Here is a 144,179-nt window from a genome sequence, read left to right on the forward strand (position 1 = left end):
ATAATAAGGGTATTGTAGTCATTTTTTATAAAAAAATATTATTTTAGATCGGTTTAAAATTTGATGCACCGATTTTTTTGCCAAATTAATTTATCTGATCTAATATTGGTAAAAATAACACAGTTTAATCAGTTATATGTATTGAATTTTAATTACTATGAAACATCTTTAAAAAAAAGACGTTTTAGACGTCTTTATTTGAGTGACTCTCTTTTATGATATGTTTAAAATTTAAATCAAGACTTCTTAGTTAAAATATAAGTCATTTATTATCTTAATTAATTTCACTTTACTATATATATATATATAATATTTAAAATATTTTTTGTTTTAATAAATAATATATATTATTTTTAAACTCATTTTAAGAATATATGTTAAAAATAATATTGAACATATTAACACGTAATAATTTTTAAGTGTACCTAAATGTGTCTAGAGAAAAATTTTTTATTCTTTATTTTTTATTAAGATTAAGCAACAATTCATATGTGCCTAAATCGTTGCCATACATAAATGTAAAGGAGGGAAAAGCATTTTGAGGGAAGCAAATGGCTTTTCAATATACAAATTTTTTGAAAGCTAACAACTTTTAGTATTTTTTTATGGTCATTTAGCTAACATAAACACTAAATTATCTTTAACAAATAAATTTTACTAATTTATATATGAAAATTCTGAAAAAACGTAGATACAAATTATATTGCTTTATGTATGCAGTATTTTAATAAATATAAGTATAAATGATATACTTCTTGTATATAAAATATCTCTAAATATAGGTATAAATTATTGTTGATCAATAATAATAATATTTATTAGTTATGTAGCATTACTCTTTCAATATTCGATTCACAAAAGCAAAGATCCCCACCGGATTTTTTTGTCAAGGTACATTTGAACCATGTGTTACAGTAGAATAATGGATTCAAATCATCAGTAGTCCTTAATCTCTTTTTAATAAAAATGAAAAATAGCACCATGTTGCTTCCCATTCTCCACACAAATCACAAAAGCAATTGAGAGACAAAAATTTAAAATCAAAACTGAGTTAACCTTAGAAACAAATAGACAACAAAAAAGATCAAGTACAAAAGGAATCAAGACAACATATAAAAAGTAGCTTTAAAACAAAATATAAATAAAAAAAAAAGCCTCAGTAAAATTAACAAAGGCATGAACAACAAAAATCTTGATTTTGATAATTTTGTAAATAAAGCTCGACTCAAAAAAGAAAAAAAAAAGAGAATCATATGTAAAATATGAGTGCACCTTAAGAGTGTGTGGTTAGGAAATTATAAATAACTTTTAAAAATTTTAAGATGAAATTATCATATTTTGATGTTTGGTTCAAAATTTAAAAAGTTATTCTCAAAAAATTTAATTTCAGGAAATCAAAATATCACCATTTCTTCCTAAGTATCTTCCCAAGTATATTTGATTTCCATGGAAATAAAATCTGAGTAACAAAGTAATACTAACCACACATATCTTAAGATTCAATTTTTATAAGTCCCACATTTATCAAGAATAAAGTCTCTAAAAAGTTTATGTATGTGAGACATCCTTGTATAATCTAAATTTTATACAATTTAATTCGAATTACTGCCTCACTCTACTGGCTCTACAGACATGAGAATAACATAATTAGAAAACTAGTGTTGAAACATAAATTTGAAGACAAAGGATGAATCTAACTACAAAATAGAACGTTGGAAACTGTTCTTAAACTTCCATGTATTTATTGTAGAAGCTTTAATTAAATCAAGTGCAATCTTGTCTTCTTTTATTATTATTTTTATACAGCAACTCAGAATCTAACTATAACATAAGCACCTATAACTTGAAATGCAGTATTTGAACAAAGGAGAAATCGTGATCAGCATTCAATAGCCTCTATGTAATGCTTCAAAATCTCATGAAACTTTCGCAACTTGACGATGGTCATTAATTATTCTGACACACAGACCATTCTGTAAAGTCTAAACAGCCTTGTCATCAATTTTGTATACATTACTTATATGAATTTAAGAAGAATAGGGGGTGGGGTAATATCTAAATTATACCGAATTACCGAGGAAGAAATGGGAAAGCTAAAAAATGCTAATTGAATACAATCAATGATAAACAATTTAACATAATGTGGTATTTTTATTCTATAGCCTAAGAATCCTGAATGCATGAGCATAACATTACCAACTATGAATCAATGATTTTTACCAACTTGACCCAAGAGTTAGGAGAACCAGCCAAAGACAAGTTCCAGAAGATATCATCACCTGAATATTGAACTGAATGTCTTTAGGCAAATTGAAGAAGACAGGACACATGATAATTCGGTTTTGATTCTTTAATTGCATTCCATAAGCTTCTTTATAAATTGATTGAAACAATATTGCAGAAACACTATGTTGGTACAATAGTTTATTGCAGAAACAAATATTTCGGACATTAATTAAATAAGTTTGGGTTTGGGTTTGATGAAGCGCAGCAGCATCTTGGATGAGTTGCTTTGAAGACCATTTGGTGAAACTAAGCTGTCATGGTAGATACAAGCCATCCTATACCCGACACATTGAGAAAAAGCAGGATGGTTCCCCATGCCGGACCTGTCAATCTGAGGAAAATCTAACCTCCTCCTACCATTTAAGTTAAACAAAACTATGCCTAAAAATGGACAAAATGCTAAAAGAACATCACTTTCCGAGATGTAAAGAGGTTGTAAACAATGACATCGATTTGGACAAGTAAATTTAAAGTGGACCCGAATCGCTGCCAATTTAGTCCAAGATTGAGCATCTCCGTATTCCTTCATCTGCCACACAATCCACTCGAATGTTCTCCTATCCTCGTAACAAACAGAAAGGCAGTTTCTCAAGACACATAAGTGAGTGCGCAGCCTTGGAAAATAATGACGATCTAAGTTTATTTCACTACCAGGCAGAGGAAAATGACCATAAGTCTCTTTACCCAAGTCAAAATAAAGAACGACGTGATTAACACACCAATTAAGAGTGCATAATCTACTACCAAAAAATTCCCCTTCCCTATTAACAGCCCAACTAGGGTTATCAATTGGGACACCAAATAGGGCTACTGGGATATCATCGATTTTTCTCCATGACGAAGTTGGCCCAAATGTATAAATTCTGGTACTAAACTCAAAATTAGATGGCGCTTCCGTCCTTATAGTAGCAAAATTTTGTAACTGTCACTGAGATGATCGTAACCAAAGCCACAAAAGCGGACTTCGCCGCTGATTTCCGGAGATTCGAAGACCTACGGACGGAGCGCAATCCACCTGATAGGTATACTCCGTCGCGGTTCGGTCAGAGCATTATGGCTAAGGGACTGAACTGGATGTCTGGGAAGAAGTGACCTTGGATTTAGGGTATTTAGATGTAACTCTAAGAATTAAGCTAATAATTCGTATGTCTGTATGTTGACCTTGGATTTAGGGTTTTTAGATTTAACTCTAGAATTAAGATAGTGTAATTCGTATGTTCTGTATGTTGACCTTAAATTTAGGGTATTTAGATGTAACTAAGAATTAAGCTAATGTAATTCGTATGTTCTGTATGTTGACCTTAGATTAGGGTATTTAGAGTTAAGCTCTTGTAAGAATTAAGCTCTTGTAAATGATAATATTAAAAATGCAAACACCACTACTGCGAAATTTAAAATTACAACACGACTATTGTGAAATTTAAAATTACAAACACGACTACTGTGAAATTTAAAATACAAACACCACACATGAAAAACATCAGCTTACAAACACGATAGCAATAAACATCAATACCCCACCCTCGGTCCAACGCTGAGGACATCGACTTAGACTATGACCCTGAGCACCACAGAGACGACATACCGAGGACCCCGCATGTCACGTGAATCCATCTCATTCAAGTACCGGGTCAATTTGGGGCGACCCTTCGATGTTCGTCTCAATGCGGGATTAGCGACCAATGTCGGTCCCTCATATGCGGGCCATGTCTCGGATCACCTACGGTGTGAACTCAAATCTATATACCTTACGAATCTCTGTCATCTTGTACACGTCGTGCACATACTGCTGCCAATCGAGACGCTGGTTAGCACAGCAAGCAATAACATGGCGACAAGGTAGTCGTTCCACCTGAAAGTGCCCGCAGTCACACGTCCGTCGAGCAAGGTCAACAACTGACACCTTCCCGCTAGCCATGTCTCGCACCTCAAACACCTCATTTCGTCTGTCAAACCGGTGCACTACTATATTCCCAGCCTGTTGCATATTTGCCTCTATCCGTTTTTGTGCAAATACAGAGTATGTGAACCCAGCACGCTTGCGGTCGTGAGCCTCGGCACTCTTCCGTGTAAAAAGTTCATTTAACCGATAATATGTTGCTCGGACCAGCGCCAGCACTGGTAGATTACGGGCACCCTTCAACAATGAGTTAATGCACTCGACAAGGTTGGTCGTCATATGGCCCCATCGATGCCCCTCGTCGAATGCCAACACCCAATGTCTGAGTCCAATGGCATCGCACCACCTGGCATATGCCTCCCCTCGCTCTTCAAGCCTCTTATAGTTGATGTTGTACTCCTCCACCGTTCTGAATACCCAATGTTGAAAACAAGCTTCTGCAAGTGAGGGACTTTGAATGCTCTTAGAAAGTTGCTGTCGATGTGCCTTATACAAAACATCCACCATGCTCTTGGAGGTTGCCAGTCACCTCCGGAACGATTTACTGCTGCCCGAATTGACTCATGCCGATCTGAAATCATACCCACACCGTCTTTTCTGACAACATGCAGTCGCAGATTTCTGAGGAAGAAGTGCCACGCATCAGCTGTCCCCTTCCACCAGCGCAAAAGCTATAGGCACAATGTTCTGGTTCTCATCTTGTGCAACAGCGACCAGGAGTGTTCCTTTGTATTTTCCGTATAAGTGTGTGCCGTCCACCTGAACTAGAGGCTTGCAATGCCTAAATGCCCTAACGCATGGATTGAAGCTCCAAAATACGCGATGAAGTATTTTTACACCTTGCGCCTCCTCATTCCCGTTGTACAGTGGGCGTGTTTCTATTTGCACAACTGACCCAGGTATCTTATGAACCATGACCGATAGCCACCATGGCAAGGCTTGGTAAGAATCCTCCAACTACCGAAAATTTTTTCTATGGACTTTTGCTTTGCCAACCAAGCCTTTCGGTAATGATCGTATAGTTGAACCTTGACTGGACTTCCGCTATTATAGATTTCACCTTGATTGACGGTCAGTCTGACTAACGGCAATATACTATCAGCAACGGTATCCGAGTCCAACTTGGAATGATCCTGTGAAATCGTTCCCATTGTGCACGTGTGCCTTCCATTGTATCTGCGTATCTCCCAACAATCTTTTTTCCGTATCAAGCTGGCTCGGATAAGCCAGTCGCACCCACGCCCATACATCTTGCATTTTGCATAGAAGATCTGTGGCTCAGACTCATAACATCGTAGTCAACTCCTCTAACGATAGTGTATCTTCTAATACAGCCACCACTGACTTTCTGGAACTGTATTCCATTCCATCCGGAACTCTCCATCCTCAGGATCAGCAATGCCTACGTAAAGCGGAAAATCATGATTCATTAATCATTCCAAAAGTATCAATTAACAAAAACGTATTAGTCATGCATTAACGTACCTATGTTTGCATATTCCGGAAATTCCGGTGCATGCATGGCGTCGAGATCCAACTCACGCATGAATGGTGGTACGTTCATCGGTTGACTGCTCGAGGGATGAACCACTATATTCTCCGTTGCTGTCTCAACTCCCACGTCACCATCCTTGTCTTCATCGCCGGCTTCATAAGTGGCTTCAAAATCCTCTTCGCTGTCACTATCTATTCCCTCGTACACTGCAGCTCTATCATCCTCTATATCTAAAACATTTGAATCCCTTCTGTCTACGCTTTCAAACTCAACATATAGTTCAATCTGTGGCTGTCGCATCTGAGTCTGCCGATAAATTTGAAACTATTCTGCATACTCACTTCGTCAGTGATCGGCATGGTATCAAATTGTATTAGACCACCAAAAACTATAACTGGATTCCGGTACAAAATTCTGCTCACTTCATTAACGTACCGTTCTCTATACTTTGACAGAGACCGTTCTGAAGCTCCATTAACGTCATGGTGAATGGAACCACAAACGAAAACGGATTCTGGCAGACAAACCTCACTCCCTCATGAGTATTGCGAATTATTTCACCGTTGCGATACACACCAACTTTGCGGTACCCTCCATTGCACTACCTACACTCACAAAACACTCAAAGAACACTCACACACTCTTACTCAGAATGAAAATAATGTCCAACTCTGCCTATATATAGATGGAGCATTCACCACGCCCCCCACGTGCTGCCTGCCGCAGCCAATCAAGTGTTGCCACATGTCATCACGCCCCCGTGCTGAATCATCACGCCCACCGCGTGCTAGCTCCACGTCACCACGCCCCCCGTGCTGAGTCAACACGCCCCCGGCGTGATCCTCTCCAGCCAATGACATTGCGCCACGAAGCACGCCTTTCCCGTGCTGTGGCAACACGCCCCCGGCGTGATTCGGGCTACAACCAACGAGGTTCCGCCACGTCTCTTCACGCCCCTGCGTGTAGCAGGCAACACGCCCCCCACGTGTTGACCTTGCATTAAACATGTCCACAATACAGTAATACACATGTTCTCCCATTCTAGCCAAATCACCACCAACTTTTCCATATCCAAATTATTGAGCCAAGATAAAATCTTTTAAAATTAAATCTATTTTTAGAAAACAGTTTTGTTTTGTTAGGTAGACAATGACTTTTGTAATATGAATAATGAATTTTAATATTGGCCCAATAAAGTAAAAAAAAGTATTCTATCTTCAAATTACCTCCTAAATATTAACATTAGGATAACCATTTGCATACCTAGTGAATTGAACATTCAACCATTATTAACTGTGTATGAGTAAATCGAATCAAAAAAAATAATCATCTAATTAAAAATAATGAACATAATTATACGTATACCTATTGAATTAAATATAAATATATCCTTATTCATATTGTTTAGTAATCTTATTGTCTACTATACTTTCCCTCTAGAAATTGCATAAAATTTTAAAACTCTAACTAAGAACGAAAACATGACTTCACTTCAAGAAACGAAGTTTAAAAATTTTGAAAAATTAATGAACCAGCCTGAATTTGAAAGAAAAATTGATATCTAGCAATGTCAAATTTAATCAACTAGAACCAAATTTAAAGCAACAATTGAGACAACAATCAACCAGAAATCAAATATAATATCTCACAATAATTTTTTAAGTTGGTCCATTACTTGTTTCTGTGATTTTGTTTGACAGGTGTGAAGTATTTGGCTATCTGTTGATCGGTCATGGTCTTCCAAGTTTGATGGACCACTTTTTAAAATAAAAACAAAGGTGTAAAGAAAATTATCAACATGTCTATATTTAACTACGATGAGTGACGTGTCTCTTCATGTTGTTGATGACTATGGTGAAGATGACATGAAGAGTTCTTTATTTTGTGTTTTTCTAGGAGTTGTTTATCTCTTTAGATGTCTTTTCTATTTGCTCTCTTTTGTTTTCATAAAAAAAATTTTCTAATAGTAGAAGCAAAAGAAAATATGCCAAAGTAGAATTGTAGAACAGAATGCTAGAACTGCAGAATCCTATGCAAGAACGATGAACCATGAGCTACAGAATGCATTAACGCAAATTTAACGAGAACAGAAAGCAAGGAACCAGCAGAACAAAGACAGTGAGGCGGCGTGATTGCGATGGACAAGGCGGCTAGGTGACGATGACAGAGGCGATGCGCGGCGATTAACCACGACGGAGGAGGCTGTCGAGGAATGCCAAGGAAGAGAAGAGAAAATGATAAGGAAGAGAAGAAACAGCGAGAGAGAGAAGAGGTTGACCACCATGTAAGTATTATTTTAAAATGATTTAATTTAATTATTTTGCATCATGATTTAAAACACAAGTTTTGTTTGGACGCAGTTTTGTAAGTATTATTTTAGCCTTAGCTTTAAGCTATTTTGCACATGAAACAAGAACGTTGATTTTGAGATGTACTCTGCTTCTAAAATAGCTTATTTACTCAGATTTTGCTTCTAAAGTTATTTGACTTTAAATATAGATTTTAAATTTATATTTTCGTAATTTACTTATTATTACTTAAAAATTTTAATGCATTAACACTTAAACAAATATTAAATAAGAATTAAAAATTAAACCATATTTCTACTTATTGATAGTCAAATTAATATTGAGAAGCAATGAATTAATAAATGTCAGGCCTAACCTCTGGAGGGAGTGGCATTGGTGATTCGTCACGTAAATCAGCACCACATCCTCTCAAAGCCAAATGTAACTTCATAGAAATCAAAATCGTTGCCATACATAAATGTAAACGAGGAAAAAATATTTGACGGAAGCAAACGGCTTTTCATATGAGAAAGTTTTTTGAGGTCAATAATTGTTAGTATTTTTTGTTATTATTTGGTCAATATAAATATAAATTATTTTTAATAATAAATTTTATTAATTATATATGTAAATTATGAAAAACGTAGATGCAAATTGTTTTATTTATGGATACAAAATTTTAATAAATATAAATACAAATTTTATGTTTTTTGTGCACAAAATATCTGTAAATATAGAAATAAATTATTACTAACTAAAAATAATAATATTTATTCACCATACGACACATGTAGCATTGCTTTTTCAATATTCAATTCACAAAAGCAAAGATCCCTACCGGATTCTTTTTGTCAAGGTACATTTGAACCATGTGTTACAAACTTACAATAGAATAATGGGTTCAAATCATCAGTAGTCCTTAATCTCTTTTAATAAAATGAAAATTGCAGCCGAGGCTTGGTACTAGCGGCAGGATCTGCTGCCTCGCAAGTAGCTGCACCTGGGTTCAACTCCCATGAGAGGAAAAACGAACCCTTAATGAACTCATGTAGTGTGTGTGAGTGTATTGTGTGGGTGTGTAATACATGAGTAATGCCTAGGATTAGGGGCTGTCTAATCCATCTGACCAAAAAAAAAAATAAAATGAAAAATTGAAGAACCACGTTGCTCCCATGCTCCACACAAATCACAAAAGCAATTGAGAGAGACAAAAATTTAAATCTAAACTGAGTAACCTTAGAAACAAATAGACAACAACAAAATCAAGTACAAAAGGGAATCAAGACAACATATAAAAAGCAGCTACAAAACAAAATATAAATAAAAAAAGCCTCACTAAAATTAACAAAAGCATGAACAACAAACTCTTGATTTTGATAATTTTGTAAATAAAGCTCGACTAAGAAAAGAAAAAAAGAGAATCATATGTAAAAGATCAGTACACTGAAATTACAAGAGACATCCTTGTATAATCTAAATTCTATACAATTTAATTCGAATTACTACCTCTTCTACTGTCTTTACCGTACGTGAGAATACCATAACTAGGAAACTAGTGTTGAAACATAAATTTAAAGAGAAAGGCTGAATCTAACTATCAAACAGAACGTTGGAAACTGTTCTTAAACTTCCATGTATTTATTGTAGAAGCTTTAATCAAGTCAAGTGCAATCTTATCTTCTTTTATTATTTTATACAGCAACTCAGAATCTAACTATAACATAAGCACCTATAACTTGAAATGCAGTATTTGAACAAAGGAGAAATCGTGATCAGCATTCAATAGCCTCTATATAATGCTTCAAAATCTCATGAAACTTTCGCAACTTGAACATGGTCATTAATTATTCTGACACACAGACCATTCTCTAAAGTCTAAACAGCCTTGTCATCAATTTTGTACATTACTTATATGAGTTAAGAAGAATAGGGGGTGGGGTAATATCTAAATTATACCGAAGAAGAAATTGGAAAGCTAAAAATGCTAATTGCATCAACAACAAATATGTAAACAATTTTATTTTTTAGTGTTATAAAAAATATCAAACAAGTATAGAATCTAAAAACAACTAATAAGCGGACTTAATAAGTGTTGGCGGGACATGAGTGGAAAATAATAGACAAGTTTAAAAGGATGAAGACATAATAAATTAATCTATTCCCTTCTTTTATTCCAAACAACAATCTTGAATACAATCAATGATAAACAATTTAACATAATGTGGTATTTTTATTCTATGGCCTAAGAATCTTGAATGCTTGAGCATAACAACTATATATGAATCAATGATTTTTACCAACTGACCCAAGAGTTAGGAGAACCAGCCAAAGACAAGTCCCAGAAGATCTTAATTATCACCTGAATATTGAACTGAATGTCTTTAGGCAAATTGAAGAAGACAGGACACACGATAATTCGGTTTTGATTCTTTAATTGCATTCCATAAGCTTTCTTATAAATTGATTGAAACAATATTGCAGAAACACTATGTTGGTACAATAGTATATTGCAGAAACAAATATTTCGGACATTAATTAAATTACTTAATCGATCACCACAAGCAGTACAGCTAAGATAGTTTAGATTTGTTATCGAAAATCACCAAGGTGCAACTGTATACTAATTTTTTCCTAATCAATACTCAAGCACCTATTTTTTTTCCCAGTAAATGATGCTCATTTCTACATATCCATCCTGGGCATGCCTAATCAATGATTTGCAAGAAGAAATAATGATTACCAAGAGCAAATACGATTTCTTATGATTTATTTGACAAGAATAGGAAGACGATCAAATGAATTATCATAAAGCAGTAAATTCCAATTGAAACAAGAACATAATACTAAGATAAATAAATTTGATAACATTAATAACAAAGTTGGTAGGGCTAGAAAGGCTTCACCAAGAGAAGGCGCAAACAGGCTTTAAGAGTTAATAAGTTTGGGTTTGGGTTTGATGAAGCGCAGCAGCATCTTGGATGAGTGCTTTGAAGACCATTTGGTGAAACTAAGCTGTCATGGTAGATACAAGCCATCCTATACCCGACACATTGAGAAAAAGCAGGATGGTTCCCCATGCCGGACCTGTCAATCTGAGGAAAATCTAACCTCCTCCTACCATTTAAGTTAAACAAACTATGCCTAAAAATGGACAAAATGCTAAAAGAACATCACTTTCCGAGATGTAAAGAGGTTGTAAACAATGACATCGATTTGGACAAGTAAATTTAAAGTGGACCGAATCGCTGCCAATTTAGTCCAAGATTGAGCATCTCCGTATTCCTTCATCTGCCACACAATCCACTCGAATGTTCTCCTATCCTCGTAACAAACAGAAAGGCAGTTTCTCAAGACACATAAGTGAGTGCGCAGCCTTGGAAAATAATGACGATCTAAGTTTATTTCACTACCAGGCAGAGGAAAATGACCATAAGTCTCTTTACCCAAGTCAAAATAAAGAACGACGTGATTAACACACCAATTAAGAGTGCATAATCTGCTACTACCAAAAAATTCCCCTTCCCTATTAACAGCCCAACTAGGGTTATCAATTGGGACACCAAATAGGGCTACTGGGATATCATCGATTTTTCTCCATGACGAAGTTGGCCCAAATGTATAAATTCTGGTACTAAACTCAAAATTAGATGGCGCTTCCGTCCTTATAGTAGCAAAAATTTTGTAACTGTCACTGAGATGATCGTAACCAAAGCCACAAAAGCGGACTTCGCCGCTGATTTCCGGAGATTCGAATGTGAATAATTAGTTGACCTACGGACGGAGCGCAATCCACCTGATAGGTATACTCCGTCGCGGTTCGGTCAGAGCATTATGGCTAAGGGACTGAACTGGATGTCTGGGAAGAAGTGACCTTGGATTTAGGGTATTTAGATGTAACTCTAAGAATTAAGCTAATATAATTCGTATGTTCTGTATGTTGACCTTGGATTTAGGGTTTTTAGATTTAACTCTAAGAATTAAGATAGTGTAATTCGTATGTTCTGTATGTTGACCTTAAATTTAGGGTATTTAGATGTAACTCTAAGAATTAAGCTAATGTAATTCGTATGTTCTGTATGTTGACCTTAGATTTAGGGTATTTAGAGTTAAGCTCTTGTAAGAATTAAGCTCTTGTAAATGATAATATTAAAAATGCAAACACCACTACTGCGAAATTTAAAATTACAAACACGACTATTGTGAAATTTAAAATTACAAACACGACTACTGTGAAATTTAAAATTACAAACACCACTACTATGAAAAACATCAGCTTACAAACACGATAGCAATAAACATCAATCACCCCCACCACTCGGTCCAGCACGCTGAGGACATCGACTTCGACTATGACCCTGAGCACCACAGAGACGACATACCCGAGGACCCCGCATGTCACGTGAATCCATCTCATTCAAGTACCGGGTCAATTTGGGGCGACCCTTCGATGTTCGTCTCAATGCGGGATTAGCGACCAATGTCGGTCCCTCATATGCGGGCCATGTCTCGGGATCACCTAACGGTGTGAACTCAAATCTATATACCTTACGAATCTCTGTCATCTTGTACACGTCGTGCACATACTGCTGCCAATCGAGACGCTGGTTAGCACAGCAAGCAATAACATGGCGACAAGGTAGTCGTTCCACCTGAAAGTGCCCGCAGTCACACGTCCGTCGAGCAAGGTCAACAACTGACACCTTCCCGCTAGCCATGTCTCGCACCTCAAACACCTCATTTCGTCTGTCAAACCGGTGCACTACTATATTCCCAGCCTGTTGCATATTTGCCTCTATCCGTTTTTGTGCAAATACAGAGTATGTGAACCCAGCACGCTTGCGGTCGTGAGCCTCGGCACTCTTCCGTGTAAAAAGTTCATTTAACCGATAATATGTTGCTCGGACCAGCGCCAGCACTGGTAGATTACGGGCACCCTTCAACAATGAGTTAATGCACTCGACAAGGTTGGTCGTCATATGGCCCCATCGATGCCCCTCGTCGAATGCCAACCCAATGTCTGAGTCCAATGGCATCGCACCACCTGGCATATGCCTCCCCTCGCTCTTCAAGCCTCTTATAGTTGATGTTGTACTCCTCCACCGTTCTTGAATACCCAATGTTGAAAACAAGCTTCTGCAAGTGAGGGACTTTGAATGCTCTTAGAAAGTTGCTGTCGATGTGCCTTATACAAAACATCCACCATGCTCTTGGAGGTTGCCAGTCACCTCCGGAACGATTTACTGCTGCCCGAATTGACTCATGCCGATCTGAAATCATACCCACACCGTCTTTTCTGACAACATGCAGTCGCAGATTTCTGAGGAAGAAGTGCCACGCATCAGCTGTCCCCTTCCACCAGCGCAAAAGCTATAGGCACAATGTTCTGGTTCTCATCTTGTGCAACAGCGACCAGGAGTGTTCCTTTGTATTTTCCGTATAAGTGTGTGCCGTCCACCTGAACTAGAGGCTTGCAATGCCTAAATGCCCTAACGCATGGATTGAAGCTCCAAAATACGCGATGAAGTATTTTTACACCTTGCGCCTCCTCATTCCCGTTGTACAGTGGGCGTGTTTCTATTTGCACAACTGACCCAGGTATCTTATGAACCATGACCGATAGCCACCATGGCAAGGCTTGGTAAGAATCCTCCCAACTACCGAAAATTTTTTCTATGGACTTTTGCTTTGCCAACCAAGCCTTTCGGTAACTGATCGTATAGTTGAACCTTGACTGGACTTCCGCTATTATAGATTTCACCTTGATTGACGGGTCAGTCTCGACTAACGGCAATATACTATCAGCAACGGTATCCGAGTCCAACTTGGAATGATCCTGTGAAATCGTTCCCATTGTGCACGTGTGCCTTCCATTGTATCTGCGTATCTCCCAACAATCTTTTTTCCGTATCAAGCTGGCTCGGATAAGCCAGTCGCACCCACGCCCATACATCTTGCATTTTGCATAGAAGATCTGTGGCTCAGACTCATACACATCGTAGTCAACTCCTCTAACGATAGTGTATCTTCTAATTACAGCCACCACTGACTTTCTGGAACTGTATTCCATTCCAATCCGGAACTCTCCATCCTCAGGATCAGCAATGCCTACGTAAAGCGGAAAATCATGATTCATTAATCATTCCAAAAGTATCAATTAACAAAAACGTATTATTCATGCATTAACGTACCTATGTTTGCATATTCCGGAAATTCCGGTGCATGCATGGCGTCGAGATCCAACTCACGCATGAATGGTGGTACGTTCATCGGTTGACTGCTCGAGGGATGAACCACTATATTCTCCGTTGCTGTCTCAACTCCCACGTCACCATCCTTGTCTTCATCGCCGGCTTCATAAGTGGCTTCAAAATCCTCTTCGCTGTCACTATCTATTCCCTCGTACACTGCAGCTCTATCATCCTCTATATCTAAAACATTTGAATCCCTTCTGTCTCTACGCTTTCAAACTCAACATATAGTTCAATCTGTGGCTGTCGCATCTGAGTCTGCCGATAAATTTGAAACATATTCTGCATACTCACTTCGTCAGTGATCGGCATGGTATCAAATTGTATTAGACCACCAAAAACTATAACTGGATTCCGGTACAAAATTCTGCTCACTCTCATTAACGTACCGTTCTCTATACTTTGACAGAGACCGTTCTGAAGCTCCATTAACGTCATGGTGAATGGAACCACAAACGAAAACGGATTCTGGCAGACAAACCTCACTCCCTCATGAGTATTGCGAATTATTTCACCGTTGCGATACACCACCAACTTTGCGGTACCCTCCATTGCACTACCTACACTCACAAAACACTCAAAGAACACTCACACACTCTTACTCAGAATGAAAATAATGTCCAACTCTGCCTATATATAGATGGAGCATTCACCACGCCCCCCACGTGCTGCCTGCCGCAGCCAATCAAGTGTTGCCACATGTCATCACGCCCCCCGTGCTGAATCATCACGCCCACCGCGTGCTAGCTCCACGTCACCACGCCCCCCGTGCTGAGTCAACACGCCCCCGGCGTGATTCCTTCTCCAGCCAATGACATTGCGCCACGACAGCACGCCTTTCCCGTGCTGTGGCAACACGCCCCCGGCGTGATTCGGGCTACAACCAACGAGGTTCCGCCACGTCTCTTCACGCCCCCTGCGTGTAGCAGGCAACACGCCCCCCACGTGTTGACCTTGCATTAAACATGTCCACAATACAGTAATACACATGGTTCTCCCATTTCTAGCCAAATCACCACCAACTTTTCCATATCCAAATTATTGAGCCAAGATAAAATCTTTTTAAAATTAAATCTATTTTTAGAAACAGTTTTGTTTTGTTAGGTAGACAATGACTTTTGTAAATAATATGAATAATGAATTTTAATATTGGCCCAATAAAGTAAAAAAAAAAGTATTCTATCTTCAAATTACCTCCTAAATATTAACATTAGGATAACCATTTGCATACCTAGTGAATTGAACATTCAACCATTATTAACTGTGTATGAGTAAATCGAATCAAAAAAAATAATCATCTAATTAAAAATAATGAACATAATTATACGTATACCTATTGAATTAAATATCTAATATATCCATTATTCATATTGTTTAGTAATCTTATTGTCTACCTATACTTTTCCCTCTAGAAATTGCATAAAATTTTAAAACTCTAACTAAGAACGAAAAACATGACTTCACTTCAAGAAACGAAGTTTAAAAATTTTGAAAAATTAATGAACCAGCCTGAATTTGAAAGAAAAATTGAATATCTAGCAATGTCAAATTTAATCAACTAGAACCAAAATTTAAAGCAACAATTGAGACAAACAATCAACCAGAAATCAAATATAATATCTCACAATAATTTTTTAAGTTGGTCCATTACTTGTTTCTGTGATTTTGTTTGACAGGTGTGAAGTATTTGGCTATCTGTGTTTGATCGGTCATGGTCTCTTCCAAGTTTGATGGACCACTTTTTAAAATAAAAACAAAGGTGTAAAGAAAATTATCAACATGTCTATATTTAACTACGATGAGTGACGTGTCTCTTCATGTTGTTGATGACTATGGTGAAGATGACATGAAGAGTTTCTTTATTTTGTGTTTTTCTAGGAGTTGTTTATCTGCTTTAGATGTCTTTTCTATTTGCTCTCTTTTGTTTCATAAAAAAAATTTTCTAATAGTAGAAGCAAAAGAAAATATGCCAAAGTAGAATTGTAGAAACAGAATGCTAGAACTGCAGAATCCTATGCAAGAACGATGAACCATGAGCTACAGAATGCATTAACGCAAATTTAACGAGAACAGAAAGCAAGGAACCAGCAGAACAAAGACAGTGAGGCGGCGTGATTGCGATGGACAAGGCGGCTAGGTGACGATGACAGAGGCGATGCGCGGCGATTAACCACGACGGAGGAGGCTGTCGAGGAATGCCAAGGAAGAGAAGAGAAAATGATAAGGAAGAGAAGAGAAACAGCGAGAGAGAGAAGAGGTTGACCACCAGTGAAGTAAAGAAACTACTTTTAAAATGATTTAATTTATTGATTTGCTGATCTGGATTTAAAACACAAGTTTTGTTTGGACGCAGTTCTCATGTAAGTATTTATTTTAGCCTTAGCTTTAAGCTATTTTGCACATGAAACAAGAACGTTGATTTTGAGATGTACTCTGCTTCTAAAATAGCTTATTTACTCAGATTTTGCTTCTAAAGTTATTTGACTTTAAATATAGATTTTAAATTTTATTTTCGTAATTTACTTATTATTACTTAAAAAATTTTTAATGCATTAACACTTAAACAATATTAAATAAGAATTAAAAATTATTAAACCATATTTCTACTTATTGATAGTCAAATTAATATTGAGAAGCAATGAATTAATAAATGTCAGGCCTAACCTCTGGAGGGAGTGGCATTGGTGATTCGTCACGTAAATCAGCACCACATCCTCTCAAAGCCAAATGTAACTTCATAGAAATCAAAATCGTTGCCATACATAAATGTAAACGAGGAAAAAATATTTGACGGAAGCAAACGGCTTTTCAATATGAGAAAGTTTTTTGAGGTCAATAATTGTTAGTATTTTTTGTTATTATTTGGTCAATATAAATACTAAATTATTTTTAATAAATAAATTTTATTAATTTATATATGTAAATTATGAAAAACGTAGATGCAAATTGTTTTATTTTATGGATACAAAATTTTAATAAATATAAATACAAATTTTATGTTTTTTGTGCACAAAATATCTGTAAATATAGAAATAAATTATTACTAACTAAAAATAATAATATTTATTCACCATACGACACATGTAGCATTGCTTTTTCAATATTCAATTCACAAAGCAAAGATCCCTACCGGATTCTTTTTGTCAAGGTACATTTGAACCATGTGTTACAAACTTACAATAGAATAATGGGTTCAAATCATCAGTAGTCCTTAATCTCTTTTTAATAAAATGAAAAATTGCAGCCGAGGCTTGGTACTAGCGGCAGGATCTGCTGCCTCGCAAGTAGCTGCACCTGGGTTCAACTCCCATGAGAGGAAAAACGAACCCTTAAATGAACTCATGTAGTGTGTGTGAGTGTATTGTGTGGGTGTGTAATACATGAGTAATGCCTAGGATTAGGGGCTGTCTAATCCATCTGACCAAAAAAAAAAAATAAAATGAAAAATTGAAGAACCACGTTGCTTCCCATGCTCCACACAAATCACAAAAGCAATTGAGAGAGACAAAAATTTAAAATCTAAACTGAGTAACCTTAGAAACAAATAGACAACAACAAAAATCAAGTACAAAAGGGAATCAAGACAACATATAAAAAGCAGCTACAAAACAAAATATAAATAAAAAAAGCCTCACTAAAATTAACAAAAGCATGAACAACAAACTCTTGATTTTGATAATTTTGTAAATAAAGCTCGACTAAGAAAAGAAAGAAAAAGAGAATCATATGTAAAAGATCAGTACACTGAAATTACAAGAGACATCCTTGTATAATCTAAATTCTATACAATTTAATTCGAATTACTACCTCTTTCTACTGTCTTTACCGTACGTGAGAATACCATAACTAGGAAACTAGTGTTGAAACATAAATTTAAAGAGAAAGGCTGAATCTAACTATCAAACAGAACGTTGGAAACTGTTCTTAAACTTCCATGTATTTATTGTAGAAGCTTTAATCAAGTCAAGTGCAATCTTATCTTCTTTTATTATTATTTTTATACAGCAACTCAGAATCTAACTATAACATAAGCACCTATAACTTGAAATGCAGTATTTGAACAAAGGAGAAATCGTGATCAGCATTCAATAGCCTCTATATAATGCTTCAAAATCTCATGAAACTTTCGCAACTTGAACATGGTCATTAATTATTCTGACACACAGACCATTCTCTAAAGTCTAAACAGCCTTGTCATCAATTTTGTACACATTACTTATATGAGTTTAAGAAGAATAGGGGGTGGGGTAATATCTAAATTATACCGAAGAAGAAATTGGAAAGCTAAAAAATGCTAATTGCATCAACAACAAATATGTAAACAATTTTATTTTTTAGTGTTATAAAAAAATATCAAACAAAGTATAGAATCTAAAAACAACTAATAAGCGGACTTAATAAATGTTGGCGGGACATGAGTGGAAAATAATAGACAAGTTTAAAAGGATGAAGACATAATAAATTAATCTATTCCCTTCTTTTATTCCAAACAACAATCTTGAATACAATCAATGATAAACAATTTAACATAATGTGGTATTTTTATTCTATGGCCTAAGAATCTTGAATGCTTGAGCATAACAACTATATATGAATCAATGATTTTTACCAACTTGACCCAAGAGTTAGGAGAACCAGCCAAAGACAAGTCCCAGAAGATCTTAATTATCACCTGAATATTGAACTGAATGTCTTTAGGCAAATTGAAGAAGACAGGACACACGATAATTCGGTTTTGATTCTTTAATTGCATTCCATAAGCTTTCTTATAAATTGATTGAAACAATATTGCAGAAACACTATGTTGGTACAATAGTATATTGCAGAAACAAATATTTCGGACATTAATTAAATTACTTAATCGATCACCACAAGCAGTACAGCTAAGATAGTTTAGATTTGTTATCGAAAATCACCAAGGTGCAACTGTATACTAATTTTTTCCTAATCAATACTCAAGCACCTATTTTTTTTCCCAGTAAATGATGCTCATTTCTACATATCCATCCTGGGCATGCCTAATCAATGATTTGCAAGAAGAAATAATGATTACCAAGAGCAAATACGATTTCTTATGATTTATTTGACAAGAATAGGAAGACGATCAAATGAATTATCATAAAGCAGTAAATTCCAATTGAAACAAGAACATAATACTAAGATAAATAAATTTGATAACATTAATAACAAAGTTGGTAGGGCTAGAAAGGCTTCACCAAGAGAAGGCGCAAACAGGCTTTAAGAGTTAATAAGTTTGGGTTTGGGTTTGATGAAGCGCAGCAGCATCTTGGATGAGTTGCTTTGAAGACCATTTGGTGAAACTAAGCTGTCATGGTAGATACAAGCCATCCTATACCCGACACATTGAGAAAAAGCAGGATGGTTCCCCATGCCGGACCTGTCAATCTGAGGAAAATCTAACCTCCTCCTACCATTTAAGTTAAACAAAACTATGCCTAAAAATGGACAAAATGCTAAAAGAACATCACTTTCCGAGATGTAAAGAGGTTGTAAACAATGACATCGATTTGGACAAGTAAATTTAAAGTGGACCCGAATCGCTGCCAATTTAGTCCAAGATTGAGCATCTCCGTATTCCTTCATCTGCCACACAATCCACTCGAATGTTCTCCTATCCTCGTAACAAACAGAAAGGCAGTTTCTCAAGACACATAAGTGAGTGCGCAGCCTTGGAAAATAATGACGATCTAAGTTTATTTCACTACCAGGCAGAGGAAAATGACCATAAGTCTCTTTACCCAAGTCAAAATAAAGAACGACGTGATTAACACACCAATTAAGAGTGCATAATCTGCTACTACCAAAAAATTCCCCTTCCCTATTAACAGCCCAACTAGGGTTATCAATTGGGACACCAAATAGGGCTACTGGGATATCATCGATTTTTCTCCATGACGAAGTTGGCCCAAATGTATAAATTCTGGTACTAAACTCAAAATTAGATGGCGCTTCCGTCCTTATAGTAGCAAAAATTTTGTAACTGTCACTGAGATGATCGTAACCAAAGCCACAAAAGCGGACTTCGCCGCTGATTTCCGGAGATTCGAATGTGAATAATTAGTTGACCTACGGACGGAGCGCAATCCACCTGATAGGTATACTCCGTCGCGGTTCGGTCAGAGCATTATGGCTAAGGGACTGAACTGGATGTCTGGGAAGAAGTGACCTTGGATTTAGGGTATTTAGATGTAACTCTAAGAATTAAGCTAATATAATTCGTATGTTCTGTATGTTGACCTTGGATTTAGGGTTTTTAGATTTAACTCTAAGAATTAAGATAGTGTAATTCGTATGTTCTGTATGTTGACCTTAAATTTAGGGTATTTAGATGTAACTCTAAGAATTAAGCTAATGTAATTCGTATGTTCTGTATGTTGACCTTAGATTTAGGGTATTTAGAGTTAAGCTCTTGTAAGAATTAAGCTCTTGTAAATGATAATATTAAAAATGCAAACACCACTACTGCGAAATTTAAAATTACAAACACGACTATTGTGAAATTTAAAATTACAAACACGACTACTGTGAAATTTAAAATTACAAACACCACTACTATGAAAAACATCAGCTTACAAACACGATAGCAATAAACATCAATCACCCCCACCACTCGGTCCAGCACGCTGAGGACATCGACTTCGACTATGACCCTGAGCACCACAGAGACGACATACCCGAGGACCCCGCATGTCACGTGAATCCATCTCATTCAAGTACCGGGTCAATTTGGGGCGACCCTTCGATGTTCGTCTCAATGCGGGATTAGCGACCAATGTCGGTCCCTCATATGCGGGCCATGTCTCGGGATCACCTAACGGTGTGAACTCAAATCTATATACCTTACGAATCTCTGTCATCTTGTACACGTCGTGCACATACTGCTGCCAATCGAGACGCTGGTTAGCACAGCAAGCAATAACATGGCGACAAGGTAGTCGTTCCACCTGAAAGTGCCCGCAGTCACACGTCCGTCGAGCAAGGTCAACAACTGACACCTTCCCGCTAGCCATGTCTCGCACCTCAAACACCTCATTTCGTCTGTCAAACCGGTGCACTACTATATTCCCAGCCTGTTGCATATTTGCCTCTATCCGTTTTTGTGCAAATACAGAGTATGTGAACCCAGCACGCTTGCGGTCGTGAGCCTCGGCACTCTTCCGTGTAAAAAGTTCATTTAACCGATAATATGTTGCTCGGACCAGCGCCAGCACTGGTAGATTACGGGCACCCTTCAACAATGAGTTAATGCACTCGACAAGGTTGGTCGTCATATGGCCCCATCGATGCCCCTCGTCGAATGCCAACACCCAATGTCTGAGTCCAATGGCATCGCACCACCTGGCATATGCCTCCCCTCGCTCTTCAAGCCTCTTATAGTTGATGTTGTACTCCTCCACCGTTCTTGAATACCCAATGTTGAAAACAAGCTTCTGCAAGTGAGGGACTTTGAATGCTCTTAGAAAGTTGCTGTCGATGTGCCTTATACAAAACATCCACCATGCTCTTGGAGGTTGCCAGTCACCTCCGGAACGATTTACTGCTGCCCGAATTGACTCATGCCGATCTGAAATCATACCCACACCGTCTTTTCTGACAACATGCAGTCGCAGATTTCTGAGGAAGAAGTGCCACGCATCAGCTGTCTCCCCTTCCACCAGCGCAAAAGCTATAGGCACAATGTTCTGGTTCTCATCTTGTGCAACAGCGACCAGGAGTGTTCCTTTGTATTTTCCGTATAAGTGTGTGCCGTCCACCTGAACTAGAGGCTTGCAATGCCTAAATGCCCTAACGCATGGATTGAAGCTCCAAAATACGCGATGAAGTATTTTTACACCTTGCGCCTCCTCATTCCCGTTGTACAGTGGGCGTGTTTCTATTTGCACAACTGACCCAGGTATCTTATGAACCATGACCGATAGCCACCATGGCAAGGCTTGGTAAGAATCCTCCCAACTACCGAAAATTTTTTCTATGGACTTTTGCTTTGCCAACCAAGCCTTTCGGTAACTGATCGTATAGTTGAACCTTGACTGGACTTCCGCTATTATAGATTTCACCTTGATTGACGGGTCAGTCTCGACTAACGGCAATATACTATCAGCAACGGTATCCGAGTCCAACTTGGAATGATCCTGTGAAATCGTTCCCATTGTGCACGTGTGCCTTCCATTGTATCTGCGTATCTCCCAACAATCTTTTTTCCGTATCAAGCTGGCTCGGATAAGCCAGTCGCACCCACGCCCATACATCTTGCATTTTGCATAGAAGATCTGTGGCTCAGACTCATACACATCGTAGTCAACTCCTCTAACGATAGTGTATCTTCTAATTACAGCCACCACTGACTTTCTGGAACTGTATTCCATTCCAATCCGGAACTCTCCATCCTCAGGATCAGCAATGCCTACGTAAAGCGGAAAATCATGATTCATTAATCATTCCAAAAGTATCAATTAACAAAAACGTATTATTCATGCATTAACGTACCTATGTTTGCATATTCCGGAAATTCCGGTGCATGCATGGCGTCGAGATCCAACTCACGCATGAATGGTGGTACGTTCATCGGTTGACTGCTCGAGGGATGAACCACTATATTCTCCGTTGCTGTCTCAACTCCCACGTCACCATCCTTGTCTTCATCGCCGGCTTCATAAGTGGCTTCAAAATCCTCTTCGCTGTCACTATCTATTCCCTCGTACACTGCAGCTCTATCATCCTCTATATCTAAAACATTTTGAATCCCTTCTGTCTCTACGCTTTCAAACTCAACATATAGTTCAATCTGTGGCTGTCGCATCTGAGTCTGCCGATAAATTTGAAACATATTCTGCATACTCACTTCGTCAGTGATCGGCATGGTATCAAATTGTATTAGACCACCAAAAACTATAACTGGATTCCGGTACAAAATTCTGCTCACTCTCATTAACGTACCGTTCTCTATACTTTGACAGAGACCGTTCTGAAGCTCCATTAACGTCATGGTGAATGGAACCACAAACGAAAACGGATTCTGGCAGACAAACCTCACTCCCTCATGAGTATTGCGAATTATTTCACCGTTGCGATACACCACCAACTTTGCGGTACCCTCCATTGCACTACCTACACTCACAAAACACTCAAAGAACACTCACACACTCTTACTCAGAATGAAAATAATGTCCAACTCTGCCTATATATAGATGGAGCATTCACCACGCCCCCACGTGCTGCCTGCCGCAGCCAATCAAGTGTTGCCACATGTCATCACGCCCCCCGTGCTGAATCATCACGCCCACCGCGTGCTAGCTCCACGTCACCACGCCCCCCGTGCTGAGTCAACACGCCCCCGGCGTGATTCCTTCTCCAGCCAATGACATTGCGCCACGACAGCACGCCTTTCCCGTGCTGTGGCAACACGCCCCCGGCGTGATTCGGGCTACAACCAACGAGGTTCCGCCACGTCTCTTCACGCCCCCTGCGTGTAGCAGGCAACACGCCCCCCACGTGTTGACCTTGCATTAAACATGTCCACAATACAGTAATACACATGGTTCTCCCATTTCTAGCCAAATCACCACCAACTTTTCCATATCCAAATTATTGAGCCAAGATAAAATCTTTTTAAAATTAAATCTATTTTTAGAAACAGTTTTGTTTTGTTAGGTAGACAATGACTTTTGTAAATAATATGAATAATGAATTTTAATATTGGCCCAATAAAGTAAAAAAAAAAGTATTCTATCTTCAAATTACCTCCTAAATATTAACATTAGGATAACCATTTGCATACCTAGTGAATTGAACATTCAACCATTATTAACTGTGTATGAGTAAATCGAATCAAAAAAATAATCATCTAATTAAAAATAATGAACATAATTATACGTATACCTATTGAATTAAATATCTAATATATCCATTATTCATATTGTTTAGTAATCTTATTGTCTACCTATACTTTTCCCTCTAGAAATTGCATAAAATTTTAAAACTCTAACTAAGAACGAAAAACATGACTTCACTTCAAGAAACGAAGTTTAAAAATTTTGAAAAATTAATGAACCAGCCTGAATTTGAAAGAAAAATTGAATATCTAGCAATGTCAAATTTAATCAACTAGAACCAAAATTTAAAGCAACAATTGAGACAAACAATCAACCAGAAATCAAATATAATATCTCACAATAATTTTTTAAGTTGGTCCATTACTTGTTTCTGTGATTTTGTTTGACAGGTGTGAAGTATTTGGCTATCTGTGTTTGATCGGTCATGGTCTCTTCCAAGTTTGATGGACCACTTTTTAAAATAAAAACAAAGGTGTAAAGAAAATTATCAACATGTCTATATTTAACTACGATGAGTGACGTGTCTCTTCATGTTGTTGATGACTATGGTGAAGATGACATGAAGAGTTTCTTTATTTTGTGTTTTTCTAGGAGTTGTTTATCTGCTTTAGATGTCTTTTCTATTTGCTCTCTTTTGTTTTCATAAAAAAAATTTTCTAATAGTAGAAGCAAAAGAAAATATGCCAAAGTAGAATTGTAGAAACAGAATGCTAGAACTGCAGAATCCTATGCAAGAACGATGAACCATGAGCTACAGAATGCATTAACGCAAATTTAACGAGAACAGAAAGCAAGGAACCAGCAGAACAAAGACAGTGAGGCGGCGTGATTGCGATGGACAAGGCGGCTAGGTGACGATGACAGAGGCGATGCGCGGCGATTAACCACGACGGAGGAGGCTGTCGAGGAATGCCGAGGAAGAGAAGAGAAAATGATAAGGAAGAGAAGAGAAACAGCGAGAGAGAGAAGAGGTTGACCACCAGTGAAGTAAAGAAACTACTTTTAAAATGATTTAATTTATTGATTTTGCTGATCTGGATTTAAAACACAAGTTTTGTTTGGACGCAGTTCTCATGTAAGTATTTATTTTAGCCTTAGCTTTAAGCTATTTTGCACATGAAACAAGAACGTTGATTTTGAGATGTACTCTGCTTCTAAAATAGCTTATTTACTCAGATTTTGCTTCTAAAGTTATTTGACTTTAAATATAGATTTTAAATTTATATTTTCGTAATTTACTTATTATTACTTAAAAAATTTTTAATGCATTAACACTTAAACAAATATTAAATAAGAATTAAAAATTATTAAACCATATTTCTACTTATTGATAGTCAAATTAATATTGAGAAGCAATGAATTAATAAATGTCAGGCCTAACCTCTGGAGGGAGTGGCATTGGTGATTCGTCACGTAAATCAGCACCACATCCTCTCAAAGCCAAATGTAACTTCATAGAAATCAAAATCGTTGCCATACATAAATGTAAACGAGGAAAAAATATTTGACGGAAGCAAACGGCTTTTCAATATGAGAAAGTTTTTTGAGGTCAATAATTGTTAGTATTTTTTGTTATTATTTGGTCAATATAAATACTAAATTATTTTTAATAAATAAATTTTATTAATTTATATATGTAAATTATGAAAAACGTAGATGCAAATTGTTTTATTTTATGGATACAAAATTTTAATAAATATAAATACAAATTTTATGTTTTTTGTGCACAAAATATCTGTAAATATAGAAATAAATTATTACTAACTAAAAATAATAATATTTATTCACCATACGACACATGTAGCATTGCTTTTTCAATATTCAATTCACAAAAGCAAAGATCCCTACCGGATTCTTTTTGTCAAGGTACATTTGAACCATGTGTTACAAACTTACAATAGAATAATGGGTTCAAATCATCAGTAGTCCTTAATCTCTTTTTAATAAAATGAAAAATTGCAGCCGAGGCTTGGTACTAGCGGCAGGATCTGCTGCCTCGCAAGTAGCTGCACCTGGGTTCAACTCCCATGAGAGGAAAAACGAACCCTTAAATGAACTCATGTAGTGTGTGTGAGTGTATTGTGTGGGTGTGTAATACATGAGTAATGCCTAGGATTAGGGGCTGTCTAATCCATCTGACCAAAAAAAAAAAATAAAATGAAAAATTGAAGAACCACGTTGCTTCCCATGCTCCACACAAATCACAAAAGCAATTGAGAGAGACAAAAATTTAAAATCTAAACTGAGTAACCTTAGAAACAAATAGACAACAACAAAAATCAAGTACAAAAGGGAATCAAGACAACATATAAAAAGCAGCTACAAAACAAAATATAAATAAAAAAGCCTCACTAAAATTAACAAAAGCATGAACAACAAACTCTTGATTTTGATAATTTTGTAAATAAAGCTCGACTAAGAAAAGAAAGAAAAAGAGAATCATATGTAAAAGATCAGTACACTGAAATTACAAGAGACATCCTTGTATAATCTAAATTCTATACAATTTAATTCGAATTACTACCTCTTTCTACTGTCTTTACCGTACGTGAGAATACCATAACTAGGAAACTAGTGTTGAAACATAAATTTAAAGAGAAAGGCTGAATCTAACTATCAAACAGAACGTTGGAAACTGTTCTTAAACTTCCATGTATTTATTGTAGAAGCTTTAATCAAGTCAAGTGCAATCTTATCTTCTTTTTTATTATTTTTATACAGCAACTCAGAATCTAACTATAACATAAGCACCTATAACTTGAAATGCAGTATTTGAACAAAGGAGAAATCGTGATCAGCATTCAATAGCCTCTATATAATGCTTCAAAATCTCATGAAACTTTCGCAACTTGAACATGGTCATTAATTATTCTGACACACAGACCATTCTCTAAAGTCTAAACAGCCTTGTCATCAATTTTGTACACATTACTTATATGAGTTTAAGAAGAATAGGGGGTGGGGTAATATCTAAATTATACCGAAGAAGAAATTGGAAAGCTAAAAAATGCTAATTGCATCAACAACAAATATGTAAACAATTTTATTTTTTAGTGTTATAAAAAAATATCAAACAAAGTATAGAATCTAAAAACAACTAATAAGCGGACTTAATAAATGTTGGCGGGACATGAGTGGAAAATAATAGACAAGTTTAAAAGGATGAAGACATAATAAATTAATCTATTCCCTTCTTTTATTCCAAACAACAATCTTGAATACAATCAATGATAAACAATTTAACATAATGTGGTATTTTTATTCTATGGCCTAAGAATCTTGAATGCTTGAGCATAACAACTATATATGAATCAATGATTTTTACCAACTTGACCCAAGAGTTAGGAGAACCAGCCAAAGACAAGTCCCAGAAGATCTTAATTATCACCTGAATATTGAACTGAATGTCTTTAGGCAAATTGAAGAAGACAGGACACACGATAATTCGGTTTTGATTCTTTAATTGCATTCCATAAGCTTTCTTATAAATTGATTGAAACAATATTGCAGAAACACTATGTTGGTACAATAGTATATTGCAGAAACAAATATTCGGACATTAATTAAATTACTTAATCGATCACCACAAGCAGTACAGCTAAGATAGTTTAGATTTGTTATCGAAAATCACCAAGGTGCAACTGTATACTAATTTTTTCCTAATCAATACTCAAGCACCTATTTTTTTTCCCAGTAAATGATGCTCATTTCTACATATCCATCCTGGGCATGCCTAATCAATGATTTGCAAGAAGAAATAATGATTACCAAGAGCAAATACGATTTCTTATGATTTATTTGACAAGAATAGGAAGACGATCAAATGAATTATCATAAAGCAGTAAATTCCAATTGAAACAAGAACATAATACTAAGATAAATAAATTTGATAACATTAATAACAAAGTTGGTAGGGCTAGAAAGGCTTCACCAAGAGAAGGCGCAAACAGGCTTTAAGAGTCAATAAGTTTGGGTTTGGGTTTGATGAAGCGCAGCAGCATCTTGGATGAGTTGCTTTGAAGACCATTTGGTGAAACTAAGCTGTCATGGTAGATACAAGCCATCCTATACCCGACACATTGAGAAAAAGCAGGATGGTTCCCCATGCCGGACCTGTCAATCTGAGGAAAATCTAACCTCCTCCTACCATTTAAGTTAAACAAAACTATGCCTAAAAATGGACAAAATGCTAAAAGAACATCACTTTCCGAGATGTAAAGAGGTTGTAAACAATGACATCGATTTGGACAAGTAAATTTAAAGTGGACCCGAATCGCTGCCAATTTAGTCCAAGATTGAGCATCTCCGTATTCCTTCATCTGCCACACAATCCACTCGAATGTTCTCCTATCCTCGTAACAAACAGAAAGGCAGTTTCTCAAGACACATAAGTGAGTGCGCAGCCTTGGAAAATAATGACGATCTAAGTTTATTTCACTACCAGGCAGAGGAAAATGACCATAAGTCTCTTTACCCAAGTCAAAATAAAGAACGACGTGATTAACACACCAATTAAGAGTGCATAATCTGCTACTACCAAAAAATTCCCCTTCCCTATTAACAGCCCAACTAGGGTTATCAATTGGGACACCAAATAGGGCTACTGGGATATCATCGATTTTTCTCCATGACGAAGTTGGCCCAAATGTATAAATTCTGGTACTAAACTCAAAATTAGATGGCGCTTCCGTCCTTATAGTAGCAAAAATTTTGTAACTGTCACTGAGATGATCGTAACCAAAGCCACAAAAGCGTACTTCGCCGCTGATTTCCGGAGATTCGAATGTGAATCCCGTACAGGGGTTCCACAAGATGGCATGCATGTATTTGAAGGCATGTTCATCAACCAAGCATAACAATCCATTGCAAGAACCAATGATACCGTAGTAGCGTTGTTCCCTGAAGCAATCGACTTGAGTAGGCTCGGAAGGATTGTCCAAGATTGAGTGTACGGAGAGAAGTCCGATACTGCCGCATCTGACGTCATTTCTGTAGGCCCAAGTGCAATAAGCAATCCGTAGCGTAGTCAAAGTTGGATCAAGTAAGCATGAACGAAGGTGGTTAGAGGTGAAAGGAGGGGACGAAATTAGGTTTTTCCATGAACTGCACACGCTCCTTAAGGAAGCAAGCGTCCTTGCCGGAAACCTCAGCAAGATTTCCATCATAATCTCATCCGAAACATCTGTCAGCTGCCGCGTTCTTGCCGTGGGGCAACTGACCAGTTCCGTCCCTCTGGCCGCCTTCGTCTCCGCATCATTATGATCAGTCGGCATAGCTAGCTGCTGTTTCAGTTTGATTTTGGGTATTCTCTTATATTCTATTTATATTTAGGTTACATGTTTCAATATCATCATTAGCATCTCCATGGATCTTTGGCCCAGCTTCAATAATATAAGATAAAATTCATAAACGGCCCATCCAATAATCTAATCAAATCTAAACTAAATAATATACTGATCAAAATCTAGTTTTTATACTCTTGCATTACACGAAAATAAGGCCAAATATATGTCAAAATTTATAATACCAATATACTTAATAGATAATAAATATATATAATTAGACAAACATTAAAAGTGAACAAATTTATAGTAAGAATTGATTGAAAATTTTGGCTTCATTCTTGATTTAATTTTTAGAATCTTTTAATATTATAATTTTAAATAAATCAATTAATTTTATAAAATTTTTATTAAATTAAATTATTTTATAATTTAAATCTTATATTATAATTTTATATTTTACGTATTTAATTTGTTTTTTTAATATCACCTAAAACAATCTCGATTTTTAAATTTGAAATTAGTTTCGAAATTTGAAACTAAAAGGATTTGAAATTTCAAATTGTTAACAAATGTTTAAGTTGCATGTTCTTGAATGTATTTTTTTATTTATTTTATTTGATTTATTTAAATATATTTATTAATTTAATTGAGATAAATACTAAATTATTTAATATTTTTTGGACCATATTAGTTATGACTAATTAATTATATTAATTATTTAATTTAACTAAAATAAACAAATTAATTTTATTTTAATTTGCATTGATTTTTTCATCTTGTATATGTTGATTACTGGTTTTTAAAAGCGATATAATTAATTAATTATTTGATTTGATTAGAATAAATAAATATCTTTTTAATTTGTATTAATTTTTTATTTTTTGTATTTTGATTAATAATTTTTAAAAATGTTATATTGTTTACATGGTATATATTTTTTATTTATTTAATTTATTTTATTGAACCAAACAATCATAATTAATTTATTATATTAATTATTTAATTTAATTAGTTTAAATATATATTATTTGATTCAATTTTATTATCACGTTAATACTTGAGTTATTGTTTATCAGAAGTTTTTCTACATTTCATTCGTTGATAAAAAAAATTTTAATTTTAGATTTATATTTATTGTTTATATGTTTATTTTAATATCAAATCTAATATTTTTATTAATGTGTCATTGTAATTTTATTGTCTAGTAGTTATATTTTTACCATTAATTATGTAGTTGTGAATATTTTTTCAATTTATTAAAAAAACACAAATTCATTCCTTTCTTTTTTATTTTATCTATTCTTGTATTTTATAACTTATTTACTGTAAAAAAAAGTCATAGATGCTAAAACAAAATCTCATTTATTTATTTTTTCATAATCTTCGGAGAAAAAGAGACATAAGATGCATGTGTTCAAAAATTAGCAACTAAACACTCCGAAACACAACAAACACAAAACAGAATAACAAAATACAAAATCTAAAGAGTAAAGTTAGGGAACCAAAAGCATATCAGCAAAAACCCAGCCAAATACCTTTGGATGAATTCAAAATCTCTACGAGTTAATATATATGGATGTTTCTTCTATTAAATATTAGAATGTTTTTTTTTCATATTAAATGGATGTTCTTTTATATATTTTTCGAATTTGTGATTGTTGGAGGTAAATAGGTTAATGTGAGAGAAAAGAGGAAGGTTTTTATAGATTTTAATTAGGTTTACTTAATCAATTTAAAATTTTTTAAATTTTGAATTTAAAAAATTTAAAATTAATTAATTATTAATATAAATTAATGTAGTTTTGTTTAGTTTTTGACTGATAAGGTTTTGGTTCCTTATACTTTTCCAAATTTAAATACAAAAAACACTAGTGAAAATAAGGATGAAAATAGTCTGGCAATGGTGACAGTACATTTTTGTTAAATATATTTATAGAAAGAGTTCTTACACACACCAACTAACATAAACCGAGACATGTTCTTCAATCTTCTAATTAACTCTAATAATTTAGACCAGGCCTGAAAAAGCATAGAAGTATGAAGGAAAAGCATAAAAATAAAAGCTGCTTTCCATAAAAACCGCCAAAAGAAATACTAATTGGAACCCTTGTATAGGAAGGAGAAGAACAACTAGTAGATATAACCACCATGTAAAAAAAATTCTTCAGCTATTCAACAAAGCAATAACTGAGAAGTCAAAACAAATAAATACATAAATAATCGGAGAAGTCAGAACAATTGCACTTTCTTAATCATTGAACAATGAATGAATAAATGTCAAGCCACACAAGGACCTTGCAACATACTAAATGCAAAAAATCCGAGCCATGTGTTACAAAAGAATAACGGGGTCAAATCAGTAGTCCTTAATCTCTTTAATAAAATGAAAATCGAAACAACATGTTGCTTCCCATGCTTAAACTTGCATATGTTTATAGTCCAAGCTTTAATGAAATCAAATGCCATCTTGTCTTCTTTTACTATTATTTTTATACAGCAACTCAGAATCTAACTATAACATTAGAACCTACAACTTGAAATGCAGTATCTGAACAGTATAATGCTTCGAAACCTCATGAGACTTTGGCAACTTGAAGATTCCATATTTAGATGTCATTGTTTCCCATGAATGAATGGTTATTAATTATTCTGGCACACAGACCCTTCTCTAAAGTCTAAACAGCCTTGTCACCAATTTTGTATATGTTACTTATACTGAGTTTAATAAGCCAACTTAATAAATGTTGGCCGGACATGAATGGAAAAAAATAGACAAGTTTAAAAGGATGAAGACATAATACATTAATCTATTCCTTTCTTTTATTCCAAACAACAATAATCTTGAATACAATCAGTCATAAACAATTTAACATAATGGAGTGTTTTTATTCTAAAGCCTAAGAATCTTGAAGGCATGAGCATAACATTACTTAATCGATCACCACAAGTAGTACAGTGAAGATAGTCATCTAAATCCATATCAGGGAGGGAAAATGATCATAAGTCTCTTTACCCAAATCAAAATAAACAACCACATGATTAATAGTGCATGCTCAATTCCCCTTCCCTATTAACAGCCAAGACAGAGACAGAACACAAGATAATTTGGTTTAGCTTCGTTTTAGCAAGATAAGTTCATTGAGCTAATAATAATATTTGTACCTAAAGAGAACCTCATATTAAATCATCATTATACCCGCATTATGATTTGATTTGCACTTGATCATCACTTAATTTTCGTGGATAAATAAATAACCGATTAAACCAAGTGAATAAGAACAACCGAACAACATTCAAGTATAACGGTTGTTCCAAAAAGGCATTACATATTGCTTATATATTTACACATTGCCACAAACAAGAAAAACCGAATCACTAGTGATAGGGAACATACCATATATCATTTTACTGCTTTGCTATTACATACAAATATTTTCTGATAGTTTGGATTTGTTGCAGAAATCACCAAGGTACAACTTTTAATAATTTTTACTATGATACTTAAGGAAATATTCTATTTCACCTTAAACTAACAATCTGAAGCCAGTAAATAATGGTCATTTTTGCAAATCTATCATGGGCATTCCTATTTCTCCACGAAACAGTGGTATATTAATTTAAAATTATTACGATCGATGATTTGTAAAAAGAGGAATAATGATACCAAGAGAAAGTACAATTTCTCATCAGTGCACAAAGTGTTCAAAAAATTATTTGACTAAAATAGGAAGAAGGTTAAACAAATTATCTTAAAACAGTAAATTCTGATTGAAACATAAACATAGTACTCAGATAAATAAATTTGATAACATCAATAACAAAGTTGGTAGGATTGAAAGGCTTCACCAAGTGAAGGTTTGAAATATGCTTTAAGGTTGTGGTTGTTTTCTGCTGAGATTGAGACTAAGTATTATTCTGTTTGGTGTTTTGAGACAAAAAATTCCAATCTGTTTAGTATCTTCACAAAGTGAAAACCCAGAAACTGAAATTTCTGGAGACAAAAATTGAAACTTCAATAATATTTAAAAAAAAAAATATTTTTGTTTAACCTTTTAAATTTCAAATCTACTTCTGAGTATTTATATGTATCTTAAACCAAACATGATACTGAGACATAACTCAATTCAACACATTTTATAACAAACATAATACAAAAACTTAATTTAATCTTTATCTCTTAGTCTTAATCTCTCTTTTCCAAAACTCAGCCTAAGAGTCAACAGGCTTGGGTTTGACTAAGCGCAGCAGCAATTTGGATGAGTTGCTTTGAAGACCATTTGGTGAAACTAAGCTTTCATGGTAGATAAAAGCTATCTTATAACAATCTATACTTTGAGAAAAAGATCTACCAATCACAGGAAAATTTATGCTGCCATCGTTTAAGTTACAGAGAACTATTGTGAAAAATGGAGAAATGGCCAAAAGCACATCACTTTCTGAGATGTAGAGAGGTTGTAAAGTAAGAGCTCTATTTAAATAACGCAGTTGCGGATGAAAGGGAATGGTTACCAATTTAGTCCAAGATTGTGCTTCTCCGTATTCCTTCATCTGCCACACAATCCAGCTTTGTGTTTTCATATGCTCATAACAAACGGAAAGACAGTTTCTCAAGACACATAAGTTGTCGCAGGTGGGTACCCTCCATCTTCGCTCAACTTCATCTAACTCTCTATCGGGTAGGGGAAAACGACCATAAGTCTCTCTACCCATATCAAAATAAAAAACCTCATCATAAACATCCCAATTAATAGTGCATACTTTGCTACTATTAAAAAATACCCCTATCTTACGAGGTTCGTAAGGTTGTGGGTCACTGAGTAGGGTAGATGGGATATCATCAATTCTTCTCCAAGACGAAGTTGGTCCAAATGTATAAATTCTGGCACTAGATTCAACACCAGATAGCACTCTCTTCCTTGTGATTGCAAAAAATTTAATGGTGTCACTGAGATGGTCGTAACCAAAGCCAGAAAAGCAGGCTTCACCGCGGATTTGCGGCGATTCGAATATGAATCCGGTACAGGGGTTCCACAAGATAGCATGCATGTCGTCGTTAGCATAACTACCAAAGAAGCATAACAATCCATGGTAAGAACCAACGACTCTGTAGTCGCATCCCCTACTGAAGCGAGCGACTTTAGTAGGTTCAGAAGGATTGTCCATCATTGAGTGCACGGAGAAAAATTTGATCTCTCTATTCCAACCACCATTGTGAGGGTAATAAGCAATCCGCGGCGGAGTCAAGCTTGGATCACATGAGCATGAACGATGAAGGTGGTTGCGGGTGAAGTCAGGGGCGGAAATTAGGTTTCTCCATGAAGTGCACACGCTCTTTAGGGAAAGAAGCGTCCTTGTTGGAAGCCTCAGCAGGATTTCCATGATCATCTCTTCCGAAAGGTCTGCCAGCTGCCGCGTTCTTGCCAGTTCCGTCCCTCTGGCTGCCTTCCTCTCCGCATCATTATGGGCAGTCGGCATATGTACGATCTGTTTCACTTTGATTTTGTGTATGTCTATCTATTCAACTGCTCTCTTTATATTCTATTTGAGTGAACAGGAATAACGTAACCAAAAAATATTGGACCACTCAAAGAAAGAAATTTATTTTATTTTTTATTAAAGATATTTTTGTATTATATATTAAATTTTTTAAAAGATTTTCTTTTCAAAAATAATAAAAAATATTTTGATTAGACCAAAACTAAAAAGGTAATAAATTAATTATTATATTTTTTTTAAAATTGTTTATATAAAAAATGTGTCACACTCATCAATATATATAAAAAAATTTTAAAATTTATTTTATTATATAAAAATCGAATTTCTATACTTAATGTTTAATTTCAGCTGACGTGGTATGCTTTTGAAAGTATTTTTCGATTTATTTTTTTAATTTTGTAAAGTAAATCAATTATAAATAATTAATAATATCAATTAATTAATTTGATTAGACATTTAAATTTCACAATTAATTATATCAATTAATTAATTTAGTTAATTATATTAATTATTTAATTTGATTTGATTGGAATAAATATTAAATTATTTTAGTAAATAATAAATATGATAATGAAATACATGAATTAATTTAATTAGTTTATTTTTTTTAATGTCATCTATTTATATGAGATCATAATGTATTTTTTATTCATTCGTTCTCTTTTTTCTCTTTCTTTCTCTCTCTTGTGTTTAAGGTACAATTTTTATAATTTATTTTTTTTTATCACTACTTATACATTTTATTTTTTTATATTTTTTAAAGATTTTTGCCTCTTTTTTTTTTGGTGATAGTGGGGTCAAAGACCCAAAAAAGATAAAAAAACTAAATGCCTCTAAACAGAGGGACAGAAGCTATATCAGAAGCTAGAATATGAGAAATTTCACAAGGGGCTAAATCAAAAGTATGGAGACCAAGAGGTAAATGTTGCCCTTTCTTTGCTAGTTGATCCGCAACAGAGTTAGCTTCGCGAGGCACATTATTCCAGTACACATGAGGGATGCGGTTTGCTTGGAGCTTGATTTCCTCAATAAGGGAGGAACAAGAATGAGTAGCTGGACAGCTTTGGGTGATGAACTTTAACGCTGAAGTCGAGTCCGATTCCACAATTACACAAGAAAGATTTAGAGAAGTAGCAATCCGAAGACCATGAACAATCTCCCATAGTTCCGCATGCATGATGGAGCAGCTCCCGAGATTGCAAGAGAATCCTTTAATGAACCCTCCAAGATAGTTTCTAAGGATCCCACTACAAGCAGCATTATTAGTTATTGCCATATAAGAGCCATCTACATTCAACTTAACAGGATCCTCACTAGGAGGCTTCCAGCTTATTAATCGATCATGATTGGCATAGGGAGCATTCAGGTGCACTTTAGATCTTGACGAATGGTTGAACTCATCAAATCTTACTCTAATTTGAGCTATAGCCGAGGCTACTGTAGTGGAGTTTCCTTCAAAAATTAGCTTATTTCGAAAAAACCAAAGAGAGGATGTCACCACCCCAAAAAGACATTGCCAATTTCTTGAAGTAGAGAGGTTGGAGCTTAGCCAGTCTTGAAGATTTGAGCTGAAGAAGCTTTGATTCCATACCAAAGGCAGCAAGTTATCCCAAACTGCTGATGCAAATGCACAGTCTCTAAGGACATTGAGGATCGTTTCGCTGTGAATGTTACATCTTGGACATGATGACGCGGTTGAGAGGTGACGTCGTTGTCTTTCCGCATTAGTTAGGATTGCATTATTGGCAACTAACCAAAGAAAGGATCGAACACGTTTGGGACCACACCAACGCCAAACCAGATTGAACGTTCCATTATAGGAAGTAGGAGTGTTGCAAAGTACTTGATAGGATTGTTTGAGATCGAAGGAGCCATCCGATGACAAGTTCCATGCCACATGATCCGGCATCTTCCATGGAGATGGTGGAGAGATGGCAGCAATCTTCTTCACCATATCTTCCGGCAGCCAGCTATTAAGTTTGTTCAAATCCCAATTGCCTGAAACATCAAGGAAGTCCATCAACGAACTAGAATACTCTACATAATTAGTTCTTACCTGCGGCACATGCTGATCAAGACTACCCAAATTGGGAACCCAGTTATGTTGCCAAAACTTAATCACAGAGCCATCCCCAATACGCCAGATATGGTTTTGTTTCACATCTGGCCATGACTTGCATATTCCCTTCCACAAGTTAGAGCTATTAGGCTTTCGCTCAACATTAGGAATGATATCCTTTCCAGCTTTATATTTGGATCGGAGCACAGTGGCCCATAAAGAATCACTTTTCTCAACTAGCCCCCATCCAGCTTTCATCATGAAAGTATGGTTCATTTTGCTTGCATGTCTAATGCCAAGACCTCCCGCTTTCTTGGGTTGACAAACTTTATCCCAATTCATGAGATGAATCTTCTTTGATTGGTCAGTATCGCCCCAAAGAAAACTCCTGCATTTACGATCAATAACATTACAAGTAGAGACAGGTAATAAAGCAGTTTGCATAGTATAAAGAGGAATAGAAGAAAGGACAGATTTCACCAGGGTAGTTCTGCCTGCAAACGAAAGAGATGAGGCTTCCTAAGAATTTAGTCTGGAGTTGAGCTTGTTGATGATGTCATTGAAGGTATGCTTGGATACTTTGGAATGTAGAAGAGGAACACCCAAATACTTTCCAAGGTTATCTGTTCTAGCAAATTCAAGAGCTTCACTAATCTCAATTCTAACTTGGTTTCCCACATTCTTGGAGAAGTACACCCGAGTTTTTTCATTGCTAATTTTCTGGCCAAAGCTGTCACAGAAGGCTTTGAGGCATTTCTTGATAATATCCACTTGTTGAAGATTAGCTTCCGCAAAAAGAATTAAATCATCGGCAAAGCATAGGTGGGAGAGCTTAGGACCATCCCTGTTCATTTTGATAGGCTTCTAGAACCCATGATCAACAGCAGCATTAACCAGTTGAGAGAGGCGTTCAATACATAGTACAAAAATATACGGTGAAAGGGGGTCGCCTTGGCGAATACCTCTGGATGGAAAGAATTCATCTAATTCCTCACCATTCCAAAGAACTCGCATCCTTGTTGTGGAAATGCATGACATAATGAGCTTGATAATATGAGTTGGGAAACCAACCTCCAAAAGAGTATCTCTAACAAAGCTCCATTTGATTCTGTCATAAGCTTTTTCCAAGTCAATCTTGATAGCCATCCACCCTTTTAGACCCTTCTTGCTTCTCATCGTATGAATGACTTCCTGAGCAATGATGATATTATCTGAGCTATGTCTGCCAGGAACAAAACTGCACTGTGTGGGTTTGACTAACTTCTCCATGAGGTTTCTAATACGGTTAGCAAGGACTTTAGTGACAACTTTGTAGGAGACATTGCATAAACTGATTGGTCTCATTTGCTTGAGGCTAGTGACAGGTTCCACCTTAGGAATAAGAGTAATAAGAGTTTCATTGATCTCTTGAACTTTCTCAGGCTCATGAAAAATACGATGTATAAGTGTACAAAGGTCAGACCCGACTTTATCCCATTGGCTCTGATAAAAGACAGCTTGTAAACCATCCCTTCCTGGTGCTTTAAAGCTGCCCATAGCAAAAACTGCCTCTTTAATCCCCATATTAGAAATATCTCCTCCCACTCTGTTTCGGTCCTCCTCACAAAGAGTAGGAAAACCATTAGTGAGAACAAAAGGGCACTCAGGGAGGCAATCCATATACAAGTTAGAGTAAAAAGAAAAGGCCATACTCTCCAAAGTATTCTTATCAGTAATTAAATTACCACCATCATCTAGAAGAGAATGAACTTTATTCTTCCTCCGCCTAACCATAGTTGAGCCATGAAAGAATTTTGTATTTCTATCTCCAAACTCTATCCACTTGCATCTAGATTTCTGGTACCAAAGGAGCTCTTCATGGGCTAGAACTTCCTCGTAATCCTTCCAAAGTTGCACTTGAAGTTCTTCAAGAAAAGAATTACTGCTGTAACTTAGGCTATTGGTGATGCCCTGAAGTCTTCGCAAGATCTTGCTTTTCCTTTTCCAAATGTCCCCAAAAACATTGGAGTTCCATTTTTTAAGAGAATTTTTGAAATTAAGAAGTCCTTCTGTCCAAGAGTTTTCCACATGCCAAGATTGATGAACTAACTCATTAAAATTAGGGTGGGATAACCAAGCGGCAAGAAATCTGAAAGGCCTCCTTCCTCTGTTGGGAGAAGGATCAGCAGCAATCTTCAAACATATGGGAGTGTGGTCTGATTTGAGAAGGGGAAGGTGCTTCAAATAAGCCTCAGGAAATTTAAGCTGCCTATTAAGATTGCTCAAACCTCTATCAAGTCTCTCTACAAGATTACCTCTCTTCCATATAAAAGGCCAACCAATGAATCCTAAATCAATCAAACCACAATCCGACACACAATTCTGAAACTCATTGCAAGCACCCGAAATAACTCTGGAAGAACCGCCCTGCCTTTCATGATCATGTAAAATAGCATTAAAATCACCTAGAAGACACCAAGGTAGAGTGGTATTATCAGCCAAAAAACGAATATTACTCCACAAAGATCTCCTGGTAGCTCGTTGAGGACTCCCGTAACAAGCTGAGAGAAGCCAAGAATTTGAATTATTGCAAGAGACTTGAAGATGAACTAGTTGATGACTATAATCCAGAACAACAACATCCCAAATACCTGCATCCCATAAACACCAAATACCCCCATAATGGCCAACGACTTCGACAATAAAAGACCCGTCAAAGCCCATCTTATTTATGATTTTCTTTCCTTTCATACCATTCATATTCCTTTCGCATATCTCTAATAAGAGAATGAAAAGACTTACCTCCAGCACCCCGACAATTTCAACAAATAATATTCATCATAACAAAAACATGGAGAGGGTCTTTGAGGACCGAGATTAATTTCTGGGTTGAGTCCCAAGTACCAAACCAGCGCTTCCATGGGAAGACTTCCCATCCTTCAATTGATTCTTACTTAGAATCTCCAAGGTTGGACTTGTTTGCTTATTGGAATTTAAAGCCACGCCACTCCCTGGGTCCGGCGGCCTCATCGAAGAAGAGGGATTTTGGGTTTGAATTAAAAAATTATTTCTTACCTCATGAGCTTCAAGAGGTGATTGCATCCGTTTGGAGATTTCAAAAGCTTCTCTTTGATCATCTTGGAGGCGCCGCATATGTTCCAACATCGCCAACTCCATAGCTTCCATTTCGGAATTCTTCTTGTTATGAATCACTAAGGAAGCTTCGTTGATATGCTCTTTAGCTTTGGGTAAGGATTGTTCCAATATTTTGGCTTTCAATTTGTTACCTTTTTCATTGGGCTTAAGCCCAATTAGCCCATGATTTGGTTTTTTAATTCCTTGAGGGTTTTTTCCAGCACCTTGTTTTAGGACCTTCTTGTATATGGGTTGAATTTTTTCAACCTTGTTATGGGCCTTGGCAGCTTAAAGCCCATCTTGTGTGTTATTAATTGATTTTTCACTATCAACATGCTATGCATGTACTTCCACATCCTGCGGATTTTCCTCATATAGGATATTATAGCGTGATCCTCTTCCTTCCTCTATACTTTCAACAATATCTTCAGGTGCTAATTTTTCGCCTCTATTAATTTCATGAATATTCCCTCCTTTTCCGTTAGAACTAATTGCCTTTTTCTTTTGATTTTGTCTTCTCACCATCATCCAAGGGTCAAAATTTGGGGGATTTTGATTAGCCCGAGTATCATGCTGAATCCCAAAATCCATGGAACTTCCATTTTGGTTATCATCAATTGCTTGATTGTCGCCTGAATCTGCTTTCTGGTCGGCGTTTTCCACCTTCTGTGTCTCCACCTGTTCCACCACCGTCTCACCACATTGGTCCATACGGTGTCCATATCTGCCACAATTGAAACAAATCTGGTAGAGCCCTTCATACTCAATGTTTAACTCACTATCTAACACCAAAATACGTGGTACAAGTTGTTTTGCCAGATCAATCTCAACACAGATGCGAGCAAATCGTCCTCTAGAGTGGATGGAGGTAGTACGATCAATTTTGAGCATTTGACCAATGGCCGACCCCACACGCCACAAGAATCGGGGATTATAAAGTTCGATTGAAAGATTAGGGATACGAACCCATGATGCAATTTTTTTAACTTGATTCTCAGAATTCAGAAAGAACGGCCTCCATCGTTGCACAATGAGGTAATGCCCGGCAAACATCCATGGCCCCTCTAACAGCGCGTGCGAGTAATCCGCCTCATCTGAAAAATGAACAAGAAAATAATCACGATCCATATCAATCACATTTATATTACCTTTCTTGGCCCAATCCCTTCGGAGACGTTGTTCAATGAATCCTAATCCCACACGTTTGCCTAGGACTTTGACGACGAGCGCATTGCGCCAAGGCTTGCACCATTCATCAAACTCTTCTTTCGACACTGGAATCGTAGGGCAAGGATTAAATGGTTTTTCGCCGAGATCTTCCTTTTCAGCATCAATATACCATTGATCCTCCGGGTTAGGAGCATTTTCATCAATGCCATCCATGGCCATATTGTCACCTCCCGGACTAAGGCCAGGCGATGTTAGAAGGGACTCTTTATACGAGATTTTTGACAACCTCTCAATGTCATGTTCTTGCCCAACAATGTCCGTACACTCACTAGGTTGATTTAGATCAACATCATCACGAGTCTTGACTTTCTTAGTGCTATGCTTTTTGCTTTTTCAGATCTTCTTCTTGAGTAGAAACCCTGGCAGAACTTTCTTTAGCCATCAACATTCTCAAATTATTTTAAAACGTGATAGAGAGAGAACAATCTAAAAGCTACTTGTTAGCTAATTACACACAAGAATTCTGAATTTTCATGATCCTAAAAAGCTTCACCATCCGCCAACTTCACAAAACAGTAATGACAGAGTCTATAAAGAGTTTGTTTCTGTGTGAAAGTAGACTCCGAGGCATAGCTCGTTCTGTTGATACTTGAACTTGCTTTTCTTGGGAGTGAAAGGAAGGAACATCATCTTCTTGTAAGGACGGCGGCGTTGGACACCTGCAAAGGGACTCCAACGCTCAAGTTAGTAAAAGTAGAAGATAAATATGAGAATAAAATATTTATAGAATTGTTGTGCTACAGGCGGTTACTTAGTGGATCTAATATTGTGGAGCTGTTACTAAGTGGGTGATAACTGCTCTTTAGTGCCCTTCTTTAAAGAGATTTGCGGAGAGATTCCTGTGCCCATCTGGGTTGGCACATAATTATTTGATTTTATAGGATAAATCCGTTAAGAAAGTAAAACATGTACTCTCCACGTACTCACGTGTGTATTTAGTTTTAACCGGATTTCGATTTATAGTTTTTCCTGAGACGAATCATAGCCAATGGACGGATCAGAGTTAAATTTTTATTATTTATATCATCTACATGATTTTGATTAGAATCAAATTTGTTTAACATCATCATTTCCAACCCAACAAACACAATAGCAACATGAATAAGAAGTTGAAGAAAGGGGTTGTTATATGCTAGCACAATAAAAGGAACCAAAAGAAAAAAAAAAGCACTAGGATTCTTTACCATGAGCTTAGATTGAAGAAACAGCAATGGTATTACTGCCTTTTGTGTTTTCCTTGATAATGAAAGCACTTGGAAAAAAAGAAAGAAAAGAAGATGATTGAGAAAAATGAAACAGCAAAGATTACCTCTCTCAGATGTAGATTGAGATTTTTTACGTCTGAAAAAAATTACCGCAGAAACAGCACAGAACCTTTGCTTTTGTTGAGCATGATCCTCTAAGTCATTCGGATGATTGAAGACGGCTCTCTTGCAGTGAACACATGTGAACTGTTCTTCTATTGGTCTAGAACAAACCTATCCCACATAAATGCACCGACAAAAGATCAAAGAAGAGAAGGGATATATTATAATAATTTTCGGTTGGTAATGTCGTAATGAAAATAAAATAAAGATTACCTCTTTTTGATGAAATCTCAAATCCATTTTCTTTTTAGAATCGTTCCCGCAAAGATGGCAAATAATATCAAATTTTTGGTGATGTAATTTCGTATGGCGCGCCATTTTCATTCTGTTTTGAAAAGCATCATCATAAAATATTATATGAAATGATTAAAATAGTCCTGTAATTTCAAATTTTCTATATTAAATATAAATTAATTTAATAAAAAATGAGAATACGTAAGAGTACGAAACTTAAAAAAAAATATTTGAAGAGACAAAAAATTTTAATAAAAAAATATATTAGTATTTATATTAAAATAAAATTTATAATATAATTATTTTATTTTTAAATTTATTATTAATATGTAAATTAAGATTCTTTTTCGTCTGAAAAAGATTACTGCAGAAACAGCACAGAACCTTGTATTCTAGTGCTTTTATTGAGTATGGTCCTCTAAGTCATTCAGATTATTGAAGACAGCTCCCTTGCAGTGAACACATGTGAATTGTTCTTCCACTGGCTTAGAGTGAACCTCTCCCACATAAATGCACCAATAAAAGATCAAAGAAGAGAAGGGATATATTATAATAATTTTCGGATGATAATGTCGTAATGAAAATAAAATAAAGATTACCTCTCTTTGATGAAATCTCAAATCCCTTTCCTTTTTAAAACCGTTTCCGTACAGATGGCAAATAATATTACATTTTTGGTGATGTAACTTCGTATGGTGCGCTATTTCTATTCTGTTTTGAAAAGCATCATCACAAAATATTATATGAAATGACTAAAATAATTTTATAATTCTAAATTTTTTACATTAAATACAAATTAATTTAATAAAAAATAAAAGTATGTAGGAGTACAGACAGAACTTGAAAAAATATTTGAAGAGGCAAAAAATTTTAATAAAAAAATATATTAATATTTATATTAAAATAAAATTTATAAATATAATTATTTTATTTTTAAATTTATTATTAATATGTAGGAATACATATGGTTAAGATTACCAAAAAAAATAAATTTAAATTTGATTAATAAAAAATTTTGTTTAGGTTAATAAGTCAAATTAATTTTAAATAAAAAAAATTTAAAAAAAAAAATTATTTTTACATGAAAAAATAATTAGTTTTTATACATAAAAATCTATTTTTATTTAGAAAGCCATTTTTTTTTATCTAAAAACTGATTTTTTAAAAAAAAAACTGATTTTTTTTAAATTATATAAAATCAATTACAATTTATAAATTATTTTTTAGCATTTTAAAAGATCAATTTTACTTTTGATAATATTTATCTTTCAAAAGTTTTAAGATTAATTATTTTTGTTATTATTTTTATTACAAATCAAATAATATAATACAAGGTTAAAATGGTATTGAAGTAAAAACGATAAAAAGAAAAGAATTATCTACCCAATAAAAAATTCTACCTGGAAAAGAAAGAGATAGAGAAAGAGCAGAAAAAAGAAAGTACATATATGAGAACAACGCAGTAGGAAAAATAAGAAGGGGTAATAGTGGAATAATAAAAAAAATCTATGAACAAAAATGAAAACAAAATTTATAAAAATGTCTGTGTTCACTCTTTCAAATCCTGTGTCCATCATTGTCCATCGTAAAAGGGTGGACACAAAAGTATAAAAAACTGTCTCGAAGACAATATGTCGAGTGTTCATGTCTTTGCTTCCAAACACTTTTTAAACAAGTATTGTCCATGTCTCGGTGTCCTGCCCCCGAAAACAAACGCTACCTTATATACTAGCACTAGGGATGGCAATACCACCCGAACCCGCGGATACCCACCCCGCCCCTACCCGCTCGGGGCGAGTAATTACCCGCCCCGCACCGGGGCGAATTTTTAGCGGGGCAGATTCTTGGTAGGGGCGGGGGCGGGGTCGGGTTTAGGTAATACCCGCCCCGCTATATATATAATATATATTATTTTAATATATAATATGTATAATATATGTAAAATAATTAGTAAATGATTAATAATATTGTATTATATTTAAATTTTTACTTTAATTTATGTTATGTATGTGATGATGGTTATATAAATTTTGAAATTTAATTTTATTTATTGTATTTTAATAATTATAGAGGCGGATACCCGCAGAAGCGGGTTAGAGTTCAGTATTTTACTACCCGCGGGTAAAAGTGGGGCGGATTTTATGCGGGTTGGTGTACGGAGGGGCGGGCCCTACCCGCCCCGTTGCCACCCCTAACTAGCACTATGGAGATGACACAAAAATAATAAAAAAATATTAGATATATCATATATGTTAATTAAAATTAAAAAACATAGAATTAGTTTTTAATTAATTTAAATAATAAAAAATTATTAACTAATATATATAAATTAATTTTTACAATACATAAATTATTTTTTATAATAATTTGATTTACGTAATTTTATAATAGTAAATAAACTATTAAAAATAAAAAAATACTAAGATTTTATGTTCTTTTTAAACGTATTTTATGTTGTCCTTAGTCAATTTATTTTTGTTTTAAGTTCTAAGATTTAGTTTCAAAATTTATATAACCTGAATTCTATTATTAAATACAAATGAATACATTTTTAATTTTAATTTGTCCCTTCATTTTTAAATTTTTTAACAATAGAATGATCGATCTGTATATAAAAAATATATTAAAAAAATAAGTCTTTCAACTATTATTTAAGATATAGTATTCAAATCAACTAAAAGAAAAATCCAACATCATCACTTAACTTTTAGAATTGGTTCAGTTCTATAATAATCTCCTAGTGTTCATGTTATTCATGAACATCTCACCAATCCAACATCATCACTCAACTTTTAGAACTGGTTCAGTCTTATAATAATCTCCTAGTGTTCATGCCCTTCATACACATCTCACCATTTTGTTTCTAAAATCGTTAACATTAAGCGCCCCATTTTGTTCGATGTTATGTCATTTTCCTTACTAAATCACGTACCTTCAACTCATTCATTTTCCTTTCAAACTGATTTAATCCCAATCTTTTTTAACTTGACTCTGAATTTTCTATTACGTTTGGCCACAATAAATAGATCCTAGAATATATGCCTAAGGCTAATTATTTCGTTCTTCAAAAACTGCATCTCTCAATTTACATATTTTTTGACTTTTATCCATTCAATTATATTCTTATTATCTAACACCAACTTCAAATAGTCAATTCTGACATATACAACATTTACCAATAAATTTGCAGTATATTTCTATTAATTTTTTCTTGTACCATATTTTTATTTTACTTTACCTTTTATTTTAGACTATTTATCTTTATTAACATGATCCTTTTAACACCTAATAGTACAAAATATTCAAATCCAAATATGAAGCAACATACTATTTTATTGAAACCATCCATAATAAAAATAAAAAGTGTAGTGAAAAAAAAAGTAAAATAAAGAGAAAAAATTTATTTTATATGCCATAAAAAAATACTTAATAATGGAAAGAAAAAGAAATCAAAATTGAATAATAATAGTTAATAATAATAAAGAAATTGAGTTTTTAAGCTTATATCAGTTGTACAATTTCAATGACCCTTCTATCTTCTAAAACTCTTTTTCATCTATAGAAATCACTGCATACTTCAAATTCATTGGTGGTCCCTTAATTGAACAATGTATAAAACCAATCATTGCACTAACACGAAAAATTAAAATAAAACAAAAAAATTATTATAAGATAAAGATACATTATTCGAAATTAATCCGATTTTTTATTTTCTAAGTATAATTCAAAATATATCTAATTTCAAATTATCAAAACTAAACTCAAACTCAACTACATCCATAGTTTAAATCTGTCTGAAAATTCAAGTGTTAAGTAATCTATTTTTCCTTCTAGCTTTTAATTAACAAAAGAGATGTGTCTTTTTTACGGTATTTTTAAATAATCTTACTATAATTTTATTTTGTAATATTTTCTTTTATCATGTGTACTTCATGTGTTTAAGGAGTTGACTTAAAGTTATAATATGATATATAAAATTATAGTATGATTTACAGTATGCTGAAATTTTAAGACATTATCGTATAGATATTTTTGAATGTGTCCATTAAATTCAATCAAATAGGATCTTAAAAATTATGCAATTATACAATTATTTATTTTTTCATATAATTATTGTATTGGTCATTTATATTAGGGATAAGTATTGTTTTGGTCCCTCACATTGAGGGTCGAAATCGAACCCGTCCCTGATCTAATTTTCGATTTAGAATCGTCCTTAACTTTATTTTTTGTATTACAATCATCCTTTTGGACAATTTTACCCTTATTCCATTTATTCTACTCTCTCACCTCTCTATCCCTAATCCCCAAATTCTATCTTCTCCTCATCTCCACCGTCACACACAAGAGAGAGAGAGAGCTGATCAGAGAAGAAGAAAAGAGAGGAGGAAGAAGAGGGGATGGTGAGCCAGTGACCATGAGGGGAGGAGTCGCTCGCCGTCACACGCGTCGCCGTCTCCATCGTGTCGCTGTCGCCATCGTCCCGCCGCTTCTCGCCATGGTTAGTCTTCCATGAAGCCGCGCAAGGAGAAGGGAGCTGCTGCCGTGGGGGAGGTCGTCGCGTCGCCGCCGAAGAGAGAGAGAGAGGGAGCTTGCGAAGATGGAGAAGACACCATGGTGGTGGTAAGTGGTCACCGTGTTGTCGCCGCTTCCGTTGACGTTGCTTCTGGATTGTTGTTGCTTTGTTTTGTTTTTGGATTCTTCTTGTTCTTGCTTTTGGATTGTTCTTGTTCTTGTTCTAGCAGTAGCAGATGTAGAATCTGAAAGGTGGGATTCCCGGTTGATTGGATGCTTCCATTAGAGTTTCTTCCCCTCCTGTCATTTAAGGGCACCTAGCTTATAATTACTAGTGAGCTTCTTCCCCTCCATCCGAAGAGTGAGTAATAGGTGGAATGACTTTTGTTTTGATAGCATGTGAGGTAAACGGATCTGGATGATAGTTGGGATTTCAGGTAGCAGAGCCAGCCAATTCAATTAGAGCTATTGTAATTCTCTCTACTTTTTGTTCTTGTTTTTTATTCTTGAAATTGGATTCTTGTTTCTGATTTTATGTTTTTTATTCTTGAAATTAGATTTGAGTTTTGTTAATTGTATTTAAGGATTCATAGTTTTGAAAATTTTGTTAATGGAGGAAGAATGATTTGCAGTTCTGAATTGTGTTAATGGAAGGAGGAGAAAAGAGTGAAATGACAGAAAAAAGGGTAGTTTTGTCATTTAAAAAATATTTTATTCAAAAGGGCGATTTTATTACTAAAATAAAACATTAAGGACGATTCTAAATCGAAAATTAGATCAGGGATGAGTTCGATTCCAACCCTGGGTTTAAAACAATATTTATCTCTTTACATTAGTGAGACTATTTTTATTATTAATATTTATAAATATACTATTATCTGTATAATTAATTGAATCATCTTATTCATTTAAGTTTAATTCTATTGAATTAATTATTCGAAGTATTACTGCTATTTCTATTTTTAATTTTTTTTTAATATTATTTAACAATTATAATAACATGATAATAGTTAAAAAAGAACCGAACAAAAAAGTTTTTATTGTGAAAATAATGCAAAAAAAATAAATTTATTTAATAATTTTTTCCTAATATATATATTTCTTCTTTATAGATAATGATTGTAAAGCATAAAAAATTCTAACAATTATTAAGAATAAATGATAACTTTGTAAAATATTTATAGCAATAATTATTATATATTTTTTGTTTAATCTCTTTTAATAAAAAAATTTATATATTTTTATTAATTATTCCATACAGCCTCGTACAATTTTTGTAAAAAAATAATTAATTTATATTCGTGATATATAAAAAATTATTATATTATATATTATTATGTTATAGATTAAAATTCACTCATTTAAATTTATTTTTATTTTTAATGTAAGCATTAGAAATAAATAAAATTTTTATAACTAGATGTTGTGTAACAAAATATATATAATATTAATTAGCTTTCAAAGATTCTGAAAAAATAATTTCTTTTATTTTAGTCAAATAATTATTTATTAAAGTGGACAAACTAATTAATTTCTTCTCATATATATATTTTTTTAAGATATAAATAATTGATTGGGGTATTGGTTGAGATAATTAAAATTAAAATTTTATTTTAAAGAGAAATCTTAGTTAATTTTGGTATAAAAATTTTGAATTTGAAAACATTGATAAAAATTATGTTAAATTTTGATTTATTTTATTTTCATTTAAATTAATTACTATATAAGTAAAAGTTCTATTTTAAAGTTAAATTTTTAATTTACTTAAGTTAAAAATAACGTTTATATTTGTATGACGTATAAGATAATTATCATATTATTATTATTATTATTATTATTATTATTATTATTATTATTATTATTATTTACAAAAAAATCTAACTGATTTAAAATACAATTTTTTTCTAATAACCCATTGTTACGGTTTTTTATATGACAGTTAAGAGACACTATTACAACAAAAAAACCATTTTCATTGGACATTTTCATTTTAGGAAGAAAAAGAAAAAAAAAAGAATTGATAGTTTTGTGAAGAACACCAACATTCTTTTATAGATGTTTAATTTTTGTTCTATTATATATCTTTTAATGTGTAAACGACTTAACTTATCATATATCTCGTTTACACTATAAGTATGGTCATATTTATTTGCACTATAAGAATGAAATACGTATAATTCGCCATTTATAACGTATCATGTTTACAAACGTGATACATTGACACGTATATGTATTTTATATTTTTATCTCGTGTACAAAAAATATGTATATGCATAATTAAAATATTTATTTTATTTATTTTAAAAAATTCGATAAATATCAAATTATTTAATATTTTTTGGACGACATTAATTGTAACTAATAAATTACATTAATTATTTGATTTGACTAAAATAAATGAATTATGTTTTTTAATTTGCATTAATTTTTCTCTTATACCTTTTGATTAATAATTATTTATTTGATTTGATTGAGATAAATATTAAATATATAATATTTTATTTCACCAAATTAAATATAACTAATCAATTATATTAATTATTTAATTTGACTGAAATAAATAAATTAATTTTATTTTAATTTACATTAATTTTTTTGTCCTATCTATTTTGATTATGATTTTTAGAAGTGTTATAGTTTTTGCGTGACATATTTATAATATGTTTTTATTTGTTTAACTTATTTTATTGAGCCAAATAAGTATAATTTTTTTTGTGACTCCAAATAAGTATAATTAATTTATTATTTTAATTATTTAATTTAATTAATTTAATTTAATTTTATTATCACATTAATATTTGAGTGATTGTTTACCAAAAGTTACTCTTCATTTCATTTTCGATCTTAAATATTTTGATTTTAAATTTTATATTTTTATTCATTGTTTGTATTTTTTTATTTTAATATTAAATCTAATATTTTTAGTATTTTTATTTTTATTATTAAAAAATGACCAAACACACTAAAAAATAAAAAAATTTATTAATTTTTTTATAATTTAAAAATATCCAAACAAACTCTAAAATAAATATAGAAAACAATTGTGTTTTGTTTTTATCTATGTTTTTCCTCTAAGGTAACTTCATACAAAATTTTTTAATACATGTATTAGACAATAAATAAACATTTTGCTAATGGTTTTGGGAACTTGGGAAGTATCCTAGTGTTTTGTTTGGGTATGATAGATTGACAAGAGCTACTAATAATAACAATATGAAAAAGTATAGGTAAATAAAAATATTAAATAATGTGAATAATAGATATTTATTTTACTAGGTGTACACATAATTATTCTAATATTAAAATTTAGGTGTACACGGCGCGAATTGAAGAAGAGATTCCACGGGAAGTTGATCGCCTCAGAGACAGTTTCTGCAGGCAGCATGCTCTTGAGTCTTGAGCTCATCTTTAATGAGGAAGGGGAAACACGCCTCAATGCAATGATGTATTTGAGTTTAGACGGACAAGGCCAACAACCTGAATGGTTTCCTTCTACAAATTTTCAGGTACTATAATGTGCTTTAGCATTTTAAATACTATTTTGTCCTTCAATTTTTAACTATTAGTTAATCAAATGCAAGTTGATCTTTTGCCATCAATGGTGAACGACAAGGTGGATACGCTTGGGAGGCAAATTGTGTGGAGTGCGCAAACGATTTCTCGAAGGCTCTCTCTAGTATTATGGAAAGTGCTAATTTCTCCGAAAAAATTGTACGAGACACAAAGTTAATAGCTCTTATCATAAAATAGTTTAGCAAATTCTTCACCATCTTAAGAAACTGTGAGTCCAACTCAAAACAACAAAGTACAAAAAAGACAAAACAGTATTTCAAAACAGACAGAATACCAGATAATTTGGTTTAGCTTCTTTTTAGAATGATAAGTTCATTGAGCTAAGAATAACTGAACAACATTATTCAAGTATAACAGTTGTTCCAAAAAGGCATTACACATTGTCATTCTACTGCTTTGCTATTAACAACAAATATTTCTTGACATTAATTAAATTACTTTACCGATCACCACTAGTAGTACAGTAAAGATAGTTTGGATTTGTTATTAGAAATCATCAAGGTGCAACTTTATACTAGTTTTTACCATAATACTTACGGAACTATTCTTTTTCCCCTTAAATTAACAAACTGAAACCAGTAAATGATGGTGATTTCTGGAAATCCATCTTGGGCATCCCTATTTCTCCACAAAACAGAGGTATATTGATGTAAAATTATTATGATCGATGGTTTTCAAGGATAAATAATGATACCAAGCAAGAGCAAGTACAATTTCTCATCAGTGCATAAAGTGTTCAAAGAATGATTTTACTAGAAAAGGAAAAAGATCAAAGGAATGATCTTAAAGCAGTAAATTCCAATTGAAACATAAACATAGTACTGAGATGAATAAATTTGATAACATTAATAACAAAGTTTGTAGTGCGAGAAAGGCTTCACCAAGTGAAACTAAGATTGGGTTTGGGTTTGGGTTCAGACTTGATGAAGTGCAGCAGCATTTTGGATGAGTTACTTTGAAGACCATTGGGTGAAACTAAGCTTTCATGGAAAATATAAGCCATTCTAAAACTTGAATATTGAGAAAGATAAAGACAGAACTCCATGCCATTAGAGCAGCTGTCAATCATGGAAAAATCTATGCTGCCATCGTTTAAGTTACACAAGACTAATTTAAAAGATCGAGACATGACAAAAAGCACATCGCTTTCTGAGATGTAGAGAGGTTGTAAAGGATCATACAGTTGCGGATGAAAAGGAATCGTTGCCAATGGAGTCCAAGATTTAGCTTCTCCGTATTCCTTCATCTGCCACACAATCCAACGTTGTGTTTTCCTATAACAAACAGAAAGGCAGTCTCTCAAGACATATAAGCTGGTGCAGTGAGTCCAGGAATAACCATTATTTGAATCCCTATCAGGCAGGGTAAAACGACCATAAGTCTCTTTACCCAAGTCAAAATAAAGAACCACATCATAAACACACCAATTAATAGTGCATGCATTGCCACTACTTAAAAATACCCCTTTCAAATTATCAGCCATACAAGGATCGTAAACTGTTCGGGGACAAAGTAGGGTAGATGGGATATCATCAATTCTTCTCCAAGACGAAGTTGGTCCAAATGTATAAATTCTGGCACTAGATTCAACACCAGATGCCACTTTCTTCGTTATCGTTGCGTAAAATTTATAGGTGTCACTGAGATGGTCGTAACCAAAGCCAGAAAAGTAGGATCTGCCGTTGATTTGCGGTGATTGGAATATGAATCCGGTACAGGGGTTCCACAAGATGGCATGGATGTGGTGATCAGCATCGCTATCAAAGAAGCATAACAATCCATGGCAAGAACCAACGATTCTGTAGCCTCCCCTACTGAAGCGAGCGACTTTAGTAGGTTTCGAAGGATTGTCCAACATTGACGGCTGGAAGAAAGATTCGATACCACCATACCAACCATCGTGAGTGCAATAAAAAATCCGTGGCGGAGTCAGGCTTGAATCGCGTAAGCATGAACGACGAAGGTGCTTGCGGGTGAAGTCAGGGGTTGAAATGAGGTTTCTCCATGACCTGCACACGCTCTTTAGGGAAGCAAGCGTCCTTGTCGGAAGCCTCAGCAAGATTTCCATTATCATCTCCTCCGAAAGGTCTGCCAGCTGCCGTGTTCTTGCCCTGGAGCAACTGACCAGTTCCAGCCCTCTGGACGCATTCCTCTTCGCTTCCTTATTCATGATCTGCATGTGTTTGTCCATCTATTCCACTGTTGTGTTCTATTCTATTCTATTCTGTTCTATTTAGGTTTTTCATGTTTCAATATCATCATTAACATCTTCATGGATCTTTGGCCCGGCTTCAATCCAACATCAAAATCACAAACGGGCCGATCCAATTCAATCTAGTCAAATCTAAACTAAAATAATCTGTTGATCAAAATCACAAGTTTTTATATTCATGCAAAGATCAAATCATTTATCATTTATGTTTATATATCAAATTTTATGATACCGATATACTCAAGTGAAAACTCACGTGCAGTTAATTTTATTTAATGTTAACAGTTGAAAATCGTTAAATAATTTAAATGATTTGGTTAAATTTTTATCTAACGGCTCTTAGTTATCAACTTCACGTGAAGTTGACTGCACTTGCACTTGAATTTCTACCTAAATATATAATTACACAAACATTTAAAGTGGATAAATTTATAGAAAGAATTGATTTTGAAAATTTTGGTTAGATTCTTGATTTAACTTTTTATAATTCCTGTAGATAAGGCAACTAATTTTATAAAATAAAATTTTTACTAATCAGATAGTTTCACAATTTAATTTAACTTAGGGAAAGTATGGGGAGCCAATAAAATATTTGTACAATGCATACAATAGAGGTTTAGAGATATGGATTTAGATCCTCTAAAGTTTGAATTTTACTTTAAAGAGTAAAGTGTGATCTTCTATCATTGAATAGTTTCTCTTTCATATTTATTCTTGGTCTCACCTATAAAATCAATAGTAAGAGATCACACTTTACTCTTTAAAGTAAAATTCAAATTTTAGGGGATCCAAATCCTAGAGATATAACCATTAGTGTTACTTTTTTTCCTATTAGCATAAGTTTTTGGGATAAGTGGTATCATTACATTAGCTCCCTAGCAGGACTCTTTAACTTATTATAGTTTTATGTTTTACATATTTAATTTACATTTTTAATATCACCTAAAACAATATCAATTTTCTTTATCTTAAAAAGAAAGCCTTCTTACCATTTTATATTGGTAATTTTTTTTTATTCTCTATTTTCACGAAACTAAATTGAGATTTAATTAGGTTGTCGTCATTTGTAATTAATTATTGATGAAATTAGTTTTGAAATTTGAAACTAAAAGGATTTCAAATGTTAAATTATTAACAAATATTTAGGGTTTGAAAATTGAAAAGATCATAAATACGCATTTTATTTGATGGAATCCACCTGTAATTAAAATGAATCAATGCTATATTCTTAAAATTGGATTTCTTCGATTAAATAGTATATATAGGTGACGTGGTATGTTCTTAAATGTATTTTTTTAATTTATTTTATTTGATTTATTTAAATAAATAAATAAATTAATTAGTTATTTAATTTAATTAAAATAAATATCAAATTATTTAATATTTTTTGGACCACATTAATTATAACTAATAAATTACGTTAATTATTTGATTTGACTAGAATAAATAAATTGATTTTTTTTAATTTGTATTAATTTTGTATCTTATATCTTTTGATTAATAACTTTTTAAAAGTGTTATAATAATTTATTTATTTGATTTGATTGAGATAAATATTAAATGTATAATATTTTGTTTGACCAAATTAACTATAACTAATTAATTATATTAATTATTTAATTTGACTTGAATAAATAAATTATTTTTATTTTAATTTGTATTACTTTTTTCTTCTTATGTATTTTGATAATGGTTTTTAAAAGTGTTATAGTTTTTGCCTGAAATATTTATAAGATGTTTTAATTTATTTAACTTATTTTATTGAGCCAAATAAGTATAATTAATTTAATATTTCAATTATTTAATTTAATTAATTTAAATTTATTATTACATTAATACTTGAGTCGTTGTTTACAAAAAGTTACTCTTCATTGTATTCTCGATCTTAAATATTTTGATTTTAAATTTCATATTTTTATTCATTGTTCCTATTTTTTATACACTAAAAAAATCCATTAACTTTTTTTAATAAGTTAAATATATCCAAACAAACTCTACATTAGTTGTCGATTTTACTAAAAAATTATTGACGGTTTAATAAGCCGTCGATTTTATTAAATTTTAAAAAAATCGATTTGTTTAAAAACGACAGCTTTTGCCGTCAATTTTTAATATTATCGACAACAAAACCGTAGATTTGACCGTCCATTATATCAATGGTTTTTGTAGTGTCTAAAATAAATATAGAAAACAATCGTGTTTTGTTTATATTTATGTTTTTCCTTCTAAGATAACTTCATATTATACTCACAGTAGGTAAAACAAAATTACTTCTAAAGTGGATTGACTTTTTGAGTAAATTTATTAATAGTCAAAATTGAGATACTTGTGAAACTTACACATATCCATGATAGAATATAAATCAAATTAATATTAAGAATCACGGTATAAAATTTTTAAACTGAGACAACATTTAGAAAGTGTTACTTAAAATTTAATAAAGAGTTGCCTTTGATCTATAATAACACTTTAAAACCTAAAACAGTGTTTTAGGTAGTCTTGTAGATGCGATCGTTATCTTAGATCAGAAATAACGCGTAGCAATGCTTTTGAAAGCTACTCTTTAAAAGCGTTGCCTTTTCTTAAAAACAGACAATGATTCAGCTGTCGCTGTCGCACACTAGCAAAAAAATGTTGCCTCTTCTTTTAATTTTGCAACCCCATTAAAGCGTTGATTGTAGTTTTCAATATGCAACACGTTGAAGTGTTGCCTATTAGTTTAAGTCTTCAACCTTTTAAAGTGTAGGCTATTTTTCAAAATATGCAACCCATAGAAGGTGTTGCCTCTTGGTCTAAAATATGCAACCATTAAAAGGGTTGTTTTTTTGAAAAAATATAAAACACTTAAAAGGGTTGCTTTTGCCATGAAAATTCACAAATATAAAATTCACAATAGAGTTACTTTTGTGTTTATATATTTTTGTTAAAAATATATAATTATTTATTTTAGAACTTGTAAATTATTCAAAATTTTTGTAATTTTTTTATTTAATTTATATTTAAGTCTGATAGATTTGTTAGGGAACTGTTTTTCTGAGCGCCAGTCATAGCTCGTTTTAAACCATAATAAGATTTCATCATGAGCATTTTGATGGGCATTTTACCCCGGCTTTCCTATTCAATGAAACTAGTTTGGTACCGTGATTTAGCAGCGGTCTCTTTTCTCCGGCAACCTTTTAACGGCGCGTCCCTCTCTGTTTTGGCGGAAATTTTTTTGAAATAAATTTCAAAAAAATATTTATTTTCCAAAACAAATAATTTCATCCTTATAAGTACGACTATTCGGCTAACTTCGTTGAATAAGCAACAAATTTTATTGAAACTAAGTTTATCTATTGGTTCAACCAAACTTGCTCCTATTTTGGTATAATTTGGATCATATTAATATATTTTTATTAAACTAAAATAAACATAATTAATCATATTATTATAATAATATGACTAGGTTTATTTTTATTAAATTAAATTAAAAATTTTATAATTTAAAATTTTAAATTATGTAAATTAAATGAAAAACAAAAATATACCAACACAATTTAAATTGTATGGAAATAGAAGTAAGTCCGTCGCACTAATTGTCAAACTTATTAGTTTTAATGAAGTTCGTATATACAAGTAGGCTAACTTCAATAAAATTATAAGTTTGCCATTGTAGTGAGCGACCTTGCTCCAACAAAAAAAAAACGTATTTCAGAAAAGAAAGATGAAATTATTTGTTTTGGGGAATGAATAATTTTTTTAATTTATTTCAGAACATTTTCCCTATTTTGGCAATAGGATGTGTCGCGTGGTAAGATTTGTTTGGATGAGTTTTTTTAAAAAAGATATTTTTTTAATTTTTTTAAAGATTTTTTAAAAAATTAAAAGTAATTTTATGTTTAAATATTTCATGAAAAAAAATTATCTATCAATTATATTTGAGTACAACAATATAAAAGTACTTTTTGTTTGTTTATTATGTAAAAAACATCTTTTTTTAAGAATATTTTTTAAAAAAAATGTAAATTATAACTTATCAAAATAAGATATTTTTTTTTCAAGTGCTTTTATGTTGGATAAAATAAATCTATCTTATATATATCCACCTCCATATTAGAACCATCATGAATAATGATGAGATAATTAAGCAAATTGTCAAATTAGATAAAATGTATAAAAAACTAGAAGACTCTATATATTGACAAATTTTAGAAGATTTAAGAATTTTTAACTTATATGATGTTTTCTACAAAATTCTAGAAGATTTAAAAATATTATAAATTGCTTAGAACATGCTAAAAGTGTTTAGAATGTAAAGTCAAACATGACTTATAAAGTTTGATTACATACTAAAAGTAATTAACAACAGTGGTTTGAATTTTTTACATAATAAATACGAATAAAGTAAGATTAATTATTATGTATATACTAAAATCAGCCACCAAAATTAATTAATAATATAAAATATATAATTGAATATAAAAATTACATTAAAAATAAATTAAACAATATATATTTATTTATAAATACATAATAACTTATTTTAATAACTAATTTTAATCTATAACTAACATTTTTGTAAAAATAATTGTAAGGTCGCTATTTATTATTGGGTAAAAAATTCAAATAAGCCAAGAGGAGTAAAATTTTACACAAATCCGCCAAACCAAAATCTGTTTCGTGAATGCACCAATGCACATTTATATATAGTTCGAACCAGCCTGATTCAAACTCCATTTCTACATAATTCGAACCAGCTTGGTTCGAATTATACACTTATTAAAAAAATTAATAATTTAAAAATAAAAAAATATATATTTTATTTTATACATTAAAAAAAGCTAACAAAATATTTAATTACGAGACTTCTTTAAAATAGTAATGAGCTATCAATTCGAATTCCATACAATACTCTTTTGCCTATTTTTAATAGCTCATGAATATTTTTTAATAAATTTTTTAATAAATTTATTTAAATTATACTACAAAAAATATTTGATCCTATGCAAAATAATTTTAAAAAAATGGCTTAAAAAATATTAGGAGTACTATAAAAATTTGTAATATCCTAATGACTTAAGACATTAAAGAAATACTCTACATAGTCAATAATAATTTAGAAATTAAAGAAAAAATATTTTTATCATGTATTTACCTAAATCACCAGAATATTATAAACTTTTATAGTACTCATAACATCTTTTAAGTCATTTTTTAAAATTATTTTGTATAGAATAAAATATTTTTTTAATTATTTTATATGGAATAAAATATTTTCTTTCATTTCTAAATTATTATTGACTATGTAGAGTATTTTATTTAAAATTTGAGTACATACATGTATTTATCTAAGTTATTAGAACGTTACAAATTTTTATAGTACTCCTAACATTTTTTAAGCAATTTTTTTAAAATTATTTTACATAGGATCAAATATTTTTTATAGTATAATTTAAATAAATTTATTAAAAAAATTTATTAAAAAATATTCATGAGCTATTAAAAATGGACAAAAGAGTATTGTATGGAATTCGAATTGATAGCTCATTTATATTTTAAAGAAGTTTCGTAGTTAAATATTTTGTTAGCTTTTTTTAATGTATAAAATAAAATATATATTTTTTAATTTGTAAATTATTAATTTTTTTAATAAGTGTATAATTTGAACCAAGCTGGTTCAAATTAGTTTGTGCATGTGTTTGTGTATAATTCGAACTAAGCTGGTTCGAATTAGTGTGTGTATGTGTTTGTGTATAATTCGAACCAAGCTGGTTCGAATTATGTAAAAATGAAGTTCGAATCAGGTTAGTTCAAACTACATATAAATGTGCATTGGTAGATTCACGAAACATATTTTGATTTGATAGATTTGTGTAAAATTTTGCTCCTCTTAATTTATTATTGTGATTTGTCCTTTATTATTATTAATTACCTGGAGCTCTTATAAGGACGAGTGACAAAACTCTAAGATAAAGAAAGTTACTTACTATTAAATGCATGGTTAAATATTATTGGGACTACAATTATGAAAATTGATCTAAATTGTAGGCTACTAATATTGTTAGTGAATTAAAGATATTTTATAAGATTAAATAAGAGGAGGAACTCCGAGAGTTAGAACATAAATTAGAACAAGCCTTTATTCAAGAGAAGATGTACTGAAAGGAGAAGTCGAGAATCAAGTGATTAAAAAAGGGGATAGAAACACTAATTTTTTTCACTGGAAATTCAGGACCAGAACTCGAAGGAATAAAATTTGGAGACTGAATGGACCAAATGGGGAAATAGCCTTGTCCAACTCATCAATTGCAGCAGTGGCGGAAGACTACTTTCGAAATATTTTCTCCTCAACTGCCCAGACTGACCCGGATTCTCTGTTCTCAGACTTTGAGCTTAAGGTTACAGCTTCCATGAATCGTAGGCTACAAAGACCAGTCACTATTGAGGAAGTTAAGCGAGCCACTTTTAGTATTCACCCGCAAAGTGCCCCGGGAGAAGATGGTATGACTGCAAAGTTCTTTCAATTCTTTTGGGATATATAGTGGGTGCAGATGTTTTTCGAGCAGTTCGCAGTTTCTTTCAAGGGGGAAAATTTTTAAAAAGCTTCAACCATACACATATCTGTCTCATCCCAAAAGTGCCGGATGCTACTACGATGACACAGGTTAGACCCATCAGTTTGTCTACAGTCATTTACAAAATTATTTCTAAAGTTCTCGTCCATAGACTACATGATTGCATGAATAAACTAATTAGTCCTACCCAAAGTGCCTTTATCAAGGGCTGCTTAATTTCAGACAATATCTTGATTGCTCATGAATGTATGCACTATCTAAAGAATAAAAAGTCAGGTCTGCAGCATGAAATGGCAGTCAAGTTAGATATGAGTAAAGCCTATGATAGAGTAGAGTGGCATTTTCTATGGTTCATTTTAGCTAAGTTTGGATTCGGTGAAAGGTGGATAAACTGGATTCATAAATTAGTAACTACCGTTTCATATTCTGTTGTTGTGGAAGGACAACCCTTTGGTTATTTCAAACCAACTAGAGGCATCCGCCAAGGTAACCCTCTATCCCCTATCTTTTTCTTTTCTGTGTAGAAGGTCTTTCCTTCTTGCTACACAAAGCGGAATTAAGCGGTAGAATTCAAGGAATTCATGTGTGCAGAAGAAGTCCCACTATTAGCCATCTCCTTTTTGTTGATGATTCTATTCTATTCTCTAAGGCAACAGAATATGGTTGTGAACAAATTCTAAATACCCTGGGTGAATACGAGAGGGTTAGTAGACAACAAGTGAATCTCAACAAATCCTCGATATTCTTTAGCAACAATACCCCAAATCATATCCGACTCCAGGTGGCAGCCAAGCTACATATTGAACATATCGGTGCACAGGACAAATATTTGAGCCTCCCTTCTTTAGTTAACAAATCTAAAAAAGCTACATTCGGCTTGATTAAGGAAAAGGTTCAGAAAAAGGTTCAAGGATGGCAGAAGAATATAGTGTCAAACGCAGGAAGAAATGTTTTACTCAAGGCTGTTGGGGAAGCTGTTCCAATCTATACACTCTCCTGTTTCAGACTGCCAGACACACTCATTAATGAAATTCACAGAATTCTTACTCAGTACTGGTGGGGTCAAAAAAGAACAGAACGGAGAATGGTTTGGATTGGCTGGGATACAATGTCCAGACCTAAGAAGGAGGGGGGACTAGGCCTGAAAGATTTGAGGGCTCAGAACCTCGCTTTATTAGGAAAACAGTACTGGAGGATCGCTACTCAGCCTAATTCTATCCTAGCAAGAACACTGAAAGGTAAATACTTTAAGTACAGCAATGCGATGAGTGCAGAGTTAGGAGGCTTACCTTCTTGGGACTGGCGCAACATCTTAGAGGGCCGAACGGTTGTTGAAAAAGGCCTGAATTGGAGGGTTGGATCTGGTAGTTCCATCCGAGTATTTAGCGACCCTTGGTTACCTCCGCCGTATCCGTTCCGTATCCCTTTGTCACAACCTATTACCCCGCAGAATCCGGTCTTTTGGGTAAAAGATCTTATGCTGCCTGATAGAAATTGGAATCACAACATGATTGCCAACAGTTCCCCCCCCCCTGAAATTCAAAGCAGAATCTACTCAATTCAACCTGTAGATGGAAAAGATATGCTTCAATGGAGTCTCAACAAATCTAAAAAGTATGACACAGCCTCAGGTTATAACATTGCTTACCTATTTTTTCACCCTCCATTAGAGCATTGCCCTGACCACATGAAGCAAAAGCATATTTAACAGCACTTGGAAAAGCTGAAAGTCACTCCCAGCGTGAAGATGTTCCTCTGAAAATGCCTCCATAGTCGAATTCCAGTACTAGAACTCATCCATCGCAGATTTTCAAGTACAAGTTCTCTTTGCCCTTATTGTCACACACAATCAGAGTCAATCACCCACTGCCTAATTACATGCAACAAAGCCTAAGACATTTGGAGTAGAAGCCAGATTTACCTGCACCTTCCACATCCTACTGGTGACCAGTTCTTTGAATGGTGGCAAGAATTGAAGACAAAGCTTGAGCGACAACATAATAGAGAGAGGTTGATAGGTCTTGTGGCAAGTATATGTTGGAACATATGGAAGGCAAGAAATCTTTGGGTCTTTGAGCACACAAACCAAACACCAGAAGAGACGCTTCAAATGTCAGTAACCCTGGCGCAACAGTTCACCTCTCTAGCCTAAACTTACTGTCTTAGGTTTTTGTTTTTTTCCCAATTCTCCCTTCTAAGTTTAGTTCAGTTTTGTTCACTTTGCCTATAGTGAGTTTTTTTATTTGAGAAACCCCCACTTTTCTATCTCATGTCTTGCATTTGGACACTTGTACTACTTTTATGATGCAATAAAAAAATTTTTTACCTTTGAAAAAAAAAAAAGAGGAGGAACTTGAATAAGTTCTTGCCACTCTTCTTTTATTGCAATGTTCTTTTATTGCGTATGGCAACCAGATTGAGAGCGTTTTTCTTTATTCATCTTTTTTCGAAGCTCACCATCAATAACAATTCAATAATTTTTGGAGAAAAACACAAAAACATGAAGATGTATGTGTTCAAAGATTGGCAACTAAATATTCCAAAACACAATAAACACAAAACAAAACAACAAAATACGAAATCTAATTACAAAAAATACTGGGAAGATAATGAAAATAATTTGGCAATGGTGACAGTACATTTTTATTAAATATATTTATGAAAAGAGTTTTACACACATCAACTAACAAAAACTGAGACATGTTTTTCAACCCCCTAATTAACTAATAATTTAGATCACGCATAAGAAAATAAGTGAATAAATTGGACGAAGGAAAAACATAAAAGTAAACCACTTTGACTAAATTTATATCTACTAATATTAAAGTATTTAATATACAAAAGAAAATACTAACAGATTTATTAGTTTCTAGTTAATTCATTAGTTTAACTTTTTATTGATAAATTTTCATAATTATTAGTTCCAAAGGGTTGTATTATTTATTAAATTATGGGGTGAACTATTTTTGCTCCGATCTTTATGACATAAATTGATACATAGTTCAAATTAAAAAAAAAAAAGTGATAACTCACTAAGCCCTTGAAAGGGATTCATTCTTGTGAAACCTATTATATATATATATATATGATGCTTGGTTCTCTTCTCTAATGTCCAGTTTATGTTAATTGAGTCTCCCATGCATGTCCAATTTTTATTTTATTTTTTCATTTCTCAAATTAATTTAATTTGCTTTTCAAGGGTGTTAATAGTGACATGGGCACCGAAGTTGATGCACTACTATTGAAACACTAATTAGATTATCATTATCATGATTTCTTTGCAGTTTGCACTAGAATTTGCTTTGCTCACTAATTAGTAATTACTATGTATACAAACAAAACATTAAATATTTAATCAAGCATCATATATATACTTGATTTTGTTACATTATTAATTACACAGTTCTCTCTGAAACAAATTAGCCGCTTGAATTCCTCAATAATAATGATGGCGTTTATTGTTACAGCATTATTTACATACATATATGGATCAAATCCTGCATTAAAAAATTAAGTAGATTAGTCGATGAGATGAAATGATGAAGAAATGAAAAGTTTATAAAGACTGACTCGGCATATTCAATGTTGATTTTGGCATTGGAGAAGCGAGAGATGGCTGAGAAGGCAATAGTTGACAAAAGCATGGTGGGACAGGGAGTTCGATGACACAAATCAACAACCTTAACTTCAATTATGTCACCTTTGCAGGGTCTATTGTCTCCACTCAGACACCTTATTTTGTAACGCCTTCCACATGCAGCACCATTGTCCCACAATCCTTCATTCACAGCTACAAACATATTCCCCGCTGGAAATTGCTCTCTTCTATTTCCATCACACGCAGTCGCTGCACATATTCAAATTACGACTATCTATAACTTAATTATTTATATATAACTACAATAACAGAATTGTGTGTTCTTACGTATATATGGAGGTCCATAAGAAGTAGCAGTCCCAACATCTCCAAGAATTAGGCTTAATTTTATGAACAATAGTGTTGACAAAAGTGCAAGCTGAAAATACCTCATCATCATCATCATTTTCTAGTTAAGGATCACCCTAATAAGGATTTTAATTTGTTTAAATTGATAGTGTGCCTACATATATAAAACTCCATTGGGTGTTATCAATTTATAGCCAACATGTTGCTACACGTGGCAAGCTTTTACAACAAAAATTAATCATTACTTCTAGGAATGTAATTCGTGTGCCATAACTATATATCGTTAAGATTTAATTATAGAAAGTGAGGTTTAATTTATGGAATTTTTGGTGGCCGATGGTTAATTTCTCATCAACTACTCGCTTCTGTGCTAATCCTAACGCTACAAAAAAAGTTGAAATATTTGTAACAAATTCTTTTTATCAAATTTTAAAATAGTTACAAATTGTTATTTTCTAACAAGAATTAATTATTATTACAAAATAATAATCTTTTGTAACTACAAGATAATTTGTTATAAAAGTTTTCTAATTTTTGTAACCATTTTTCCTTTTTTATAAATGTGTTATTTTATTACAAAAGTTCAATATGTTTTGTGACAAAATATTATTTTATCGTAAAAGTTTAATATATTTTGTAACAAAAAAAGACATTTTGTTGCAAATATTTAATATGTTTTAATTTATATTAAATTGATGAATTTAATGAATAAGATTTTATGAGTAACTATTCTAATAATAAAATATTGTGTATAATTTAAAATTTAAAATTTAAGTGATTAAAAATTAAGATGAAATTATAATTCAAATTTTTATTTTTTTATTAAAATTTTTAAAGTATTCCTTCTTCCAAAACTTAATCCTAATTTTACTAACATACGAAAGATTTGAAATTTCAAATTATTAACAAATGTTTAGGTTGCATGTTCTTGAATATATTTTTTTTATTTATTTTATTTGATTCATTTAAATATGTTAATTAATTTGATTGAGATAAATATTAAATTATTTAATATTTTTTGGACTATATTAAGTATGACTAATTAATTACATTGCTTATTTTATTTGATTAGAATAAATAAATAAATTTTATTTTAATTTGTATTAATTTTTTTGTCTTATATCTATTGATTATTAATTTTTAAAAAGGGTATAATTAATTATTTATTTAATTTGATTGAGATAAATATCAAATTTTTAAAATTTTGTTTGACCAAATTCCCTTTAACTAATTAATTATATTAATTATTTGATTTGATTGGAATAAATAAATAATTTTTTAAATTTGTATTAATTTTTTCATGTTATGTATTTTGATTAATAATTTTTAAAAGTATTATAATTTTTACATTGCATATATTTTTTTATAAAATACATTAACTATAACTAACCAATTACATTAATTATTTGATTTGACTGGAATAAATAAATTAATTTTATTTAAAATTTCATTAATTTTTCGTCTTATATAATTAATAAGTTTTAAAAATATCATAACTAATTATTTATTTAACTTGATTGGGATAAATATTAAATATTTAATATTTTTTTGACCAAATTAATTATAACTAATTAATTATATTAATGATTTAATTTGATTGAAATAAATAAATTAATTTTGTTTTAATTTATATTAATTTATTTTATTTTGTGTCTTTTGATTAATTTTTAAAAATGTTATAATTTTTACATGGCATATTTATAAAATATTTTTTTATTTATTTTCCTCCTCACTGTACTCACAAATATATAATTCGAATTAATTAAACTTCTAATAAATTAACTAACTTTTATTTTCATATATACCATATTTAGGATTTATTTAGGTGAATTTCTAAAAAAATATTTTTTTAATTATTTTTTTACAAGATTTTTAAAAAATATAAAATTAATTTTATGTTTAGTTATCTCAGGTAAAAAGATTTTTTTATTTATCAATCGTTTGGATATAAAAATATTTAAATTAGTCCATGAAAGATAAAGTATTTTTTAAATTCATCTTTCAATCAAATTGATCTTTTAAAGATTACGAATTAATCATATTTGTCTTTCAGTCATTCCATTAACAATTTTTTCAAAGATTGATGTTGTAAAAAGTTTATTGATAACGTATATAATACCTGATATGTTTAATTGGATATTGACCAAATATATTTATGAAAATTTATTAATTTAGTCATTTTTTTCAATTATAAAAATCATATTCCCAATATGATCTAGTCACTAAATTGATAGATTTAGTAAATTAAACATGTTATGTATGCTATCAGTTAATATTTTATATCATTAATCATTGACGAAAATTGTGAGGGGAGTAACTGAAGGACAAATTCGTAATCTTTGAAGGACCAATTTGATTAAAAAAAATTTTCAGAGATAAATTTAAAAGATATCTTATCTTTCAGGAACTAATTTGACTATTAACACAAAGTATTTTTTTATTATTTTTTTATTATGTAAAAAATATTTTTTAAGAAAAAAAATGATCTTTTAAAAAATAATAGACAAGTAGTTTAAAAGGATGAAGACATAATACATCACTCTATTTACAATCTTGAATACAGTCAATGATAAACAATTTAACATAATGTGGTATTTGTATTCTATAGCCTAAGAATCTTGAATGCATGAGCATAATATTACCAACTATGTATCAATGATTTTTACCAACTTGACCCAAGAGTTAGGAGAACCAACTAAAGCCAAGTCTCTGAAGATCTCATCACCTGAATATTGAGCTGAATGTCATTAGGTAAATTGAATAAGACAGGACAGATGACAAATCGGTTTAGCTTCTTAAATTGCATTTCATAAGTTTCCTTATAAATTGATTGAAGCAATATTTTAGAAACACTATGTAGATACAATAGCATATTCATATCGGTAGCCGAAATTAATATGATAATAGTAGTATTTCAATTAATAAAATTTTAATGGTGCAGTGATTTGGTCCCGGAGGGATTTGAGATAGAGAAAGTCTAAACTGTGAGCATTTTTATTAAAATTTAGCCAATATTTAACTAATAAAAAAAGAGTGTGTAATCTCACACCATTAAAATAATGATAGCTAATTGATAGTTATACATTACAAAATGTGTTGACCTCCTAGCACTACTGATTAGGGATGTACATGGTCCGACTCAATCCGAAGATCCGGCCCAGTCCTGAATATTTTAGGAACTAATTTGGTGTGATTTTAAGGAGTCTAGGATCAGGTAAGAGTCTCAAAAATAGACTTGATCATTATTTTGGATTGAGTCTGGGTCAAGGCGAACCCAGCTTCACCCGACCCATGTGCATCCTAAAGGAACTAAAAAAGATATAGATGTTTTAAATTAATTTTAATATTATGTTATATTAATTATAAACTTATTGTTTTATTTTTAATCACACTAGTTGAATTAAAAAATAGATCAAAGAAGCATTAAATTAAAATTTATAGACAAATTCAAATTCAAATATGGATATCAACTTTTCGATAACAAATTTCTTTATATATAAATGCATCATAAATAAGTTTTTGTATAAATTATTATTAAAGTTTTAAAGACTCGGTTTGGACCCGGTATAATTGTGGTCCGAATATGGTTAGGTTTCATCAGATTTAGAACCGAGTTAAAATTTAAAAAAATAGACTCAATATATATTTAGAGTCTGAATTAGGACAAACCCGATTTTACCCTACTCATGAACACCCCTGTTACTGATTTCGGATATACTTCTAGGATGGTATCAGTTGAGAGAGCAAGCTGGACCATATATCATTCGACTGCTTTGCTATTATGGTCTTAGCAACAAATATTTTTGACATTAAATAAATTACTTTAACGATCACCACAAGTAGTACAGTGAAGATAGTTTGAATTTGTTATGGAAAATCACCAAGGTGCCACTTTATACTAATTTTAACGTATGGTAAGATACGTATGCCTAATCGATATTTAAGGAACTATTCTTTTTTAACTTAATTAACAAAATGAAGCAAGTAAATTATGGTCATTTCTACATATCCATCCCTGCCCATGCCCTTCTTCTCCACGAAACAGTAGTATTGATGTAAAATTACTATGACCAATGATTTGCAAGGAAGAATAATAATACCAAGATTATTAAAAGAATTATTTGACTAGAATGGGAAGATCAAACAATTATCATAAAGCAGTAAATTCTCTTTGAAACATAAACACAGTACACAGATAAATAATTTTGATAACATCAATCACAAAGTTGGTCATTCGGCAATGGCGTCACCAAGAGACGATAGGCCTGGGTTTGAGGTTTGAAGAAGCGCAGCAGCATTTTGGATGAGTTGCTTTGAAGACCATTTGGTGAAACTAAGCTTTCATGGTAGATATAAGCTATCCAAGAACCTTCACTTTGATAAAGATAACGATTCTTCTCCATGCCGTCAATCACAGGAAAATCTACGCTGCCAGCATTTAAGTTACACAAAACTATTTTGAAAGATGAAAAAACGGCCAAAAGCACATCAGTTTCCGAGATATAAAGAGGTTGTAAGGGAGAAACAAGGCCGCGGAAGGAAATCATTGCCAATTTAGTCCAAGATTTAGCATCTCCATATTCTTTCATCTGCCACACAATTGAGTGTTGTGTTCTTGAATACCCATAACAAACAGAAAGGCAGTTTCTCAAAACACATAACTTTTTGCATTGAAAATCACTTGAATCCGTACCAGGCAGGGTAAAATGAGCATAAGTCTCTTTACCCAAGTCAAAATAAAGAACCACATGATTAACAATCCAATTAATAGTACATGCTCTGCTACTACCGAAAAATACCCCATTCTCTGCCATACAAAAGTGGTTAGTTATCACATTCTTTTCTTAGCGTTACATTAAGAAAAGGAAGCACCTAGCATTTTCCATTTTTTTTTTCAAAAATCATAGGAACTCATCACATAAAAATATGAGAGAGAGAGTGAGAGATGGGGTGGGAAACACAGTGGGGGGTAGATCTAGGAATCCGATTAGAGATCCTAGAGTTTGGAATCGAGAAGAGTATCATCGCTTGGAGACGGAGTCTTTTTCAATCTTCTTGGATAACCTTCCAGAGGACATTTCAAAGAGAGAACTGTTCCAACTGTTCAATTGGACTGGACGTATAAATGACATATACCTATCTCGGAAGCAAAAAAATGGTAGTTTGTACATCTTTGCATTCATACGGTACACTACGAGGGGAGGAGCGTTGAAGGCAATAACAGAGATGAATCGTATGAGATTGAGAGGTAAGGTCGTGTTTGTTGGAGAAGCAAAATACAGGAGACTGTCGGTTGCTAATGGCACAAAGAAGATACAGGCAGCAGGTATCACTCGAAAAGAAAGTGTCCGCCAGCCGCAAAGGGAACATGAGGATGCTCCCGTCGCCCCAACTAGTAGTTCTAAGGAGGTGAGAAAAGATAAGAAGATCCTAGATCCAAATGGGGAAGGATCAACAAAGAAATTAGAAGTAGCTGTGTCGAAAGAAAACTTGAACTGGCTGCAGAAAAGCCTAATTGGTGGAACAACTAAGGCCATTGACTTTAGGTCGTTGCAGGATATGGTTGCGAAGAACTTTCCGCAGGTCACTCAGGTACGAGAATTGGGAGCTTATAAGGCTCTGCTGACGTTCGACAGTGTTTTGAATGCTGAAGAAACATACACATTCAAAATGAATAGCCTGCTACAATTTTTTCATGGTGTATGGAGGTGGGATGAATCGGAAAAAAGTGAATCTCGAAGAGTATGGTTAGAGTGTTTCGGGGTCCCATTACATATATGGACAGTGGATACCTTCAAGAAGATCGGTGAACAATGGGGAGAGGTGGTTGGGTGTGATACAGGGACGGAATCGTACGCCTCGTTTAGTGTCGGCCGTGTACTTATTGATACCTGTGTTATGGGTGTGATCAATGAATGGGTCCATATCAATGTTGGAACCAGTGGATTTGAAGTCTTGGTAAAAGAGGTGGGACAAGAAGTCTACAGTTCGCAATGTACTATGGAAAAACGGGCGGATAAAGAGGTAGCTTGCGTTCTCCTAAATAAAGCAACAATTACACTCCCTGATGCTGAGGTTACAACGTCGGCTGCTTCTACAAAATTGGTTGGCCACGAAGATCAGGCAGCGATGGTATGTACGGAAAGGTTACGACAGGAGGTTGAAGATGAGGATAGAATAGTAATTCCAGAGTTCATTTTAAACGAATGGAATTATGACAAATTAAATCTTAATCAACTAATTCCGGTAACGGATCAGCACATTTATGGACATATTGATGGCGGGACAGATTTTGTGGGATTGGGACACAATAATGAAACAGAATCAGAGCTCACAATTTCGTGGAGCTATCCAGGCCAACATAATGGGCTGCCAAGAGCTAAACCCATTAACGCATGTGTGGGTCCTTCAGAATGGAACAGTTGTGCCAAGAAGCAAATAAGGAATGTATTGGGCCAAGGAGGCCCGAATTCAATAACAGATGGTTTGGCGGAGACTGGCACACGCGCTTGCAGGCTTGGGCTGGACCTGGCTGCTACGGGTCGGGTCGGACTGGTGCAAGGGGTGCGAATTGTAGCTGGTGATTCCTTTGCGCCGTCAGGGAGTCACGGTGTGTTGGAGCTCCATGCAAGGAACCACGGGAAGGGAGAAGATGAAGAGTGCCGAGCCTTTCACGATATAAGGGATGAAGCTCAGAGTCAAGGGTGCAGATGGGAGGAAGATGACTCAGAGCAGAGTAAGAATGCGGTGCGAGACGTGGAAGAAGGCAGCGCCGAATCCACCGGTGGCAAAAGCCTGCGATGGAGGATGACTGAGGGCGCTGGAACCAGGGCGCTCGCTGGTTGTGCGAAGGGCATGGGAGACACGGCCGGTGACAGGAAGGCTGCAAGGGAAGCTAGTGCGGTGATGACAGGGGCTGGTAGGTTCGAAAACTGGGCTGAAAGGGTGGATGGGGATGCTACACTGTTGGAGGAGATTCAAGGGGCCAAGGACGATGACGGACACACCAATGATGCATATCAGCAAGCAATTGGTGATGATCATGCAGTTTCAACGAAGGAAGATCTGGGGATTGCCTCGGCTAATGCAAGAAATCTTCCGGTCCAGAGCGTGGATGAAGGAAACAATGACAAAGACAAAAATAAAAAGGAACAAGGACTTGCCAACGAGGACGACGAAGACAGCAGTAATGAGAATGGAAACCTAGATGAACAACTGCTGGAAAACCGAAAAACATGGGAGTTAGCAGAAGAATCTGGGGCAATGCTACTCAATGAAGAAGATGACATCATGAGTATTCTTCAAGAACAGAATGAAGAGATTGCTCGGAAAAAGAGATTAGCTAAACAGAAAGCTAAAGCAAGACGAAGCAGACCCAAAAATTTTAAAAAGGTGTGTAATAATCTTTTAAAATGATTATTAGTTCATGGAATATTAGGGGGTTAGGTGGTGATGGGAAGCTGAGAATGGTGAAAGAACTTAAGAGGAAGCATAGGTTGGATATGTTAGGTTTGGTTGAGACTAAAAGGCAGTCAGTAACATGGTTTGACGTTGTGAATTTATGGGGGAACGGTTGTGTGGGGTGGGAGTATGTGGAGTCTGTTGGTGCATCTGGTGGGTTGTTACTAATGTGGGATGATGGCTTTTTTAAACTAAGAAATTGCTATAAAGGTGAGCGATGGCTATGTGTTGAAGGGGAACTGTCACAGAATACTATTAACTGCGCATTTTTCTTGGTTTATGGTGCTCACACTAGAGATGAGAAACTTGTTGTGTGGGAGGAACTGAGTTACATGGCTGGTTTATGCCCAGGCGCCTGTTGCTTTCTTGGAGACTTCAACGAGATTGGACAAGTGGAAGAAAGGCGAGGATTAGAAACCTTACCTTTGTCGGCACAAGATTATCAGAATTGGGTACATGACATGGGTTTGGTGGATCTACCGATTTCTGATCGTAAGTTTACATGGTTCAGAGGACAGTTGTGCAGTCGTATTGACAGAGCTTTGGTTAGCTTGGAATGGCTTGAGGCATTTCCGGAGACTTTCCTGAGAGGTGCTCCACGGGGCTTGTCAGATCATTGCCCTATCATAGTGGAAGAGAAGAGGCTGCGAAACGGACTGAGGCCGTTCCGAAGTCTGGATTCATGGTTCACTCACGAAGGATTTTTAAGGATGGTCAAGGAGGAATGGAGAGGGTTGGGTGAGATACCATTCACTGATAAACTGAGGGCATTGACGGTTCCTTTGGGGAGATGGCATAGAGACAACTTTGGTGATATGGACAAGAAAATTCTGAAGTTTGAGGAAGAGATCCAGAAGATTGATGACATGGTCAGTAATGGGAGCTATGATGGGACAGTGGAGGCAAGACGGAAGGCGCTAGTGGCTTGTTGCGAGAAATGGTATGTGAGGAAAGAATTACATTGGAAGCAGATGTCTAGGTCGAGGCATGCGAAGGACATGGATAAAAATACGAGGTACTTCCACAACCTAGCTTCTGCCAGACGGAGAAATAATAGGATTGATACTTTAATCATTAATGGTAGATTGATAAGGAATCAAGATAGGATTAAGATTGCCATAAGGGAGTTTTATAAAGACTTATATCATCAAGAGAGGTCTCCTGAGATGGGGTTCAGAGATGGTCTAGTGGAAAGGATTAGCGAGGAGGATTCTAGTGCTCTAGAGATGCTACCGTCACCTGAGGAGGTTAAAGAGGCAGTGTGGGATTGTGAATCGTCCAAGGCTCCAGGATGTGATGGTTACAACATGAACTTCATAAAGAAGTGCTGGGCTGATATAGGTTCGGATTTCACGGCAGCGGTACTTGGCTTCTTCCAATCTTCAAGGCTGCCGCATGATGCTAATATCACGTGGGTGGCGTTGGCCCCCAAGTTTACTGGTGCTAAGAAAATCAAAGATTTGCGTCCGATTAGCATGGTGGGGTGTGTATACAAGGTAATTTCAAAGATGCTGGTTAGGAGAATGAGAGGTGTCATGCCAGGATTAGTAGGTGAAACACAGAGTGCTTTTGTTAAGGGTCGTAAAATTCATGACGGAGCTCTTATCGCTTGCGAAACGGTTCAATGGATCAAACAGAGGAAGAAGAAAGCGGCAGTAATAAAGCTTGACTTCCAGAAAGCATATGACAGGGTCAAGTGGAGCTTTGTAGACCTTGTCTTACAGAAGATGGGATTTGGTCAAAGATGGAGGGGGTGGGTTATGGAGTGTGTGAGCACGTCCTCTATGTCAGTGCTGATAAATGGCTCGCCGTCCAAACCGTTCAAGATGGAAAGGGGCCTGCGACAAGGGGATCCTCTATCCCCCTTTCTATTCGTCCTTGTTGTTGATGTTCTACATAGGATGATTGGAGAGGCTGTGAGGAACGGTCGCATATCGCCGTTGCTGGTTGGGAGAGATCATATTGAGCTGTCGCACCTACAGTTTGCAGATGATACTGTCTTATTCTGTCCTCCTGAGGAAGAGACAATCAGGAACTATCGGAGGCTGCTTCGTTGCTTTCAGTTGATGTCAGGTCTAAGTATAAACTTTGATAAATCTAGCTTAATCCCTGTTAACTGTGATGAGCAGTGGGTACAACGCATGTGCAGTGTGTTGGGATGTAAGCAGGCCAATCTACCAGTTAAATATCTGGGCATATCGCTAGGAGCAAACCCAAGGATGGTCAAGACATGGAAGCCAGTAATAGATAAAGTGGAGGAGAAGCTTAGCCTCTGGAAGGCCAAGATCCTAAATAAGGCCGGTAAGTTGGTGCTTATCAAAGCTGTTTTAAATAGCTTACCGGTTTATTATCTGAGCCTGTATAAGATGCCTAAGGCTATTGCAGAGAAACTAATTTCCTTGCAGAGGAGATTTCTATGGAGTAAAGAGGATGGTAAGTGCGGAATGGCTTTGGTAAAGTGGGAAGTGGTTCAGACTCCTAAAAAGCTAGGTGGATTGGGGGTTGGAGATGCCATGATACGAAATTCAGCTCTGCTGTTTAAATGGTGGTGGAGGTTCTCTAAAGAGGAGTGTCCATTGTGGAAGAAGGTTGTCTGTTCCTGTAACAACCTGAATCCAAACGAGCTCCTATCATCCCAAGAACTACCTATTCGAGGAGGTCCGTGGAAGGATATTTGTCAGCTACAGTTTAAGAATCAAGAACTCAGGCAGAAGATGATTACTGGGTTGTCCATGGAGGTGGGTGATGGGAGAAGAACTCGATTTTGGGAGGATGTCTGGATTCAGGGAGGTTCCTTGAAAGACCGCTTTCCAAGGCTCTTCTCAGTTTCAAACCAAACAGGGTCAATGATAGGGGATTGTGGGTTTTGGGATGGGTTCGCCTGGATATGGAATTTTCAGTGGAGGAGAGAATTATTCCAATGGGAGTTGGATTTAGTGAACCAGCTTCACAACACTCTGAGGCTGGTTAAACTTGATCCTGGGAGAGAGGATAGAGTTGTATGGAAATATGATAAACAAGGAATTTTCTCAAATAACTCATTTGTGCAGGTGTTGCAGGTGGACATGGTTCCGGCGGATATATCAAGCTACAGTTTCACAAGGACTATTTGGAAAGGCCTGGTTCCTCCCAGGGTAGAGTTGTTTGTCTGGTTTGCCCTGATTGGAATAGTCAATACGAAGAAAAGACTGAGTCGGCTTGGGGTCATTCACCAAGAAGATAATTTATGTGTGTTATGTAATAATGGTGTTGAATATGGTCACCATATCTTTCTTGGTTGTAGCTTTTCTTGGGAGGTTTGGTGTGCTTGGTTGTCATTTGTTAGAATGCACTGGGCTTGTCCAGGTACAGTGAAGGAACACTTCCAAAGCTGGACTGAGAACTCAAAAACAAAGCAAGAGTGTAAGAGGTGGATGGTGTGCTTCTGTGCGATCATTTGGAACATATGGTTGGAACGGAACCGGAGGATATTTCAGAACAAAGGGAAAGGGGTTGAGGAGATTATCAAATTGTCTTTTCTGAACTACAATGAGTGGTTAGGTGCAGACCCCTTCTGTTGTTGATGGCAATGCCGGAGATGACAAAGGGATATCTACTTCTTCTTTTATTCTTTTATTTTCTTAACTTGTTCGTATTTTGCTATTTTCTTGTTCCACTTGTTGTGTTGAGCTCTTCGTTCAAAAAAAACAAAAGTGGTTAGTTGGGATACCAAGTAGGTCAAATGGGCTATCATCAATTCTTCTCCACGACGAAGTTGATCCAAATGTATAAATTCTGGTACTATATTCAACACCAGATGGCCCTTTCTTCCTTATAATTCCAAAAAGCTTGTAGCTGTCACTGAGATGATCATAACCAAAGCCAGAAGAGAAGGTTTGACCGCTGATTTGGGGTGATTGGAATGTGAATCCGGTACAGGGGTTCCACAAGATGCCATGCGTGGTCTGGTAGTCATGATCATCAAAAAAGCATAACAATCCATGGCAGGAACCAACAATTCTGTAGTTGCGTTGTCCCCTGAAGTAATCGACTTTAGTAGCTTCAGAAGGATTGTCCATTATTGACTGTAAGGAGACAACTCCAATACCGTGGTATCTAACACCACTGGATCTGAAGTGCCAACTGTTGTAACAAACAATTCGTAGCGGAGTCAGGCTTGGGTCGTGTAAGCATGAACGACGAAGGTGGTTGCGAGTGAAGTCAGGGGAGGAAATTAAGTTTCTCCAGGACCTGCACACACTCCTTAAGGAAACAAGCGTCCTTGCCGGAAGCCTCAGCAAGATTTCCATTATCATCTCTTCCGAAAGCTCTGCCAGCTGCAGCGTTCTTGCTGTGGGGCAACTGACCAGTTCTGTCTCTCTGGCCGCATCATTATGGTCAGTCGGCATAGCTAGCTGCTGTTTCAGTTTGATTTTGTGTATTTCTATTACTTTCTCATTCTATTTATATTTAGGTTACATGTTTTTTTTTTTGGACGGGTATTTAGGTTACATGTTTCAATATCATCATTAGCATCTCCCTGGATCTTTGGCCCGCTTTCAATGATATAAGATAAAAATCATAAACGGCGATCCAATAATCTAATCAAATCTAAACTAAATAATATATTGATCGAAATCCCAAGTTTTTATACTCGTGTAAGAAAATAAGACCAAATCAAATATATTTCGGTTACGTTACTAACAGCATATCTGTCAATTTCTACCAATTTTTATTTATAATTATGTTTCATAGAAGTATGTTCGTGGATGTGTCTAATAAAAATATTTTTTTATAACTGTGTTTAATAGAAGTGTCTTTATAGATATATTTTCTAAATGTGTCTCTTTATATATATATTTAAAATATATTAATTATTAGACACATCTATGAACACACTTCCATAAAACACAAATATAAATAAGAGTTGACAGAAGTTGACGAATAATATATTGGTACCTATACTTTTCCAATATATTTATATGTCAAATTTTATAATACCGATATACTTAATAGACAATACATATATATAATTAGACAAACATTAAAAGTGGACCAATTTATAATAAGAATTGATTTTGAGAATTTTGGATTGATTCTTCATTTAATTTTTAAAATCTTTTAATATTACAATTTTAAATAAATCAACTAATTTTATAAAATTTTTATTAAATTTGATAATTTGATCATTTAAATTTTATATTTTATGTATTTAATTTATTTTTTTAATATCACCTGAAACAAACTCAATTTTCAAATTTGAAATTAGTTTCGAAATTTGAAACTAAAAAGATTTGAAATTTCAAATTATTAATAAAGGTTTAATTTGCATGCTTTTGAATGTATTTTTTTATTTATTTTATTTGATTTATTTAAATATATTCTTTGATTGAGATAAATATTAAATTATTTAATATTTTTAGACCATATTAACTAGTTATGACTAATTAATTATATTAATTATTTAATTTGACTAAAATAAATAAATTAAGTTTATTTTAATTTGCATTGATTTTTTTCATCTTATATATGTTGATTACTGATTTTTAAAAGCGGTATAATTAATTATTTATTTATTTTAATTGAGATAAATATCTAATATTTAATATTTTATTTAACTATAACTAATTAATTATATTAAATAAATTATATTAATTATTTTATTTGACAAGAATAAATAAATATCCTTTTAATTTGTATTAATTTTTTTGTTTTATGTATTTTAATTAATAATTCTTAAATGTGGTATAATTTTTACATGGCATATATTTTTTATTTATTTAACTTATTTTATTGACCCAAACAATTATAATTAATTTATTGTATTAATTATTTAATTTAATTAGTTTAAATATTTGTTATTTGATTCAATTTTATTGTCACGTTAATGCTTGAGTTATTGTTTACTAGAAATTTCTCTTCGTTTCATTCCTTGATAAAAAAATATTTTAATTTTAAATTTCATATTTTTATTCATTGTTTATATTTTTATTTTAATATCAAATCTAATATTTCTATTAATATATCATTGTAATTTTATTGTCAAATAGTTATATTTCAAGCATTAATTATGTAGTTTTGAATATTTCTTTAATTTATTAAAAAAAAGTACAAATTCATTCTTTTCTTTTTTATTTTACTTATTCTTATATTTTATAACTTATTCATTATAAAAAGTCATATATGCTAAAACAAAATCTCATTTTTTTTTATAAATTTATCTTTCAATCTATAATACTTTTTTTCTCCTATATTATTTCTATTCTTTGACTTTTTTACAAACTATAAAATATTGTTTTTCGTTATTGTACTATATTTTTTATATTTTTATTTTGTTCCTATTATTTAAGTTTTTAAAATTTTTTATTATAAATTTTATCATTTTTTATTTCATACAAGTTAATTTACTACGATTCTTCATATACCGAGTATTTTTAATATTTAAATTATATTTTTTACGTACTTAATTTCTTTTCTAATTTAGGGAATACAATGATAAAAAAACATAGATGAAAGCTATTTTGTGTCTTTTTTTTGTCTTTTTAACTTACCTCTCCTCTTATACAAATCATGAATAATTATATACAATAGTGCTTATTTTTTTTAAAGATAGTGTTATTTTATTAATATAAAATAAAAGTGTTTCTACAAGGAAGTACAAAAGAATTGGATATTCCCATTTATTACCAACTGTGACTGAAAGACTAAGAGCTTAGAAAAGAGTAAAGTAAGAGTAAAGAAAATTAGTAGCATCTATCAGGTATGGCTCACGAGTTCACGCACTAAATTGCTGGCTTCTTTCACTATCTCTGGTGTCGAGCTTATTACCTTCTCAAAAACACACCGATTCCTCGCTTTCCAAGTGCTCCAACACAGCGCCGCTATGAGGAAGGTCTTTTGTCTACCTTCGAATTGAGCTGCTGCCCAGGATAAGACTCAATTGTCACCAATTGAAAAAGGTATCTTCTTCTCTCATCCATAGGTTAGGGGTTATTAAGCTTAGACTCCATATTATTGAAGATAGGGGGCATTGGAACAAAGCATGAGAAATTGATTCAGCCTTCAACATGCATCTTGAACAAGTGGTAGGAATGGATGCGAACCGGCTGTAAATTTGTTGCAACACACAAGCTTTTCATGAAGACTTTTCCATAGAAAAACCTTAATTTTATGAGGTAATTTTAATTCCCAAATGCTACTCCACACTCTGTTGTTCTGTATGTTTTGGGGCCTCAATGAAGTAGGAGAATGAAAGAATTCATAAGCAATTTTGTATCCTAACCCAACTTCATATATACCAGATTTTGTCCAGTACCAATTAACTTCATCCTCCTCCTCTATTGGTTTGATTGAAAAAAAATTATTGCATATATCAACTGAAAAAATTAACTCAATCAAATTTCTATTCCAGCTTCTATCAGGATTTAGTAACGCACTAACGTAATACACTTGCAGATTTGGCGGGATTGTGAGTGCATTTTGAGGGACATTAAGGGGTACTGGTGGTGGGAGTCAGGGGTCATGGAAGATGTGAACATTAGTACCAGAGCCTATTTTCCATATCAAGCCTTTCTCGATCACCTTACGCCTTTCAAGAACACTTCTCCAGCTCCACGACGGTACGCTTCCTATATCTGCATGTAAGAAATCTGTATATCTAAAATATTTAGCTTTGAGCATTCTTGATATAGTAGAATTAGAGTATTTCATTAGACGGCAACATTGCTTGCCCAATAAAGCCAAATTTTGTGCCCTTAGGTCCTTGATCCACAACCCTCCATCTTTCTTCGGTCTCGTCATTGTGTCCCATTTAATCCAAATCATTTTTCGTTTTGCATCTTTTTGACCCCACCAAAATTGTGAGAGCATGTTATGAATCTCAGTTAACAGCGTGTCTAGGAGGTTGAAACAAGAGAGTGTATAAACAAGAGTTTCTGCTTCTCCATCGTTGAATTTGTGCTTCTACTTCTGTTTCTTGTTGAATTTTCTGTTTTCTGTTTCTGCTTGTGTTGATTTAGTTATTGAATTTGTGTTGATTTGTTGAATTTTTGATTCCTTTGATTTGTTGAATTTGTGTTGATTTTATTGATGTTGTTATTCTTGAAGGTGTTGGTGTTGGAGGTAAAGGTGCCGGTGCCGGTGGTGGAGGTAAAAGTGCCAGTAGTGGTAAGAGTATTTTCGTCCGAAAAAAATTAAAAAAACGATTTTAATACGAAAAAAACTTTAAGGATAATTTTAAATCCAAAATTATATTAGGAATGATGTCGATTCTGACTTTTAATGTTAGGATCAAAATAATACTTATGCCTATTTATTATTATTTACTATCTTGAACTCTTGTAGTTGTAAGGATGAGTAACAAAACCCTCTTTAAGTGGTCCACATTCAATTTTAGTTTAAATAGTCTGAGAAAGATTTTGTTACAGTAAAATTTTTTAGGTGAAAAAATTCACTTAATATATAAATGGTTAAATATTATTGGGACTAAAATCATGAAAATTGATACTAAATTGTAAGTTACTAATATTGTAACTGTATTGAAGATATCTTATTATAAGATTAAATAAGAGGAGGAACTGAATCAATTCCTGCCACTCTTCTTTTGTTACAATGTTCATCACACATGACAATGCTTAGATGTTTATGGCAACCAGATTGAGAGCGTTTTTCTTCATTTATCGTATTTTTTTCATCATTTATTTTTTTCGATAATCTTCGGGGTTCAAAGATTGGCAACTAAGCATTCCCAAACACAACAAACACAAAACAGAATAACAAAATACAAAACAAGTGAATAATTTAGACATGTTCTTCAACCCCCTAATTAACTCTAATAACCATGAATGAATGGTCATTAATTATTCTGGCACACAGACCCTTCTCTAAAGTCTAAACAGCCTTGTCACCAATTTTGTATATGTTACTTATACTGACTTAATAAATGTTGGCCGGACATGAATGGAAAAAAATAGACAAGTTTTAAAGGATGAAGACATAATACATTAATCTATTCCTTTCTTTTATTCCAAACAACAATAATCTTGAATATAATCAGTCATAAACAATTTAACATAATGGAGTGTTTTTATTCTAAAACCTAAGAATCTTGAATGCATGAGCATAACATTACCAACTATGAATCAATGTTTTTACCAACTTGACCCAAAGCCAAGTCCCAGAAGATCTCATCACCTGAATATTGAGCTGAATATCATTAGGTAAATTGAATAATACAGGACACATGATAGGGAACAGACCGTATATCATCCTGCTGCTTTGATATCATTGTCTTAACAACAAATATTTCGGACATTAATTAAATTACTTAATCGATCACCACAAGTAGTACAGTGAAGATAGTCATCTAAATCCATATCAGGGAGGGGGAAATGACCATAAGTCTCTTTACCCAAATCAAAATAAACAGCCACATGATTAATAGTGCATACTCAACTCCCCTTCCCTATTAACAGCCAAGACAGAGACAGAACACAAGATAATTTGGTTTAGCTTCGTTTTAGCAAGATAAGTTCATTGAGCTAATAATAATATTTGTACCTAAAGAGAACCTCATATTAAATCATCATTATACCCGCATTATGATTTGATTTGCACTTAATCATCACTTAATTTTGGTGGATAAATAAATAACCGATTAAACCAAGTGAATAAGAACAACTGAACAACATTCAAGTAGCGGTTGTTCCTAAAGGCATTACACATTGCTTATATATTTACACATTGTCACAAACAAGAAAAACAGAATCACTAGTGATAGGGAACAGACCATATATCATTTTACAGCTTTGCTATTACCAACAAATATTTTCTGATAGTTTGGATTTGTTATCAGAAATCACCAAGGTACAACTTTATACTAATTTTTACCTATGATACTTAAGGAACTATTCTATTTCACCTTAAATTAACAATCTGAAGCCAGTAAATGATGGTTATTTCTTCAAATCCATCCTGGGCATTCCTATTTCTCCACGAAACAGTGGTATATTAATTTAAAATTATTACGATCGATGATTTGTAAAGAGGAATAATAATACCAAGAGCAAGTACAATTTCTCATCAGTGCACAAAGTGTTCGAAGAATGATTTTACTAGAAAAGGAAAAAGATCAAACGAATTATCTTAAAGCAGTAAATTCCAATTGAAACATAAATATAGTACTGAGATAAATAAATTTGATAACATTAATAACAAAGTTGGTAGTGCGAGAAAGGCTTCACCAAGTGAAACTAAAAGTGGGTTTGGCTATGAAGAAGTACAGCGGCATTATGGATGAGTTGCTTTGAAGACCATTTGGTGAAACTAAGCTTTGATGATAGATAAAAGCCATCTTACAATCTACTCCTAGAGACATATCATTCACAGTAAAATTTATGCTACCATCGTTTAAGTTACAGAGAACTATTGTGAAAGATGGAGAAATGGCCAAAAGCACATCACTTTCTGAGATGTAGAGAGGTTGTAAAATAAGAGCTTCATTTAAATAACCCGGTTGCGGATGAAAGGGAATGGTTACCAATTTAGTCCAAGATTGTGCTTCTCCGTATTCCTTCATCTGCCACACAATCCAGCATTGTGTTTTCATATACTCATAACAAACGGAAAGACAGTTTCTCAAGACACATAAGTTGGCGCAGGTGGGTACTTCATCTAACTCCCTATCGGGTAGGGGAAAATGACCATAGGTCTCTATAGCCATGTCAAAATAAACAACCACATTATAAGCATCCCAATTAATAGTGCATGCTTTGCTACTATTAAAAAATACCCCTATCTTATTATCCACCTTCTTCCAAGGTTGTTTTGGGGCACTGAGTAGGGTAGATGGGATATCATCAATTCTTCTCCAAGACGAAGTTGGTCCAAATGTATAAATTCTGGCACTAGATTCAACACCAGATAGCATTTTCTTCCTTATTATGGTTGCATAAAATTTGTAGGTGTCACTGAGATGGTCGTAACCAAAGCCAGAAAAGCAGGCTTCACCGCTGATTTCCGGCGATTCGAATATGAATCCGGTACAGGGGTTCCACAAGATGGCATGCATGTCGTGGTTAGCATAACTACCAAAGAAGCATAACAATCCATGGTAAGAACCAACGATTCTGTGGTAGCATCCCCCACTGAAGAGAGCGGCTTTAGTAGGTTCAGAAGGATTGTCCATCATTGACTGCACGGAGAAAAATTTGATCTCTCTATTCCTACCATTGTGAGGGTAATGAGCAATCCACGGCGGAGTCAAGCTTGGATCACATGAGCATGAACGATGAAGGTGGTTGCGGGTGAAGTCAGGGGAGGAAATTAGGTTTCTCCATGACCTGCACACCCTCCTTAGGTAAACAAGCTTCCATGCCGGAAGCCTCAGCAAGATTTCCATTATCATCTCTTCCGAAAGGTCTGCCAGCTGCCGCGTTCTTGCCCTGGAGCAACTGACCAGTTCCAGCCCTCTCGACGCATTCCTCTTGGCATCATTATTCTCGATCTGCATGTGTTTGTCCATCTAATTCCACTGTTCTGTTCTATTCTATTCTATTCTATTTATATTTAGGGTTTTCATGTTTCAATATCATCATTAACATCTCCATGGATCTTTGGCCCGCCTTCAATCCAATATCAAAATCACAAACGGCCGATCCAATTCAATCTAATCAAATCTAAACTAATAATTTGTTGATAAAATCACAAGTTTTTATATTCATGCAATACTAGAGAATAAGATCAAATCATTTATGTTTATATATCGAATTTTATGATACCAATATACTTAATAGACAATAAATATATAATTACACAAAACATTAAAAGTGGACAAATTTATTGGAAGAATTGATTTTGAAAAATTTGGTTAGATTCTTGATTTAACTTTTTAGAATTCCTGGAGATTATTATTTATTTATTTTAACTAAGTCAACTAATTTTATAACGATAAGGAAAAATTCCACTCCCCTCCCTTGCGAGATGTTAAAATGACACTCTCCTTCTCTCTATTTTATAAATGTACATTCCCCTCCCTTTTAACTTTTAAAAAACTTCTTCTTTAATCTATTTTAAACTTTTTATGTTAACTAATGTTAACTTTATCTATTTATTAAAAAAAATAAATTATTTTTTAAAAAAATATCCATGAACAAAAATTTTATTTTTTATTATTATATTTTTTTACTAAAATATTTTTTAATAAATTATTTTTTATTGATTAAATTGTATTTTTTAAAAAATTTAATAATTATATTATTTTTTTTCTAAAATATCCTTCAATAATTTTTTAATTATTAAATTTTAATTTTACCAAAATTTTTGTTAACGATTTTTTTATATTTTACTATTAATTTTTTCGATATCTATATATATTATTTTAACATTAAATAAAAAATTTTAGCAAGATTATTTTTCAATATCAATATATATTAATTGTTATATATATTAAGTGTGGTAATTTTTTTTATTTAATGTTAAAATAATATATATTAATATCAAAAAATTAATAGTAAAATATAAAAGTAATTGTTCATAAAAATTTTGGTAAAATCATAATTTAATAATTAAAAAATTATTGAAGGATAGATATCTTAGAAAAAAAATAATTTAATTATTAATTTTTTTAAAAGTATTTTAATAAAAATACAATTTAATCAATAAAAAATAATTTATTAAAAGGTATTTTAGTAAGTAAAATTTAATAATAAAAGATAAAATTTTGGTTAATGGATATTTTCTCAAAAAATAATTTATTTTTTCTTAAAAAATGGATAAAGTTAACATAAAAAGTTTAAAATGGATTAAAGATGAGGTTTTTTAAAAGTTAGAAGGGAGGAGAATGTACATTTATAAAATAGAGGGGAGGGGAGTGTCATTTTAATATCTCACAGAGGAGGGGAGTGGAATTTTCCCTAACGATAATGTTAGGGAGGAAAAAAAATAGCCAGAACTTGCTTTATTTAGCATAACAATTAAAAAATCTAAATAAAGTAAGTTATAACTATTTTTGATTAATTTTCTTTGATTACTAAATATTTTTGTTTTATAAAATAAAATTTATAATAAATTAGACGATTTTACAATTTAACTTATTATAATTTTATATTTTACATATTTAATTTACTTTTTCAATATCACCTAAAACAATATCAATTTTCTTTATCTTGAAAAGAAAGCCTTAGCTTCTTACCATTTTATATTTGTAATGGTTTTTTATTCTCTATTTTCACGAAACTAAATTGAGACTTAATTAGGTTGTCAACATTTGTAATTAATTATTAATGAAATTAGTTTTGAAATTTGAAACAAAGGATTTCAAATTTTAAATTATTAACAAATGTTTAGGGTTTGAAAATTGAAATGTCATAAATACGCATTTTATTTGATGGAATCCACCTGTAATTAAAATGAATCAATCAATCCTATATTCTTTAGATTGGGTTTCTTCGATTAATAGTATATATAGGTGATGTGTATGTTCTTAAATGTATTTTTTAATTTATTTTATTTGATTTATTTAAATATGTTAATTAATTATTTAATTTGATTAAGATAAATATTAAATTATTTAATATTTTTTAGGCTACATTAATTATTTGATTCGATTAGAATAAATAAATTGATTTTTTTAATTTGCAATCATTTTTTATTTTATATATTTTGATTAATAATTTTTAAAAATATTATAATAATTATTTCTTTGATTTATTGAGATAAATATTAAAAATATAATATTTTTTGACTAAATTAACTATAATTAATCAATTATCTTAATTATTTAATTTAACTGGAATAAATAATTTTTTTTTTTTTGAAAGAGGAGCTCAACACAAATAGTGGAGCAAGCAACAATAACAAAGGATAAATAAAAAGAAGATAAAACCGAAATACCCATTATGGCCGAAAGACCTCTATGTCATCTCCGGCATTACCATCAACAACAAAAAAGGTCAGTACCTAATCACTCAGTGTAGCTCCGAAAGGACATGTTAATAATCTCCTCCACTCGTTTTTCTTTATTCTGAAAGATCCTCCTGTTCCGCTCCAACCATATGTTCCACACAATGGCACAAAAACACACCATCCATCTCTTGTACTCCTCCTTCCTATATGATATCTCAGTCCAACTCTGAAAATGCTTCTTGATCGTACCCGGATAAGTCCATAATACACCAACATATGATATCCAAGCACACCATACTGCCAAGAGAAACTGCATCCAAGAAACAAGTGGTTACCATTTTCATCACCTCTATTACATAAAACACATAAAGTATCTACTTGGTTGATAACTCTGAACCGACTTAGTTCCTCTTTTGTATTGACCCTATCAGTCAAGACAAACCAAACAAACAACTCCACTCTAGGTGGTACAAGCCCTTTCCAAATAGTCTTAGTAAAGCTGTAACTTGATATATCCTCCGGCGTCATTTTCACCTGCAACACCTGCACAAATGAGTTAGTAGTAAAAACACCTTGTTTATCATATTTCCATACGACCCTATCCTCTCAGCCATATACAAGCAAGTTTGACTAGCCTCAGAGTATGGTGAAGCTGGTTCAGTAGTTCCAATTCACATTGGAATAGTTCCCGCCTCCATTGGAAGTTCCATATCCAACCTAAGCCATCCCAGAACCCGCAATCCCCTATCACGGAACCTTTTTAGTTTGAAACAGAGAAGAGCCTTGGAAAACGAACTTTGAGGAACCCTCCAATAATCCAGACATCCTCCCAGAACCGAGTACGTCTCCCATCACCCACCTCCATAGACAATCCAGTAATCATCTTCTGTCTAATTTCTTGATTCTTGAAATGTAACTGGCAAATATCCTTCTACGGGCCTCCTATCAGGCAATTTCTGAGAGGATAGAAACTCATTTGGATTTAAGGTATTACAAGAGCAAACTACCTTCTTCCACAACGGATACTCCTCTTTTGAGAACCTCCACCACCACTTAAACAGAAGGGATGTGTTGCAAACCATAGCATCCCCAACTCCCAGCCTGCCTAGTCACTTAGGAGCCTGCACCATTTCCTACTTAACCATTGCCATACCATTCCTTCCGTCTTCCTTACTCCAGAGATATCTTCTTTGCAAGGCAATCAGTTTCTCTGCAACCGCTTTCTGCATCTTGTATAAGCTCAAATAATACACCGGGAGGCTATTCAGCACAGATTTGATAAGCACCAACTTACCGGATTTATTTAGCGCCTTCGCTTTCCTGATGCTCAGCTTTTCCTCCACTTTGTCTATTATTGGCTTCCACATCTTAACCAACCTTGGGTTCGCACCCAGTGAGATACCCAGATATTTAACCGGAAGAGTGTCTTGCTTGCAGCCTAGCACACTACACATACGTTGAACCCACTGCTCATCACAGTTGATGGGAATCAAACTCGATTTATCAAAATTTATGCTTAAGCCTAACATTAACTCAAAGCAACGAAGCAGCCTCTTATAATTCTTGATAGTCTCTTCCTCAGGAGGCCGGGCAGAATAAGATAGTATCGTCAGCAAACTGGAGGTGCGACAACTCAATACGGTCTCTCCCCACCAACAATGGCGATATGCGACCATTCCTAACAACCTCCCCCAACATTCTATGCAGGACATCAACAACAAGCACAAACAAGAACGAAGACAGAGGATCACCTTGTCGCAGTCTCCTTTCCAATTTGAATGGCTTGGAAAGCGAGCCGTTTATCAAAATTGACATGGAACACAAATTGACACATTCCATAATCCAACCCCTCCATCTTCGTCTAAACCCCATCTTCTGCAGCACTAGGTCTACGAAGCTCCACTTTACTCTGTCATAAGCCTTCTGGAAGTCTAGCTTTATTATTGCCGCTTCCTTCTTTCTCAACTTGATCCACTGAACCGTTTCACACGCAATAAGGGCCCCATCATGAATCTTTCGACCCTTGACGAACGCACTCTGCGTCTTGCCTACTAGTCCTGGCATAACTGCTCTCATCCTCCGAACTAACATCTTCGAGATTACTTTATACACACACTCCACTATGCTAATCGGGCGCAAATCATTGATTTCTTTAGCACCGGTAAACTTAGGGGCTAGTGCCACCCAGGTGACATTAGCATCTGCCGGCAACCTTGAAGATTGGAAGAACCCCAGTACCGTTTTCATGAACTCAGAGCCAATTTCATCCCAACACTTCTTTATGAAATTCATATTGTACCTGTCGCTTCTTGAGGTCTTGGACGATTCACAATCCCACACTGCCTCCTTAACCTCCTTAGAAGTTGGTAGCCTCTCTAGCTCTATAGCATCCTCCTCATCGATCATTTCCACCAACCCGTCTCTGAATCCCACCGTAGGAGACTTCTCTTGATGGTATAACTCCTTGTAAAACTCTCTGATGGCAATTTTGATCCTAGCTTGATTCCTTATCAACCTTCTATTAACAACCAAAGCATCAATCCTATTATTCCTCTTTCTCACAGATGCTAAGTTATAAAAATATCTTGTGTTTTTATCCATGTGCCTCGTATGCCTAGACCGCGACATCTGCTTCCAATGTAGTTCTTTCCTCACATACCACTTCTCACAACACGTAACTAACGCCCTCCTTCTTGCTTTCACTACACCATCATGTGTCCCATTACCCACCATATCATCAATCTTCTTGATCTCTTCCTCAAACTTCATGATTTTCTTGTCCATGTGACCAAAGGTGTTTCTGTGCCATCTCCCCAAACGACCCGTCAAAGCCTTCAGCTTATCAGTGAATTGCATCTCTCCCAACCCTCTCCATTCTTCCTTGACCATACTTAGAAATTCGTCATGTGTAAACCACAAATCTAGGCTACGAAACGATCGCGGACCATCCCTTATCCTCTTGTCTTCCACTATAATAGGGCAGTGATCTGATAAGCCCCGTGGGCCCCTCTTAAGCGAGTGTCCGGGTACGCCTCAAGCCATTCCAGGTTAACCAAAGTTCTGTCAATACGACTACAAGACCGTCCTCTGAACAATGTAAACTTACGGTCAGTAATTGGCAAGTCTACTAACCCCATATCATTTGTTCAATTCTTGAACTCTTGCGCTGAGAAAGGTAAACTATCAGTACCTCTCCTATCCTCCACCTGGGTAATCTCATTAAAATCCCCTAAAAAACAACAGGGCTCCTGACACAAACCTGCCACATAGCTCAAATCCTTCCACACAACCAGTTTTTCATCTCTAGTATGCGCACCATAAACCAAGAAGAATGCACAGTTAATAGAATTCTCTGACACCACACCTTCAACACACAACCATATCTCCCCTTTATAACAATTATTCATTTAAAAAAAATCCTTATTCCACATTAACAACAATCCTCCAGAAGCACCATCAGACTCCACATACTCCCACCCCACACCAATATTCCCCCAAATTTTCAAAACGTCAAACTTTGTCAGTACTTGTCTTTTGGTCTCTATTAGGCCTAACATATTCAATCTTTATTTTCTCCTAAGATCTGTAATCATTCCCAACTTTCTATCACCCCTTAACCCCATAACATTCCATAAACTAATAATCATTTTAAAATATTATTACACACTTTATTGTGACTTTTAGACCTATTTCGTCTTGCTTTAGCCTTCTGTTTTGTCAGTCTTCTTTTCTAAGCAATTACTTCATTCTGTTCTTCGAAGATAGTCATTATATCATCTTCTTCATTACATAGCATTGCTCCTGGTTCCTTTGCTAAATTCCAAGTTTTCTGATTTTCCAACAGCTGCTCTGCCAGGCTTGCACGCTCACCCCCCTGTCCTCATCATCATGTCCCTGCCCTTCTTCCTCAATGTAGTTTTCTGAGTCTCCGTAGCCCTCCCCCGCATTTTGCCCCAGCAGAGTTCCACCATCGTGCGAGCTGAACCCCAGGACTTCGTTAACTTCACCTTCATTAGTGAGACCTCTGATTTGATAATAATCCCCAACACCATGTTCGTCCTCAATCCCTCTGTTCGCGTTCTCCTCTTGTTGAACCCCCTCAGGTAACAATACTGCCTCAGCAGCCTTCTTGTCCTTGTTAGCACCCTGTCCTCTTCACATGTTTGTTTCGTTTCCTTAACAAAGAGGCCTTCAATTCCTTCAGAGGATTCATTAAACTCCACCGCCCATTTCCTAAAGCCTCCTGTCTCCGTTCTGAATTCCATTGATGTATTATGTCTTCATCCTTTTAATTTATACTTTATCATGGATATGTATAAATTATTTTATTTTAATTTATATTTATTTTTTTGTCTTATGTATTTTGATAATAGGTTTTAAAAGTGTTATAGTTTTTGCTTGACATATTTATAAGATGTTTTTTATTTATTTAACTTACTTTATTGAGCTAAATAAGTATAATTAATTTATTATTTCAATTATTTAATTTAATTAATTTAAATTCATTATCATATTAATGCTTGAGTTGTTGTTTACCAAAAGTTAGTCCTCATTTCATTCTCAATCTTAAATATTTTGATTTTAAATTTCATATTTTTATTCATTGTTTTTATTTTTTATTCTAATATCAAATTTAATATTTTTAGTACTTTTATTTTTATTATTAAAAATTTATCAAATACACTAAAAAAATTCATTAATTTTTTTAATATAAGTTAAATATATCCAAATAAACTCTAAAATAAATATAAAAAACAATTGTGTTTTGTTTTATATCTATGTTTTTCCTTCTAAGGTAACTTCATATTATACTCACAGTAGGTCTTCTAAAGTGGATTAACTTTTTGGGTAAATTTATTAATAGTCAAAATTGAGATACTTGTGAAACTTACACATATTCATGATAGAGTATAAATCAAATTAATATTAAGAATCGCAGTATAATATTTTCAAACTGAAAAAACATTCAAAAAGTGTTACTTAAAATTTGATAAAGAGTTGCCTTTTATCTATAATAACACTTTGAAACATAAAGCAATGCTTTTGATAGCCTTGCAGATGCGGTGGTTGTCTTAAGTCAGAAACAACGCTTTTTTGTTTTAAAAGCAATGCTTTTAAAAGCTACTCTTTAGAAGCGTTGCGTTTTCTTAAAAACTGACAAAAATTCAGCCGCTAACAGAAAAATGTTGCCTCTTCTTTTGATTTTGCAACCCCATTAAAGGGTTGACTATAGTTTTGAATATGCAACACATTGAAGTGTTGCCTATTAGTTTAAGTCTTCAACTTGTTAAAGCGTTCGACTATTCTTCGAAAAGGTAAATACCAAATTAGTACCCAAAAGATTCTGGCACCAACAAAATAGTTTCTAAAAGATTTTAAAATTTGACAAATGTGTCCACGAGCTCGTCAGAGCAAATCTCCAGCAAGCACAATGCTGACATGGCCACCGTATTTTGGTGACCTGACAAACCACCCCCAATTCTAATCCCTCCCTCCCCAACGCAGACTCCTCCTCTATCTCCCTCCCCATCGCAACCCTTTCCCTACCAACGCAACCCCCCTCTCTCTCCCTCCCCATCGCAACCACCCTTTCGGCAATTCGAAATTATAAAATCGGTCATAACCATAGTAAACAAATTCTATTTGCTTTCCTTCAATTCAAAGATAGCGATAATATATATCATATATAATTAATAAGCTGATAGTCAATAAATGCAAGTGCTTTATTGCTTACTTAGCTTTATTGCTTAGCCAAACCAAAAACATGAAGACGACATCAAGAAGAATGAAAATGAATTGATAATAATAATTAACAAAAAGAAGCTAGCTAGTTAGCTTTAATTTCTTTGAATTTGCAGCCAATACTACTTGATTCCTCACTACCACTGCTTTTCAATTAAGCAGCACTTTCCTCCTCTCTACTCACAAATATATAATTCGAATTAATTAAACTTCTAATAAATTAACTAACTTCCATATATGAGATATGAGGAATTTATATATAAACCTACATGTTGTTTGTTGTGTTGATGAATAGGCAAAGACACTTCCATTATAACTTGAATTCCTGCATACACAAGATAATACAAATAAAAAAAGACTAATTACATATTAAAAATAATTACAGCGATGGTGTTTATTATTATTAATTACTTTGAGATCTTGTAAGGATGAGTGACAAAACTCTCTTTAGGTGGTCCACATTCAATTTTAACTTAAATAGTCTGAGAAAGATTTTGTTATAGTAAAATTTCTTAGAAGGTGAAGAAATTCACTTACTATATAAGTGGTTAAATATTATTGGGTCTAAAATCATGAAAATTGATACTAAATCATAGGTTACTAATATTTTTACTGAATTGAAGATATCTTATAAGATTAAATAAGAGGAGAAACCTGAATCAGCTCCTGCCACTCTTCTTTTGTTGCAATGTTCATCGCACACATGGCAATGATTACATGCTTATCGCAACCAGATTGAGAGCGTTTTTCTTCATTCATCTTTTTTCCATCATTCATCTTTTCTCGAAGTTCACCATCAATAACACTTCTTCAATAATCTTCGGAGGAAAACACAGATACATAAGATGCATGTGTTCAAAGATTGGCAACTAAGCACTCAGAAACACAAGAAAACAACAAAACAACAATATACAAAACCTAAATACAAAAAGTACGGGGAAGATAATGAAAATAGTTTGCCAATGGTAGCAGTACATTTTCGTTAAATATATTTATGAAAAGAGTTCTTACACACACCACTAACATAAACTGAGACATGTTTTCAACTCCCTAATTAACTCTAATAATTTAGATCAGGTCTAAAAAAGCATACGAAAATAAGTGAATAAATTGGATGAAGGAAAAGCATAAAAGTAAAACCTGCTTTTCGTAAAAACCACCAAAAGAAATACTCATCCGGACCCTTTTATCGGAAGGAGAAGAACAACCAGTAGATATAACCACCATGTAAGAATAATTTCCTGGCTCTTCATATATTCAACAAAGCAATAATCTGAAAAGTCAAAACAAATAAATACATAAATAATCTAAGAAGTCAGAAAAACTGCACTTTCTTAATCATTGATCATTGAATGAATAAATGTTAGGTCACATACACCTTAGAGGGAGTGGCATTCACCACGTTTGGACTCTACACAAGGACCTTACAACATACTAAATAAATAAAATAATGCAAAAAATCAGCGCCACATTCCCTGAAAGCCAAACGAAACTTCGTAGAAATAAAAAATCGTTGCCATACATAAATGTAAACGAGGAAAAATCATTTGAAGGAAACAAATGGCTTTTCAATATTCAACTCACAAGAGCAAAGATCCCTACCGGATTTTTTTGTCAAGGTACATTTGAACCATGTGTTACAAAAGAATAATTGGCTCAAATCAGTGGTCCTTAATTTTTAATAAAATGAAAAATCAAAACAACATGTTGCTTCCCATGCTTAAACTTCCATATGTTTATAGTCCAAACTTTAATCAAATCAAGTGCAATCTTGTCTTCTTTTATTGTTATTTTTATACAGCAACTCAGAATATAACTATAACATAAGCACCTACAACTTGAAATGCATTTGAAGTTTTGAACAGACCATGATCGGCATTCACCTCTAATTAATGAGTATTGTTACCTTGGCATGTTTAGGACTACAGTCAATAGCCTCTGTATAATGCTTCAAAACCTCATGAGAATTTTGCAACTTGAAGATTCCATTTCTTACATGCCATTGTTTCCCAGGAATGGAAGTCATTAATTATTTTTGACATAAAGACCTTTCTCTAAACAGCCATGCCATAAATTTTGTATACATTGCTTATGCTGAGTTTAAAAAGAATGAGGGTAGGGGTAATCACTATATTATACATTTATACTCAGGAAGAAATTGGACAGATAAAAAATGCTAATTACATCAACAACAAATATTCCTTCATTTTTTTTAATTCAGCTTTCCAGTCTCAAACCAAATATATAAACAGTTTTATTTTTATTATTATAAAAAATATCAAACAAGTATAGAAGAAACTAAAGACAACTAATATGCGGACTTAATGAATGTTGGCCGGCCATGAATGGAAAATAATAGACAAGTTTAAAAGGATGAAGACATAATACATCACTCTATTTCTTTCTTTTATTCCAAACGAACAATCTTGAATACAATCAAAACAATTTAACATAATGTGGTATTTTTATTCTATAGCCTAAGAATCTTGAATACATGAGCATAACATTACCAACTATGTATCAATGATTTTTACCAACTTGACCCAAGATTTAGGAGAACCAGCCAAAGCCAAGATCTAGAAGATCTCATCACCTGAATATTGAGCTGAATGTCATTGGGTAAATTGAATAAGACAGGACACATGATAATTCGGTTTTGCTTCTTTAATTGCATTCCATAAGTTTCCTTATAAATTGATTGAAACAATATTGCAGAAACACTATGCTGGTTCAATAGCATATTCATATGGGCAGCCGAAATTAATGTGATAATAGTAGTATTTCAATTAAAATTTTAATGGTGCAGGGATTTGGTTCCGGAGAAATTTCAGATATACGTCTAGGGATGGTATCAGTTGAGAGAGAAAGCGTGACTACACACCAAAGGATAGTTATTGCATTCACTAGTGATGGGGAACATGCCATATATCATTCTACTGCTTTGCTATTATGTTCTTAGCAACAAATATTTCTGACATTAAATAAATTACTTTAACTATCACCACAAGTAGTACAATGAAGGTACTTTGAATTTGTCATGGAAAATCACTAAGGTACCACTTTATACTAAGTTTAACCTATGGTATGATATGTATGCCTAATCATTACCAAAGCAAGTTGGCACAGATGGATGAGGGTTTGTGTTCCTTAACCATCTCTCCTGGGTTCGATACTCACTGGAGGATGGGAATGAAGCTTGCTTGCTTGGGAGGGTCGTCCATTTTGTGCCTCTGCAATACCCGAGGAATTAGTCATTGGACTTCTGGCCTGACGTATACCCTGGTGCAAACCAAAAAATTGTATGCCTAATCATTACTTAGGAACTATTCTTTTTTCACTTAAATTTACAAAATGAAACAAGTAAATGATGGTCATTTTTACATATCCATCCCCGGCCATGCCCTTCTTCTCCACGAAACAGTAGTATTGATATAAAATTACTATGGTCAATGATTTGCAAGGAAGAATAATGATACCAAGAATATTAAAAGAATTATTTGACTAGAATAGGAGGATCAAACCAATTATCATAAAGCAGTAAATTCTATTTGAAACATAAACAAAGTACTCAGATAAATAATTTTGGTAACATCAATAATAAAGTTGGTAATTCGAGAAAGGCTTCACCAAGAGACAATAGGATTCGGTTTGGGTTTGATGAAACGCAGCAGCGTTTTGGATGAGTTGCCTTGAAGACCATTTGGTGAAACTAAGCTTTCATGGTAGATATAAGCCATCCTAGAACATATACTTTGAGAAAGATAAGGATCGTTCTCCGCGCCTTCATCAATCACAGGAAAATCTACGCTGCCATCATTCAAGTTACACAAAACTATTTTAAAAGACGGAGAAACGGCCAAAAGCACATCAGTTTCCGAGATATAGAGAGGTTGTAAGGGAGAAAACAGGCCGTGGAAGGAAATCATTGCCAATTTAGTCCAAGATTGAGCATCTCCATATTCTTTCATCTGCCACACAATTGAGGGTTGTGTTCTTAAATACCCATAACAAACAGAAAGGCAGTTTATCAAAACACACAACTTTTTGCATTGTATCCAGAGATAATCACTTGAATCCGTATCAGGCAGGGTAAAATGAGCATAAGTCTCTTTACCCAAGTCAAAATAAAGAACCACATGATTAACAATCCAATTAATAGTGCATGCTCTGCTACTACCGAAAAATACCCCATTCTCTGCCATACAAAAGTGGTTAGTTGGGATACCAAGTAGGCCAAATGGGCTATCATCAATTCTTCTCCACGACAAAGTTGATCCAAATGTATAAATTCTGGTACTATATTCAACACCAGATGGCCCTTTCTTCCTTATAATTCCAAAAAGCTTGTAACTGTCACTGAGATGATCATAACCAAAGCCAGAAGAGAAGGCTTGACCGCTGATTTGCGGTGATTGGAATGTGAATCCAGTACAGGGGTTCCACAAGATGCCACGCGTATTCTGGTAGTCATGCTCATCAAAAAAGCACAACAATCCATGGCAAGAACCAACGATTCTGTAGTAGTGTTGTCCACTGAAGTAATCGACTTTAGTAGGTTCAGAAGGGTTCTCCATTATTGACTGTACGGAGAGAACTCCAATACTGTCGTATCTAACACCACTGCATCTGAAGGGCAAACTGTTGTAACAAGCAATTCGTAGCGGAGTCAGGCTTGGATTGCGTAAGCGTGAACGACGAAGGTGGTTGCGGGTGAAGTCAGGGGAGGAAATTAGGTTTCTCCATGACCTGCACACACTCCTTAGGGAAACAAGCGTCCTTGCCGGAAGCCTCAGCAAGATTTCCATTATCATCTCTTCCGATAGGTCTGGCAGCGGCGGCGTCCTGGCGGTGGCCGTGTGACAACGGAGCAGTAACAGCCCTCTCGACGCATTCCTCTCCGCGTCATTCATAATTACGATCAGTAACGTCATTGATAGCTGCTGTTTCAGTTTGAATTTGTGTTGCTATCATGTATTCTATTTATATGTAGGTTTTCAGGTTTCAACATGAGCATCAATGAAACTAGTTTGATACCTGATTTAGCAGCGGTCTTTTCACTCCGGCAACCTTCTAACGGCGTCGTCCCTCTCTGTTTTGGCAGCAGCACGCGTCGCGTCTTAGAGGGCCATCGTCTTGTGAAGGAGCTCTGACCTCCGAGTCACGTTTATTGGGATTAAGTACTTGTTTGCGCTTGATAAAAAAAAACATATTTTTTTAATGAAAAAAGATTTTTTTTTTTAATTTTTAGTGGGTTTAACAAATTTTTAATAATAAAAAATATTTTTTGTTTGAGAAGTTATAATTTATATCTTTTTTTAAAAAATTTTTTTTTAAAATATATTTTTTATATAATAAACAAACAAAAAATATTTTTATATTATTATACCCAAACATAATTGATAGATAAAAAATTTTTTTTACATAAAATATTCAAATATAAAATGACTTTTATTTTTACATAAAATTTTCTAAAAAAATATAAATCAAAAAAAGATTTTTTTTTAAAAATTCACTCAAATAAGTCCTAAGAAAAAACTCATCCGTTGATGGAAAAGGTATTGGTTGTAATTAATAGGATTAGGTCCGACCCAACCTATGTCAAAAAAAAACTAGACATGGATGTCTTACAAGAAAATATTCTTTGGTGTATCTAATAGAAATTGGTGTCTAATTGTTAAAAATAGAAATTTAATAAATTTTTAAATATTTAAAATTTATTAGTTAGACAAAAGTTAAATATCAAATAAAAAACACTAGAGAATCGGTCATATTACAATTTACAAATACGATAGTCGTGATCACTATGCTAGTAACAGTTATACATATTGTCATTATCAAGCTTTTGCTTTGGTGCTTTTGCCTTATTTTTGAAATCTTTGAATAAAGTTATTTGCCTATTGGTAAGAATCTTATTATCAATGTATCCCCCTTTAATCAGGATTAAGATAAAGATTTTCGAAAATATCGAATCGATTTTGTGCAGAAAATTGATACCCAACTTTGATTATGCAGTGTTATTCTCTCTATTATCCTGTTCTGGCAATATTTTATATTTTTTAATCAATGAGATAAAATTTCTTATGATTCGATAGTTATGGAATCAAATATTCTATTCAAGTGTGAGTTGATTCTCACTACTTTCTTATCAAATTTCAATTTAATGGTTTCTAAGTAGCAGAAATTTGTCTTTTGAATCGTTCAGAGATTAGCAAGCTAAGCTTATTTGGGAAGTGAGTGATAATGGATCCTAGAAAGGAAGACAATCAAATTAATATTGGAGGTTTGTAATGTCTCTGTTCAATTTGAGACCCGACTTTGGATTATAAATTCAAACCAAAATTATCTTCAAAATTGGCAGTTTATAAAAATGGATTTCTAGACAGAACCAAAACAAAGCCAGATTGCTTGAATTAAATTACTTGACATAAATATAATTTATATTGTGCGTTCAAAGTACATGACACGAGTACATTTTTCCTTAACCTATTCTTACAAGGACCAAATAAGGTTTAAAAAAATAAACGAACGATACAAGAAGGGGACAACCCTCCAAGACAACCTTAAATGGACTTATGTTCTTGCAATATATACAAACACTTGGAACTCTAGAGTTTCTCCAAACACGAGGAGATCAAAAGGGGGTGAAACCTTAATACATTATACAAAAAATAATCCCCAAAATTTAACCTTAACAGTCTATGCCACATTGACCAGAGGATGATTTGTTGGAGCCATTGGTGAAAGGGTCAATTCTGACCCAAAGCAACGAGAATATAGAAGCAAGAAGAATAGACCAAACAATAACAATGGTTGGTGTTCTGTTTTGCCTTCCCAAAAGACCCTTCAAGAATGGATATAGATGTGCAATGACCCAAATGGCAAAGAAGAGTTTTCCAAACAACGGACCCCAAGACTGGTAGCCACTGTTTATGGCGTACGACACGCCGGCAACGATCCCTACTAAATTCACAATGAGCACTGTTGTCGGTGGGATGAGGAGAGACGTCCATTTGAACACGTAAAGCTCGGCAAACTCTCCGTCGTCGTCCGAGGCCTTTGACGTGACAGTGAAGTTTGTGTCAATCCCAGCGAGCACCTTGAGAAGACCTTGGAACACTGCGAAAAGATGTGCGGATGTGCCACCGATGACCCAAAACTGTTCATTCCTCCACCAGTCTTCTATGCTGACCCCACTCCACCTAAGCTCGAGGATTGAAGTAGCGAAAATGGAGACAAAAAGGAGGATAAACCACATGCTGGCGAAGTTGCTTATCTGCACAGAATTAACCAAACTTATTAAACCACCACACTTCATCAGGAATAATAAACTTATCAAGTACACACTAACATTTTAGGCCACAAAATATTAGTTTGCAGACAAAATCCCTTAAAGATCGATAATTATCTTGTGGTCCTGAAAAAATTGGATTTGCTTAACAAATCCACCCTAAAGGATAGACCACTTTGTCAAAAAACTAATGACTCCGAAGCCAAAATAGTGGTAAACCGTTTTAGTCTTTCAAGTATCACAGGATACTGATCAATCTTTGAGCAGCCACTTCGTCACTGAACCATTCTTCCAACGGTTAAAATAGTGGTTTACTCTTAAAAATTACCCGCAAGAAATGGGATAGATGAAATCATTTACCTCAGGAATAATAAATTTATTGGTGAGAAGACAAAATGCTGGAAGGGTACAGTATGCAAGCAGCGGAATCGAGGTGAGAGGGTAGACGATAGTGTTAATATAAGCGAATCTCTGAAGAGGCCTCAACCTCCCATTGTACCCATACCACAAGGGACAATGCCTACTTAGAAAGATCTCAATTGAACCCAAGGCCCACCGAAGCACCTGATTTAGACGATCAGAAAGATTGATAGGAGCTGAACCCTTGAATGCCGGGCGAGGTGGCATGCAATAAATGGAAATCCAACCACGTGCATGCATCTTAAACCCGGTCAAAATATCTTCAGTCACAGAACCATAGATCCATCCAATCTGGTTAAGTAAGAAAAGAGTTTCATTTAGGAAACCAAATGAATACTTGATTAATCTCATACATCAGATTTCTTGATACCGTTAAGTGGCGAACAGGAATCATGAGCACAATGATAAATACACATGCTCACCTCTTTGCCCCATTCTGTTTTGTCTTCATAACCACAGCTGATAACATGGATTGCTTCCTTAAGAAGAGTTGCAGGGTTGGTCGATGGAGGAATGCCACCCTGTTCCATGTAGGTGGCTGCAATAAAAACTGGAGACTGACCAAATCGTTTCTCTAAGCTCTTTTGTGACATAAGAAGTGACCTCTCATCATCATACCCTGCAAAAGGATGCAATATATAGCACCTCATAAGACATTATGATCTCAACTTTCAGACAATTCTGCATGGTGAATACATTACATGTTCAACATAAGACATTGCATGAAATTCAACATACAAAAATCTACATGCTTAAGCCACTGCATACAAAGGAGTTACAAACTAGTTTTTCACAATAGCATACCTTCAACACCCTCTTCTATGTCTTCCATATTAAAGATGGGAACAGTGGATTCAGTTCTTTTAACACCCCTCTTCTTGTCATTGAATCTTTTGTGACCACCCGGTCCCTTCTTCCTAGAACCCCAACAACTCTTCACAATAATGTTAGGCTCCAAATCTTCCTCGGTCAACACGGGATCATAACCATACAGAGCCTGCCTATTGAAACAGCAACCAGTTCCGACGTAGACTGGGCCTTGAATACCATCCAGACCCTTCAAGTTGATCTGACAAGTACAAACGGGAACATAATTTAGCCAAGGCACCAGATAAGAATGCAAGGAGAGAGTATTATCTTGTTCCAACGTAACGAAAGTAAATTCAAGACGTACATCAAAGAACACAATATTGCGATTGGCATATCGATCGTGCAAGTCAATGCCATCGAACCTCTGAGGAAATTGTACATAGCATGTTTTCTTTCCAAAAGCAGGATCCATCATGAAGCACATGGCTTCCTTAAGAGCTTTGCTATTATTGAAGTAGTGATCACAATCGACATTCAGAAGATATGCACCATTGGTCAACACAGCAGAAACTCGAATCTACATCACACATGATAATCCAGAGTTAGATATGCTTGGAACCCTTTTTGGTAGTTTTATAATAATAATAATAATAATAATAATAATAATAATAATAAAACAGCATAATCTCTACTAACAAAAATGAATTCAAAATCATTTACATCCTAAAGCAGCATAAAAAGTTTAGTTTCTTTTTATTCCCACACTCATGGTATACAACTGTGCACCATTAAATCAGATTTACAGTATCACATCGTTTAGTGCAAAAGAAGACTATATATATCAGAAAACAATAAAGTGAACAACATAAGGAGTTTGAGCATGACATACCAAGGCATTCATAGCTCCGGCCTTTTTGTGATGCTGGAAGCCAGGTCGCTTCTCACGAGAAACATATACAAGTCTAGGTAGCTCATTTCCATCTGTGTCGAGACCACCACTATGACCTAGAAATACCTGCATATTCCAAAGCATTACAGTTAACCCAAAAATATAACAAAAGTTAGAATATTTTAAGTGCACTTTGGAAGAAAGAGCAATACTTGAATCATTCCAGGATGATCCCTGGGATTATTTCCAGGCCAAGGAGTTCCATCTTGCATTGTCCATCCTTCTTCTGGCATCTTTTGAGCTTTAGCTACAAGGGCATTGATCCTCACTTTGAATTCTTCATATTCTCTCTGATAAGAAAAATTAAAGTCTATAGTTAATGGTCTATATAAGGATACATTTAGGAAATGGAAAGAAGATGCCTCAGGACCAACCTTCATTGCTCGTCTCTCCTTTACAAAAGAAGGTTGAATCTTGTCCTTCAAGTAATCAATCTTCTGTTGAAAATAAAACTCAGGGGCTCTTGGCTCAATACTGTGCTTTTTGCAGAAGGGCACCCACTTCTTTGCAAACTCAGCTGTTTCTGATAGGGCTTCAAAAGTTAACATAGCTGAACCATCGTCTGATACGTAGCAGGAAACCTTGTCTACAGGGTAATCAACAGAAAGAATGGACAAAACAGTGTTTGCAGTTACAAGCGGAGGCTCTTTGAGTGGATCCACTGTACTGACAAAAACATCAACAGGGGCCAATTGTGACGGTTCTCCATCACGGTCATACCTAAGGAAGACAAACTAATGTTAGTGAGATAGAAAATACCACATGATAACCAAACCAAGATACCAAGCTGCATAAAACATTGATAAAATAGGCAATCCGGACCTTAATGCAAGCCTTTCAAGATATGTCTCACGGTTAATGGGAAACCATTTTGGAAACTGATCCAAGAGCCAGGATAAGGCAAACCAAATCTCACAAATAACTGAAGTCAACCATAGTGGGTATGCATCATTCACAGGATGAGTTACACGGTATTGTAAGAAGAACCCGAGAATAATCAGCCGGAGTATAATAACGACACGATAAGGGGTCAGCTGAGATGAAGGAATAGGCACCACACGACTCAACGGCTGTCTAGCATCATCAACCCTTCCAATAACAATTAATTTCCCATTAACTTGATAGAAAATGAAATTCAGAGCATATGCTTTTAAAGCTTGCGTATTTTGTGTAAGTTATGAGTTTAAATTGAAATATTTAGGCTTTTAACCATAACAAGGATGACAACAATAAAACTTTATCCAAAAGGTGGGGTTAGCTACATGGATCAAACAAGGACAATGTGCCATGTCATGTATCATGTTGCAGCAACATTGTTTATACTTAGATCTCTCTTGACCACCTCATGTAGAGTAACAGTTTATAGAGTAGGGAGACAAATGCAATGCAATGTACAATATGATATTTTTAAGAAAGAAAGCGAAAGCAAGCCAATTGTAAAATAATGAAATTTTTACAAAGTAAAAAAGAATAGAAACATTGAAAAAAAATTAAGATAAACAAATAAATTCTGAGGGGGAAAAAGCTAAAAACTCAAAAGGTGAATGTGAAAAAGTTCAAAATCAATTATATCATAAAACATTTCTTTGTTTAGTTCAAACAATTGCATCCTTAGATGTGTAACTGGCAAAAGGCAAAAGTGACACAATACTGCCCCAATTATGCCCTCGTAGTCATTAAACATAAATTTAAACAGCTTAAGCAGCTTACATTTGAAGTTCTTCCCCATTAGAACCAGTTCCTTCGATGTCACCTCCTTTCCCTTCATTGTATCTACCAGTCATTTGCACCATATTTTTCTCCTGCTTGAGTTTCCAACCTTCAACCCTTTCTTTCCAGTCAACATTACCCAGGCCATAAGAATTTAAGTCCTTGGTTGGATCAACAGTTCTTACAGGAACTGTAATAACAAAAATATGGCCAATTTAAAATTAGCAATAACCATAAGTATTATAATGTGGCATTGATTCAAGTTAGTGCATTCTTTACCTGGTTGCCGTGGATCAGTATAGGCAAGTGAGTGAACCTTGTCAGATGGACCCAAAGGACCCGATGTAGTTCGCACAGATTGAGTATCAGGAGTAGGAATCTCACCCGACATCTGATGATATAAACAGATAATTAGCGAAAAGCATCACAAAATGGTATAGAAAGAAAATGAAAGACACATGTAAAAATGTAACATACTCCTCCGTAGGAACATGCATAACCAAAGGTACTATTAACTATAAAAGAAAAGCTAATCATCTTTGGTGGTTGTTTTTCACTTGTAATAAGTAGAAACAACAGTGAGAAGCTAAACATCAGTTTTGTTTACTACCGGCTGTCCATTCGTGAGAAGTGGAATCGGTTGTTGAGGATCACGTCTAGAAGACGAAGAAAGGTCAGCATCTTCTTCCCACTGCCGCTTTGCCTTGGTATTTCCCTGGCTATTATAATTGAATTCATTATCTATATCATCAATATCATCCTCCTCATCGTCCCCCTCTACTCGAGGACTCCCTGAAAAATCCACACTCAACTCATTCATTTCAAAAATTCAAACTAAAACCAACAAAAATCAACAAACATATGCACAAGGGAGCAAACAACAACCTCTGTGCCTCTTGTATCTTGTCTTGCACTGGGGACAAGACTGGTTCCCATCCTTCCTTTCATACTCGTAACACGGACGACAAACCGGGAAGGCACACTCATTGCAGGCAACGAAGACATCACCAGTGGCAGTTAAGCCAACAGTATCACCACATATTTGACAGATTTGGCCATTTAAATTCTTCAAAGGCTTAGACTGCAGCAAAAACCATACACATTACACAAAAAGTCAGAATTATTGTACCTAAATTTAAAAATTTAACACCATCCTTAAGAAGAAAAAGAATGCGCCAAATCCTTAGCAATAATTGTACTTGTACAGTACATAAAATATTAAAAAAAAACTCAAAAATAAAAAATCAAACTTGAAGATCAACATGAGTGAACACGCAGATCAGATCTGAGCTGCATTCAAGGTAATCAGTACGTTACCCAATTCTCAATTAAAAATATAACTAATTAAATAAATACAATTATAAACATAATACATATAAATATAAATAAATAATTTATTAAATAAAGCCATATTCTAAGGAGTAAAGTAAATGCTGTTAGAGAGTTGAACAACGACAATGCATTGTGGATGATGCAGAGAGAGAGAGAGAGAGAGAGAGAGACTAACCCCACTATCGGTAGAATCGTGGCGAATCCGAACAAGCTCGTTCCGTTTGTGTGATCCAGCAACCATTCCAGCGGTTGCCTCCATCTTCTTCTTTTTCTTCTTATTTCAGATCAGTGGAGAAAAGATCACACGATTGTGGTGAAGAGAAGGGAAATCAGAACCTTAAAATTTTAGCTCATTCAATACGCCATTTTCAACCTTTCTCTCTCTCTCTCTCCCTCTCCCTCCAGCTAGCATGGACTCAGATAGTGTGTGTTATTTTTATGGTTCGTGTGTTTTACCTGCTGGACTGGTTCCCGGTTTTCACTGTCTTTTTTAGCCGGCTTGTACGGCTCGGCTCTCTCTAGATTTTAGGGGTTTTCTTAGGATTGGGCAAATGGTACGTGCACACGTGTTAATCTAGGAAATGGACAAGGAGCTACGTAAGATTTGGTTGTCGAAGAGGTACAGGCTGTCTGTCGGAGTTACCTGTTTCTTCCGGTATTACCGGTTGGATTACCGCTGGCTGTCGGTGCCCACGCGATTTTAATTGAAAAGTGGAAATCTACTTCAGCCATGGGAAATTACACGTATACCCCCCAGTGTAAAGAGTTGAGAATTTGAGATTAGAAATTTAGAATAGATTGATCCTACTACTAGTATTAATCGTGGACCGTTACAACTAACACTGAATTTATTTCCTTGAACATATTATATCATATCAATTCTATCCTATTTCTTTTAATATATAAGAAAGATAAATCATTCCTACTACTAATTATTTTATAGAATAAGCGACGAATTAGTTAATGGAGATTGTGACAGAAATAAATTAATCATTGGGAGCACTAGATTGCCGAATGAATTTTTTGTCAATTTTTTACGACTTATACAAGTATACTTATACTAGTTTTGTATAACTAGCATGTGCCTGCCTGCTTGGGATGAGAAATAATTGTATAATCTGTAAAGGAGCTTAGCATACTTTTCCTGAAACTTTTTTTTCTTTTCGTTTTTTGAGGGAAAATACTCGAAGATATGTATTATATATTTCTGGAGATGTAGAACATTTTATGTGGATTCTATATCCTGTTGTTAAATAATTTTATATTTTGTATGTATATATATCATTTATATTTTGATAATAAATCTGCAAAGCATGATGTCGATGAATTCAAGCAGTATATTTTATGAAATTAAATATCTTTACTTACACTTTGGGAGAGAGGAAAAGAAATCCAATAAGTGGTTAAGGGTATTAGTGACGAAAAAAACTAGGTGGGGCTTTTGCCGACACAACTTTCCCAAAAAGCTCAAATGTTAGTTTGACACTTGGTTGGGGTCACCACAATCTCACATAATCTAGTCTTAGTGCAATAATGCTTAAAGCTAAAGAACAAGTTCTTGTTGTGGTTCCTAAACAACCCCTTTGGTTATTTGAGATTGGATCCAAAGGACCAAATTTGTAAGTTGAACATTGTTGAGGTAAATCATATTGAATTGTGCGATAAATCATAACTTAGAAATATTTTGGATACCCACAAATCCATATTAAGCCGATCACATGCTCTGTATATGAAAATCATGAGTGTAAACAATATACCTCTTAACTAATTATATTACATATGTCACTACTTCAACTCACTCCATAAACCTCCCCCAAAACAGATATGAATTAAAAATGGTTGGAGAAACATGTTTTTTTCCTATACAGATTCCATTATAATACATAATCAAAGAAGAAAAAAATCAACTAGTTTCTGATACAGAGCGCTGGTAAGGAACACGATTCTCTGGAACACCCTCCTCAGCACGTTTGTCTTCAAACCACTTAACAACTCTTCTCCGAGGAATGTTGGTTACATGCACTATACTACTTATCATTGCATTCTGCATTCATTGGAATCAATCACAGGTACATTAGAGAATCCAAGTTAACTATCTATGTTCCAAAGATATTAGCAAAATAGTTACAATAACTAGCAAGACTCCTACTACTACTTGAAGATATCAAGCCATAAAATAATGATCGGAACACATGGAAGCTTGAGTAAGATGGGTGTCTCCTTTGCTTTTGATATTTTTCTTAAGGAAAAAGATTGTTTGGACACAAATAAACAAGTTGTGAATGTGCGGTGTTTTCTAGTGAAGGTAAAATGAATACCACATTACTCTATTCTTTTATTAATCCCTCCGTTTCCTTTTGCTATTACCTGTCACATTTTCGTAAATCTGAGGATGACAGATAAAAGAAATAAGGGAGTATCAATCTATCTCAAACTAACATGGACATCTAGTCAAAGCACTGAGAATGAATGAATGAGATTGCTGATTTAACTATACAAGCAACTATGGTAGTTGTCAAGGAAGTTTCCGACCAAAACTAGGAGTAGCTCATAATCATAAAACAAAGAAAATGGTGTTGTTTTGCTCAAGACCAGATAGTTAGTACAAGCAAGCATTAATCAAGTTTGGACCACAAAAGAACTTTTAGCTTAAGACAATGAAGTAAATCAAGTCTCAGAAACTTGAGTGTAATAAACATTTCATTGTCAGTATGGATGATTGTCTTTCATAAAACTTTGTTGAAGCATAGTAAACTTACAGTGGGTCGCTTTGATCTCCTATAAACTTTTTCAAGTGTGTCAACTTGGGCCCTTTTCAATCTCTTTTGTGCAGACCATTTTTGTTGCATGACATGAACTGGTACGTTAGCCTTGTTTCCAGCTTCCACAGGATCTGTTCTTGTTTCTTCGAGAACAATCTCTCTAGGTTTAGTCTCAACGGATATTTCTTTTGGTGTAGGTTCATCAGATATTGATAAACTCATCATCAAAAGATTCGGAGGAGGGTTGCGGAGCAATTCAATAACAAAAGCCCTATCAAGACAAAGCTCAGCAGCAAGATTTTTTATCTGCGACAAATACAAAAGATAAATGTGAGGAACTTACTAGCCGCTAGTCTTTTATGTTAAGTATGAACAACAATACAATGGCTTTACTCCATTATTCCCTCCTTTTTGTTTTCCAATTCATATCTCTTTCTAAAAAGGGAAAAAAAATAATAATCCTAGCTTTAGTCAAGGTATCTGCTAACTAAACAGAGATCCTCTGTAACATAAAGTAAGGAATCACCTTTAAGGTGTGTAAGATTCAGATTTTCGGCAAAAAATAACTTTTGACATAATTGTATAAATTTTATGAAATAATCAGGATTTCAAACAAAGTTGTTATCAGCCCTTTTGACAAAAGCTAAATAGAGTATGTTCTAAGAAACATTATTTTTTGGCATTTTCAACTATATAGCAAAATTAAGTTGTAAAATCACTTGTTTGAAAATCAGAAACAAAACACTCTATTCATGATGCCAAGGTCACTAAGGAAGCATGCAACCCAATTTGGTTGGTCCACCTAGTTTATCAATCTACTAGGAAATCACACTACAGGTAGTTTCTATTATGAAGAACACCCCAGAAAAGCCGGATCCCAAGTAGAACACTCAGAAAAGTGCATCATTTCACTGAGAATATTTGAATTAACTAATGGTTTCTTATACAAAGGATTGTTAGATAATGTATTAGGACCTGATATTTATTTATTTCTGTTTTATGCTTATGTGTATGATTCAGTTAATAGGGTCAAAGTTATTAGTGGCCTCAGAGGCAAGTTAGTTTTTTATTCAGCTAGTTTCTAGTTTTAAGGAAGTGGAGTCCTATTCTTAAGATAGTGGAGTGAGTGGTTAGTTTCCTTTTCTTTCTGTTATTGTATTTAACAGTTTATTGAATAGTGGTAGAGTGTAGTTTTTTTTGCTTCTTCAGTTCTCTAGTGTTCAACTCTCTCTCTCTTTTTCTCTGAACATACAACAGTTCGAGTGTGAGATCTGCAATACATTGCAGAACAGTGAGTGAGAGTGTGTGAGGATTGAGTGAAACAACAACAAATTGGTATCAAGAGCCTTAAGTATCTTAAGGGCTGTGGTGATGGAAGCTTCATCAACAACTATTGGGCTAGCAGGCATTGCTCCTCCAATCCTTGATGGGAGCAATTATCATGTCTGGCAAGTGAGGATGAAAGCATTCCTTGAAGGAGCTGATCTGTGGGAGGCAGTGGAGGATGACTACGTGGTGCCTCCATTGGTTGTCAATCCAACTGCAAATCAACAAAAGCTCTACAAAGAACGTGTGACTAGAAAAGCCAAAGCAAGATCTAGTCTCTATGCTGCTGTTACTCCTATTATTTTTAATAGGATTATGAGTCTAGAATCTGCAAAAGATATTTGGGATTTTTGAAGAAAGAATATGAGGGCAATAAGAAGATTAAAGGAATGAAAGCAATGAACCTTAAAAGGGAGCTAGAAAGAGTGCAGATGAGGGAAAATGAATCAGTTCAAGAATTTGCTAATAAACTCCTAGACTTAACCAATAAATTGGCACTGTTGGGTACTGATCTTGGAGAGGAAAGACTTGTCGAGAAACTCCTGTGTTCTGTACCTGAAAGATTTGAAGCTACTATAGCATCTCTTGAGAACACAAGAGAAATCTCAGAGATGCCATTTGCTGAAGCAGTTAGTGCTCTTCAAGCACAAGAATAAAGGAGGGTACTGAGGAGAGGAGATGAGCCAGTTGAAGGTGCAATGCAGGCTAGGGTGAAGCATGGAAGTGGTGAGAAGAAGAAGCAAGGCAAGCAGTTTGGTGCTCAACAGACCAGTTTTAGTTCAAGTGATGCACAAGTGAGGAAAAGGAGTGATGAAGCCTGCAAACACTGTGGAAAGAAAGGTCATCCTTTCTTTAGGTGTTGGAGAAGACCAAATGTAGTCTGCAGGAAGTGTGGGAAGATGGGGCACATAGAGAGAATCTGCAAAGAAAAGAGCTCTCAACAAGGAGAGGCTCAAGCAGCTGCAGGTGAAGTGGAGCAATTGTTTGCTGCTTCAGGCTTTGTGTCTCAAGTCTCACGTGATGGATGGCTGGTGGACAGTGGCTGTTCCAATCACATGTCAGGAAATGAGGCAATTTTCACTAATATTGACAGATCAGTCAATACTAGAGTGAGAATTGGGAATGGTGATCATCTAGAGGTTGAAGGAAGAGGCAATGTGTTACTTGAAGGCCCTGGAGGAATCAAGCTGATGTCTGATGTCTACTATGTTCCCAAGATAGATCAGAATCTTCTGAGTGTGGGACAGTTAGTTGAGAAGGGCATGAAGATTGTGTTTGATAAGAATGAATGTGCTATTGCAGATGAGGAGGGCAAACTCTTGTTTAGGATCCCTATGCAGAACAAAACATTTGCATTCGATCCTGCAAGCAAAGAGAGCAAAGCTATGGCATGTGTGCAGGGTCAGGAGGAGTTGTGGCATAGAAGGTTGGGTCACTTTCACTATAAGGGATTGCAGTTTATGCAGAGGCATGGTTTAGTTGAAGACTTGCCTCAGTTGGGAAGTGAAGTGTCTGATTGTGAAGTATGTCTGCAAGGGAAGCTAGTAAGGAAGCCATTCCAGAAAACAAGATGGAGGGCCAAGAAGAAGCTTCAACTGGTTCACTCAGATGTTTGTGGGCCTATGCCTGAGGAGTCACTGAACAAAAGCAAGTACTTTGTGACCTTCATTGATGACTGCACAAGATTTTGCTGGGTCTACTTTCTCAAACAAAAGTCAGAAGTTGATGAAGTATTTCTGAGGTTCAAACAAGAGGTGGAGAATGAAGCAAATTGTAAAATAAAGACAGTGAGGAGTGATAATGGTGGTGAGTATACCTCAAAAAGGTTCAAAGCCATCTGTGAGGATTCTGGCATAAAGCAGCAGTTTACAGTTCCTTATACTCCCCAACAAAATGGGGTGAGTGAAAGGAAAAATAGAAGCATTGTGGAGATGGGAAGATGTATGCTACAAGGCAAACAACTACCCAAGAGCTTCTGGGCAGAAGCAGTAAATACTGCTGTCTTCTTGTTGAATAGGTTACCAACCAAAGCTCTCAACAAGCAGACATCATTCGAGGCATGGCACGGGTACAAACCAAAGGTTAGTGGACTAAGAACATTTGGTTGTCTATGCTATTACTTAACTCCTTCAATCAGTAGAGACAAGCTTGATCATAGAGGTGAGGCTGGTATCTTTGTAGGGTATAGTTCTCAGTCTAAAGCCTATAGAGTGTATTGTCCTGATGCACAAAAGATTACTGTGAGTAGAGATGTGATTTTTGTGAAGATAAAAATTGGGAGAGGGCAGTATTTGAAAAGAAAATGGCTGACAATATTGTAGTTGAAGCTAATGTGCAGAATGAGGATGAGTTAAATGAGGAAGCAGATCTACAGAATGAGTGTGAGCTGATTGAAGATGAATTGATTGATCATTTGCCTATGCGAGGTACAAGACCACTGGCAGAGGTCTATGCCAGATGTAATGTGGCTCTCCTAGAACCAGGAACAGTTGAGGAAGCAAAAGGAAGTGTGGAGTGGGCCTCAGCTATGAAAGAAGAACTGAGCATGATCAACAAGAACAACACATGGCAACTTGTATCTAAGCCTGATCACAAGAAGACTATAGGTGTCAAATGGGTTTTTAAGACAAAATTGAACCCAAATGGCACTGTGAACAAGTATAAAGCCAGGTTGGTTGTGAAGGGATATGCTCAAGTGAGTGGGGTGGACTACTCTGAAACTTTTGCTCCGGTTGCTCGCATGGATACCATCAGATTGCTACTAGCTGTTGCTGCACAGAAAAGGTGGACCATCTATCAGCTGGATGTGAAATCAGCTTTCCTAAATGGTGACCTATCTGAGGACATCTATGTAGACCAACCAGAAGGATTTGTTGTTAAAGGCCATGAAGACAAAGTGTATAAGCTGAGGAAAGCCTTGTATGGGCTGAAACAAGCTCCCAGGGCTTGGTATAGCAAAATTGATTGTTATCTACATCAGCTTGGGTTCCAAAAGAGTCTAAGTGAAGTCACTCTGTACTACAAACAGAGTGAGAGAGGCCTTGTGGTGGTGTCTATCTATGTCGATGATCTGCTTGTTACAGGAGAGGAGGAGAGTGAGATAGTGAAGCTGAAGGTAGGACTGATGAAGCAGTTTGAGATGACAGATTTGGGGAGAATGTCTTACTTTCTTGGCATGGAGATTCAGCAAAAAGAAGGTGAGATATTCATCTGTCAGAAAAAGTACATCAGAGAGGTCCTAAAGAGGTTTGAAATGGGAGAATGCAAGACAGTCACTACTCCTGTTAATCAGAAAGAGAAGTTAAGCAAGAGTAATGTGCAGAATTCTGAGCATGAGAATGAGTACAGAAGTCTAGTAGGCTGTCTAATGTATTTAACAGCTACTAGGCCTGACATTCAGTATGCAGTGAGTATTCTATCGAGGTTCCTTCATTGTGCAGCTAAGGAACATCTTACTGCAGCAAAAAGGGTGTTGAGATATCTAAAGGGGACTCAAAGTTATGGTGTGAAATTCAAAGCAGTTCCTGAGATGAAGCTGGTTGGTTTTGTAGATAGTGACTGGGGTGGTTCGGTGGAAGACATGAAAAGCACAACGGGTTTCTGTTTTTCACTTGGATCAGGTTGTTTTTCCTGGAGCTCAAAGAAGCAGGAAGTTGTAGCACAGTCTACAGCTGAAGCTGAATTTGTGGCTGCAACTGCAGCTGCAAAGCATGCAGTATGGCTCAGGAAGTTACTCTGTGATTTGGGGCTGCAAGAGAAAAGATCAACTGTGTTGTATGTGGACAATCAAGCTGCAATTGCAATTGCTCAGAATCCAGTCTTTCATGGCAAGACTAAACACTTCAAGCTGAGATTCTATTATCTGCGTGAAGCACAACAGGAGGAAGAGGTGGAGCTGAAGTATTGCAAGACAGATAATCAGATAGCTGATGTCTTCACCAAGCCTCTTGCTGTTAGTCGATTTAGTCAATTGATTCATGAAGTTGGAATGTGTCCAGGTCTCTAATCCAAGGAGGAGAAATGTTAGATAATGTATTAGGACCTGATATTTATTTATTTCTGTTTTATGCTTATGTGTATGATTCAGTTAATAGGGTCAAAGTTATTAGTGGCCTCAGAGGCAAGTTAGTTTTTTATTCAGCTAGTTTCTAGTTTTAAGGAAGTGGAGTCCTATTCTTAAGATAGTGGAGTGAGTGGTTAGTTTCCTTTTCTTTCTGTTATTGTATTTAACAGTTTATTGAATAGTGGTAGAGTGTAGTTTTTTTTGCTTCTTCAGTTCTCTAGTGTTCAACTCTCTCTCTCTTTTTCTCTGAACATACAACAGTTCGAGTGTGAGATCTGCAATACATTGCAGAACAGTGAGTGAGAGTGTGTGAGGATTGAGTGAAACAACAACAAGGATTGACATTATTCCACAATGATTTCAGTTCCACAAATGCGACATGAGGAGGATCATGCTAATGAAAATGGCACACCCTACAGGCAATTCAAGAACGAAGACAACAATAACCTTCTGCAAACTTAATCAAATAACCTCATGATCTCATATTACTTCACTACTCATACAAAGAGAAGATATCAGAACAATTGAAAGGAGTTTAGCTAAAGAATTTCACAAAAGATAAAGTAGTTAAGGGACACTGACACTTGTTTTTCTGCGGCCAGCCTTCAAAGCCCTAGCCAATTTCTTCATTTGCCAAGTTCTAAGCATAGGCACACCGTCTTCTTCATCATCTTCTTCTTCTTGTTCTTCTTCACTATCACTAGCATCAGTTTCAGCATGAATTACATCTGGATTTAACGTTTCGGCATCAAATTCCCCCAATGCACCTTCCAACTCACGTTCTAACAAAGCAAGTTCCTCTTCAGTTATCTCATCATCATCATCATCATTGCTACCACCTTTCAACAAATTATCCTTTTTGAGATCCTCTTCGAGTTGCTTGAACAGCAACTCAAAAGCATCCTCCTCCTCATCCTCATCATTACCCTTTGTACCATGATCACGTAACAACTTTTTCTGCACCCCAAAAAAAAAAAAGGAAAAATTAGTGGAACCATTTCCTGAGCAGCACACAATTGTTTGCATAAAAGATATCTGCAAATAATCAAATTAACAAGCACAAAATAGGTTCTAGAAAACCGTTATGAACCATCTCTACTAACCGCGTAAGCACAAAATGATTTTTTTTTCTTTTGGTTACTACAAAATGATTATTTTACATCTAACAATTCAACACTCCAAATATATATGATATATTATATCACAAGAAATGAAACAGGACCAACCAATCACATAAGTTAGTTTGCAATATTGGATATCTTAGAGTAATCAAATTAACAAACACAAAATAGGCCCTAAATTTTTTTTTTTTTGCATATATCTATACTAAAATACTAATTCTACGCTCCAAATATGATACATTATGTACGAATTACAAAAGAGTGAAGGAAAAAAAAGAGTAATTGTGTTAATTAATTTATTGTAAGTGAATTTGTTTGACCTTGTTTTTGTTGCTCTTGTTCTTGTTGTTGGCGGCGGCTAGTGCGGGGCAGAGTGTGCGGCGGCGAGAAGGGAGGAGGAGAGAGCGGAAGAGTGGGGTGCGGTGGAAGGGGAGAGTGAGTGGAAGATTGTGAGAGTGAGAAGAAAGAGCAGGACTCGATAATAAGCATCGAAACACGGTCGTTGATGGAGTCACCGTCATGGTTCTTCTTCTATGCTTCGTTGTTGTTATGTGGGTTTTATGATCTTTTTATCTTCTCACCCTCTCATAACAAGAACAACTAATTATCTCAGAGAGGGCTTTTCACCTTGGGAAAAGATACGAGTCAATGGAATATTCAATCCTGCTACGTTACCAACTCTTATTTATAATTGTGTTTAATAGATGTGTTTTTGTGGATGTATCTAATAAAAATGTCTTTTTTATAACTGTGTTTAATAGAAGTATCTTTATAGATATATTTTTTAGATGTGTCTGTTTATATATGTATTTAAAATATAATAATTAATCATTGTTAGCAATAAGTTGGCAGATAATATGTTAGTACCCTATACTTTTCCTTTGTACAATATGTATAATAGAAGTTTAAGAATGTCCAATTCAATATTAAAGATATAATCATTAGTGTTTTCCATCGGCTTAAGCTTTTAGATGAGTAATTTTATGACATAAGATATAGCCCGACGGTTATTTTAAATAGTATGAATGATGTTCATTTTGTAACTCATATAATCCATACAAATATTCTATTGGCTCTCTAACAGGACTCACTTACTTTTCAGATTTTCTTTTTTCTTTTTTTCACTAATTATAAGATAAATTCTTAAAATAAGTTTTTTTAATTGAAAATTTACTTTTAATACATTCAATTAAATGCCTTCTTACCAGTAAAAATAAGATTTAATTACCGTCTCTATAATTTTACTAAATTTGCAATTAGATTTCTTTTCTTTTTAATTGGTTCCTACATTATTTTTAATTTTATAATCAGGTTCTTTTCATGTTAAAAATATTAAAATTAACAAATATTTTTCTCAAAAATATGTAGTCAAAAATCTAATTAAATTCTTAATTGTAGATATCTTTAGTTTACGAAAAAATATTAATCAATTCTAATATTTTTTATATTAGAAACTAATAACAAAATTAAAAATAGTATAAGGACTCAATTAAAAAAATTATAAAAACTTAATTATAAATCTAATAAAACTATGAAAATTAATAGAATAATTAAACATAATAATAATTATATTTTATTTTCACGAATTAATTTTGATATGCTACCGTGTAAAATATTTTATATTAATATTTAATTATATTCATTTGTTTGAAATCAGTTAGTTTTGTGATATGTTATTACATAATTAGTTGTATATGCAAATCTATTTTAAAATGATAATACATTAAAATTAAATTTTATAAATAATTATCTAAAAGAATGGTTAAATTTTTTGGCTACTTTTCTCCAACTGAGATAATCTTTTATAGGTATCGAGTCATCTTTTTTATAGTTGGTTTTATCAAAAGTTCAAATTTTGTGTTCACATGATAACTTTTCACCCATGCTGATAGACATTAATACAATCTTTCACCATAAGAGCTTTTTAAGAATTCAATTTTCTCACTACGTTAAAGTTTGTTTAATCCATTTCCGCTGAGGTAACTTATTGAATAATATTCATTAGATATTTTGTGACTGCATTTTTGCGTTTTATAGTTATAGAAATAGAAGTGGGCAAGAAATATTTATAAGGTACCCACCATTATTTTTAGTGAGACATCACCAGTCACAACAATTCATAGGATTAAACAGAAGATTCCTCAGAATATGATGTGCAAACCACCAATTATTAAGCTCATTCTTTGTTTTCCGTCAACTACATGCAGATCTTAAAGTATGTCACTCACATTTTACAAAATGCAAGAGGTCAGATATACTCTAAAGTTTAAAAGTAAGGTTAGTAAATGAGAAAACCAAGATACAACTAAATGCTCAATTGTAACAGAGTTGATAAACAAAAAACCAAAACCTTTATTCCATTCTCAATTGCTTAAAAATATGATCTGTTGGTAAAAAGGAAAATTCCAGTAATGTAAGAAGAAAACAAGAATAAGTTAACTGAATAAGCAAAAAACCAAGTATTCACTTCGGCCTCTTGAGAAATCAAAAAAAAAAATCAGCACTTGACCTCATCATGTTACGCCTCTTCATCGTCGTCTACCAATATCCTCTTGCATGCTTCATAGCACATGAAAGAGATTCCCGCAGCCGGCACTAATTTCATGCAACTAGGCCCGAGCCCTCTATATAAACCGGGAATCCCTTCGTGTTCTAGTATGCTTGCAAGGGCATGAATCACATTTTTGTAAACTTGTCTTCCACTCAGAGCTCCCACTTGCATATGCTTGCGAGCCACCTCAAGTGGAAACGTTGCACTGCTTGAGATAGCACCGGCTGCCGATCCAATCAAAAGGGTTTCAATGTTACCAATCTTTTCTTGCTTAAAAATCTTCCGGTATGCTTTCCGTAAGGTGTCATAGGCAAAGTAATTGGTGGCAGCATACGGAATGACTCCAATAAGACTGGGGGCAAGGCCTCTATAAAGTTCCGCTGGACCCTCCTCTCGAATAATTTTCAAGAATGCATCGAGTAGACCATTGTAAACATCTCTCTGCAAAGTTATTGACATGGGTTTATTGTTTTTCCCTTTTAGTTTTAGGTAGTGTCAAAGAATATATATGGGAAAGCTAGCTCTTTTAAATTTATGTATATACCTGGATAGTTAGTCGAGTTTTGACCAACTCGAGAGGATATGTGCATATAGTTGAACTCACTCCGGCACAGGCACCTGCAATCAATGATGCAGGAATAGGAACTTTAGGCTGTTCCCCGGGCTTTGGTGATAGGTTCTTGTTAACTGTATCATAAGCAAATAGCTGCAGAAAATGGGTAAAAATATAGTGAGACTCTTAAAAGGTATTATGCTATACTTGATTGCCGTTTGATGGAAAAAATAATAATCTTCACAATTAGAATCATGAATTTCCAACATAATAGTATAAAGAAAACATTTTTTCTATCTCTGGGAAATCAATTGTATACATGGCTCCAAAACACACACACACACAGGGAAATGAGTAAAAAAAGTTTAAAATTTCTATAGTTTGGAAGTTTGAAAATTCTGAGATTATATGCGTCTCGTCTTCTTGGAGCAATATGTATACAAAATTACAAATACTCTTCTCAATGTACTTGGGCATTGCAATTATGTAGGTACTTTGGCATTCAGTAAATCAAACTAAATTAAGGAATTGCATTGAATACCTAGTGTCTGGTTAGCTTGAAGCTAAGTGACTTGCGTTTTAAGAAAATATTTGCTAATTAGATCATAAACCATACATCATACTTAAGAGTTAAGACCAGGGTAATTAAGAGTAACTACCATTCATAAAACTGGTAAACATCTATGGGATAAAATGGGAAGTTTGGCCTCTATTTTGGGTGAAACTCATGATCTTTTTATAGGATTTTCTCTCTCAGGAATGTTGAGAGATTGGAAAACTACGATCCATTTGATTGCTTTTTCTTTTCTCTTCCTTTCCTTTGTTTTCTACTTCTGTATGGAGGATCTCTTGTCCTCTCATCTTCTTGTACTATTGTTCTTCCCTTCTTATTGGTAATCTTTTTAATTTCTTTAGAAAGAAAGAAATGTTACAGATTTAGAGGCGAATACCTCATAAATATCACCCTTTGAATTCACAAATTAATTCAAGTGCATTAGTATGGTTGACTTATCAAATTTGACGAAACTTTAATGCACAGAAACCTGTGTAGCTTAAATTAAAAAGAACACAATTTAAGGGGTAAGTACTACATGGAGCCAATTGAAGATAGACAGCAACATGGAAAGCATATAATGGTCTTTTGAGCCAAAATCTTCAGTGAGTGAAGATCTTAAAGAGTGTGAACATTGAAAATTTAGAATCACATGAACTCACAAAAAAAGGGGCAAAAGTTAACATAAATTACATATTTAGATGTATTGTGCTTCAGCTATATGAAAACTTTTGTGATTCTATATCATAGCTTATAGACTCTCACTCAATTTCCTTCTCTCCATATAAAAGATGATGCATTAATCTGACTTTTTTTGTTGACACGACTGCCACAGAAACTAGTCTAGGAAAAGTTACCGTCATCAAATCATTAAGTAAAAATATGAGACTGAGTCTCTTTGGAGGAGTTTGATGGAATTTGAGTGAGTCCCACTTATTAGCTGTACACACGAAGTCTTTAATTCAATAATTTCATGGTACTATCCAAAACCATCAGCAGATTTGGGAATATGCCATCCATGAAACTTAACATTAGCAGAACACAGACTTCTAATACGGTTCGTAGTTAGTACAACATTAGAAAAAGAAAATCCAAAATTTATAGCCTAACTCATCAGCGGTCATGATTATATATGAACTTTGAGCAATGGTAAAACATATTTAATACTAAATCTATGGCATCAAGAAATGCACAAACCAATAGAAGAGTAAATAAAAAATACAACACTTGGCATCAAAATGAACAATTGACAAGCAAATAGCTTTAACACCATATCAGGACAGTAATCAAATAACCCCAAAACTGAAATTTCAACCGAATAAAGCAAAAGTGTGAATTACCTCAATAGCCTTGCTAGGTGCAACCCGAATGACATTAACAAAATTACCCCTAAACAACCCTGTCCATCCATCAGTCTTCATGATATTATGGAACACCTCAGTGGTGGAATGGCCACTGCTTCCAACCATCAAGTGAGTCCTTATAGTCTCCAATGGTGCCACTGCGGTTCGCGAAATAGCGCCTGCAATTGCCCCACTGAAAAGCCTCCTCAGAGAAGGGTTCCTGATCCTAACCTTCAATTTAAGGCCACTCCTTTTCTTCTTAGCCTTAACCCCTTCTTCCCCTTCCTCAAAGAACTGAACTTTCCCAAGACACTGAACATACTTAACGTACAAATCATTGAAGGGTAGTTTCAAACCACCGTTGTCATTGTCACGTGAATCAGAATCAGCTGAAGAAGAAGGATTTGGTTGTTGAACACCAAAACCCATGGTACCCATTTGGCCAACGCTTGCAAACAAGCCTCCTGGGTGGTAATAGGAACCTTGTTGTTGTTCTTGGAGGCTCCATTGAGAACCCAAATTGGAAACAGAGAAAAAAAACCCATCATTCTTTTCGTCGAATAGTTGGTGTCCCTTCTTACCCATCAACCAAAATAAGAACCTTACGTAATAAAGTTTTGATTTTTAATTGATGGGTTTCTAGGGTTTAAGGGATGAGATGAGGGGCGGAAAGAAGTCTATGTCACAAACATGTTTTCATTTTTTTTTAGGGAGATTGTGAAATAGACATTGTATGAAGGAAAGGAGAAAGAATAAGAAGAAAAAGGAGGGTTGGTAGAGAGAGAATGTGTTATGTGTGTGCGTCTGTCTTGCAATATCCTACGTTAGAAAATGGGAATTGGAATCTGAGATTTTGATTTTCTGTTGGGTGGAGACACTGAGCTTCAGCTTCTTATTTGGCTCTTTGGTGGTTTGAGTAGTTAGGTATTTTTGCCTGCACTCCTTTCTCTTGCTGTGACCAAATCACCAAACCCTCATTTTTCTATTATTATTTTACTTCTATGAAACGAGAATGACACGACAATATCATGAGATAATTTGCACGCCCATCAAAAAAATGAGATAATTTGCACACGGATATGGGATGAAAGCGGACGGTTCACTCGGATTATTGAGAATGGATTTGGATCTTATAAGGTAAGGGAGTTGGTAAAATACTAAAAATAGTAAATTAAAGGGTTAATTATTATTAATTTTATAATTTAAATTTAATTAAGATGCGTCTAAAAGTATATAATAAATTTATTATTAATAAAAATATAAAAATATAAATATATTAAAAATTTAAAGGTGTATTTAGTTTGTATTTTTTTTTGTTTTTATTTTTAGTATTTTCTGTTTTTTAAATTTTATTAAAAAATAGTAAAAATAATAAAATCCTATTTTTTGTTTTCACTTCGAACTTTTACTCTTTTTTTATAAAATTAAAAAAATACTGAAAATAAAAATTAAAAATAAAAATACAAACTAAACGTTTTTATTAAATGTTTTATATTTTCAATAAAAAAAATTTATTTTGTAATCTTAACATGTATCTTAAGAGCACATAATAAATAAATTCTTATCATTTTTATAAAATGTGTATGCTACTATTTAACTAATATATATTTTCGTACTCTAGGATAATATATGAAAATATATGAACTTTTTAATTAAAAAAATAAACATAAAACATATGTAGAAATTATCACGGTAAATATCTTATAAAGTTATAATTAAAATTAAAATTTGTCGGTTTTTAATGTTAAAAACATTAAAAATAATTAATATTTTTTTAACTAATTTGAGATAATTAAGTGGTTATTTTATTCATCTATTTAAGTAAATATCAGAAATTTAAATTTTTTCTTGTGTATAGTAATTTATTAAGTAGTTGCAGACTCTTAAATAGATCTCCAATTTACAGTAGATTAGTTTCAATCTATCGAGTCGAAAAATATTATGAAAAAAAATAGTATTTGCCTTTGTCTTTAAAGTCTACCAAGTTAAAAAATACCATGAAAAAATTTGTATTTGCCTTTAAAGCAGAACAATTACTTATTGATAGCAATATTTATGGAAATTTGTCTTTGTTAAAAATTATCTAGGATAATTTTATTTGTTGGCATCATATTTATTCTTGAAATTAAGGCAATATGATCAATGTTTTAACTTGTTAAAATTTTACATTTTATGGTATGATTTTTAAGTTTCCAAACTTGTAGATCTATATCGTTATAAAAGCTATTGAATATTTGAATTAGTTAATATTTCTTAATAACATCAAAGAAATACTATCTTTGAGTATTAGTTTATGTAAACAGAATCATAACAATTTTTATTGTTCAATAATTTATTCTATTAAAAAATAAATTATTATCACCAAAATGGGTAAATATATATATATATATATTCTAATTTTTTAGTATTTAGTAATAATTATTGTTAAAAAATAAATAATCATATTATCTTACAATATGATATATAAAATATTTTTTATTTTAAAATTAACTCTGATTAGTGACATAAAATTTAAAATATATTTTTTTATTTTTTGCTCAAATTTAAATTTGAATTCAAAATTAATCAATAACTCATTTTTTTTAATTTTAGTAACAAAACCAAAATGAGTTAAGTGCAAAATATTAAGTATTTAATGGTTTTAATCATTTAAATTTTAATTACAAAAAATTATATTAGAAATTAATTATAACTTGACAATCAATAATATATATATTGGTACGTAAATAATAATATATAATTTATTTTTTTTTTTTTTTGACAAGACTAATGTATAATTTATTGAGAGTTAATTTATTGTCTAAACTTTTTTTATAAACTTTGTAGTATTTAAATATAATGACTTTATTTTTTATTATTTAATAAATTATCTACAATTTTTTATTATTTAATTAACTTAATTAATAATTTTTATTATTATTTTTCTACCAACAAAATATCAGTTTATACTATTTATATATTTTTCAATATAAATAAATAAATAGGTATCTATACTATTATGTTTATTATCCTAGACGATGGATAAAGTTATTTATTTTGTATTTTAAATAATATAAATAACTTCTCGTTTTTTAAATTTATTAATTTATCCATTAAGAGAAAAAAATTTATGCAATAAATTATATGTTATAAAAATTAAATGATTTATACATAAATTTACTATATGATCTTTTTTACAAAAAATAAAAAATATTTATCATATATAATAATTTTTTATATATGCAATGCTATGTATATATTAAGATAACCTATTTTAATTATGTGAATAATTATTGTTATTTTTATTTTTTTATTATATTAGTAAATAATATTTAAAACTAAAAAAAAAAGAAAAAATAAATAATTAAAAACGTTTTTAATTTGAATAAAAATATTTTAAATATATCCAACTTTTATATATACTAAATGTTATAATATTTAATAGTATAGTATTTAGTATAGCAATAGCTCAAATATTAATTCAAGATATGTTTGTGTTCATACCCTGGCCCAATGTTAAGGGCTCAAGACCAATCGAAAGGCCTGATCCACTAGGTTAAGCCTATCGAAGCACCCACCTCCATCCAAGAGGTCGGTGTTAACCCCGACTTGGTATGAAGAAGTCGGTTGCGAGATTAGCTGGCAGATAAATACTCATTCAAATGAGTAACCGCCCCTGAAATCTCTCCAACCACTTCATAAAGCCATATCTTAACCTCCCTAAGATAATGGGACGGTTATTATCCTAAAGATACGGCACTACTCCAACGGTGGTTATTGGCTCACCACTATAAGTACGCTGACACGCCTCAGGTATTCCTAAGTCCAATACTCTCTAAGACCTGCTTACACCCTTGCTAACTTAGGCATCGGAGTGTCTTTGCAGGTACCACCCCCCATTCATACGCGAGCACAAGTCGGACGGAGCCTCCCGAGTTGCGGACCCACACGGAGTCCTCCTCCATCATACACTTGGGCCGCCGAACGCCATCCATTGGACTAATCTCCGGTTACCCACCGTAACATTGGCGCCGTTGCCGGGGACCCGAGAGATCATCCCTTGATGGCAGAAAGATCCCATGAAGAAGGCCATGTTGAAACAGATTCTGAGCAAGAGAATCTAGGCCTGGGCAACGACAATGAAGACACAGCCCAACATCAAGATAACGACCAACACAGAGAGGGTACCTCTGGAATGAAGAATCCAAAGGTAAACTCCTCAGATGGACGTGAATCAGAAAAGGGTGGACCATCCCACGTAACAGAATTGATGGGACTAGTCCATAGCCGCCTGGAGCAATTGGAACAAGAGCGGGAGAGGCAAAAGGAAACCGAAAGGTACCTTAAGGAAGAGATGGAACGGCGAAGAGAGTTGGAAAGAAAACTCTTGCAGCTAGAATCCTCTCTCAAGAACTCCCGCGACGAAGGAGAAGATCAACCCCCAGGCGGAGAAGATCCTTTCAGCGAGGACATAATGAGGGCAAAAGTTCCAACGAACTTCAAAAGCCCTGATATGGACCTCTATGATGGAACTACGGATCCAAAGCATCATCTTAGCAACTTCAAAAGTCGGATGTATCTAGCTGACGCCTCCGACGCTACGAGATGCAAGGCTTTCCCGACCACTTTGTCGAAAGCAGCGATGAAGTGGTTCGATAGCCTTCCCCCAAGATCCATCACCAGTTTTGAAGACCTCTCAAGAAAATTCTTGATGAGGTTCTCAATCCAAAAAGATAAGGTAAAACATGCACCGAGCCTCCTGGGGATAAAACAGGAGGTCGGAGAATCTCTACGAGCCTATATGGAAAGGTTCAACAAAGCATGTTTAGAAATCCAAGACCTGCCCATGGAGGCAGTAATAATGGGGTTAGTCAATGGACTTAGAGAAGGTCCCTTCTCACAGTCCATATCTAAAAGACACCCCGTCTCTCTAAGTGATGTACAAGAAAGGGCCGAGAAGTACATCAACATGGAAGAGAATGCCAAATTAAGAGACCTAGGTTCACGACCTGGACCCACTTCCTCCCCTAGGGAGAGGGAAAGGGAAGTCAGGAAGAAGGAAGAACCCGGTCTCGAAAGGCCCAGAAAGTATCACTCTTATACTCCTCTAAAGACTTCTATAGTGGATGTATACAGAGAGATATGCAACACTGAAAGGCTGCCACCCCCAAGATCTATTAAAAACAAAAAAGGGGGAAGTCGCAGCGAGTATTGTGAGTACCATAAAATATATGGTCACTCCACCAACGACTGTTACGACCTCAAAAATGTGATAGAAAAGCTGGCTAGAGAAGGCCGGCTTGATAGATATCTCATGGAGAGGTCGGACATCCATGGAAAGAGAAAGCGGGATGACATGGACAGGAGAGATCCGCCACCACAAACCCCAGAGAGACATATCCACATGATCTCAGGAGGATTTGCGGGAGGTGGGATCACCAAATCTTCTCGCAAAAGACATCTCAAAAGAGTCTATCAGGTCGGGGATGAGACACCCGACCTCCCCACTATCTCATTCACGAAAGAAGATGGGCAAGGGATAATCCCCGGGCATGATGACCCCGTGGTGATAACTATGATCCTAGCCAACGCCCATCTCCACAGAACCCTAGTAGACCAAGGAAGCTCGGCGGACATCCTTTTCAAGCCCGCCTTCGACAAACTAGGGTTAGATGAAAAAGAACTGAGAGCTTACCCCGACACTCTATATGGGTTAGGGGATACGCCAATAAAGCCACTGGGATTTTTACCCCTTCACACCACCTTTGGAAAAGGGGAAAAATCAAGGACTCTGAGTATAGACTTTATAGTCATCGATGAAGGGTCAGCCTACAATGCCTTAATTGGCAGAACTACCCTTAATCGACTTGGAGCAGTAGTGTCAACTCCTCACCTCTGCATGAAATTCCCGACTCCAGGAGGAATAGCAACGGTGAGGGGAGACCAAAAATTGGCAAGGAAGTGCTACAACGAAAGCCTGAATCTGAGAGGAAAGGGCAAAGAAGTCCACACCATAGAGTTAGGTGGGACAAGGACAAGAGAAGAGCTACGACCCCAGCCGGGAGGAAAAACCGAGGAGATACAAGTCGGTAAAGAGGAAGGAAAAACGACTTACATAGGAGCCAACCTAGGGGAAACCCTGAAACAAAGGTTGGGTGAACTCCTAAAAACTAATTCCGACCTCTTCGCCTGGAAGGCTTCCGACATGCCCGGGATTGATCCCGAGCTCATGTCTCATAGGCTCTCGGTTTACCCAGGGTCCCGACCTGTACAGCAAAGGAGACGCAAACTCGGCCCAGAGAGGGCCTCCATAGTAGAAGAGCAAGTACAGGCGCTCCTGGAAGCCGGCTTCATCAGAGAGGTCAAATACCCAACATGGCTAGCCAATGTAGTGCTAGTCAAAAAACAAAACGGCAAATGGAGGATGTGCGTCGACTATACCGACCTGAATAAGGCCTGTCCTAAGGACCCTTATCCCTTACCAAGTATTGATACCCTAGCAGACTCCAGCTCAGGGTACCAATACCTATCATTCATGGACGCCTACTCGGGATATAACCAAATCCCGATGCACGAGCCCGACCAAGAGAAAACATCGTTCATCACACCAAAAGCCAACTATTGCTATGTGGTCATGCCATTCGGACTGAAGAATGCAGGAGCCACGTACCAAAGGCTGATGAACAAAGTGTTTTCCCCCCATTTAGGGAGCTTAATGGAGGTATACGTCGACGACATGTTAGTAAAAACCAAGCAAGAAGTCGACCCCTTAACCGACCTCTTACAAGTCTTCAACACTATAAGGTCGCATGGGATGAGACTAAATCCCGCAAAATGCGCCTTCGCAGTAGAAGCAGGGAAATTTCTAGGCTTCATGCTAACACAAAGAGGGATTGAGGCCAATCCCGACAAATGCAGAGCCATCCTAGAAATGAAGAGCCCGACTTGTTTAAGAGAGGTTCAACAGCTCAATGGCCGACTTGCAGCCCTCTCCAGATTTTTGGCAGGATCGGCACTAAAATCCCTTCCATTATTCTCCTTGTTAAGGAAGGGATGCCAGTTTGAATGGACTCCGGAATGTGAGGAGGCGTTCCAAGAGTTCAAAAAATTCTTAAGCCAACCTCCTATCTTAACCCGACCAATACCGGGAAAAGACCTCGTCCTATACCTATCCGTGGCAAACAGGGCTGTCTCCTCAGCCCTGGTCCGAGAAGACGAGGTCGGTCAACACCCGGTCTATTTTACCAGTAAGGTTCTACAAGGCCCTGAGCTAAGGTACCACAAACTAGAGAAGTTTGCCTACTCCTTAGTGATAGCCTCACGAAGACTACGACCTTACTTTCAGGCTCATACAATAAGAGTCCGTACGAACCAACCCATGAAGCAAATCCTCCAAAAGACGGATGTTGCAGGGAGAATGGTTCAATGGGCAATAGAACTCTCCGAGTTCGATTTGAAATATGAAACTCGGACAGCAATCAAAGCCCAGTGCCTTGCCGACTTTATTGCAGAGTATGCAGGAGAACAAGAGGAGAAACCGACTACATGGGAACTCTATGTAGACGGATCCTCCAATAAAACAGGGAGCGGCGCAGGCATAATATTGGTAGACGGAAAAGGAACCCAGATAGAGGTCTCCTTAAAATTTGAATTTCCGGCTTCAAACAATCAGGCAGAATACGAAGCCTTGATTGCCGGATTAAAGTTAGCAGAAGAAGTTGGCGCTACAAAGGTGATGATCTACAGTGACTCACAAGTGGTGACTTCCCAAATAAGTGGAGAATATCAGGCGAAGGATCCCAACATGAAGAAATACTTGGAAAAAACCTTGGAACACCTAGGGCACTTCACGGAAAGCGAGGTCAAGCATATAACTCGGGATCTAAATAGCAGAGCCGACGCCCTATCCAAGTTAGCAAGTACCAAACCTGGAGGGAACAACAGAAGCCTGATTCAAGAAACTCTCCAAGAACCCTCGGTAACAAAAACGGAAGATGAACAAGAGGTACTTGAGGTAGTCGGCCTAAACCTCGGATGGATGAATCCCTTAGTCGAATACCTGAAATTCGACATCCTCCCTAAAGAGGAGAAAGAGGCTAAAAAGATCCGAAGGGAAGCACAACATTATACATTGGTGAAAAATGTCCTTTACAGAAGAGGGATATCAACACCATTACTGAAGTGCGTACCGACCTCAAGAACCACCGAGGTGTTAGAGGAAGTACATAGTGGAATCTGCGGAAATCATCTCGGAGCAAGATCGTTGGCCAGGAAAGTAATCCGAGCAGGATTCTATTGGCCGACCTTGCAGAAAGATGCTACAGACCTTGTGAAAAAATGCCAGCCATGCCAGATGCATGCGAATTTCCACGTGGCTCCACCAGAAGAGCTCATTGGTATAACTTCCCCCTGGCCTTTCGCAAAATGGGGAATGGACTTGTTAGGTCCTTTTCCCCAAGCACCAGGACAAGTCAAATACTTGATCGTGGGAATAGATTACTTCACAAAGTGGATAGAAGCAGAACCACTAGCCACCATCACAGCTCAAAGAAGTCGCAGGTTCCTCTACAAAAACATTATCACAAGGTATGGAATACCTTATTCCATCACCACTGATAATGGGACCCAGTTCACCGACGCCACCTTCAGAAGTTTGGTTGCCAGCATGAAAATCAAACATCAATTCACCTCGGTAGAACACCCACAAGCCAATGGGCAAGCCGAGGCAGCTAACAAGGTCATACTGGCAGGTTTGAAGAAAAGATTACAGGAAGCAAAGGGAGCTTGGGCCGAAGAGCTCCCCCAAGTGCTATGGGCTTATAGGACGACCCCCCAATCCGCCACAGGAGAAACACCCTTCCGATTAGTCTACGGCGTAGAAGCCATGATTCCTATAGAAATCAGTGAGCAAAGCCCAAGGGTAATTCTTCACGATGAGGTCGGAAATGTACAGGGGCACAAAGAGGAGCTCGACTTGCTCCCCGAAGTCCGAGAGAACGCCCAGATAAGAGAAGCAGTATTAAAGCAAAGAATGGCTACCAGATACAACAAAAAAGTCATTCGAAGAACATTTGCTGTAGACGACTTGGTCCTAATCAGAAACGACATTGAAGTCAACAAGTCGGGGGAAGGAAAGCTCGCCGCAAATTGGAAAGGGCCATACAAAATCAAAGAAGTGTTAGGGAAAGGTTACTATAAAGTAACCGACCTGGATGACACTGAGTTACCCAGGTCGTGGCATGCTTGTAATATGAAAAGGTACTACAGTTAAAAGCGAACTCTACTCCCTGATGTACTCTTTTCCCAGCTTCGTGATTTTTTCCCAAAGAAGGGTTTTTTCTGGAGAGGGGTTTTTAACGAGGCATCATAGTAGAGGCTAAGGGAAAATATACTGTCAAGACCCTTAGTAGCACAAAGGTACCTTCCCGATTAATAAAGATCTTTTTCATTACTATATTTCTCTTAAATATCCTTCTCTATATTTATAAGTCTTTCTACGAAACGCACCGACTTAAGCTCGACAAAGCGTGAAAATCCCATGAACCGACCTAACATGGTCGTCAGGATGAAACGACGAGGTACAAGTCGGTGTAAAGAGGTTATACGAGTTGATCGCATTAAACTCGGGAATTATCCGACTCTTAAGTCGAAAGGAGCCCGAGTAACGCAAACTCGACAGAACTCTGAGTAAAAGGAAACCGAGTTCCGAGTAGATGAAAGGCGCATCACAAAAATAACCTAAGTCATAAAAACTCACTAAAGCAAAAGTTGAGTATAAAGGATAACAAAAGAGATATGAGAACCTGAGAAAGTTTAAAGTTTGCATACAAGCCTTCGCACGGAAAAGGCTCAAAAAAACAATGGAAGCCAACAAAAGGTTTTTCCGAAAAGATCAAACATACCAAAATAGGAAAAAGCATGCGCACGCGCAAAGTAACTTAAACCCTTATCCAAAAAAGGGGCGCCTACTCCGATTAGAAAACCCTTATCCAAAAAAGGGCATTTATTTTGTTTAAAAACCCTTATCCAAAAAAGGGCAACGAACAGAATATTTTGTTTACGGCCTTAAAAGGCCAGAAGGAAATTGTTCACAAACCACCAGCAAATAAATAGAAGTTTAAAAAAGGGGGACCCACAGGCCGGGCCCCCATATAGCCACAAAATAAAAAGAAGTCATTTCTTGGACGGAGTAGAGGAATCACCAGGAGGAACACCACCAGGACCGGGAGGAGGAGCTAAAGAGGAAGTCGGAGTGAGGATTGAAGAACTCGGAGCATCTTGGGGACGAGGAGGAGACTCAATAATCCTCTGTCCCCGAGTCTTCAGGTCTGATTCGGAAACGACCTCGGGAACAGGAGGATCAACAATGGCGCCATCAATAACTACTTTGTCAGGATGTAGTGGAGAAAGGTCCAAGTCGGGAGCAATAACTCTGACTTGTTCCAAGAAAATTCTCCAAGACTCCTCGGCACCATCGGCGATAGAGTCCTCCAACTCGGCGTAGGCGTTCCGAGAATTCAGCAAATCCTTCCTCACGGCCACAATATCTTGAAATAAGCTGTGGTAGCTGTCTTGCGCCGTCTTCCTCAGATTAGCCTCCAAGGTACATTGGGCCCGTAGCTTACCCTCCTCCTCCTTCAGGTGATCCCTCTCCTTCCTCAACCTATCCCTCTCCTCTTTCAGCTCCTTTTCATGTTTTTCAAAAATACGAAGTCTCCCCTCCAACTCCTCAACCCTCGAGGTTGCACCCAAGGAGCTAAGGGGAGCTTTCTCAAAAATGTCCAAAAGCTTGCCGCAAACACCCGCCGTCCTAAAACTCTCCTCGGCCATGGTGGTAAGGTGGTTCCAAACAGAAACATCATCCATATGTATAAAAGAATAGATGTTCTTTCGGACGAATGCCATAGCATCCGCCTTAACCCCACCATCGAAGGAAGAAGAGCCAGACTCTGAAGTCTTGCGCTTCTTCTTCTCGGGTTCGGAGAGAATTTGGGCAGAGGGGGGTGGTCGGGGCAAGCTCGAGGAAGAGAGAACAATAGGTTGAGTAGGAGTGCCAGTGTTCTTAGGAGGAGGAGGTGGAGGGGGAGGAGAGATGACTACCCCGGACCTAGCCCGGGACTTCGCCTTAGCCTCCCGGACCCTTTGGTAGGCCTCCTGAGCATTCTTTTTTGCCATATCTACAAAAGAAAACAAATAACAACCGAGTTACAAGTTGGTAAAATGTAAGTCAACAACTCGTCGGCAAAATGTAAGTCGGCGGAAACAACTCGGAAATAAAGAATGCATGCACTACCTATTTGAGATTGAACGAAGGTCGGTGTACCCTGAAGAATTTTCCTGGTATCCAAGTATGGGGACTTCCCCCACGCTTCTCGGAAAAACCCTACAATGGCCGCCTCCACCTCGTCTAGGTCATCTAGACCAATCTTTTCGCAAGGGGTGGCTGGCAGCCAGTAAAGGGGAAAGCGAGGGGAGGAATGCTCATCCAGAAAAAAGGGGTGGTGACCCTCTACGGCTTGAACCTTCAAGAAGAAATTTTTGAAGTCGTGGAAAGATTCGTCAAAAAGGGTGAAAATTCTCCGACCTTGAATGGCTCGGAAGGATACCCATTGTTGTTTATTGTTTAGCCCACTAAAGGGCTTAGTCATATGGAAAAGATAAAAGAAGATTCTCAAGGAAGTCGGGAAGTCCAGAGCGTGGCTTATAAACTGATAAATCTTCAAAAAACCCCAGGAATTGGGGTGGAATTGAGTAGGGGCAACCTTACAGTGGTGCAGAACGGATATCTCAAAATCCGAGAAAGGAAGAAAAACACCCAAACGGGTGATCATGCATTCATACATAAAGAAAAAGTGAGGGGTCGCCTCATCAACTCTCCCAAAGCAGACCCGGTCTTCAGGACTCGGGATTATCAATTCATATTTGGGCTCGTCCTCGTCCGAAGTACAGAGCCTATGGTGAGTACGAAGGTGGGTGATAAACTCAGCGTCAACCAACGGTTCCTCCCCAAGGACCGTATCGTCAACCCACTGAGAAAGAATGTCTACAGAGGCCATTTTTTATAAAGAAGAAAGTGGCAGAAAACCTACAAAAAGGAAAAAGAAAAAGAAAATCAAAAATTACGGCCACTAAAGAAGAGAGATTCGAAACTAGAATCTACAGGTCAACCTATCTACTCGCGAAACATGCAAACATAAAGCATGGCATGAATAAAACAAAACTAACCTTTATCCGAAAATGGAGGTTGGAGAAGAACGGAAGTCTTCGAACACAAGGATACAGTACGAACAAGATAAGGAGAAAGTTTGAAAGATTGCAGAAACGGAAAATGGAAAGAGAGGGAAAGTATTTAAAAAAGGCTAAGGGGCATAATGGTAAAAACGAGGCAGTCATTAATGAGACTGCACCGTTACCAAAGCCCTCAAATCCCTAAATAATCCCTCAACGGACACGACGCTTGAATTGACGTAACTGTCAGAAACCAAAAGTTGCGAAAATCACGTCGGTTTCCAAGATCCGTGTTCTTTCAAACAAGTCGACTACGAACCCGAGTTAAATACTTGAACCCAAACTTTAAAAGATTTGGGCTCAAGTAGGGGCACTGTTCATACCCTGGCCCAATGTTAAGGGCCCAGGACCAATCGAAAGGCCTGATCCACTAGGTTAAGCCTATCGAAGCACCCACCTCCATCCAAGAGGTCGGTGTTAACCCCGACTTGGTATGAAGAAGTCGGTTGCGAGATTAGCTGGCAGATAAATACTCATTCAAATGAGTAACCGCCCCTGAAATCTCTCCAACCACTTCATAAAGCCATATCTTAACCTCCCTAAGATAATGGGACGGTTATTATCCTAAAGATACGGCACTACTCCAACGGTGGTTATTGGCTCACCACTATAAGTACGCTGACACGCCTCAGGTATTCCTAAGTCCAATACTCTCTAAGACCTGCTTACACCCTTGCTAACTTAGGCATCGGAGTGTCTTTGCAGGTACCACCCCCCATTCACACGCGAGCACAAGTCGGACGGAGCCTCCCGAGTTGCGGACCCACACGGAGTCCTCCTCCATCATACACTTGGGCCGCCGAACGCCATCCATTGGACTAATCTCCGGTTACCCACCGTAACAGTTTGGATCTAATAAGACCTCTAAACAAGTAAGATAAGTCTAAACTCATTGTTAGGACAAATGTGACCTTATTTTAAGGTTTAATACGGATAAAATCCACTATATTCTCTCAATTTGGTTCAAATTGGATGTTAGTGGGTACTTATTTTATGGATGTTAGTGGGTACTTGTGGGGCATGGCGGGCTCCTTTTCCATCTCTCACTTCTTTTAAAAAAACAATATCTTTTGTCTTCTCTCCATCTTGTTGTAAGTCTCCATTTTAATTATTCCCTCAGATATCTATGGATATTATTTGAAATAAAAAAAATACATAATATAATAATTACAAAATAATTAATTCAATATAATTCAACACTCGTAATATATTTATTATAAAAAATAATATTTTTAAAAAAAATATAAAAATTTTTTTAATATAATAACATAACAATTTTTTTGGATGAAATTGCGTGACATATTAATGGACTTGAGAGACAAAAAAAGTAAGCTAGAGAGACACAAAATTAAGGATGAGAATGAGTCTAAAAAATAGAAGAAGAATTTAAATTGAAGACAAAAATCAGAGTTACTAAATTTAACAAATGGATTTATATATAATAAATTAAAATAAATTAATAATTTTATTATTGATATCAGAAACGGAGTTTGACGAAATATTAGAAAAAGACAAAAAAATATTTACATAATAAAATAAAATAAAAAAAATTTAAAAAAAATTAAATTAAAATTTTCATATAATTTACATCTAAAAAATTAAAATTAGGGACATTGTCCCTTTTGCCATTTTGTGGCTCCACCCCTGATTGATGTAGAAGAAACTGTAACAAAAATCCAAATATTTGTATTATATAATGTCTGAAGTTCTTCCTTCATTGCTTGGTGCCAATGAGGAGATTTCAAGGCCTGATTTACAGTAGTAGGTAGATTCTAAACCAAATCCAAGGAATCAGAAATAGAAGCTGTAAATAATTTGGCCTTGCTTATGCCAGTTTTAGAATGAGTTTGCATATAATGAGTATTGTGAGGAATAGCAGTTTTAGGAGGACTGTCAAACTAAATATCAATTCTTTGATTAGAAGTGTTGTCTTTATGAAGAGTAGTATGAGATGGAGATAAATGACTTGAAGTAAAAGGAGGTATTGATGGAAATTTTTGGGAGGAAGATGGTGGGATAGCCCTAAGAGGTTCTTGATCAATTTGATGAGAAATTAGAGTCTATGTTGATGACAAATGGGATGGTGGAATTAGAGGAAATAGTAGTAGATGGTAACATGTATGAGTAATTGATGAAAGTACAGGATATACAAGCAATATTAATTGAATATGAGAAAATTGTAGTTTTTGGTGAGATGGAGAGGATGCAAGAAATAAATCATGGTATGAAAATATTTTTTCATCAAACAAAACATGACGACTGATGATAATTTTACCACTTTTAAGCAAACATTTATATTCTTTATGTTAAGAAGCACAAAAAAAAAAAAAAACAGATAAGAAGGATTTATAATCAAATTTATTTGATGAAGAAGGTTTTAGACAAGAAAAATAAGCACATCTAAAAATGTTGAGAAATTTGTAATATGGTTTTTGATGATGCAAGAGTTGATAAGGAAATAACTTGTTAGTGTTTGGAGAGGCTAATTTATTGATTACATAGGTGGCAGAGAGAAAAGCATCGTTCTAATGAGTTAGTGGAAGAGAAGCCTTTGCAAGAGGTGCATGAAAATTATAATTATCAAGAGAAAAGAGTAACAAATGTATCTTGGCCACACAGCAGTAATCACACAAATTTAAAAAATTAGAAGACACATTTATATTGCAAGGATTGAGTATATTAAGAACAGTTTGTCTAGCAGAATAATTAAATCTACAATGCCATAGATCATATATGAATTTGATTTTGCAGCTAATGCTTTAGGAATTACAGGATCATTATGAACAGAATTTAAATTGAAACTAGAAGAAGTAGCTTTGGGAAAATTAGAATTTTGAGAAACAACAGCAACATGATCAAACACATAAACTCTATTTCTATGTCTGTCTTGGAGAAGAATTTTCTGATTGGACTGAGATTTGACATAACACACATGAGCATGAAACTCAAAATAACAGTTATTGTCTAATGCAAATTTATAGACACTAACCAAATTATGTGTGATTTCAGGCGAATGTAATAATTTGTCCAAAAGAAAGTGTTTTTGTGTTTCAAGATTAATTAAATATAAGTGACCATAGTAAGAAATTTCACTACCTGTCCCATTATCTAAGATAATCTAATCTGGGCCATGATATTCAGAAGAAGCATACAAATGAGATGATTCAGATGTAATGTAATGGCTTGCCCCAGTGTCAGGAAGCCAAGATTAGTCAGAAAGTGTTGATGGTGTAGCAAGGTAAGCTCGAGGATTATGGTATGAGCTTGGTAGTGGAAGAGGCTCATTTGTGGAGTTTTGAAATGAGAAAGATGAAGAGTTGGATGGTTGAAAGTTATGATCAAACCTGTAAAAACATGTGAAAACCTGATGACCAAATCTGCCACAAAGCTGGCGTTGAGGTCATGAATCATTGAAAGAAGTCCTGCCTCCTCTAGTAAATCTACTGGCACACCCTCTTCTGCCATTAAAATTGGATCTTAATGGTGGTCTTTGAAACTGAGAAGGAAATTGTGGAGTAGACTGAGTAAGGTTGGCTTGTATTGAACCAAATTCTGTTTTTCTAAAACGATCATACATTCTTTCATGTGCAAGAACAAGTGTTTCTGCCTCAATTAGATTGATAGAGTCTGCTTTTGTCATCACTGAAGAAATATAGAAAGCATAATCTTCAAAAAGGCCATCAGTGATGGAACTTATGTGATCTTCTAATGAAAGAACATGTCCAATGGAGGCAAGAGCATGTACGACATTTTTTATCTTCTGCAAATATTTTGTGGCAATGCTTCCTTGCTTCTTCATGGCTTTAAGTTGTGTTTTGAGTTGTTGAACCTTGACCTTTGAAATTTTGGAGAAAAATCTTAAATCTTGGCCTAAACTTGAAATTTTGGAGAAAAATCTTGAAGACTATTGGTAAGAAAAGTGAAACAAGGGTGGAAAGCAATAAATATGTCCAAAGAATGCAATTTTTAACGAAAGAATCATTTTGAAGTTTATTGTAACGTTAGGAACAAATTTAGGATAAAAAATGATAAGGATGATTTTGATTTTAGACAAAAATCTTAAAAATTAAAATAGTATTTAATCCTATAAATTTGGTGGCAAAATGGGTCGAACCCATTGGATCGATCCATTAAACTCGCTAAAAAGACGGGTCGTGCTAGGATTTGGAGCCCGTCAAATTAAAAAAATCTGTCAAACCCGCACTACCAAATTGGCGGGTTTTGGCGGGGCGGGGCGGGTTGGTCTGCCGGGCCGGAAATATTTTTTCCTTTTTTTTTATTAAATAAAAGAGTGATTACCATTATAAAATAATAATTATAGAATTTTTAAACACTTTTTTTATTTTTTGTTTATATTCTTCTTTTAGTTATTAACTTTATTTTTATTTTACAATTTTGTATATATGTTCAAATTATGTGACTTATTTTTTAAAATAAAGATAATTCTATTGATAAATATTATTTTGAACAATTTTATTGAAGTTAAAAATTAAAAAAAATAGTGAAAAAAATATATTATAATTTAATTATTTTTTATTTATATTTAATTTTTTAATTATTATTTTTTGGTTAATTATAATGAATTTTATTTTTCAAAAAAAAAACAAAGTCAAACGAACTAACCCGTCGACACGCAATCCGTCATAAAACGAGGCAGCCTAATATTTTAAACCCATTTTAATTAGCAGAGTGGATCGATCCACCCCAATTTTAAAAGCAGATCTAGACAGAACAGGACGGACCAGCCCGCTTTGCCACCCCACTGCATACTTACCTCTCTTTCTCTTTCTTTGTTGATCCCTTCCAAGTTGTAAAGTTTTTATTTCATTTTCTAACTAAGTCCTAATAGCAAGCGCTAGGTCTTCTACTAATCAAAGAAATTCTTGGATATTTTTTTATAATAAAATCACAATTTATAACTTAAATTGTCTTTTCAAAATTGAATTATTATTTAAGGATAAATTATCATTTTAACTCCAAAAAAATCAATTTATAATAAAACGACAATCGTAAGAAAGAAACCAAACATTCATTTCTCAAAATTTAATCTTATAGGACAAAATGTACCAAATATAGAAGGCATATTTTCAAAAAAGTTTTAGAAATTATAATTTAACATAACTTTTGAAAGCAGATATAGAGAAAAACAATATATTTTCTTCTTTTAAATTTAGCGATTTTACATTAAACAAATATCTCTAATTTTTTTGTCTTTTATACAAACGAGCAAAAGTAAAAAAATAAAAATGAAGTCTAAAGATTGAATTTTACTTTAGCTACATTTTTTACATAATTATTTAAATATTTATTTTTCAGTCATTTTTAGACAATTAAATTTTTTAGGTAACCAAATTTAATAAGTTAAAAATTAAGATATATATACGCTTTTTTTTTTGTTCGTCCTCTTTTTTTTCTTGTTTCTCTTTTTCGTACTCATCTTTTCATTTAATTTTTTTTCCTTTTTTTCTCGTCCTCCTCCTTTTATTTAATTTTTTTCTCTTCTTTTTTTTTCTTCTTCTTTTTCTTTTTTTTTTATTGTCTTCTTCATCATCATTGACATCTTTTTTTTTATATATTTTTTTATTTTTATTTATCTTTTTTATTTATTTATTTGTTATGTATTTTTTAAGATTTTATGAAATAGAAGGACAAAGAGAAAAAAACAAAATACAAAAAATAATGATAATGACGACAAAAACAATACTAAATTTTTTATATAAAATACAAAAATAAAATAGGAAAAACGTCAAAATTTATTATATAAAACACAAATTTTACCATAGTAAAAACATAATTTAAATTGATCTTTATGCCACATTGTAAGATAGTTTAAAGTAAAATATAAGAAGATATAGAAAAAAGTTGTATCAATAACGAAATATGAAGAAGAAGAATATATTAGAAAAAAAAAAGATAAAATATAAAAAAAGGAAGTAAAAGAAGAAGATATGTTAGGAGAAAATTTGGTGTCTCAGTTAAAATATTTCAATACTATTCTTGTTTTGAATAACTTTTAATTAATTAAGAAATTTCTTATGTCACTATCAACAAATTTCGGTGTTAAAATTTAAAAATCTTTTGTGTAAATTTTAAAAGGTTTCAATACTATTTTCTAATAAAGTCTACACAATTCAAAACTTCCTTCTTCTTATTTTTTATTATTGTCATTATCTTCTTTTTCTTTTTATTTTTCATCTTTTCTTTCCTATTTTATATTTTTACAATTTTTTATTATTTTTATTTTTTTAAAAAAAATAAAAATAAAAAATACTACAATCACACAAAAAAAAAAGGTGCTGTTTTAATTCCTATAATTTGAAATTAAAAACAAAATCATCTCTAACAATTTTTTTTATTCAAAATCGTCTACGATTATTTTTAAAATAATGTTTTTTAACATTAATCTTTATTTTGGACCAAATTACCCCTGCTAGAAAAAAAAATTATATCCACCCCATCACCACTACTACTCTTCACGCTTCTTCCAATTCAACGAGCATGACTCCTTCCAATTCAACCACCAGGGCCACCAACCCACCACCGCTACTAAGAACCCTAATTCCAACTTTACCCCCACCAACCCACCACGACGATGAGCTCCTCGATGATTACGAGGACGAAGGGGACGACGGCGATTTGAGACATTGTAAGCGGTTCTCGAGATGTTGGTAGAAAATCGCGGCCACGAGACACACCAATAAACTTAACGTGTAACAGCCATGAATCGGTCTTCCATGAATCGAAGAAAATCGCACGTACCTATCCCAGTAAAAGGTTCGTGTGCATCATCTTCGCTAAAACGATGGACAAATTACTACAGATCCCAACATGCGAGCTTTTGGATTGGGTGTATAATTGTGATTGGATTGTTCTTGTTGGTGATGGTAGTGGAGTGTGAGACGTAATTTGGGGGTGGTACCTCATACTGAGATGATGATGGTTGTGGGTGGATTTGATGGAGACGTCGATAATGGTGATGATGGAAGGACGCTGGATGACCATTTTTTTTTCTTAAAAGAAATCATTATTATTAATTTTTATACAGAGTAAATATGTTCAAAAATTGTTTCTTTTTTTACAAAAATGTGATTTTAAAAATAATTGTAATGTTAGACACGATTTTATATTAAAAAAATATTATGAATAATAATCAAAATAATATTTATCCTAAAAAAAACTAATATTTTAAATTCTTCTACCTACCAATTCACTCTAAAACAGAACAAAGTAACAAACTAACACCCCAAGTTGTAGTCCATAGAATGTAAACTACCATATGCATTAGCATGCCGGAAATAGGATTCTGCTTTACTCGTAAGAATTAAAATAAAATTTGCTCTCTCATCATTATTTGCCGCCAGTTAGTTATAATCTCACGTTTTCTTTTTTCACGTGCTACAAATATAAATTCTGCACTTCCTTTAATTTTAATATAGCATGATCAGATCACCATCTCCAATTTTTTACTATAATATATTGTAATGGACACATCATCATAACAAATTGCATCTATACGTGTATCTCAAACTCTGATTCACTTTGATTTTTCATATGCTATTGTATTACTATTAACATTTAACATTTATTACATTGATAATAATAACACTATGTTGGTAGAAATCTGTGTCTCGAACTAGAATACTTGCGTTAAAAGAAAAAAAAAAAGATGTAATGAAATATATTTTTCTTTATAGCCGCCAATGCACTCCCATAAACTCAATTCTCAATGAGTAACGTTTTAATGAATCTAATAAAGTCAATAAAGAAAAAAAATATTCACACTTCACAGAATTAAAGATATATATTAATAAGTTTGGGAAGAAAATAAAGTATTTCATATATATTAATTTTAATATATTGATACAATAAAAATTTTATATAATTATTTGTTCGTTGGTCGGGTTCCGAACAGATCGGGTGGACAGAAGATGCAAGGGTGGACAGGTGAGGATACCTTAGCCTTGGTCGCGCTGCTTGTGGGTTTGCCGAGCTAACGAGCACTTGTGCTGGTGAATGGACGGGGGGGGTGCCACCTGCAAAGACACTCCGACGCTTAAGTCAGCAATGTGCAGGCGAGCAGAATGAAGGGTTGAAAGATATGACGTACCTCGGGGGAAGAGCCAATCTTCCCCTTATATATATGTCAGTAGTGGGCCCCTTATGGGACAGGCCCATATTCCCAAGGACGCTGTCCTGCAGCCGTGTGTGAGCCGTACAGGACGCGTGTCCGGGTCGGTTGGAGGGCGCGTGTCCGGGTCGGGTATTGCTTGGGTCGGGTCGACCCGTGCTGACTTTGGGCCGGACCGTAACAGTGCCCCCACGCGCCAATGGTAGTCGTGGGAGCTACCAATGGCGTGTCGTGTCGCATCTCGTCTGGCCGGCCGCTCGTGGGAAGGGTGTGCCCCCAACGCGCGTCTCTTGGTTGCTTAAGCAACCGTTTCATCGCTTCGTTTCCTGCGCCGAGCATTGAATGCTCATAATGGGGTGAAAAACCCCGTTTGAAAAGACCCTTCTGCCCCCAGGCGTTTCGCGCTTTGGGAGCAGTTTTTAAACGGTTGGTTTCGGTGCTTTTACACCTTTTCACACTCCCCATTTTTTCCTTTCTTCCTCCCTGCTGCAAGATTTCAAGGCGTTGCTGTGGTGCCTCTGTTCGTCCTTCTTGCTTTTTTCCCAGACTCACAATTTCATCCTCTTTTCATCAATTTAGGTAACTTTCGAATCTTTCCCCTTTTTATGCATTATTTTTGTGTGCTTGTTGCTTGGTTCTTTGATGTTATTGTATAGCCTTTTAGTCGCGAGTAGACGTGTTAGGGGGGAAAGTACCATTTCGGGGTAGGCTTTTCCTCGTCCTTTTCGCCATTTAGTCTTGATTGGCCTTAGTCGGGAAGTCGTGGGGGGTGGTGTTTGTGTTCGGCCTGAGCAACCGATCTCTTAGACTAACTGGATGGTCCCCCCATGTAGGTATGGCTCGCACGGTCTCCCGGGCATCCGTTAACCCTGCGGCGTACGATCAATATGCTTGGGTCGTCTCCGATATAAGGGATTCGCCCAATCAGATGGGCGAGGAGGAGCTCACCGAGTTCCGATAAGCTGGGTACTTGTGCGGTGGGACTGACGAGGAGGCCAATTACGACGTTTTCGTCCCGGCTCCTCACGAGCGATTGTACGAAATCAACTTCCAACCCCGCCAGGTCGCCGACTGGATTTGGTTCTACAAAGCCATGTTCACTCAAGTCGGGGTTCGTATTCCGTTTTCAGCCTTTCAAATGGCGCTTTTAAATCGGATCTCCGTGTCACCGTCGCAGTTGCATCCGAACAGTTGGGCCTCGATCCGCTGTTTCGAGATGGTTTGTGAATATCTCGAACTGCCGGTGTCCGTGGATGTCTTCCTCTTCTTCTTCACCCTCACAAACCCTTCTAAGGAGGGGAAGCACAAAAAGGGATTTATGTCCTTCCGAGCTGCCCAGGGTCGAAAGATTTTCGGTTTGTTCGAAGATTCCTACCACGGGTTTAAGGACAAGTATTTTAAGGTCCGCCCTGCCAAAGGTCGTCATCCCTTTTGGTTGTCTTTGGAGGGGGTACGGCTCATCCCGACTTATTGGAGTTTCGGGGCAGGGTCCAATTCTTTTATTAAGGTAGCTTATAGGAGTATGTCGAAGGTGGATAAGCAGATTGCCGAGGTGTTGATGGCAGTTTTTGGGAAGAACCCAGTAAATCCCCATCTCCTCATGGGTGACCGGGAGTCCGGTCGTAATTATATTTGTGAGAAGCTTTTCACTTTCCCTTTGTCTTTTTTCCTTTAATTGATATTGTGTGACGACTAACCGACCTTCTTTGTTTTCCTGCAGTGGATATGTCTGCGTCGGTGACGGGCCTTGCCGACTTGTTTCAAACCTTTCTTGCCGGTGGTGATGACGAGGAGGGTGACGAGCAGCCTGCCCCCGAGGGGCCTGATGCTCCTCCGGAGGGCCAGGATGCTCCCGAGCAGAGGACCGCAACCGACGAGATCGGGACCTCGGCTCAGGGCGCCACGGTTGAAGGTGGGAAGGCGGTCCACGTTTCCCCTATCCGTGAGGTGACCGGGATCGGGGGTTCGGTGCCTAATCTGGATGATGAGGAGGAGGTGGTAGAAGTCTCCAGCCTGAAGAGAAAGAGGAAGAAGACATCCACGGCGTCGTCCAGTCCTGAGGGTGTCCTTACCGTTATGGAAAGGAATTTCGACGCTTCAAATTTTATAGACACCCAGCTGATCCCCGGTACCGAGGAGCATTTCCATGAGTCATCCCTTGCCGGGCAGGCGAGGTGGATGTACCGCACTCTTCTGCGCGGTGCGGTCATAGCTCGGAAGGCCGAGTTCGAACTGTCCGGGATGGAGTCTCTCCGCCGGAGGTTGGATTCCGCTGGGAAGGCCAATAATGAGTTAAAAAGTGAAGTTGAGACCCTTCGAGAGCAGCTGACTCAATCTTCAGAAAAATTGGATGCCGCCGAGAAGAAGGCCACCGCTGCCGAACAGAAAGCCGCTGCCGCCGAAAAGAAGGCCACAACTGCTGAGGCAAAACAAAAGGAATCGGACGCGACGGTTGCACGTTTAGTCGAGCGCGAGATGGCTTTGGAGAGACAAGTCGGCGCGGCGCAGAAGCGTGCGGCCGAAGTCGAGAAGGAGAAACAGGCCGTGGAGGCCGAACTGGCAACATGGAAAGCTAAGTACAAAGATGTCGTCAAACAGGGCAAAGGCGCGATTTTGGGCACCGAGGAAGCCCTGAAAGCTCAAATTAGAATCGTTGCCCCTGAGTTCGATACGTCGGCAATCGGTGTTTTTAAGATTATTAAAGATGGCCAAGTTGTCGATGCCCCCAAGAAATGAACTCTTTGTTTCATCGTTTTTTGTTTAGCCGTTTTGTTTTGGCTTGTAAACAATTGATTTTGGCCGTTTTGGCTTATGAACAATTTAATCTTATCCGTTTTTATTTTGGCTTGTGAACAATGACTTTTTGGTCGCTTGCTCGTGTTGTCGCGATAATGTTTTTCTTACTCGTCTGATTGCGTTACCGTTTCTATTAACCGTTTTTGGTTTATAGTTGTTTACTCTGGTGGCCCGTGGCCTCTCGTGTAGTTATTCGTTAGAATGGTAGTTGATGATCTCCCGGGGTGATCAGTCCCGGGTCAGGTGTCGTCGTTAGTCATGACGGGATGGTTTATCTGAAAAACGGAGATAGAATAGGGTGGAGAATTTGCACAAGTATATCTTATTCGGTAGCCACATAAAGGACTCGAAAGTTACTATAAATGACAAATTTACTACTTAGCTAGATTAGCCGGCATGTCGCTCCGTCCTCTAGGAGTAGAATCTTCTGAGGTTGTCCGCGTTCCATGTCCTCGGGACCTCCTTGCCATCGAGCCTTTCTAACTTAAAGGCTCCTTTTCCCATCACCTTTTTGACTCTGTAGGGACCTTCCCAGTTTGCCGCTAGCTTGCCCTCTCCGGGGGTTGGTGGGCCGATATCATTCCGCCTTAGGACGAGGTCGTCAGGCTCAAATTCCCTCTTGAGCACCTTGGTGTTGTATCGCAGAGCTATTCTTTGTTTTAGCGCCGTTTCCGTCAGATGGGCCATTTCCCGGGCTTCATCTATCAGGTCCTTTTCTACAGTTTCCTCCACTCCTTTCAAAAGTAATCGCGGACTCGGTTCACCGATCTCTACGGGTATTACCGCATCCACCCCGTACGTTAATCGGAAAGGAGTTTCCTTGGTGGAGGACTGCTCGGTTGTTCGGTAAGACCAGAGGACCGACGCTAGCTCGTCGGCCCAAGCACCCTTTTTATTGTCCAACCTCTTTTTCAACCCTGAAAGGATAACCTTGTTGGCGGACTCCACTTGCCCGTTCGTCTGGGGGTGTTCTACCGAAGAGAACCTTTGCCTTATACCCAGGCCGCTGAGAAATTCTGTGAACTTCTTGTCAGTAAACTGCGTGCCATTGTCCGAGATGACAACTTCTGGTATCCCGAATCGTGTTATCACCTGCCTCCACATGAATTTTCTGCAATTGGCCGAGGATATGCTAGCCAGTGGTTCGGCTTCTATCCATTTGGTATAGTAATCAATCGCTACTATGAGGTATTTGACCTGCCCAGGGCCGACTGGGAAGGGCCCTAAGAGGTCGACTCCCCACTGAGCGAACGGCCGTGAGGTCGTTAGCAAGCTTAACTCGGAGGCTGGTGCCTTGGCAAAGTTGGCGTTCTGTTGGCACTTTATGCATTTTTGACAAACTCTTTGGAATCTGCCACCATCGACGGCCAGTAGTACCCAGCTCGGATTAACTTCCTTGCTAGGGCTTTGCCTCCGATGTGATGCCCACAGCAGCCCTCATGGACTTCCTTGAGGACATAGTCCGTCTGGTCGGGGTGTAGGCACTTCAGTAGGGGTTGGCTAAGCCCTTTTCTGAACAGCTGTCCTTGGATGACGGCGTATTTTGCCGCTTCTCTTCTTAATTTTGCCGCATCCTTTTCGTCACCAGGGACTTGGCCGTGTTCTAGGAAGTTGGTGATGGGGTCTAGCCATGAAGAACTTAGAGTTGTTACGTGCAGTGCAATCGCTGGTTCCCTTGTCATGCCTTGGATGAGAGACCGGTTCCCCTCCCCTGGCTTCGTGCTGGCCAATTTTGATAGGAGGTCTGCCCGTGTGTTCCTTTCTCTGGGTACATGCTGGACCGTGACCTCTTCGAACTTTTGGCTCAAGCTTTTAACCTTTTCCAAGTACTTCTGCAACAAGGGGTCCTTGGCTTGGTAGCTGCCGTTTACTTGGGAAGTGACGACTTGGGAATCGCTGCACACTTCCAGTCTTCTTGCGCCGACTTCCACTGCTAGGGCCAAGCCTCCTATGAGGGCTTCGTATTCTGCTTGGTTGTTTGAGACGGGAAATTCGAACCTAACCGACTGTTCGTATACAACCCCAATCGGGCTTTCCAGGATGATCCCGGCACCTCCGAAGGTCTGGTTGGAGGCTCCGTCCACATGGAGCTTCCACCGTGTACCCATGTCTTCGCCTGTATCTCCCGTTACTTCAACCAAGAAATCTGCCATGGCCTGCGCCTTGATGGCTTGCCGGGGCTCGTATCGTATGTCATATTGAGAGAGTTCGATGGACCAAGTCATCATTCTTCCCGCTAGGTCGGGTTTCTGGAGAACTTGCCGGATCGCTTGGTCCGTTCTAACGACAACTTGGTGACTTTGGAAGTACTGTTTTAACCTTCTCGAGGAAGTTAGGAGTGCTAAGGCTAGCTTTTCCAACTTGCTATACCTTAATTCTGCCCCTTGCAGGGCCCTGCTTATGAAGTAGACTGGCTGTTGGGCTTTCCTGTCCTCCCGTACCAGTACTGCGGCCAGGGCTTCGCTTGTTATGGCAAGGTATAGGTACAGTGGTTCCCCGTCCCTTGGCTTCCCGAGAACGGGAGGTGCCGCCAGGATTTCCTTGAAGTGTTGAAAGGCTTCTTCGCATGCGGGTGTCCACTCAAACGCCATCCCTTTCTTCATGAGGTTAAAAAACGGCAGGGCCTTTGTCGCCGAGGCTCCAAGAAACCGGGAAAGTGAGGTCAACCGTCCTGCCAACCTCTGGACGTCCTTGATACAGCCCGGACTCTTCATCTGGAGTATTGCCTGGCATTTCTCCGGGTTAGCCTCTACCCCCCTCTGAGTTATCATAAATCCCAGGAACTTGCCGGCTTCCATGGCGAAGGCGCACTTGAGGGGGTTCAGCCTCATACCGTGTTGACGGAGGGACGCAAATACACTTGCCAGGTCGTTTAGGAGGTCGTCAGGTCGTGTTGTTTTTGCCAGGATGTCGTCCACGTAGACTTCAACCGTTTTTCCTATGAGGTCGTGGAATATCCTGTTCATCAGCCTTTGATATGTCGCCCCCGCATTTTTCAAGCCAAATGGCATTACCTTATAGCAGAAAGTTCCTCCTGGCGTTATGAACGCCGTTTTGTCTTCGTCTGGTCGGTGCATCGGTATCTGATTGTAACCGGAGTAGGCGTCCATGAAACTCAGATACCGGTATCCCGCCGCGGCGTCGACGAGTGCATCTATGTTGGGGAGGGGGAAGCAATCTTTGGGGCATGCTTTGTTAAGGTCAGAGTAGTCGACGCACATTCTCCACCTGCCATTGTGTTTTTTCACCAGTACCACATTTGAGAGCCACGTCGAGTAGTCCACTTCCCGTATGAAGCCTGCTTCTAGGAGGCCGGCCGTTTGCTTGGCTACCTCCTCTGCTCTTTCCGCCGACATTTTTCTCCTCCGTTGAGCCACTGGGCGTGCTTCCGGCTTGACGGCTAGGTGATGTGAAATGATTTGTGGGTCTATGCCCGGCATGTCGGCTGGTGTCCATGCGAACAAGTC

The 144,179-nt window shown here is 35.3% G+C and overlaps 14 protein-coding genes across 19 annotated transcripts; all 14 read right to left on the minus strand.

The window, feature by feature from the left end:
- Positions 1-13,307: 13,307 nt before the first annotated feature.
- Positions 13,308-15,207, minus strand: LOC130946108 (uncharacterized). Its single transcript, XM_057874787.1, has 4 exons — positions 14,955-15,207; positions 14,512-14,777; positions 14,158-14,428; positions 13,308-14,074 (listed from the first exon to the last, which is right to left on the minus strand). Exons 1-4 carry the CDS (start codon positions 15,205-15,207, stop codon positions 13,308-13,310), a joined length of 1,557 nt encoding a protein of 518 aa, XP_057730770.1.
- Positions 15,208-20,831: 5,624 nt separating this feature from the next.
- LOC130946109 (uncharacterized) lies at positions 20,832-23,775 on the minus strand. Its single transcript, XM_057874789.1, has 3 exons — positions 23,523-23,775; positions 22,726-23,346; positions 20,832-22,642 (listed from the first exon to the last, which is right to left on the minus strand). The coding sequence occupies exons 1-3, from the start codon at positions 23,773-23,775 to the stop codon at positions 20,832-20,834; spliced, it is 2,685 nt and encodes an 894-aa protein (XP_057730772.1).
- A 4,249-nt stretch (positions 23,776-28,024) lies between these two features.
- On the minus strand, positions 28,025-29,344 carry LOC130946110 (F-box/kelch-repeat protein At3g23880-like). The gene has a single exon (XM_057874790.1). It carries the CDS (start codon positions 29,342-29,344, stop codon positions 28,025-28,027), a length of 1,320 nt encoding a protein of 439 aa, XP_057730773.1.
- Positions 29,345-33,565: 4,221 nt separating this feature from the next.
- On the minus strand, positions 33,566-34,831 carry LOC130946111 (F-box/kelch-repeat protein At3g23880-like). The gene has a single exon (XM_057874791.1). The coding sequence runs from the start codon at positions 34,829-34,831 to the stop codon at positions 33,566-33,568; it is 1,266 nt and encodes a 421-aa protein (XP_057730774.1).
- Positions 34,832-51,821: 16,990 nt separating this feature from the next.
- On the minus strand, positions 51,822-53,135 carry LOC130946112 (F-box/kelch-repeat protein At3g23880-like). The gene has a single exon (XM_057874792.1). The coding sequence runs from the start codon at positions 53,133-53,135 to the stop codon at positions 51,822-51,824; it is 1,314 nt and encodes a 437-aa protein (XP_057730775.1).
- Positions 53,136-63,200: 10,065 nt separating this feature from the next.
- Positions 63,201-63,744, minus strand: LOC130946113 (EG45-like domain containing protein). Its single transcript, XM_057874793.1, has 3 exons — positions 63,636-63,744; positions 63,281-63,557; positions 63,201-63,207 (listed from the first exon to the last, which is right to left on the minus strand). Exons 1-3 carry the CDS (start codon positions 63,742-63,744, stop codon positions 63,201-63,203), a joined length of 393 nt encoding a protein of 130 aa, XP_057730776.1.
- Positions 63,745-67,870: 4,126 nt separating this feature from the next.
- Positions 67,871-68,470, minus strand: LOC130946114 (F-box/kelch-repeat protein At3g23880-like). The gene has a single exon (XM_057874794.1). The coding sequence runs from the start codon at positions 68,468-68,470 to the stop codon at positions 67,871-67,873; it is 600 nt and encodes a 199-aa protein (XP_057730777.1).
- Positions 68,471-74,794: 6,324 nt separating this feature from the next.
- On the minus strand, positions 74,795-75,505 carry LOC130946116 (F-box/kelch-repeat protein At3g23880-like). Its single transcript, XM_057874795.1, has one exon. It carries the CDS (start codon positions 75,503-75,505, stop codon positions 74,795-74,797), a length of 711 nt encoding a protein of 236 aa, XP_057730778.1.
- Positions 75,506-81,333: 5,828 nt separating this feature from the next.
- Positions 81,334-82,617, minus strand: LOC130946117 (F-box/kelch-repeat protein At3g23880-like). Its single transcript, XM_057874796.1, has one exon. The coding sequence runs from the start codon at positions 82,615-82,617 to the stop codon at positions 81,334-81,336; it is 1,284 nt and encodes a 427-aa protein (XP_057730779.1).
- Positions 82,618-90,655: 8,038 nt separating this feature from the next.
- LOC130946715 (F-box/kelch-repeat protein At3g23880-like) lies at positions 90,656-95,910 on the minus strand. Of its 6 annotated transcripts, none has more exons than XR_009072348.1 (7): positions 95,775-95,910; positions 94,368-95,677; positions 93,849-94,019; positions 92,117-92,731; positions 91,881-92,013; positions 91,395-91,558; positions 90,656-91,065 (listed from the first exon to the last, which is right to left on the minus strand). XR_009072348.1 is itself a non-coding variant. In XM_057875550.1 (2 exons), the coding sequence occupies exons 1-2, from the start codon at positions 95,669-95,671 to the stop codon at positions 93,992-93,994; spliced, it is 1,332 nt and encodes a 443-aa protein (XP_057731533.1). In that variant the 5' UTR covers positions 95,672-95,890; the 3' UTR covers positions 93,355-93,991. The 6 variants fall into 6 exon arrangements, 1 of the variants encoding a protein (XP_057731533.1); XR_009072347.1 differs by having other exon boundaries at positions 94,368-95,680; positions 95,775-95,890; XR_009072344.1 differs by having other exon boundaries at positions 94,368-95,890.
- A 1,235-nt stretch (positions 95,911-97,145) lies between these two features.
- On the minus strand, positions 97,146-103,651 carry LOC130943678 (cellulose synthase A catalytic subunit 1 [UDP-forming]-like). Its single transcript, XM_057871665.1, has 14 exons — positions 103,425-103,651; positions 102,803-102,998; positions 102,528-102,709; positions 102,197-102,308; positions 101,918-102,107; positions 101,030-101,296; positions 100,582-100,927; positions 100,360-100,497; positions 100,148-100,273; positions 99,623-99,835; positions 99,253-99,517; positions 98,871-99,067; positions 98,389-98,739; positions 97,146-98,013 (listed from the first exon to the last, which is right to left on the minus strand). Exons 1-14 carry the CDS (start codon positions 103,506-103,508, stop codon positions 97,429-97,431), a joined length of 3,252 nt encoding a protein of 1,083 aa, XP_057727648.1. The 5' UTR covers positions 103,509-103,651; the 3' UTR covers positions 97,146-97,428.
- A 1,297-nt stretch (positions 103,652-104,948) lies between these two features.
- LOC130945116 (protein OVEREXPRESSOR OF CATIONIC PEROXIDASE 3) lies at positions 104,949-113,127 on the minus strand. The gene is made up of 4 exons (XM_057873798.1): positions 112,842-113,127; positions 111,983-112,357; positions 106,009-106,317; positions 104,949-105,293 (listed from the first exon to the last, which is right to left on the minus strand). The coding sequence occupies exons 1-4, from the start codon at positions 113,040-113,042 to the stop codon at positions 105,153-105,155; spliced, it is 1,026 nt and encodes a 341-aa protein (XP_057729781.1). The 5' UTR covers positions 113,043-113,127; the 3' UTR covers positions 104,949-105,152.
- Positions 113,128-114,823: 1,696 nt separating this feature from the next.
- On the minus strand, positions 114,824-118,673 carry LOC130943612 (adenine nucleotide transporter BT1, chloroplastic/mitochondrial-like). The gene is made up of 3 exons (XM_057871556.1): positions 117,519-118,673; positions 115,617-115,778; positions 114,824-115,513 (listed from the first exon to the last, which is right to left on the minus strand). The coding sequence occupies exons 1-3, from the start codon at positions 118,104-118,106 to the stop codon at positions 115,040-115,042; spliced, it is 1,224 nt and encodes a 407-aa protein (XP_057727539.1). The 5' UTR covers positions 118,107-118,673; the 3' UTR covers positions 114,824-115,039.
- Positions 118,674-123,648: 4,975 nt separating this feature from the next.
- LOC130943358 (uncharacterized) lies at positions 123,649-129,852 on the minus strand. Its single transcript, XM_057871200.1, has 2 exons — positions 129,726-129,852; positions 123,649-129,585 (listed from the first exon to the last, which is right to left on the minus strand). The coding sequence occupies exon 2, from the start codon at positions 128,673-128,675 to the stop codon at positions 127,674-127,676; it is 1,002 nt and encodes a 333-aa protein (XP_057727183.1). The 5' UTR covers positions 128,676-129,585; positions 129,726-129,852; the 3' UTR covers positions 123,649-127,673.
- Positions 129,853-144,179: the final 14,327 nt, after the last annotated feature.

The sequence above is a fragment of the Arachis stenosperma genome, chromosome 8, assembly GCF_014773155.1.
Source record: "Arachis stenosperma cultivar V10309 chromosome 8, arast.V10309.gnm1.PFL2, whole genome shotgun sequence".
Lineage (NCBI taxonomy): Eukaryota > Viridiplantae > Streptophyta > Magnoliopsida > Fabales > Fabaceae > Arachis > Arachis stenosperma.

Bases quoted from the DNA above. Each gene is read 5' to 3' on its own strand.
- LOC130946110 (XM_057874790.1), bottom strand. From the start codon at position 29,344: ATGCCGACTGATCATAATGATGCGGAGACGAAGGCGGCCAGAGGGACG.
- LOC130946112 (XM_057874792.1), bottom strand. From the start codon at position 53,135: ATGGACAAACACATGCAGATCATGAATAAGGAAGCGAAGAGGAATGCG.
- LOC130943612 (XM_057871556.1), bottom strand. From the start codon at position 118,106: ATGGGTAAGAAGGGACACCAACTATTCGACGAAAAGAATGATGGGTTT. The intron at 115,779-117,518 runs GTAATTCACACT...CATTTTCTGCAG, and splicing joins CACCTAGCAAGGCTATTGAG to CTATTTGCTTATGATACAGT. The intron at 115,514-115,616 runs GTATATACATAA...ATAACTTTGCAG, and splicing joins AAACTCGACTAACTATCCAG to AGAGATGTTTACAATGGTCT.
- LOC130946117 (XM_057874796.1), bottom strand. From the start codon at position 82,617: ATGGACAAACACATGCAGATCGAGAATAATGATGCCAAGAGGAATGCG.
- LOC130946108 (XM_057874787.1), bottom strand. From the start codon at position 15,207: ATGTGTATTACTGTATTGTGGACATGTTTAATGCAAGGTCAACACGTG. The intron at 14,778-14,954 runs GTGGGCGTGATG...TTGTGAGTGTAG, and splicing joins TGACGTGGAGCTAGCACGCG to GTAGTGCAATGGAGGGTACC. The intron at 14,075-14,157 runs GTACGTTAATGC...CGCTTTACGTAG, and splicing joins TCCGGAATATGCAAACATAG to GCATTGCTGATCCTGAGGAT.
- LOC130943358 (XM_057871200.1), bottom strand. From the start codon at position 128,675: ATGGCAAAAAAGAATGCTCAGGAGGCCTACCAAAGGGTCCGGGAGGCT.
- LOC130946111 (XM_057874791.1), bottom strand. From the start codon at position 34,831: ATGCCGACTGCCCATAATGATGCGGAGAGGAAGGCAGCCAGAGGGACG.
- LOC130945116 (XM_057873798.1), bottom strand. From the start codon at position 113,042: ATGACGGTGACTCCATCAACGACCGTGTTTCGATGCTTATTATCGAGT. The intron at 112,358-112,841 runs GTCAAACAAATT...TTTGGGGTGCAG, and splicing joins ACAAGAGCAACAAAAACAAG to AAAAAGTTGTTACGTGATCA. The intron at 105,294-106,008 runs GTAAGTTTACTA...CAATGAATGCAG, and splicing joins GGAGATCAAAGCGACCCACT to AATGCAATGATAAGTAGTAT.
- LOC130946114 (XM_057874794.1), bottom strand. From the start codon at position 68,470: ATGGCAGAGAATGGGGTATTTTTCGGTAGTAGCAGAGCATGTACTATT.
- LOC130943678 (XM_057871665.1), bottom strand. From the start codon at position 103,508: ATGGAGGCAACCGCTGGAATGGTTGCTGGATCACACAAACGGAACGAG. The intron at 98,740-98,870 runs GTGAGCATGTGT...TTACTTAACCAG, and splicing joins AAACAGAATGGGGCAAAGAG to ATTGGATGGATCTATGGTTC. The intron at 98,014-98,388 runs GTAAATGATTTC...AATTCTGTGCAG, and splicing joins ATAAATTTATTATTCCTGAG to ATAAGCAACTTCGCCAGCAT.
- LOC130946109 (XM_057874789.1), bottom strand. From the start codon at position 23,775: ATGTGTATTACTGTATTGTGGACATGTTTAATGCAAGGTCAACACGTG. The intron at 23,347-23,522 runs GTGGGCGTGATG...TTGTGAGTGTAG, and splicing joins TGACGTGGAGCTAGCACGCG to GTAGTGCAATGGAGGGTACC. The intron at 22,643-22,725 runs GTACGTTAATGC...CGCTTTACGTAG, and splicing joins TCCGGAATATGCAAACATAG to GCATTGCTGATCCTGAGGAT.
- LOC130946116 (XM_057874795.1), bottom strand. From the start codon at position 75,505: ATGCCGACTGACCATAATGATGCGGCCAGAGAGACAGAACTGGTCAGT.
- LOC130946715 (XM_057875550.1), bottom strand. From the start codon at position 95,671: ATGACGTTACTGATCGTAATTATGAATGACGCGGAGAGGAATGCGTCG. The intron at 94,020-94,367 runs GTGAAGCCTTTC...GGTTTGCACCAG, and splicing joins CCGAATCCTATTGTCTCTTG to GGTATACGTCAGGCCAGAAG.
- LOC130946113 (XM_057874793.1), bottom strand. From the start codon at position 63,744: ATGATGAGGTATTTTCAGCTTGCACTTTTGTCAACACTATTGTTCATA. The intron at 63,558-63,635 runs GTAAGAACACAC...GAATATGTGCAG, and splicing joins TTATGGACCTCCATATATAC to CGACTGCGTGTGATGGAAAT.